This window comes from Leucopleurus acutus (assembly GCF_964270905.1).
Source record: "Leucopleurus acutus genome assembly, chromosome: 3".
Classification (NCBI taxonomy): domain Eukaryota; kingdom Metazoa; phylum Chordata; class Mammalia; order Artiodactyla; family Delphinidae; genus Leucopleurus; species Leucopleurus acutus.
This window is the reverse complement of record NC_139145.1, coordinates 91,679,784-91,823,962: the sequence shown is the minus strand read 5'-3', so window position 1 is coordinate 91,823,962 and position 144,179 is coordinate 91,679,784.

Below are 144,179 nucleotides of genomic sequence, written 5' to 3'. Positions count from 1 at the left end.
GATCTTCTCTCTGTTCCTTTTCCAGTAACCTTTGACAGTATCTGAAATGGGCACTGGGAAATGTTACTGGAGTTAAGCAGATTTCTCAGCATGCTTCTTACTGATGTATGGTGGCAGGGGGGTGAGGGTGTTGGGAGGCAGTGGACAACGGTCATTTTAAGTCTTGAACATTCAAAGTTTCTTTTAGAACAGGTTCTTTTGACAGTAGTTCTTTCCTAAATAAGTTAGGAAACTTCTGGAGATGAGAATCTATTCTATTTGATTCAAGTCATCTCCATGTTGCAATAGGCACATCTTTCCTTCTGTTCTAAATAGATCTCTTAGATTTGCTATATTTTTATATTTTCTCCCACCCTTGATTCTTTCTCTCTCCAGAATTAATTGCAGGTACTTTGAGCTTTTTCTGCATCTGTGGGAAAGTCATATCATTGGTTTCATATCCCTGAGCCATGTTATCCAGTTCATAGTAATTGGGCACCTTGTTTTTAACTGGGTGTTTGCTCTAAGACTGATTAAATTTATCTGGAGGTTTTAGCAATGCATATGTAGACTATGCTCTCAATTTGATCCTTGCTACACGGCTAAATTTGAATCAATATTTATTATTCAAAGGCTTTCTTAGTTTAATTTTTTACTAGTAGGTGATGAAAAGTTCTCAAATTTCAGGACTCTCTTAATTCCTTTCATTTGTTTTGGAAAAGCAACTATTTTTTTCCTGATAAGCATCTTTCTTACAGTAACTTGCCAAATCCAGCCTTCAGCAGCTAACACATACTGATAATGTTCTGTTTCTCATTCTCTCCCCTTCAAGCTAAAAATCCATTAAGTAAATATCTTTCTAGTTATCATTAACTCAATTGCCATTTTCCAGGGTACAGTAAGTAGCAATTTCTCCATTGCTTGTCACCTAGCCCCTAAACCAGTGTTTTAGATGAGTGTGTGTGTATGTGTGTGTGTGTGTGTGTGTGTATGTGTGTGTGTGTGTGTGTGTGTTTTGTTATTGCAGTGCTTCAGTTCTGGTCAGAAGTGGTTAGGTTATCTTTGTATAACAATTAACTCCAAAATCTCAGTGGCTTAGAAGAGTTGATTTCTTTCTCCCATTACATTTTCCTTGTTAATTTGTGGGAAAGGAGTGTCTACTCAGAAGAAACTGTGACTGTCTTAAATGTAGCCTTTCATTGTATCCAAAGGAAAGAGACATCTTGGAGAGTTTTGCGTCAACCATTAAATAATCTGTCATGTAAATAACTCACGCCACTTCCCACTTGCAACTTATTGGCCAGAACTATAGATACACTTTCACTCAGTTACAAGAAACGTTATTCTACCATGTGCATTTAAGTGGAAAGCTATATTGGAAGGAAAACAGCACTAGTGACCAAGACAGCAAGATTATTAGCAGACTTGGGGAAAAGAGAGTTCATGATACCAACCTTCCAAACAGTAAGTAGCCTGCTAGAAGTTGGCTCTAACCAGGGAAGGAAAGAAGACTTAGCAGTAAATCATGCTCAGAATTTTGATTGATTCATTATATTGATCATCCTAAAGTCTCAATTGTGATTGTTTTATGACTCTAGGTCACATAAGCTTGTTTATTATCTACTAGAAGGAGAATTAGAAGGAAAAAATAGATCTTTTTAAAGTTTTCATCCAGTGGCCCCACTGGATAAATTTTAAAGTGCCAATGGGAGGCAAAAATTTGCATTTTTATTACAAGAGTTGTTTCCTTTGACATATCAGCTGCCATCACCATGACCACCTCCACCATTATCATCAGCTGCACTTATGTTTATAAAAACTTTGGATTGGTAAGCATAATGGGTTAATTTTTCCTACCTGTCATCAGTCAGTTAACCATAGACATTATTTGCAGGTAACATGATTTTATATATGCTAAATCCTAAAAACCAAAAACTGCTACAAGGATGAAAGAAATCAAAGAAGACACAAATAATGAAAAGATAGCCCATGTTCATGGATTGGAAGAATACATATTGTTAAAATGTCCATACTACCAAAAGTCATCTATAGAATTAATGCAATTCCTATCAAGATTCCAAAGGCATGTTTTACAGAAGTAGAAAAAACACTCCTAAAATTTATACAGAACCACAAAAGACCCCAAATAGCAAAAGAAATCCTGAGAAAAAAGAACAAAGCAGGAGGCATCACACTTCCTGATTTCAGGCTGTACTATAAAGCTATAGTCATTAAATCAGTATGGTGCTGGCATAAAAACAGACAAATAGACCAGTGAAACAGAATCAAGAGCCAGAAATAAACCCATGCATATAAAGTCAACTAATATTTGACAAGGAAGCCAAGGATACTCAGTGGAGAAAAGACAGTCTCTTCAATAGATGGTGCTGGGATAATGGATATTCACATGTAAAAGAATGAAACTGTACTCCCTCTTACACCACTCACAAAAACTAACTCAAAACAGATTAAAGACTTGAATATAAGACCTGAAACCATGACACTTCTAGAAGAGAACATTGGAATAAAGCTTCTTAACGTGGGTTTAAGTAATAATATTTTTGGATATGACATCTAAAGCACAAGCATCAAAATAAAAAATAATAGGACTATAGAAAGCTAAAAAGCTTCTGTACAGCAAAAGAAACCATCAACAAAGTGAAAAGACAACCTACAGAATGAAAAAAAATTGCAAACCATATAGCTGATAAGGGGCTAATATCCAAAATATATGAAGAACTCATACAACTCAATAGCAAAACAACAACAACAACACACAAAAATACAAAAACAATTTAAAATTGGGCAAGGGACCTGAATAGACATTTCTCCCAAGAAGATACATGAAAGGCCAACAGGTACATGAAAAGATGCTCAACATCATCAGTTGTTAGGGAAATGGCAATTAAAACCACAATGAGATATTACCTCATGTCTGTTAGAATGGCCATCATCAAGAAGATAGGATAACATATGCTGGTGTGGATGCAGAGAAAAGGGAACCCTTGTGCACTGTTGATGGGATTGTAAATTGGACACCCACCATGGAAAACAGTATGGGAGATCCTCAAAAAAATAAAAAATAAAACCACCATGTGATCCAGCAATTCCACTTCTAGGAATATATCCAAAGGAGATGAAAACAGGATCTTGAAGAAATATCTGCATCCACATATTCATAGCAGAATTATTTACAATAGCCAAGACATGGAACCTGAGTATTCATCGAGGGATGAATGGATAAAGAAGTTGTAAGATATATCTATCTACCTATCTATACCTATATTTATATCTATATACACATACCTACACACACGAACACACACACGTACACACATACACACACACAGTGGAATATTATTCAGCCATAAAAAATGAGGAAATTCTAACCATTTGTGACAACATAGAACGACCTTGAAGGCTTTATGCTTAGTAAGTTGGACAGAGACAAATACTGTATGATCTCACTTATATGTGGAATCTAAAACAAAAACAAAACCAGAAATTAAACTCATAGAAAAGGAGCTCAGACTTGTGATTACCAGAGCAGAGGGAAGGGGAAGGAAGAATTAAAGGCGGTCAAAAGATACAAACTTACAGTTACAAGATAAATAAGTACTAAGGATGTAAAGTACAACATAATGACTACAGTTAGCACTGCTGTATGATGTATAGCAAAGTTGTTAAGAGAGTAAATCTTAAGAGTTCTTATCACAGAGAAATTTTTTCTTGTTTTTTATTGTATCTATATGAGATGACAGATGTCAGCTGAACCTATTAAGGAAATCATTTCACAATGTATGTAAATCAAACCATCATGGTTGACACCTTAAACCTATACAGTGACATATGTCAATTATTTCTCAATAAAACTGGAAAAAATTAATACGAAGACAATAAGAAAAAATTTCCCCCAGAATCAGTATTTGTATAGCAGAACTCTCACCTGTCTTTTTGATTGAAAGTGCTGTAAAAGAAATCATTTTTTCTTTCCCCACCCCCACACACTCTGTGCCTTTGATTGCAGACACTACCAGGTGACTCTGAATTAAACTAAAATGAAAATACTGAGTGGACTTAAGGTATCTCACAGCATTTAAGGGAGGACTGGGGAAATAGGCTCACAATAGAGGAAGCAGGAAGCTTTTGAGTCTCAAGGGCATTGATTGCTAGGCAATTTCTGCATTGGTAGGATGCATGAACAAATTCCAGTTATTTTTCCTGCCATGTCACTCCCCTCATGATTCAAATTCTGAGAGAGAGGATTGACTGGCTAAGCTTAGTTTGATTATTTACCCACATTTACTGTATCTCAGAAGTGAAAAGAATGATCTAGTTTTGATGGAAGAAGCCTCCAGGTTTTTTTTGCTTTTTTCTTCTCTTGGTGGCAGAGCATAGCACTGCATTTTACTATTCCCCCAGATTGCCCAGAACGGGAGAGAAATATTTCTCCTCCCTAGGATATGCAGTACCATTAGGAACAGTGATGATGGTTGCTTGGTAACCAAAAACCAAACCAAAACAAAAATGCATATAACCAGTTTGCTTCTGTTATATGAAGGTGAAATGTTTGAGGAACATAATTTTAATAAACATTTTTTTTTTGTTAATGATAAGAACAGCTCTTTAAGAAAAATATTTTGGGAAGACGTTTTGGGCCAATATCACTTTTCCTAGGTCAGTAATCTATAATCAATAAGGTACAAAAAGTCATGCTTGAAAAAAATGATGAAACTAGCTCATCCAGTCTCTTGATTTTTGGCCCTCTTCTTGTTATTACACTCTACACTGAAAACCAAATGAGTAGCAGCTAAGAGTTTCAGGGCTGTACAGTGCCATGTCTTTGGCAAAATTGCCTTTTCTGTTCCCAGATTTAGTCATTCTCTAGATGCTGGTAACCTGATGTGATTTCCTCAGTGCAGATGAACTGATTTATTTGAGCTTTTCCCTGACACTGACAGCTAATTCTTGGTGGAGGCCAGACTCTGAGGTTGGTGGTGTGATGGTAGTAGAGGGAGTGAATTATGAGTGTGCTGATTTCTTAGAGCTTTCTACAACATGTTGAAGGATTACAGGAAGGCTTGTCATTACAAATAAGCTAGTACAGAACACAGATGTAATATTCATTACAGTCATAATGCAAGTATTACAGCTAATATGAAACTCCAGAAAAAGAAACTGTTTTCTGTTTGCATGAAATACGGCAGGAATAAGTTACTTTGACATGCATTGTGTATTTGTGTTTTCTATGCTTTTTCTATTTATATGCATAAAAAATTAAACCTTTGACTGGATAGCAGTTGGTAATGATTCATTTTTATTCACCACTGTCCACTAACTGGATTGAATAATTATAATTTGTCCTACCATCTGATACTTTCCCTGACATTTGGCTGCCTCTGCCCTGCTGCTCACTTATGTTTAAGTTTGTACCTGCTCATTAATTGATTTGTCCTAAAAATAACTTTGAAAGTCTCAGATCCTGAGCTGTAAGCACTTAGCCTATATAGTTAAGGTTATAAAATCAGCATCTGGCTAGAGCTAAAAAAGCTGACTCTATTATCATTTTTAAGACTAAGATGAAGAAATTTGTATTTGACACTGCTTCTGATTAGCTCTTAAAACTATAAAACACTGAAGGCTATCATGAAAGATCTGCCTCATTGTACTGCAGTGTTTGTTACTTCATCCCAGGCATCAGAATTCAATTATGGCATCTCCCTTAGACGTGTGGTGAAAGCTCCCATCTCTTGTCTTTTTCACAAAACCTGAAGCCCAAACATTAGCAATAGTACTCTATATGTTGGTTAAGTATTTCCATGCAAAAGTTTTGCACTTTTTAGAAATAAAGGTATCAACCTAAATTATCTGCATTTTGGAGTGCCAAAACTTATTTGGTAACATTTGCATTTGATCTTTGAGTTAAATATTTTCAGGTTTGGCTAACCCAATTCTTCATTGTCATAACAAAAGTCATTCTGGGAATAATTCCATGTATGTAAACATTCTAAGAAGCAATTCCTATTTCTGGAACTCCATGTGAGGATTTATGGGTAATTTCTCTTGTGGGGCTGAGGAGAAACAATTTTTAAAAATATTTTGATGCAAATTAACTAGATATTTAATGCAATTAATAAAATGAGAATAGACTGATTAGTAAAATCACATGTGGTAGGTGGGTGAATAGGGGAAGTAGGTTTGAAGGATTTGAAGTAAAAGAGTATAAAGTTAAACTGGTATAATATTTAGGGTAAGTCTTCATCTATTGATTTGGCAGTTACAGTTTACCTTGTACAATTGTTTTAAAAACATTATCCTATATCCTAATCACCCTGAGAACAGACACCTTAAAATGCTTTTCTCTTTATATCTAGCACAAAACTCAGCATACATAATGAACTAAATATTCTTATTAATGGTATTAATATATAACATAATTTTAAATTAAATATTATCTTAAAAATTTATAAAACTCTGTTTTGTCTCTTTTTATCTTCCCAGAAATTGTTTATCTAAAAAAAAATAGCATAAATGAACAATGAATTTGCTTCCTGAATCTCAGTTGCCTCATGTTAAATGATATCTCAAGCAGAGAATATGACTTTTTATTTATTATTATAAAAATAAACAAATAACATAAGTTAAAATGTTACAGAAAGAGAAGCAATGAAAAGTGAAATTTTACATTAGTAAACAGCCTGTCCCACTCTACTGACTAGTGGTAGTACCCATTAGTAATATTTTGTGCCTTTTCAGAAAGTTTCTGTACATAAATAAACATATATGGTTATAATTATTGTAGGACTATGTAGTAAAAATCTATACATATTTAGTACATAAAAGGTATAAATAATATATTACAAAGAGGATGTATATCTCCCTTAAAATTACATTTTCATTTGGAATTTTGTATTCAATACTGTTGGGAGATCTCAACACGTATAAATATAGTTAACCACTGACTTGAATACTTTCGTATGAATATATAATAATTTCACATACCTAGTCCCGATAGATGAATAGTTATGTTGATTCTGACCCTTAGCTATTACATACTGTGTTTCAGTGTTCATCCTTGTACATGTATCTTTTGAGTAAACCATAAGGGTATATTTCTATGATAAAATCATGGAGGTTGCCAGTCTGTTTTTTTTTAATTTATAAATTGTTTTTTGAGTCACTTTAGGCAATTTATGTTTTCCTTTTTTTTAAATTAATTTTTATTGGAGTATAGTTGCTTTACAATGTTGTGTTAGCTTCTGATGCACAGCAGAATGAATCAGCCATACATATACATATCTCCCCTCCATTTAGGACACTACAGTGCATTAAGTAGAGTTCCCTGTGCTATGCAGTATGTTCCCATCAGTTGTCTATTTTATACATAGTATCAATAGTGTATGTGTGTCAATCCCAATCTCCCAGTTCCTTCCACCCAACCTCTTTCCCCCTTGGAATCTATACATTTGTTCTCTACGTCTGTGTCTCTATTTCTTCATGGTAATTAAGGTCATCTATACTATTTTTCTAGATTCCACATATATGTGTTAGTATATGATATTTGTTTTTATCTTTCTGATTTACTTCATTCTGTATGACACTCTCTAGGTCCATCCACGTCTCTACAATTTCATTTTTTATGGCTGACTAATGTTCCATTATATTTAGGTACCACATCTTCTTTATGCATTCATCTGTCGATGGCCATTAAGGTTGCTTCCATGACCTGGCTATTGTAAATAGTGCTGCTATGAACATTGGGGTGCGTGTGTCTTTTTGAATTATGGTTTTCTCTGGGTATATGCCCAGGAGTGGGATTGCAGGGTCATATGGTAGTTTTATTTTTAGCTTTTTAAGGAAGATCCATACTGTTTTCCATAGTGGCTATTATCAATTTACATTTCCACTAACAGTGTAAGAGAGTTCCCTTTTCTCCACACACTCTCCAGCATTTATTGATTGTAGATTTTTTGATGATGGCCATTCAGACCAGTGTGAGGTGATACCTCATTGTAGTTTTGATTTTCATTTCTCTAATAATTAGTGATGTTGAGCATCATTCCATGTGTTTGTCGGCCATCTGTATGTCTTCTTTGGAGAAATGTCTATTTAGGTATTCCGCCCATTTTTTGATTGGGTTGTTTGTTTTTTTGATGTTGAGCTTCATGAGATGCTTGCATATTTAGGAGATTAATCCTTTGTCAGCTGCTTCGTTTGCAAATATTTTCTCACATTCTGAGGGTTGTCTTTTCGTTTTGTTTATGGTTTCCTTTGCTGTGCAAGTGCTTTTAAGTTTAATTAGGTCCCATTTTTCCTTTTATTTTCAGTACTCTAGGAGGTGGATCATAAAAGATCTTGCTGTGATTTATGTCAAAGAGTGTTTTTCCTATGTTTTCCTCTAAGAGTTTTATGGTGTCTGGCCTTACAGTTAGGTCTTTATCCATTTTGAGTTTATTTTTGTGTATTGTGTTAGGGAGTGTTCTAATTTCATTCTTCTACATGAAGCTATCCAGTTTTCCCAGCACCACTTATTGAAAAGGCTGTCTTTTCTCCACTGTATATTTTTGACTCCTCTGTCAAAAATTAGGTGACCATGGGTGTGTGGGTTTATTTCTGCGCTTCCTATTCTGTTCCATTGATCTATATTTCTGTTTTCATGTCAGTACCATATTGTCTTGATAACTGTAGCTTTGTAGTATAATCTGAAGTTAGGCAGCCTGATTCCTCCACCTCTGTTTTTCTTTCTCAAGATTGCTTTGGCTATTCAGGGTCTTTTGTGTTTCCATACAAATTGCAAAATGTTTTGTTCCAAACGCCATTTTTTTTTTCCCACACACACACACTGTATTTTATTTTTACAAGAGATAAATAGACTGACACCAAGCATTGTAAATGGATGACCACAGCAAAAGCAACAATGATTACAATTACCAAACACGAAATACACTCATACTATGTCATAATATTGACATTCAGTCCAGTAATCCTCCACTGTAGCAGCTCCTTTACTTTTCAGTGAAAATTGATTTGTATATTTGTTGCCTCTGAGTCCTTGTGGGATTTCTTTTTTATACAAACACAAAGTCACATAAATTATAATCATCCTCATCAGTTCACTCAGTCCCATGTAATTAATTATATTTTTCATCTTGATATTTTGTTACCACTTCCATGAGTTCATCAGTTTTCCATTAGAGTTCTGAAAATGCTTATTCATTCAGCTCAGCAGTACACTTACCAGAAACCTGTACTTGTAAGAGTCTTTTCCATGAATTCCTTGAAGATGAAACCCTTTTATAGCAACATATTTGCAAAAGCATCAGAGTATACCCAGAACTGTACGTAAATGACAAAAGACTTAAAAATGACCACGGTTAAAGATTTGATGAAAGTTCATAATAATGCAATTGACAAGGAAATTTAGTTATTTCTGAGATATACATTTTAAAGTAATAACTAGTATTATGACTTATAACATTATACCAGAACATATAAGATTTTTAGAAATTTCATGTAATGTCTGAAACATTTATGTTAATATATTTCCATACAAATAATCCAATGAAAGTTTAGTATTAGTTGTTTTGTTTGTTTGTATTTTTATACTGCAGGTTCTTATTAGTCATCAATTTTATACACATCAGTGTATACATGTCAATCCCAATCGCCCAATTCAGCACACCACCATCCCCACCCCACCACAGTTTTCCCCCCTTGGTGTCCATACGTCTGTTCTCTACATCTGTGTCTCAACTTCTGCCCTGCAAACCAGTTCATCTGTACCATTTTTCTAGGTTCCACATACATGCGTTAATATACGATATTTGTTTTTCTCTTTCTGACTTACTTCACTCTGTATGACACTCTCTAGATCCATCCATAGCTCAACAAATGACTCAATTTCGTTCCTTTTTATGGCTGAGTAATATTCCATTGTACATATGTACCACATCTTCTTTATCCATTCGTCTGTCAATGGGCATTTAGGTTGCTTCCATGACCTAGCTATTGTAAATAGTGCGGCAGTGAACATTGGGGTGAATATGTCTTTTTGAATTATGGTTTTCTCTGGGTATATGTCCAGTAGTGGGATTGCTGGATCATATGGTAAATCTATTTTTAGTTTTTTAAGGAACCTCCATACTGTTCTCCATACTGGCTGTAGCAATTTACATTCCCACCAAGAGTGCAAGAGGGTTCCCTTTTCTCCACACCCTCTCCAGCATTTGTTGTTTGTAGATTTTCTGATGATGCCCATTCTAACTGGTATGAGGGGATACCTCATTGTAGTTTTGATTTGCATTTCTCTAATAATTAGTGATGTTGAGCAGCTTTTCATGTGCTTCTTGGCAATCTGTATGTCTTCTTTGGAGAAATGTCTATTTAGGTCTTCTGCCCATTTTTGGATTGGATTGTTTGTTCTTTTAATATTGAGCTGCATGAGCTGTTTATATATTTTGGAGATTAATCCTTTGTCCCTTGATTCATTTGCAAATATTTTCCCCCATTCTGAGGGTTGTCTTTTCGTCTTGTTTATGGTTTCCTTTGCTGTGCAAAAGCTTTTAAGTTTCATTAGGTCCCATTTGTTTATTTTTGTTTTTATTTCCATTACTCTAGGAGGTGGATCAAAAAAGATGTTGCTGTGATTTATGTCAAAGAGTGTTCTTTCTATGTTTTCCTCTAAGAGTTTTATAGTGTCCAGTCTTACATTTAGGTCTCGAATCCATTTTGAGTTTATTTTTGTGTATTGTGTTAGGGAGTGTTCTAATTTCATTCTTCTACATGTAGCTGTCCAGTTTTCCCAGCACCACTTACTGAAGAGACTGTCTTTTCTCCATTGTATGTCTTTGCCTCCTTTGTCATAGATTAGTTGACCATAGGTGCATGGGTTTATCTCTGGGCTTTCTATCTTGTTCCATTGATCTATGTTTCTGTTTTTGTGCCAGTACCATATTGTCTTGATTACTGTAGTTTTGTAGTGTAGTCTGAAGTCAAGGAGTCTGATTCCTCCAGCTCCTTTTTTTTCCCTCAAGACTGCTTTGGCTATTCAGGGTCTTTTGTGTCTCCATACAAATTTTAAGATGATCTGTTCTAGTTCCGTAAAAAAATGCCATTGGTAATTTGATAGGGATTGCATTGAATCTGTAGATTGCTTTGGGTAGTATAGTCATTTTCACATTGATACTTCCAATCCAAGAACATGGTATATCTCTCCATCTATTTGTATCATCTTTAATTTCTTTCATCAGTGTCTTATAGTTTTCTGCATACAGGTCTTTTGTCTCCCTAGGTAGGTTTATTCCTAGGTATTTGATTCTTTTTGTTGCAGTGGTAAATGGGAGTGTTTCCATAATTTCTCTTTCAGATTTTTCATCATTAGTGTATAGGAATGCAAGATATTTCTGTGTATTACGTTTGTAACCTGCAACTTTACTAAATTCATTGATATGCTCTAGTAGTTTTTTGGTGGCATGTTTAGGATTTTCTATGTATAGTATCATGTCATCTGCAAACAGTGACAGTTTTACTTCTACTTTTCCACTCTGGATTCCTTTTATTTCTTTGTCTTCTCTGATTGCCATGGCTAGGACTTCCAAAACTATGCTGAATAATAGTGGCGAGAGTGGACATCCTTGTCTTGTTCCTGATCTTAGAGGAAATATTTTTATTTTTTCACCATTGAGAATAATGTTTTGTGTAGGTTTGTTGTACATGGCCTTTATTATGTTGAGGTAGGTCTTTATTCTTCAGTTTGTTAACATGCTGTATCACGTTGATTGATTTGCATATATTGAAGAATTCTTGCATCCCTGGGATAAATCCCACTTGATCATGATGTATGATCTTTTTAATGTGTTGTTGGATTCTGTTTGCTAGTATTTTGTTGAGGATTTTTGCATCTGTGTTCATCAGTGATATCGGCCTGTAATTTTCTTTTTTTGTGATATCTTTGCTTTTGGTATGAGGGTGATGGTGGCCTCATAGAATGAGTTTGGGAGTGTTCCACCCTCTGCAATTTTTTGGAAGAGTTTGAGAAGTGTAGGTGTTAACTGTTCTCTATCTCTGATAGAATTCACCTGTGAAGCTACCTGGTCCTGGACTTTTGTTTGTTGGAATATTTTTAATCACAGTTTCAATTTCATTACTTGTGATTAGTCTGTTCATATTTTCTATTTCTTCCTGGTTCAGTCTTGGAAGGTTGTACTTTTCTAAGAATTTGTCCATTTCTTCCACATTGCCCATTTTATTGGCTTATAGTTGCTTTCATACTCTCTTATGATCCTTTGTATTTCTGTGGTGTCAGTTGTAACTTCTTTTTCATTTCTACTTTCATTGATTTGAGTCCTCTTCCTTTTTTTTCTTGATGAGTCTAGCTAAAGGGTTATCAATTTTGTTTATCTTCTCAAACAACCAGCTTTTAGTTTTATTGATCTTTGCTATTGTTTTCTTTGTTTCTATTTCATTTATTTCTGCCTTTATCTTTATAATATGTTTCCTTATACTAACTTTGGGTTTTGTTTATTCTTCTTTCTCTTGTTGCTTTAGGTGTAAGTTTAGGTTGTTTATTTGAGATTTTTCTTGTTTCTTGAGGTAGGATTGTATTGCTATAAACTTCCCTCTTAGAACTGTTTTTGCTGCATCCCATATGATTTGGGTCATCATGTTTTCATTGTCATTTCTTTCTAGGAATTTTTTCATTTCCTCTGATTTCTTCAGAGATTTTTTGGTTATTTAGTACTGTGCTTTTTAACCTCCATATGTTCATCTTCTTTACAGTTTTTTCCTGTAATTGATTTCTCATCTCACAGCCCTGTGGTCAGAAAAGAAGCTTGCTATGATTTCAACTCTCTTAAATTTACCGAGGCTTGATTTGTGACCCAAGATATGGTCTATCCTGGAGAATGTTCCATGAACACTTGAGAAGAAAGTGTATTCTTCCTCTTTCAGGTGGAATGTCTTATAAATACCAGTTAAGTCTATTTGATCTATTGTCTTTTAAAGCTTGTGTTTCCTTATTTATTTTCTGTCTGGTTGATCTGTCCATTGGTGTAAGTGGGGTGTTAAAATCCCCCACTATTATTGTGTTACTGTCGATTTCCCCTTTTATGGCTGTTAGCATTTGCCTTATGTATTGAGGTGCTCCTGTATTGGGTGCATAGATATTTACAATTGTTATATCTTCTTCTTGGATTGATCTCTTGATCATTATGTAGAGTCCTTCCTTGTCTCTTGTCATAGTCTTTATTTTAAAGTCTAACTTGTCAGATAGGAGTATTGCTACTCCAGCTTTCTTTTCATTCCCATTTGCATGAAATATCTTTTTCCATCCCCTAATTTTCAGTCTATATGTGTCCCTAGATCTGAAGTGGATGTCTTGTAGACAGCATATAGACAAGTCTTGTTTATGTATCCATTCATCTAGTCTATTTTTTTTGGTTGGTGCATTTAATCTATTTACATTTAAAGTAATTATAGATATGTATGTTCCTATTACCATTTTCTTAATCGTTTTGGGTTTGTTCTTGTAGGTTTTTTTCTTTTCTTGTGTTTACATAAGGGTATATTTCTACAGTAAAATCGTGGAGGTTACCAGTCTATTGTTTTTTTAATCTATAAATTGTTTTTTGAGTCACTTTAGGCAATTTATGTTTTTCTAAAAAATCATCTATTTTATTTACATTTTCAATCTAATGAAACATTTCAGCCAAGGATTTTTTAATATCATTCTTTTATTTCCCAGTGTTCCCATTTTTCCATTTTTTATTTTTAAATTAGCATATTTGTTCCTTTTATACTGTCTCACATTTAGGTTCACTGGTAAATTTTTTTTCAAAATGTTTCTCTTTGTGTTTTCCAGTTGACTATTATTTTATTTTCCAATTTGTTAATGTTTGTTTTTAATTAAAGATTTATTGGCATAGTAATAGTAAAATGTTTGTCTGATATCTTCATTATCTAATGCCACATCAGCTGTTTATATTCTCTTCTTTTCTTTTTCATGGTTTTGAATCATGTGCTCTTGTTACCAGCCATGCCTGACTATATTTGATCAAATTACAGATATGAATTCATGAATTATATTTTACAGCATGAAAAATTATTGAATTGAGATACGAGATCATGTTATCTTCTTCCAAAATGGCTTACACATTTCTCCTATAAGGCCAAGAGTACCCAGATATCATGGATCATCTTATGCAATCAGGGATGATTCGAAGATGGACCACAGTTCTTTCAAGGGCTTTTTCCACTTTTCCCTTCATCCTAAGATATAACCTGCACAAGTCATGGCAGGTTTGCCAAGGTCTTAGTCCTTGGCACTTAAACTACATATGTTTTTTCTTACTTTTATAAGTCTTTGAAAAGCTCTGCTCAGCTTATTAAGCTACTTCGTCACCTTTATCATGATATGGAATCCATAGACATCTTTCAGTAAAAGAATCCTTAAATACCGAACTCATTTCACTGGATATTCTTGTTCTGGAAATGGGTTCTATAATTCCTCACTACCTTGTTAGTTAGTCGATATATTTAAAATTAAAAAAAAGTTTTTTTTTCTTGCTTTGCTAGTTGTTCACAGCTGAAAGGTTAACTGAATTACCTAGTAATGACTAGAAGCAGAAATGCTGGTTTTCTTTGTACTTTCTTAATTTTGAATTTATGTGTGTCCTGATACATTAGAGAAAGGAAGTATTAGTCAGACTAATTTTATAGTTAAAAATGTATCTGAAGAGTATTTTTTAATGCATCCTCCCAGTTCTCTTGGACAATATTTTTTTAAACTATACTATATTGACAAAAGCATAATAAATCGATTATAGCTATTACATTCTTGAGTGGCTTTCCTACCATCCCACATTTCATCATCAGAATAACTTTCTAAAGAAGAGGTTTTTTAAAATTATTTATTTATTTTTAACATCTTTATTGGAGTATAATTGCTTTACAATGGTGTGTTAATTTCTGCTTTATAACAAAGTGAATCGGTTATACATATGTCCCCTATATCTCTTCCCTCTTGCATCTCCCTCCCTCCCACCCTCCCTATCCCACCCCTCTAGGTGGTCACAAAGCACGGAGCTGATCTCCCTGTGCTATGCAGCTGCTTCCCACTAGCTATCTATTTTACATTTAGTAGTGTATATATGTCCATGCCACTCTCTCACTTTGTCCCAGCTTACCCTTCCCCCTCCCCGTATCCTCAAGTCCATCCTCTAGTTGATCTGCATCTTTATTCCCATCTTGCCCCTAGGTTCTTCTGACCATTTTTTTTTCTCTTTTTCTTTTTTTAGATTCCATATATATGTGTTAGCATACGGTATTTGTTTTTCTCTTTAAAGAACAGTTTTTAAAACCCATGGTCTTCTTTAATGTGACTGTAGTCTACTTTTCCATTCTTAGCTCCACCTATTATATTTGTTCTCTCTGACAATTAAGATCAGTCTATTGTTTTATTCCCAAAAAGGGCCTTGCACATTTCTGTTTTCTTCCTTTGCTCAGATATTTTCTTCTTTCCAGACTCTACTGTTTCCAGGCTGTGTGCCAAAACCTTATTCATTTGTAATGTTCAGCTGAAATGCTATCTCTCTATGAAGTTCTTCCTGATTATCCTCATTTTAAAGTTTGGTCTCATTCCACCTTAAATGCTATATTATTTGTTGTACAAAATGCTTTTGGAATGTTACGTCTGTCATTTGTGTCTTATATCTTTAATTTCAGATTTCCTGAAGGCAGAAATGTCTGTTATATTTGCATTCTATTTAAAAGGCAGTGTATTGAATGGTGCAAGCTTTTTCAGAGACAATTATGGCATACGTATTTAAAAACAAAAGGGTGATGCATACACATAATTAGGTGTGATGGGATTGAAGTTATTTCTTTCAAAGTTAGATGAAGAAGCTTTCCCTACTTTACATTGGTATGTGGTACTGTTTATCAGGCTTAAATATGACATTTAATTGGAATGCACATTTTACCTAAGGATAAATAATTTAGAGCAGTATTTTATATTAAAACTCAGTATATCGTGTGATATATGTATTAAGTTTTTGAGTGAAATTTAAAGATAAAGCAATGGAACTCAAAAACTATTCAAAATTGGGGCTTCCCTGGTGGCGCAGAGGTTGAGAGTCCGCCTGCCCATGCAGGGGATACGTGTTCGTGCCCTGTCCGGGAAGATCCCACATGCCGCAGAGCTGCTGGGCCCGTGAGCCATGGCTGCTGAGCCTGCGCGTCCGGAGCCTGTGCTCCACAACTGGAGAGGCCACAACAGTGAGAGGCCTGTGTACCACAAAACAAAACAAAACAAAACAAAAAACTATTCAAACTACTTTCAACTTTTCTGGGCAACTGTAAAGCAAACTGTTTCATTACAAATTGGTAAAGATCTGAACAGACACGTGGCCAAAAATCTGCGTCTTCGAGGTAACCTCCCACTAGGAAACTATAAAAAGGAAACATTTGAAAATAAGTAGATTAAGGAAAGTACCACGAGAGAGAAAAATTTAAGAATTCAAAGAATCTAATACACAGTAAGCATTCAGAAAATACTTGATAAGAGAGATACTAGAAAATTTTGCATTTACAAATTCCAGCATAATAATACAGGAATTGAGGAATGTCAAACTGATGGCAAATTACGTCTCAAAGAATTGGAAAGTTTTATAAAATTTGTAACTATAAAACTGGAATAATGTATTTTGGTAGTAGTTAAGAGATCTATATATCACCACTATATTTGTTTTGAAATAATAGCAATAGCATAATTCCCATGATTTTAAATAACTATATACTAATTCTAAATCTATTATTAAAATTAAACATTTATTTAATTATAAAACCAGAAGATTTCTGTATCATTTCACCCTGAAACAGCCATGCACAAAATCCTACAACTAGTAAGCAAATTATGTTTCACTTTAGACAAGTTCTGAATTATTCTAGGTAAATAGTAAAACTGTACTTGTTTTTCAACCATGTCATTCCTGCTGGTTAGATGGTGTTTTAAATATTTTTAGTTGGTTATCTTTTTCTCCAACATGAGACTAATTAATTAATTTTTTTCTAAATACTTGTTCATTAGACATTATCAATCTCAAAACATTTAGTAACCACCATATACCATCTTAGCCAAACCTGTCTGTTCATTCTCCATCCAACCTGCTATTTGCATTTCCTCCCCTCAGCATTTATACTTTCTTTCTTTCTCATCTAACATGCCTTTTTAAATCTTTTCTCACTGTACTTGTTTTTCTGTACTGTACTTTGTTTTTTTTTTCTCACTCACAGACCTTACAAATCCCAGGATTTCTCTTGAAAAGCCTATATTGACAAAAGAATCCTTCTCTTTGAATTCTGAGAATCTATTTTTTGAACCTATTTTATGTCAAGTACTTTGGACCAGTTGCAGTTGCTGCAGTTTCAAAATATTCAGTCTCACCATGAATCTCATTGATTATTTGGAGAATTAACTATATTTCCTTATGTGGTATTTGTTTTACATATTTAAACTCTGCATACTGTAAACTTATGGGGAGAAATCATGTTTTAAACTAATATGCACATAATACTAAAAAGAAAAATATTTATACATTTCAATTTAGGAAATATTAATTGATCATTTATTGGGGAGAGGGTTTTCTGGGATATTCTCAAGACCCTGTTTCTATATTCCAGGATCTTAAAGTCTAGAGAAATTTGGGAAAGAGATAGGCAAACATTGAGTAGAAGTTTAACGTAATTTTTCTGTAAGCAATATGTAACAAAAGCCCAAGCAGGGGGCTTCTTACTTTGTTTGGTGTATTATGAGGAGATTTAGAGGTAGCTTTTAAGGTTGAATAAGTTTTTAAGATGTAAAGATGTGGTTCAGTATTCCGGGTTAGAGAAACAGCAGAGAGAGTCATACACAAGAAAGTAAGGCTATGTTTGAGGAACAAGTTGTAGGTAGGAAAAAACGTGAATAAGATCCCCATGAGATATCTATGAATAATGAGAGAGTAGACTGATAATTTAAGTGAAAATTAAGTAGAGAACTGAATACAGAGAATATTGAATGTTATACTGAGGGGTTTTGCTTAGATTTTATAGAAAAAGGGCAACATAAAGGTTCTAAACAAAGGACTGATGCTATTTGAGTATTGATTTAAAGACACTAATTTGGCAACATTGGGTAAAATATATTCAGTAGGTTTTTAAATAATTTGAGTTAGGTAGAATTATTGGAAACACATGTTGTATGCCATTGTAGGCAAAGGGTAATGAAGACCTTAAATATGTGCTGAATATTGCAAAGGAGAGATGGGTGTCGGCAGATATTTCAGTTATTGAATGAATAAAACATAGCAACTGACATGTGGATGCAGCAAAGGGAGAAATCAAAGTTTTCAAGACTCATTTAATGGAAGATTTTTGGTGTCATTAAGTCAAGGAGAAAAGTCAGGCAGGGGAAACGGTCAGGTAATAGTGGAGGATGAGAACACCTAGGTCACTGGGGTTCTCAACATTCCCTGCACATTTAAATCACTGGGACACATTAAAAACTACGGATGACTAAATTACACCCATTGAAATTCTGATGTAATAAGTCCAGAGTATGTCATGGGCATAGGAATTTTTAAAAACTCTGTAGGAAATTCTAAGATTAAGCTAGGGAATTAATTAAGCTAAATTAAGCTAGGAAATTCTAATATTAAGCTAGATTCTGGCTACTTAACAATGCAGGACATAAACCAGCAACATCCACGTTATGTATAGAAATTTAGATTTTTAGTCCCAATCACAGAACACCTGAGATAGAATCTGTAGTTTAAATACTTTCTTAGGTGAGTTGTATGCCTATTAAATTTTTAGTGGTGCTTAACTTGAACATGCTAGAATCATCTGAGGTGCTTTTAAAACCAAACACCTGTAGATCCCACCCCTAGAAATTCTGATTTAATTAGTACTGGGTGGGGCCCAGGCACAGGTATTATTTTGAAAGCTCCCCAGAAGATACAGACATGAGGTAGATTGGAGAGCTGTAAGTACAAAGTATTTTACCTGTACATCCAAGAATCAGATTTCCAGGGGAGTTTGTTCTTTTGATTTCTTACAACAGCATTAAAATGTAACTAGGAGGAGAATGAGAAATGTTTTTTTTCTCTAACTGTCTTGCAAGATAGGAGGTTGCTTAATGAGAATCTACAGAAATATTCTACGTGACTAGAATTTTAGATTTATTTGGAGCAATTTTGAGTAAGATTGAAAAATAAAACTGAACAAAAATGTCTCCCAGAAAGCAGTTTAAATATCCATATCATCCCTGCACAATAATCTATTTGGAGTTAAGGTAAACTTTTTAGGCATCTCTGATTTTTCCTTGTGAACTAATACCGATAGCTACCCTGTTTTGAGGGACTTTATAACGACAGCCATTGTGAATTGTTGCCACACTCAGTTTGCAAGGGCAGAGTTTCAAGCTAGAATAATTGCCTATTCCACTCCAGAGATGGGATGCTGACTGCTTCATTACCAGCTGGATAAACCAGGGCATGAGCAATTTCAGACAATGTGAACCATGCTCCTTTATACTACCCATGGGTGCTAGTTCCCAAATCTACTTACTCCCCCAAGCACAGTGACAACAGACATGTTTTGCTTGCTGAAAGGTGCTCTTGATGGGACTTAAAGAGTTGTGCAAATGCACCTGTGCCCTGCCCTCACATCATTCTGCAGAGTGAATCACCACCATGTTGGAATATGCAGATAGATTCACATTATGAAATCACTGATGTGATTTTCTCTATTACTAATTTTTTTCCATCTGACTATCCCATTTCTAAGGCAAAGGGAATGGCTATTGTATAATCTATTATTAGGTTACATAGTTGTATCGGCATACATCAAGCCAATAAATGTAACTAGGAAGGTTTAACTTACAGTTTAGTACATTGATTTGATTCCAAGGATGTCTATAGAAAAGCCTGTAAACCTTGGGAAGTAATTGCTTTTAAAAAGCATTTGCATTTGGAACTTTGCATAGTTGATATAAACTATTATGAGAGGGACTTCCCTGGTGGTGCAGTGGTTAAGAATCTGCCTGCCAGTGCAGGGGACATGGGTTCGATTCCTGGTCCGGGAAGATCCCACATGCTGCGAAGCAACTAAGCCCATGTGCCACAACTACTGAGCCTGTGCTCTAGAGCCTGTGAGCCACAACTACTGAAGCCCACACGCCTAGAACCTGTGCTCCGCAACAAGAGAAGCCACTGCAATGAGAAGCCCATGTGCTGCAACGAAGAGTAGCCCCTGCTCACCTCAGCTAGAGAAAGCCTGCATACAACAACGAAGACCCAACACAGCCAAAAATAAATAAATTAATTAATTAAAAACAAAAAGGGAAACAAATCTTAAAAAAAAAACTATTATGAGAATCATTTTAAGGCACAACATTTTTTTTGTTTTAGTTCAGTTTATTTATAATATGCCATATGTACTACTTAAATAACTAAACTTCATTTAAAATCAATCATAGTTTCATTTTGAGTTAGAGGAAATGTTGCTTACACCAGAAGCCAGTGTCAAATTTGCATTAATGAATTATCAACTACAATTTTAAACCAAAACCAGACACACAACTTTAGAAGTAGTGTCTGGTACAGTGGAAACCAGGATGAAAATATTGGTAAGAACGGAATTAAAGTTAATATGCCCAGTTTATATGTTCTTTTATTAATTTTGAATTACTTGATAGTCACTGTTTAAAATATCTATCTCTATATCTTTCTATGATATATGCAAAAATATATATGTACATGAAACATGAGAGTAAAGTAAAAACAAATACTTTTACAAAAATTATGTGTCTACCACCAACGCTGGAAATATAACATTCTCAGTTACTCTAAAACCTCCTGTGTGTCCTCATCATTCATCCTTATCCTGTTCATATATAAACAGTTTCTTGAATTTCTTATAATATTTTAATAGGTATATTGATAATTCATATAACATTCAATTCACCCTTTTAAGGTCAACAATTCAATGGTTATCAGCACATTCACAGATATGTTCAACTATCACCACAGACAAATTTAGAATGTTTTCATCACTCCAAAAAGAATTAATTAACAATCACTCCCCATTTTACCACCCTAGCCCCAGCCCTAGATTACCACTCATCTGCATTTAGTTTCTATAGATTTTCATCTTCTGGATATGTCAAATAAACGGAAGAATAGACTGTGTAGTCTTTGTGACTGACTTTTTTCACCTTAGCATAATGTTTAAAAATTTCATCCACATTGGAAAATGTATCAGTACTTCATTCACTTTCAGTGAATAATATTCCATTGTCTGGGTATACCACAGTTTGTTTATTCATTCATCAGCTGATAGACATTTAGGTTATTTCTATCTTTTGGCTAATATGAATCATGCTGTTATAAATATTCATGTACAAATTTCTGTGTGGGCGTATGTTTTCATTTTTCTTGGGTATGTACCTAGGAGTGGAATTGCCGTATCAAATGGTAGCTCTATGTTTAATCATTTGAGGAACTGACAGACTGTTTTCCAAAGTGGCTGCACCATTTTACATTCCGACAGTAGTGTAAGAGGGTTCAGGTTTCTCCGTGTCCTCAGCAACACTTGATATTCTGTGACTTTTTGATTCTAGTCATCTTAGTGAGTGTGAAGCTGTGTCTCATTGTAGTTTTTATTTGCATTTCCTCAATGACTAATGATGTTGAGTATCTGTTCTTGTGCTTATTGGCCATTCATATTTCCTTGAAGAAATGTCAATCTCATGTCCATTTTAAATTGAATTAGTTGACTTTTTAATAGTGAGTTATGAGAGTTGTTTACATTCTGGATACAAATTCTTTATCAGATTCATGACTTGCAGATATATCCTTCCAATCTATGGGGTGTCTTTAGAATTTCTTCATGGTGTCTATTGTTTGTTATTGTTATTTTCTTTTTCATTTGTTTAGTCACTGGCTGGATTATTTTAGTGAAGTCTGTTATCATGCCTTAGGGAGGCATAGCTTTGGTTTTGTCCATAGTCATCCTAGGCTGACAGTGATTCTGGTAGCGCTCTCTTCCTCTCATTTCCTAACCACACCCATATGGCTAGCACCACCAATTGCTGCCTATTGCTCAGTGGATTTTAACAGACTCTAGAGTATAAACTGCTCTGCAAACTATTCCAATCAAATCATGGGTCTGTTGAAAGAATAGAGTCTGAGGTTAGTATTTGATATTTGTTTTTGTCCCAGCAGGGTTCCTCTTAGCTGACTTGTTCTCCAGTTCTCTCTTAGAAACTTCTGGCCTACCATTTAACCTATATCTTTCTTTTTTTTTTTTTTTTTTTTTTTGCGGTACACAGGCCTCTCACTGTTGCGGCCTCTCCTGTTGTGGAGCACAGGCTCTGGACGCGCAGGCTCAGCGGCCATGGCTCACGGGCCCAGCCGCTCCGCGGCATGTGGGATCTTCCCGGACCAGGGCATGAACCCGTGTCCCCTGCATTGGCAGGTGGACTCTCAACCACTGCGCCACCAGGGAAGCCCTTAACCTATATCTTGAATCTCCTTTGAATTGCCTTTAACTACAGCCTCCAGTTTTTTTGAGTGTGCATCTAGGCTTGACTTGCTCTATGTTTTGCTGCAAATGAGAGTGTGCATTACTTTCTTATGTCCTGAAGCCAGAAATCCAAAATGTTTCACTGAGCCAAAACCAAGATTTTCTTAGGGCTGTGCTTCCTTTGGAAGGTCTAGAGGACAATGTGTCTCCTCGTCTTTTCCAGCTTGTAAAGGAGCATCCTTTGGCTCATGTTCTCTTCCTCCATCTTCAAATCCAGTGATGTAGCATCTTCTATGACTCCGTTTCCCTTTGCTTCCTTCACGTGACTTTTTCTCTGTGTCAAATCTTCTGTTTCATTCTTATAAGTACCCTTTTGATTGCATTTAGGGCCCACCCAGATAATCCAGTTAATTCCCCCCATCTAAATATTCTTAATTTAATCACATCTGCAAAGTTACGTTTTAGCATATGAGTTAACATTTAACAGGTTCCAGAGATTAGATCGTGGGTATATTTCGGAGGGGCCATTATTCAGCCTAACATAGTAAATATGCTTCCATCCAATCTCCAAGAAGACTTTCTTAGAAGGGCAGCAGAGAAAATAGTCTCTTTGCCCTCTATATGGAGGAAATCATATTTCTCCATCTGTTGTCTACTGAGTGAACCTCCAACTCATATAGAGCATCTTTTCCATCTGGTTCTCATTGCATTGCTCTGTTGGGCTTCTGGGCATGGGGTACCAACACTGCAGTGTTTAGTTGGATGTTGATATTGCTGTAAGCATAATAAAAAATCTGTCTCTGATCCAAAAACCTCACATGCCTAAGCTTAAAAATCACATTATTTACCTTGATACAAATGCCTATATAATCCATACACAGGAAAGGAAAAGATAAAACATGGTTAGTGCTGTTCTTAAATAAAGCATTTTCAAAGATTTCTATGAAACACTTATGCCTTTTTGGGTTGGACTTTGTTTCATAGGCTTGATGCTATGTCAGTCCACAAAGATTTTGTAAGAGTATTCCTGTTGTACAGTGGAATAAAACACAGAAAAATAGTAAGCATGAGATCTCTTAATATATTAAGTATTCATTTCATAATTTCTGAACTCACTAATATTTTCTATGTGTATGCACATGCATATGTATCTCTTAGATGATGTATATTCTGTATATGACATGTCATATATATCACTATATTATATGTAACATATCATATATGTAACATATCTCCTAAGAAATAAGCAGAAAGACACAGATCATAATTTCTATGAAATTAGGGAATTTTTACATTTTGAAAGTTTCAGCACCTTAAAATTTATATTGCCCTGGTTTATTTTTCCATTAGTGCTTAGAATCATCTTTATTCCTACCGGACATCTTTCAACATGTTTAAGAACACTCTCATAATAAGACTCAGGCAACACATCTTTCCACTGGGGAGTTACATGATATCCATTCATACAGTCCCTTAGCTGTTTAGGAATATATATCGAGAAATAACATATCAGTAATATATCTATATTCATTCTTTAAATAAATGGGTTTAAATATGAAGGCAGAAAGTCATCTGTGTGAAGTATTGAATAATTCAAAATATTTTGACAAATACACCTTAATTTTGAAAACACACATATACAGATATGACTATCCATTTTCTATGGTAAGTATATATATACATTTTCGCTTCCACATTTAGCTAAAAATATTTTTATTCTAGGAACATCCTTTGTATTTGAAGTTGACCAACTGGTGATTTTTTCCCTTTTTAATAAAATCTTATTATACCTCATCTTGGCAGAAAGCTTTAGGGAAAAATAATATGAAATTGGGAAAAAAAGCAAGATGAAACTAATAAAATAAGATCAAAACTAAAGTACTGTTTTAGCCCTGAAAATGGTCAACACTGTGCTGAAGAGAGGATATAATTAAAGTGATGTCAGGAACAAGTTACACCTAAGTCATTCACTGAATGGAGAATTTTAGAATTATTTCAAATTTGGCTATATTTTTTCTTTGTGATATTTTTTGTAAAATTGGTTAGCCATTAAATCAAGGAAATAATTTATTGTCTATACTACAACATAATCATTTGTAATCTACATTAACAACAAATGGTTTTCATTGCCTACTTGGCAGGAATTGTGCAATATTACCAAAAGAATGGTAGCCAAATAAAAAGTTTGATGATGACTCTCAAGGCCAAGCCCTTTAGTCCATCACAATGGTTCCATGGTTTCTGGCCTTTTCAAAATCGTCTTTTAATAATACCCATGTAGTATAAGTTAATTGTTTAGTCATGAACAGTAATTGATAAGAAAAACACATAATGACAGCAAGTCCTATCAGTTTAATAATACTTTAATTTGTACCATGAGAGCATCAAAAATAGAGCACCAAATGAGCATCTTTTTTGTTTTTCTTTTTTTTTTTGTAAAATGATTAAATGACATTGAACTCACCAGTTTGTTATGTAATGTTTGGACTGTATCTGATAAACAAATTAGACCCTGAATTAAAAAAAAAACTACACAGCAGTAAAATAGATGATTTCTTAATAAAACCATAGATAGGAAAATATTCACCCAAGATATTAAATATAATAAATTAAAGTTTGTATATTTATGGGTTCAAGTTAATGTTTAGATCTCATTATTTTAAGGGTCCAAATTAAAGTTATGGATTTTGCAGGATTTAAAAATTAGCAGAAATAAAAATGTTCATGAGCTTTCTGTACATAGAATTTGGTATTTATAATCTCTCAAAGTTTATTGTTAATAAATCAATGAAAGGCATCCTAATGAGTTAGTATCAATCAGGTTCTGCCACATTCTATCAAAATTGGCTCAATCATGGTAAATAAAATTCAGTCCAATTAAACTAATTTAACTTTCTACTTCTCTTCGTATAGCTCACATATTAAACTCTGAAGAAGTTTTCTTCCAAACGTACACGTATGTCATTTTGTCCCTTAACTCAATTTAGTTTTAATTTTTAGAGCAGTGAGTTTAGTAGGAATTAGAGGGACGGAAGTAAAGTTAGGGGCACATACTATGTTCACATATGGTTCATGGTCCTACCTTTTCAGAGCTCTCTCACTTATTCCTTAAAATAACTTTATTCAGTTTATATTTTTATATCACTTTTGTAAAAGAACATGCACGTTCAGAGAGCTTTAGCAGTTTTCTAGAAATTAGAGAGTATGACTGAGCCAGAATTAAAGCTGAGATATGTTCAATTACAAAGTCCAAACCTTTCTTCTAAACTATTCCCATTAGACTTAAGAAATTGGAATCATATTCTTCAAATTATTATCCATAAATCAAGGATGCCTGCATGTTTCAGAATAGACTAGGTTATACTGTGTTAATAAATATTACAGTAATCTTACTGACTGGACATATTAGCTCACGATACTCCCACATAGGTTGCCTGAAAGCTTGGTTCTCTATATTTACAAACAGTTCCAGGCTAATAAAGGCTTCATTCTAATAGAGGCTTTCTTCCTACACAGTCTTCCATGATCATCTCAGAAGGGGGAAGAGATGTGGTCAACAGTTATCTAGGAAATAATACATGCCATTTATTTACATTTCCTTGACTAAAGAAGCTCGTGTATAATTTCACAGGGGATAAAAATGTCCAATCAGGAACCCAGTTCCTGAAAAGGGGAGAGCAAAAACTATTTGGTATAAGCATAAATGACTACTTCTGTTTATCTTCTAGTCAGCAAATATTCAGCTGACCTTTCCATAGGCAAATACACTCATCTTTGTGAGGCAAAGCCAAAATATCCCATTCATTCACCTCAAAATTTAGTATCTTTACGTCATATGCAGTAGTTTCAACATCAGGTTTAATGTAGAGCCACATGATATGGAGTCTTATGAGCTCAAAAGGCAATTTCTCTGCCCCTCACCTATCTAAATATGGTGGCAGAACAGGGTAAACCAGAATGAACAGTCTTGTTTTGAAGGGAGAGAATGGGAAACACCAGCAGTCACTGGTCCTACAATTATGAAATCCTGCCTGGCAGAGATTATAAGAACCCCTACATTGAGGAAAGGGAAAGTTTCTTAAGCAGGTCTGAATTTTGCTCCATTCTAGGGATCTCCAGCCCCTGAGCTGTGACCTCTGGGGGGGGTTTGTTTTGTTTTGATTTTTCCCTTCATTATCTTTTTGGACCACATTGGAAAATGGACCCTCCCTGGGGGCTGAGCAGCTTTCTCAGCTTGATTCCTGCCTGTACAAGCTTGGGACCCAAGGATCAATTTAGTGTTCAAAGAATTACAGACTTTTTGAGGCGAAGCTCATTCTCTAGAAGTTTAACTTTCTTAAAAATATAGTATGCTTCATATCCATTTAATTATAGTTGGTTCAATGAAGAATAGTAATAATGAGCGATCTTAGATTTATCTAACTTTTTTCCTTGCTTTCTTGCCTCCATTTTTCACTTTTACCACTTAGTTGCAGTTACCTCGAGTTAATACTTCTTTTCTTGGAAAGTCTTTAGCCTCTTTTCCCTGAGCTATTTTGTCAATTAAAATGATTTACTTGGTAGCATAACCTTAGTAATATTCCAAGACACCTTTATTCATTCAGATTTTTAACAGAGGGTGTTGGATTAGATATCTATAGCTGCATAACACGTTACTCTAAAATTTAGTGGATTAAAACAACACATTTATTATCTCACAATTTCTGTGCGTCAGGAATCTGGTTCACTTGGGTTCCTTGTGTCAGGGTCTTTTATAAAGGCTGAAATCAAATTGTCAGCCAGTACTGAAGTCTCATCCAACTACTTGACTGGGGAAAGAATCCATTTCTACGCGTGTTTTCATGGTTTTTGAAAGGATTCAATTTCTCAAGGCCTGTTTGACTGAAGGCCCCATTTCCATGCTGACTCTTGGCTGGAGGAGGATACCTTTAGTTCCCTGCCTTATGGGCATATCAAACATGGCACTTTGCTTCACTAAAGCCTGCGAGAGAGAGAGAGAGAGAGAGAGAGAGAGAGAGAGAGAGAGTCTGCAAGCAAGATGTAATTTAATCTTTCAAGTAACACCTCATCACCTTTGCCATTGTTTAGATACAAATCACAGGCCCTGTCCAGACTCAGGGTAATGGAGGTAGGTAACAGGGTATAAGTACCAAGAGGCAGAAATTATTTGTCTGTCTTACAGCCTGTCTGCCACAGATGGGATAGATAAACATAAACTTGATTTGATCTTTATGGAAGCTTGGGATTTATTTTTTTTCCTCTGCTTTTGTCTTTCTTAGGACTTCTCAGTTTAATATTTTACTAGTTAGGGTTGAGAAGAAATTACCTCTTTCAGAACTGTAAACTCCTGCTTTTCAGGACTCAGTTATTCTCTTCCACTACTACTTACAAACTGGCCAGTTCTCTTTTGTGATCAGTATTACTGATGTAGTATCTTACCAATTCAGCCAGCTGCAGCTAACACATCTGTTTTCCAATCTCTTCCATAATGCTGCTGTCCCATAGAAGTTTAGAGCCAGGAGACAGTAGGTGGAATGGCATCAGCTCTCTTTGCTCCTGGCTCCAAATTTAGCCATCTCCTCTACTGTTCCCATAGTTGGTGATATAGGATATTTCACCAGTACTCTGGACAGACAGTGAAAGTTCCATTTAATTCCAGATTTGCCAAACTTCTCCAAGGGAGAGTTATATCTCACCCTTGTCTTTTGAAGCTAGCCCTGAGAGTAGAAGGGGTAGAGGAACCCATCTCTCAGCCCCACATGAAGACTATGATTCTCTTTGGTTCTACTTTCTCATTCAGAGGCAGGAAAGCCTGCCCTACAAAACTGGCTATTATATTTCTTTTTATTCTTCCAAATATTTATAGAATGTGGCATTAACTTTCATAAAACCCTTTCTCCTACCATTTCACTCAAAAGAATATTTTGATTTTCAAAAGCTGAGAAATCCAGTTTGTTTTTCTTTTGCTCTGGGCTCTTTCCTTAGATTAGGTAGGGGTAAATGGACAAGAAGATAAAAGAATTACAAGTACTGGAAAATAAAACATAAAATTAAAATATTATCTCAATTACGCTTGCTCTCTTTTATTTATATTTCCCCTCTTTATCTCCTTGCTTTCTGTCTTTTGCTTCATAGATTATGTTCTTTTATGATTTTAAATTTGTTTAGTGTTTTGAGAATTAGATATTTCATTTGCAATTCTACTAGTTTTTCAAAAGGATTTTATGAGGGGACTTCCCCGGTGGTCCAGTAGTTGGGACCTCACCTTCCAATGCGGAGGGTACGGGTTTGATCCCTGGTCGGGGAGCTGGGATCTCACATGCCTCGGGGCCAAAAAACCCAAACGTAGAGCAGAAGCGATATTATAACAAATTAAATAAAGACTTAGGGAGTTCCGGGAAGATGGCGGAAGAGTAAGACGCGGAGATCACCTTCCTCTCCACAGATACACCAGAAGTACATCTACGCGTGGAACAACTCCTACGGAGCACCTACTGAACGCTGGCAGAAGACCTCAGACCTCCCAAAAGGCAAGGAACCCCCCACGTACCTGGTTAGGGCAAAAGAAAAAACTAAACAGTGACAAAAGAATAGGGACGGGTCCTGCACCAGCGGGAGAGAGCTGTGAAGGAGGAAAAGTGTCCACACACTAGGAGCCCCTTCGCGGGTGGAGACTTCGGGAGGCGGAGTGGGGGAGCTTGGGAGCCGCGGAGGAGAGCACAGCAACAGGGGTGCGGAGGGCAAAGCGGAGAGATTCCAGCGCAGAGGATCGGGCCGACCGGCACTCACCAGCTGAGAGGCTTGTCTGCTCGCCCGCCGGGGCGGGCGGGACTGGGAGCTGAGGCTCCGGCTTTTGTCGGAGCGCCGGGAGAGGACTGAGGTTGGCGGCGTGAACACAGCCTGCAGGGCGTTGGTGCGCCGCGGCTGGCCGGGAGAGAGTCTGGGGAGGGGTCTGGACCTGCCGAAGAGGCAAGAGACTTTTACGTCCCTCTTTGTTTCCTGGTGCACGAGGAGGGGGGATTGGGAACGCTGCTTGGGAGAGCTCCGGAGACGGGCGCGAGCCGCGGCTAAGAGTGCGGAGCCCAGAGACGGACATGGGACGCTAAGGCCGCTGCTGCCGCCGCCAGGAGGCCTGTGTGCGAGCGCAGGTCACTAGCCACACGCCCTTCCGGGGAGCCTGTGCAGCCCGCCGCTGCCGGGGTCCCGGGATCCGGGGACGGCTCCCCCGGGAGAGCGCACGGCGCGCCTCAGGCTGCAGCGTCACGCCGGCCTCTGCCGCTACAGGCCCGCCCTGCACTCCGTGACCCTCCCTACCCCCCGGCCTGGGTGAGCCAGAGCCTCCGAATCAGCGGCTCCTTTAACCCCGTCCTGTCTGAGCAAAGAACAGACGCCCTCCGGCGACCTACACGCACAGGCGGGGCCAAATCCAAAGCTGAGCCCCTGGGAGCTGTGAGAACAAAGAAGAGAAAGGGAAATCTCTTCCAGCAGCCTCAGAAGCAGCGGATTAAAGCTCCACAATCAACTTGATATACCCTGAATCTGTGGAATACCTGAATAGACAACGAATCATCCCAAATTAAGGAGCCCTGTGGATGAAAGGCTCTTGGTGCTGCAGCCAGGACTCAGTGCTGTGCCTCTGAGGTGGGAGAGCCAACTTCAGGACACTGGTCCACAAGAGGCCTCCCAGCTGCACATAATATCAAACAGCAAAAATCTCCGAGAGATCTCCATCTCAACGCCAGCACCCAGCTTCACTCAACGACCAGCAAGCTACAGTGCTGGACATCCTATGCCAAACAACTAGCAAGACAGGAACACAACCCCACCCATTAGCAGAGAGGCTGCCCAAAATCATAATAAGTCTACAGACACCCCAAAACACACCACCAGACGTGGACCTGCCCACCAGAAAGACAAGATCCAGCCTCATACACCAGAACACAGGCACTAGTACCCTCCACCAGGAAGCCTACACAACCCACTGAACCAACCTTAGCCACTGGGGACAGACTCAAAAAACAACAGGAACTACGAACCTTCAGCCTGCAAAAAAAAAAAAAAAAAAAGGAGACCCCAAACACAGTAAGATAAGCAAAATGAAAAGACAGAAAAACACACAGCAGATGAAGGAGCAAGATAAAAACCCACCAGACCTAACAAATGAAGAGGAAATAGGCAGTCTACCTGAAAAAGAATTCAGAATAATGATAGTAAGGTTGATCCGAAATCTTGGAGATAGAATGGACAATAGAATGGACAAATTGCAAGAATCAGTTAACAAGGACCTAGAAGAACTAAAGATGAAACAAGCAACGATGAACAACACAATAAATGAAATTAAAAGTACTCTAGATGGGATCAATAGCAGAATAACTGAGGCAGAAGAACGGATAAGTGACCTGGAAGATAAAATAGTGGAAATAACTACTGCAGAGCAGAATAAAGAAAAAAGAATGAAAAGAACTGAGGACAGTCTCAGAGACCTCTGGGACAACATTAAACGCACCAACATTCGAATTATAGGGGTTCCAGAAGAAGAAGAGAAAAAGAAAGGGACTGAGAAAATATTTGAAGAGATTATAGTTGAAAACTTCCCTAATATGGGAAAGGAAATAGTTAATCAAGTCCAGGAAGCACAGAGAGTCCCATACAGGATAAATCCAAGGAGAAATACGCCAAGACACATATTAATCAAACTGTCAAAAATTAAATACAAAGAAAACATATTAAAAGCAGCAAGGGAAAAACAACAAATAACACACAAGGGAATCCCCATAAGGTTAACAGCTGATCTTTCAGCAGAAACTCTGCAAGCCAGAAGGGAGTGGCAGGACATATTGAAAGTGTTGAAGGAGAAAAACCTGCAACCAAGATTACTCTATCCAGCAAGGATCTCATTCAGATTTGATGGAGAAATTAAAACCTTTACAGACAAGCAAAAGCTGAGAGAGTTCAGCACCACCAAACCAGCTCTACAACAACTGCTAAAGGAACTTCTCTAGGCAAGAAACACAAAAGAAGGAAAGGACCTACAATAACAAACCCAAAACAATGAAGAAAATGGGAATAGGAACACACATATCGATAATTACCTTAAATGTAAATGGACTAAATGCTCCCACCAAAAGACACAGATTGGCTGAATGGATACAAAAACAAGACCCACATATTTGCTGTCTACAAGAGACCCACTTCAGACCTAGAGACACATACAGACTGAAAGTAAGGGGATGGAAAAAGGTATTTCATGCAAGTGGAAACCAAAAGAAAGCTGGAGTAGCAATTCTCATATCAGACAAAATAGACTTTAAAACAAAGACTATTAGAAGAGACAAAGAAGGACACTACATAATGATCAAGGGATCAATCCAAGAGGAAGATATAACAATTGTAAATATTTATGCACCCAACATAGGTGCACCTCAATACATAAGGCAAATACTGACAACCATAAAAGGGGAAATCGACAGTAACACATTCATAGTAGGGGACTTTAACACCCCACTTTCACCAATGGACAGATCATCCAAAATGAAAATAAATAAGGAAACACAAGCTTTAAATGATACATTAAACGAGATGGAGTTAATTGATATTTATAGGACATTCCATCCAAAAACAACAGAATACACATTTTTCTCAAGTGCTCATGGAACATTCTCCAGGATAGATCATATCTTGGGTCACAAATCAAGCCTTGGTAAATTTAAGAAAATTGAAATTGTATCAAGTATCTTTTCTGACCACAACGCCATGAGACTAGATATCAATTACAGGAAAAGATCTGTAAAAAATACAAACACATGGAGGCTAAACAATACACTACTTAATAATGAAGATATCACTGAAGAAATCAAAGAGGAAATCAAAAAATACCTAGAAACAAATGACAATGGAGACACAACGACCCAAAACCTGTGGGATGCAGCAAAAGCAGTTCTAAGGGGGAAGTTTATAGCAATACAAGCCCACCTTAAGAAGCAGGAAGCATCTCGAATAAACAACCTAACCTTGCACCTCAAGCAATTAGAGAAAGAAGAACAAAAAAACCCCAAAGCTAGCAGAAGGAAAGAAATCATAAAAATCAGATCAGAAATAAATGAAAAAGAAATGAAGGAAACAATAGTAAAGATCAATAAAACTAAAAGCTGGTTCTTTGAGAAGATAAACAAAATAGATAAACCACTAGCCAGACTCATCAAGAAAAAAAGGGAGAAGACCCAAATCAATAGAATTAGAAATGAAAAAGGAGAGGTAACAACTGACACTGCAGAAATAAAAGAGATCATGAGAGATTACTACAAGCAACTCTATGCCAATAAAATGGACAATCTGGAAGAAATGGACAAATTCTTAGAGAGGCACAACCTGCCAAGACTGAATCAGGAAGAAATAGAAAATATGAACAGACCAATCACAAGCACTGAAATTGAAACTGTGATTAAAAATCTTCCAACAAAGAAAAGCCCAGGACCAGATGGCTTCACAGGCGAATTCTATCAAACATTTAGAGAAGAGCTAACACCTATCCTTCTCAAACTCTTCCAAAATATAGCAGAGGGAGGAACACTCCCAAACTCCTTCTACGAGGCCACCATCACCTTGATACCAAAACCAGACAAGGATGTCACAAAGAAAGAAAACTACAGGCCAATATCACTGATGAACATAGATGCAAAAATCCTCAACAAAATACTAGCAAACAGAATCCAACAGCACATTAAAAAGATCATACACCATGATCAAGTGGGGTTTATTCCAGGAATGCAAGGATTCTTCAATATACGCAAATCTATCAATGTGATAAACCATATTAACAAACTGAAGGAGAAAAACCATATGATCATCTCAATAGATGCAGAGAAAGCTTTTGACAAAATTCAACACCCATTTATGATAAAAACCCTGCAGAAAGTAGGCATAGAGGGAACTTTCCTCAACATAATAAAGGCCATATATGACAAGCCCACAGCAAACATCATCCTCAATGGTGAAAAACTGAAAGCATTTCCACTAAGATCAGGAACAAGACAAGGTTGCCCACTCTCACCACTCTTATTCAACATAGTTTTGGAAGTTTTAGCCACAGCAATCAGAGAAGAAAAGGAAATAAAAGGAATCCAAATCGGAAAAGAAGAAGTAAAGCTGTCACTGTTTGCAGATGACATGATCCTATACATAGAGAACCCTAAAGATGCTACCAGAAAACTACTAGAGCTAATCAATGAATTTGGTAAAGTGGCAGGATACAAAATTAATGCACAGAAATCTCTGGCATTCCTATATACTAATGATGAAAAATCTGAAAGTGAAATCAAGAAAACACTCCCATTTACCATTGCAACAAAAAGAATAAAATATCTAGGAATAAACCTACCTAAGGAGAGAAAAGATCTGTATGCAGAAAATTATAGGACACTGATGAAAGAAATTAAAGATGATACAAATAGATGGAGAGATATACCATGTTCTTGGATTGGAAGAATCAACATTGTGAAAATGACTCTACTACCGAAAGCAATCTATAGATTCAATGCAATCCCTATCAAACTACCACTGGCATTTTTCACAGAACTAGAACAAAAAATTTTGCAATTTGTATGGAAACACAAAAGACCCCGAATAGCCAAAGCAATCTTGAGAACGAAAGAAGGAACTGGAGGAATCAGGCTCCCAGACTTCAGACTATACTACAAAGCTACAGTTATCAAGACGGTATGGTACTGGCACAAAAACAGAAAGATAGATCAATGGAACAGGATAGAAAGCCCAGAGATAAACCCACGCACATATGGTCACCTTATCTTTGACAAAGGAGGCAGAAATGTACAGTGGAGAAAGGACAGCCTATTCAATAAGTGGTGCTGGGAAAACTGGACAGCTACATGTAAAAGTATGAAATTAGATCACTCCCTAACACCGTACACAAAAATAAGCTCAAAATGGATTAAAGACCTAAATGTAAGGCCAGAAACTATCAAACTCTTAGAGGAAAACATAGGCAGAACACTCTATGACATAAATCACAGCAAGGTCCTTTTTGACCCACCTCCTAGAGAAATGGAAATAAAAAGAAGAGTAAACAAATGGGACCTAATGAAACTTAAAAGCTTTTGCGCAGCAGAGGAAACCATAAAGAAGACCAAATTACAACCCTCAGAATGGGAGAAAATATTTGCAAATGAAGCAACTGACAAAGGATTGATCTCCAAAATTTATAAGCAGCTCATGCAGCTTAATAACAAAAAAACAAACAACCCAATCCAAAAATGGGCAGAAGACCTAAATAGACATTTCTCCAAAGAAGATATACAGAGTGCCAACAAACACATGAAAGAATGCTCAACATCACTAATCATGAGAGAAATGCAAATCAAAACTACAATGAGATATCATCTCACACCAGTCAGAATGGCCATCATCAAAAAATCTAGAAACAATAAATGCTGGAGAGGGTGTGGAGAAAAGGGAACCCTCTTACACTGTTGGTGGGAATGTAAATTGATACAGCCACTGTGGAGAACAGTATGGAGGTTCCTTAAAAAGCTACAAATAGAACTACCATATGACCCAGCAATCCCACTACTGGGCATATACCCTGAGAAAACCATAATTCAAAAAGAGTCATGTACCAAAATGTTCATTGCAGCTCTATTTACAATAGCCCAGAGATGGAAACAACCTAAGTGTCCATCATCGGATGAATGGATAAAGAAGATGTGGCACATATATACAATGGAATATTACTCAGCCATAAAAAGAGATGAAATTGAGCTATTTGTAATGAGGTGGATAGACCTAGAGTCTGTCATACAGAGTGAAGTAAGTCAGAAAGAGAGAGACAAATACCGTATGCTAACACATATATATGGAATTTAAAAAAAAAATGTCATGAAAAACCTAGGGGTGAAACAGGAATAAAGACACAGACTTACTAGAGAATGGACTTGAGGCTATGGGGAGGGGGAAGGGTAAACGGTGACAAAGCGATAAAGAGGCATGGACATATATACACTACCAAACGTAAGGTAGATAGCTAGTGGGAAGCAGCCTCATAGCACAGGGAGATCAGCTCGGTGCTTTGTGACCGCCTGGAGGGGTGGGATAGGGAGGGTGGGAGGGAGGGAGACGCAAGCGGGAAGAGATATGGGAATATATGTATGTATATAACTGATTCATTTTGTTGTGAAGCTGAAACTAACATACCATTGTAAAGCAATTATACTCCAATAAAGATGTTAAAAAAATAAAAATAAAAAATAAATAAATAAAGACTTAAAAAAAATTGGTCCTCCTTAAAAAAAAAAAAGATTTTATGGATTTTTTTCCTCTTAATTTTCACCCTATTTTAGTATTCTCTATCTTGCTTTATCTCATTCTTTTTATTTAATGTAGATACTTTTCCCTCCTTTTTTGCTTTATTAAATTGAAAACCTTGATACATGAAGGTCGTAATTTATTGCAATTCCTAGAGGAATGTAATCTGAGTATTTTCTGCATCTCACAATAGGTCATTTTTTGAAACACACTATTCCTCTGATAGTCTTCATATTATTTTGTTCTTCAATATTTTCTTGATTTCATGTTGTTTTTTCCCCTCCAGTACTCATTATTCAATGGGAGATAATACTAGTCTAAGCATTTGACAAAGCTAAGAGTGAGTAGGTTGCCTTTGGCCCTACTGTTGATGGCTCGATGTATATTTGGAAAGCAAATGGATATATTCAATTCCAAGGCAGGTTTAGGTTTTAAACAGACTTCTTTTTTTTTGATGAGTTCTTACCTGTTCCCCATCCCATACCTTGATCTGAGTTATAGAGTTACATGAAAAATTAGAATTTCTACCTTTTTCCTATACTACTTTGAATTTTTATGAAAAATTCACCCCCAGAGAGTAAAATGTAATGACTAACACTCTACCACTCTTATTTTCACCAAGTTATTATTTGGAATTTAATGTCTTTTGAAGAAAATGATATGTGTATATGTGTGTGGATGTGCACATACATGTGCTGGGGTAGCTTGGAATGGAAATACAGCATAGTTGCCAAGGAAAAAGAATTGCTGACCACATTTCTGATTTATATAGTCCCTGAATCAGAGAACAGGTGAGGGGGTTGAAGGCATGTCTTCCAACATTTTTTTTCTAGATAATCTAGTCTAGTTCTGTGAAATGAGTAGACTATGGCCTCATGGACTGTAAGTCTGAGTAGTTTTGTTGCTGTTTTTTCTCCAATTAAACTTTATCAGCCTTAAAATTTTTTTCAGTTCCTCCAAGATTGTGACTTGTCTGTTAGTATTAAATTTTATGTTATTAATATTTTTAATCCCTTATTTATGTTTTCTTGCTTATTTTGTGAGAAATTGAAAGAGGTTAATGGTCAAATGCTGCTGGCTTGAAGGCCATTAAGTATGCTTTCACATTTTTGTCATCATGTGATTATATTTTAACATATACTATATTTTACTACTTCTAATTCTACAATATTCAAATAAAATTCTATATTGATAAAAGTATATATTAATGAACTGAAAAGTGCCATCCTAGAAACAATTGAAGATAGAAAAAAGTCACATAATAATGGAGCTATTGCCCACTTAAAATACTCAGATCAATCAAAGACAATTAGAATTAACTTTTGTTCCAGTTGGGTTTTGGTTGAAATGCCAATTATAGTGTGCATTAGGAAACCAGATAGGATATTGTGATGAATACTCAAGTAATGTCAATTCAATTGAAATATGAATGATGGTGCAACATTAATTGGATCTGTGTTCTATATATAAAATAAAAACATTAGTAAAATTATATGATAATTTATTGTAATAAAATGTAGCTTTCAGAGATCTCTAATATATACTTAAAGTTTTAAGAATGTATCTGAATCATACCCAATGCCTGATAAATTACAATAATAAATAAGCTTGGGAAGTAACTGAGTCAGAAACTGTCTGAATCTAGATATTTTTGTATCATACTGCTGCCATGTCCTCTAGCACACTAAAACATGTCTATTGTTGTTGCAATAATGACTTAAAATCAACATATAGTAGGTAGCCAGAATAAAGAATCCCTGAATGATGTATTTAGAGTTTCAAGTCATACATACATCAGGAATTAAACCATAGCAAAGATTGTCTCTGACTTATTTTAGAAATATGATCTGTTGCTTACCTGACATTATGGAGATGCTCTTTTCAAATACGATCATTTGGAAACATATATAATAGTACATGCCTTTTTTCAAAACCTTTATTTGGTAATTGATTTTTTTAAGAAAAATATTGCTTAAGGAATACAGCTCTATCTGATTACCATTTCTTCAAACAGCCTCATTACTGTGCCATATGAAGAGCAATAACACATATTACATTTTAGTGATGTCACGCTAACACCTCAGGGTGTTTTCACAATGATGTAAAGCTTGCCCTACTTGGAGGCAATAACAGAAAAATTAAGAGTAATAACAATTAGAAAAGCAACTTGTTATATAGAGACCTTCCTAAATTTATATTTAAATTGAACCATATATAAATTGTAATATGTGTTAAATAAATTTATATTTGTTATATTTATAATTTAAGGATGAGTTAGGATTTATTTAAGGAAGCACTACAGAATCTCTAGATACAGCAGTTACAGTTTGTTGTGATAAAAAGGGATATTTACTCCTCATATATTATGGTAGTTTACATAGTAAACTGTGTTATTTTGTGGCAGATGTGATATATTATAATGGTCTCTGAGATCCTCAAAATTGAACACTGTGTCAAAGTAACTTTTACATTTGCATTCATTCAAATATAACTTAATATTTGCTCTATATGATTGGCCTATTTTTGGAACAGGTATGTATTTCTGTATTTAGCTTGAATTTAATATTGGCAATAAAACATGATCTTGTAGTGGAAGCTGACAACAAATATCCTCTGTAGCCATCTAGATTTTGACATACAATTAAGGAGAGCCTCACCGTATAATTTTCACATAGATCAATAACATTAGATTCTCAGCACAATTCTTTCTCTGCTGATATAAATGAAGGCCTCATTTTAAATTAGTTCAGCTAAAATGGGATTACTCAAGTAATGTTAGATAAAATAGCTTTCCGTAGCCAACGCTGAGGACTTCACATAAGAAAAGATAAAAATTTAAGTAGTAATTTAATGATTTTTTTTAAAAACTTGTTAAAGTCATATCACAGATGGTTTGTTGTACACAAAAAGGATTTTATAACACATAAACAAGTTTATTATTGGAAGTTGTTCATTGACAAGAATATATTTGGCTAATACATAGTAAGTTCAACATTTTTTTCACCATAAAATTCACCTATATATCAAAAATACATCTGGAGACAAGGCATGAGAAAAGGATAGAATTGTGTCTATGCTAATAATAGGTTCTGTTTCTTTTTTTTTTTCTTTTTTATTATTATTTTTTTGTGTGGTACGCGGGCCTCTCACTGTTGTGGCCTCTCCCGTTGCAGAGCACAGGCTCCGGACGCGCGGGTTCAGCGGCCATGGCTCATGGGCCTAGCCGCTGTGCGGCATATGGGATCTTCCCGAACCAGGGCACGAACCCGTGTTCCCTGCATCGGCAGGCGGACTCTCAACCACTGTGCCACCAGAGAAGCCGTGTTTCTTTATTTTTATATCTCCACACTGGCACCAAATTCTTATCCTCTGTATCATATTTTATCTATCTAAATTGTACTTTTCCCCCTCAGAACCCACTTGATTTCTTTATTCATCTGAGAGGTTCAGAGGGAAAAAAAGGGAGAATTTTGTCATAGAATGGAGCCATTTCAATTAGACTGTGTGTCAAGAACTTGGTGTCATTACAGAAAAATATGTATTATACTAAAAATATACCCATCAGTTAGCAGTGCCAGGAGATTAAGACCAACCAGCTGGGATTTAAATCCAGGAGTTCTGAGTCCACAATCCACATCCTTAACCACGATGCCATACAACCTCTCTGAATGACTTCTCATGTCTGCTGAGGTCTTTTATGATGGTATACTTTCCACTTTATTAATTAATATTAGAAAACCGAAGTTACATTCACATTTTTAATTGCATGCAAGAGAACTTGTATATTAATAGGCTGTGTAAAAATTCTGGCTGTCAATGCCATAGGAAATGCTCATTCTATTAAGTGATAAGCCTTTCTTTTTTAGGAATATGGAAGTTGTGAAATCAGTTTATTTTTCCTTTCTTCTGAATCTTTTCATGTGTCAGCTATAATGCTGTTTGAATCAAAGACAGTTGATTACCATCTATGTTCTTCCCTTAAACTGACAGAACTTGCAGCTCCTCTGTTCTATGGTTGTCAGAGTAGAATTCAGTGCCAGATTTGGCAAAGGTTTCAGATCTTTTTGCTTCATCAACTATCAATTCCGTAAGAAGCCCAAGCCATCTCTATTTGTTGCAATAAGGCAGCCCCATTGGTCAGATAGTTTTTCTTTTTTAAAAAATTTATTGGTAAGGGCTATTAGGATAGTTTTAAGTGCTTACGTCTCACATCTTTTTTTCCTTCATAGAGGGCTTTGTTGTGGTATTTTCATTAGTTTCCCAATACCATATTATTTTTCTCTGTAATATAAAAGACCTTAGGGAGGATATGAATTCTACCCAATCCCATTCAAAATCAGCATTAGAAAATGCTTCCTGAATAAATGTCATAATTCTCCTTTCTGGGTGCAGCCTCTGGAATCAGATGGACAGGTCTTATTCTTACACTGTTTGCCTGGTAACACTGACACTGGATAAATGCGCAATATACTTCTTCATCTGTTAAATTGGTATAATAAGATCAACTTCATAGGATTTATATGAGGAATATTGAGATGATGCTTATTAAGTATTGGCTTTGCCTGGGACATAGTCAACATTCAATAAATATTAGCCACCATCCTCATGATCATGATCATGGACAGAAGGAAGCCTGAATAAATAAAAACAGATTATGGAAGCAATTTTATATTCCTTTATGTATATGATAAAATATAAGGAAGGAAGAAGGGCGAGGGAAGATTGGAGTGGGGGAGAATGTATTGTTTCAAGTAAATTAACATAATCTGAAATACTAAAGATAGGAAGACTCGTGGCAAGACTCTCTGGCACATTCAATAATTCATCACATACCCTAGAGACCTAGATATAGAATGTCTTTATTAAATCTTCTCACTATTTGAGAAACTAGATCTGCCCAGTCCTGAGTCAGAAGGAGTTGGGCTTTTAGAGGAAAGTGTTATGATATAATCCTCCAAGGGAAGAGAAACCCATTGGAGATAATTGTAAGTCAGTTGAATAGTTAAGCTTGGCTGCTCCAAACTGAGTAAAACAAATGGGGATCCAGGCTTGGAGAGCCTCATACTGCTCTTAGGAACAGGTCCCAGTGAAGAGGCTCAGTAGAGGTTTTGCTGGGTCCTTCTTGTCAGGACTTAGCTGAAATGTGCCCTCCTTGAGAGGCCATCTTAGACTCCCTGATATTAATGTCTCTTTCCCCTTCTCTATTACTGGCCTCATTTTTCTTCTTTATTATATTTATGGTAAATTGCAATTATTTGAGTATTATTTTTTAACTTAGTATCCTCTGATGTCCATAAGTGTAAGAGTCCTATGTGTTTAGCTTGCCATTATATAGAGAACACTTAATGTAGTGGTTTTCTCACAGTAAGCCCTCCATACAAATTTGTTAATTAGAAGGAAGAACAACAAGAACAATAAAACTGGGGGATATCTAGCTACATTTATCACACAAAATAAAGGCAAAATAAAAAGGACAGTCCCTCAATAGTGTAGCCCTTTTATGATATCCCCTCCATCCTTAGTGGAACTATCGCTTGATTTAACCTGACCTGTATGAGAGTGTTGGGAACAGGGAGACAGAAAAGTCATTATTGATAGATAGTCATTCTGCCTATTTCTCTACCAATACTCTTGGTGGTGCTTCTTAATTTTAATACTTCTCTGCTCCCTCATACCTAATGACAAATTGTATAACTGAAGTCTATCGTGAAAAACTCTGTGAGATTTTAAGTACTATCTTCCTAAGCTATATAAAAGTTTTCAGTTCAGATATCTATATGATAAATTACATTGTCATGTAATTTATCTGTTCTGTCCTTCATGAGCCAGAATAACTTTCAAAGAAAAGGTGATGTTAGGATTTATTATCCACAAGGTCTCTTGAATAATACAATGTCCCTAACTACAGTAAGTCCCCTACATACGAATGAGTTCCATTCTGAGAGTGCGTTCGGAAGTCCAGTTTGTTCATAAGTCCAACAGAATTAGCCTAGGTACCCAACTAACACAATTGGCTATACAGTACTTTACTGTTATATGTTTATAATACTTTTCACACAAATAATACATAAAAACCAAACACAAAAAATAAAACATTTTTAATCTTATAGTACAATACCTTGAAAAGTACAGTAGTACAGTATAACAGCTGGCATACAGGGGCTGGCATCGAGTGAACAGGCAAGAAGAGTTACTGACTGGAGGAGGGAGAGGAGGTGGGAGATGGTAGAGCTGAAGGATCGTCAGCAGTAGGAGACGGAGGGCAAGCTGCAATTTCACTCACACCTGACGTTGATGGCACAGGTTCCGGTTCCTTGTTGGATTCAATTCTATCTACCGTCTTGAAAAAACGCTCCAGTGATGTCTGGGTAGTAGCTCTTTTTTCCTCGTCATAGATGACATGATAGCACTGGATTGCATTCTGAATGGCTGCAGCAATCTTCCTGTACCGTTCTATGTTCGGGTCCTGTGCCTCAAAAACGAACGGTGTCTCCACAAATAAAGAAAATCCCCTTTCCATTTCCTACATCATGAATCTCTTCGGTTCTTCAGTTAATTCTTCTTCCTCTTGTCCCTCTTCATCCTTTCTCTGGGCCTCCAATTCCATCAGGTCTTCATTAGTAAGCTTCTTGTGTTGCATAGCAAAGAGTTCGATGAAGTCGTCCTCTTGCAGATCTAGATCCATCTTCTCGCTGAGCGTCACTAAGTTGCTGGAGATCTCTTTGGACTCCTCATGCACCTTCTCAAATCCACGAAAATCATGAATAAATTGTGGGCAAAGGTTCTTCCAAACCCCATTCATGGTGATAGCTGTAACCTTATGCCAAGCAAAGTCAATGTTTTTTATGGCCTTGCAGATGTTATAGTCCTAAAATTGTGGCAAGGTTGTTCCTGATTCGTCACTCGCCTTTACTGCCTGACTGAAAGTGTGATGTAAATAATATTTCTTAGAAGTTTCTATAACTCCCTGGTCCATAGTTTGGATGAGCAATATTGTATTTGGTGACAGATGCACTACTTTGATGTTGGGATGAAAGTCGTCCATGAATGGGGAGTGGCCCGGAGCATTGTCAAGCAACAAAAGAATGTTGAATGGGACGTCCTCCTCCAAGCAATATTTCTCTACCTTTGGGATAAAGTGGTGGAAAAACCAGTCCTGGAAAATGGACTGTGTAACACAGGCTTTGAGGTTACTCTTCCACACAATAGGAAGAGAGCCCTTGGCTGTGTTTTTAAGGGCTTTTGGGTTTTCTGAATGATAAACTAAGAGGCTTCAGCTTCATATCGCCGGACGCATTGCCACCAAACAACAGAGTTAGCCTATCCTTTGCTGCTTTATAGCCTGGCATCAACTTTTCTTCCTTACTGATGTAACTTCAGTGTGGCATCCTTCTCCAGTACCGTCCTGTCTCATCCACATTAAAAACCTGCTGGGGTAAATACGTGCCTTCATCAATAATTTCTCGAAGCATTTCAGGAAATTCCCGGGCAGCTACCGTATCTGCACTTGCTACCTCGCCACTTTTACGTTGTGAATGTTGGCTCTAGTCTTGAACCGATGAAACCAGCCATGGCTGGCATTAAAATATGCGCCCTCTGATTTTTCGCAGTGTTTCTTCTTCAAGACTTCATAAAGGCTTTTAGCTTTTCTCTTGAATCAGCACTAAGCTAAGCGGGACTTGACGCTGATGCTGATCCTGCATCCACACACCGAGAAGTTTCTCCATCTCCTCCATCACTTTTCCACACTTCTTTGATATTATTGTTGACATCATTGGCACAGGAGACTTCACATGTTCCGTGGTCTTGTCCTTATTCGTTAGAATCGTGCCGATAGTTGAACGATTCATGCTATAAGAACGAGCAGCGTCTAACACCTTTTTGCGTCACTCCACTCTCTCAATTATTTTCACTTTTGTTTCCATTGTTATTGCTTGGCGCTTCTTAGCAGTACTAGCTACATCACCGATGCTTTTACACTTACTTCCGGACATCGTGGGCTTGAAATAAAGATACTGTACTACTGTACTCTATATTGTACTGTACAGTAAAGTACACAAAAGCACAACCACTTGTAGAGGATACATGCACATGACAGTGTACACCAGACACTTGAACTGACTTATGTGATTGGACACACGAATGCATGTTCGCATCTTTGAAAGTTCACAACTTGAAGGTTCATATGTAAGGGACTTACTGTAGTTAATTTTCAGAAAATTTGTTTCTCTAACAGATTAAAAGGATTGGTTTTTCACATTCTATTCCTGGCTATTGTAGGAAGTAGAAAGATCTTTTGTACCCAAAATAAGAAAGACTATAAAGGAAAAGCTCTATAAACATATTACCAATATGTGTATCTAGATGGTGAAAAAAGCCTCCTTCCTTGTAGAAGTAATCACAGTGCTCTTGCTCTTTTGTAGACCCATAGCAATGAAATGCAGGAACTTTTCAAAAATATCTTCTATCTGGATATGGTAGGAGATTTTTATTTGAGTAAGATGTTATATACTTACAGACTTGAGATTTCTTTGCAGATGTATTGAAGAGAGCAGTAGTTTTCAGATTCACAACAAGCATATAATTCAAGCTGTTTTCAAAATTGTTTGATTAAATGGAAAATAATTGCTTTTGAAATAGTTATCAAGTAATAAGCCCTTTTGATTTTCTCCATTATTTTAGAAGCTGGTGTAAAGAGGCACAGTATACACAGGAGAGCACATTTTGATTCCAAGTTGATTCCATTGTGTTTGATTAGCAGCTGCTATTACAACCAGTCCAAGTTAGATGAATGGCCTAGGGATTGTAGTCTATAAAGGGTCACCTCCTAGAGAAAGTAAACAATAGCCAAGGGAGATATTTCATTCCTTGGAGTCTAAGCAAACTGTGGAGAAATCACTATGAATGGCAAGCATGCAGGAGAAGATAGAGAACAGAGAGAACAACAGTGCTGGTAAACAGAAAGTCCTTAAAAATGAAAAAAAGAAATTGGTTACTAAACAATTCAGTCTTAGTTGCTAGGAATTGGATTTGATACAGTAAGCTTTATATATATGTACAATATTTCCCCAGATCAAAATATGTTTGAAATGTTCACATACATATGTATGTAAATGTAGTAAAGGCACGTACAGTATTCGTATAAAGAATCTCTCTGTAATACCTATGAAATGTAGAATCAATCTATGAGACATGCAGAGTTGTAGAAGTTCTTATATATGGATATGTAAAACAATCTTAGAGAAAAATTAATTTTATACACATTTACATCTATCTCACTGACAGTCATAAGAGCTTTTTTGAAGGATTCTTAATTTATTATATATTATTTAGAAAAATCACAGGATTGGGTAAGAAAGAATTGAGTTCCTAGAACTTCAGCCTGAACTAGTTATTAATCTCTGCCTCAGTGATTTCAGTGAAACATGAATATAGTGATGCTGTTGTGCTAAGGGGGAGATTATGCAAAAGGTTTCTGTCTTAGTCCTTTCAGGCTGCTCTAACAAAGTACCACAGACTGGGTAGCTTATAAAAAGACAAATTTGTTTCTCATAATTCTGGAGCTGGGAAGCCCAAGATTAAGGTGCTGGCAAATTCAGCAACTTGTCTAATGAGGGCTTGCTTCCTGGTTCATGGATAGCCATCTTTTCGCTCTCTTCTCACAGGGTGGAAGTGGGAGAGGAAGCCAAGCTCAAGGGTCCCTTTTGTAATAAGAGCACTAATGCCATTCATAAGGGTCCTACCCTCATGAGCTAATCACCTCGCAAAGGCCCCACCTCCAAATACTATACATTGGGGATTAGGTTTCAACATATGAATTTTGGGGGAACGCAAACATTCAGTCTAAAGCAATGCCCAACAGAGAAACAGCTTATAGGGGACACTTAAAAAACTGTTGTGCCCTTTCTCTGCCTCATTATTAATAATGCCACTTTGTAAATAGTAGTATTTTAATGGTATGTATTTTTCAGTTGCTTTCTTTTGAGGATCTTATATTGCCTCTGAGGATCTTATAAACAGAGGAAAAGAGCTTAGTGAAAAAGGAAGTAGAAATAGGTCACGTATTTGTAGCTGTATCCATGAGCCAAATGTTTTAAGCAGACAGCTCAGGATTGTGAGACTACATTCAGTTAATGGCACCGATGTGCTGATATTAGTCAATGTGTTGTTGATTAAGCAGGTTGTATGTGGACTAAAGGCCCACTTAATATTTGTTGTGCAAGTTTAGGAATCCAGTTTCCATCTTTCCTCCGTGACAAATCTTTTTTTTTTTTTATAAAGAGGTGACTTTAAGATCACCCAAAGTTAAGTGTAATATTCTCTTCCAGTAGTGACTTCATAATAGCTTTTGAACGTAGAAAGTTGAGACCCCAATAAGTTGCATTGTCTAGTACAAAAGAGACTAGTTGATTGAAAGAGATGAGCATTGACAAGCAGTCAATGAAGGTTTTAGAGAAATTTGATACTTAGCTGAGAAATACCTGATTTTTAAGAGTTTTACAACCTGAAGTCCCCACCAAAATGAATGAACTTTAAAATGTCCTCTTGAGTACTGTGTTTCAGTGAACTTCCCTGTAGGATATAACTGGATATTTTTTGTTTTAAAGGTTGCGGAGCATCACTGTATTGTTCTTGTAGCCAGCAAGTTTTGTCTGCTGCTTAACTCTACCTCTAGGTCAGGATAATAAAATCATATCAGCATAAAGAAGAACATTTGTGTTCTTCTTTCCTGTAAAATGCAAATAGTCAACTAAAATAATTGTTTACTAGGTTGGTGACATGGAACTTGAAAAGTGGGATACTAGAACATAATCTAGTTTCACCAGCTTAGAATTTGTTATGTTAAACAGCTCTTGAAGATTTATTCACAGCTTGGATTATATAACAATTATCCAATAATAAATTCCTTTTTAAAGGGCTACAGACAAAAGTAGTCAGTGATATGGTTGTATTTTTTCACATTTATTTTATAGGTGAAAGGATATAGAACAAAAATAATAGTGATAGCTATCATTTATTGTAAATTTACCATATGCCAGACATTGTGCTAAGTTCTCTATGGATTTTATCCACTTAGCATTCAACACATCCCTTTAAGACATGTAAGGCACTATTACTATTTTATAAAAAATGAGACTTAAGCTTGGATCACAAAATGAATTTGTCAGTCATACAACCATTAAGTGGCAGAATTGTATGCAAACTTCATGTATGGATTCTTAGGATTAACACTGTTGCTCCTCCTAATGAATATCATCTTATTCTTCACCTCTCCCACTTTTACTGGCATGAAAACTCAGAACTAAATAAGTTCTTTAGTCACATCATGAATCAGACAACTTACATCTAAATGTCCTTATGATTAGAGCCAAATCCTTCCAACTTTTGAAAGGTATATAGTTCTTTTGACCCTTGAGACATTTATGTCAATTGCCATAAAAACATTTTTGACAGTAAAATCCATTATGCTCTGAAAGATTTTTAAATAGTAATGATAGAAATGCTATCAATCCAACATTTACAAAAACAGAAAAATAATAGTCCTTATATATAATATTCTAGGAAGTTATCTCTGTCTGGAAGAATAAAACACTCTTGTAGGAATTAAAAATTAAGTGAGCCTTAAAAAAGATTTAGGGAAAAATAAATTAGGTATCTGTTTTAGTTTGTACCAGCTAAGGTGCTAAGTAACATCTTAATAAGTAACTACAATGGAACTTTGTAGGCTAAAGGTGTCTTCTATAAATAATGTGTTGAAATCAATTAGTATCCCTAATGAAATATATAGAGCGTTTCTAAATGACATAAAATGAAATGTGCAAAAGCAGGGGAATGTAAATTTTCAGGGAGGGATTTAGTACATTTACTTTGGAGCCATACCAAAGCTTTCACCTCCTGTGAGCAACATGTAAAATCATGTCAGAATCAAATTAGATATATTGTCTTTAAATGAGTTTTTCTTTATAGAAAAGGCGTTAGAAAAATGAACTTCTATAAATATATAAATTGTTAAAGTTTCTATTAGAGTGGCTTGTGCCAAAATTTACATTAGGGACAATTAGAAAATAAGAATGAGTATTGGAATAGAATGAAGGTGAGAATATTTGTGTGTGAACAGCCAAGTCTTTAATAGGAGCAGTGAATTAAGAGAAAGATTGCCAAGGGTCTAGGTCTACCTGCATAAGAAAACACAGGTTTTTTTCAGTTCTCCCCTTCATGTATTTCATAAGTTAGAGAAAGAGTTCAGATACGTAGATGATAGACCATAAAGGAAACATATCCATAAGATCATAATATACGGCATCTATTCTCAGAGCTAAGGCAATACACAATACACCATACAGAGCCCTTTGGAAGAGCAGGGAGGAGAGGTGGAAAAGGAGAAGCAAGAAGAGGAGGAGAGAGGGACGGGAGAAGTCAGGGAAATGAGGAGGTAGAGGAGGGAAAGAAGGAAGGAGGGCTGGGGGAGAGGGAAAAGGAAGAGAAAACTTTCCTCTGCGAGAGTAATTCAATTATATTCTCTTATTTGTTACTATCTTTCCACATCAAAAAAAGTCATATTTACTGCCTAATAGTCATGACTCCCATCTACTGCTTCATTTTTTTTCTCTCTCTCTTCAGTTACTCACTACTGCCCATGGCAACACCCAGTGCCCAAAGCTAACTTGGCATTATTTCAGGTCATTTTTCTCTTTCTCTTCTCTAAGCATTACAGGATCTTCCTTTTTTTCCCCCCTCTAGTTGTTCAGGTTCATTGTTTCATTTTTATCTTTAGAGCTCTGAGTTTTACTCATGCACTCTAAATAACAAGTCAAAAACTAAAATTAGTCTTCATAAAAACTAATTGTAAATAAAAGGCATAGGAATCCTTACTGAAAATATTGCAACATATAAAATATAATAGACCAAGAGACCCTAATATATTAAGAGATTTTTCACACAAGTTAAAAAAGATACAATCTAGAAGAAAAAAAAGGTCTGATGATAAAGGGAATAATAATAATCCAGTAAATATATAACAATATTTAACCTTTCTAATAATTAAAGAATGCCTAAATTAAAGGTCAAGTATCTTATAATAAAGACAGTGACAGAGGAGTAAGAGAAAAACAGAACTTGTTCAGAATCTTCAGTTATTTTAATAGGCAATGATTGCTAAGTTCTAAGGCAATCCAAGAAATATTTACTGATTGAATGAACAGATATATCAGTGAATGAAAGAAAAGAAGGTTAGCTGGGAGAGAAATATAGGAATAGTGGTTATTCATCATAATCTCTGCAAATATAAGCATGGGAGTTTCTTCTGAAGGACAGAAGGTAGAACAAAAATCCCCTATATAAACACAGTATCATTAAAAATTCAGAAATATCTACTGTCAAGTTACTACTTTTTTACAAGGAGGTAATAGAAAGTTAATGCAACCTAACATACCATTGTGATCTAAGCTACAATTGTCTACCTGATTCTAAAATGAGAAATATTGTGTATAATAGAATATTCATGTATAAATATGCATGTACATATTTTTTTAGTATAAATAAACTACAGTTTACCATTGGGGAAAAAAGAAAAAAGAAAAACAAAGTCATAATAACACTATTATTTTCATCTTTCAAACTGTCAGTTAAAAGAATTTGACACTTGATTTAACAATTTATCTTTCATTAATCAACTTCAAGGAAATTAAAGTACCTTTATTACAATACTAATTTTAACAGGGCAAAACGGAAGGTTTTTAAAAATGTTCCAAGATAGGAATCTGGTTAATTATATGAATGGATAAATACAGATATAAATAAATGAATGACAGCAGTGGTTTCATTAGGTAATGAAATTATAGGTGGTTTTTATTTTTTTAACGTGTTTATGTTTTTTTTTTTTTGGCGGTACACGGGCCTCTCACTGCTGTGGCCTCTCCCGCTGCGGAGCACAGTCTCCGGACGCCCAGGCTCAGCAGCCATGGCTCACGGGCCCAGCCGCTCCGCGGCATGTGGGATCTTCCCGAACCGGGGCACGAACCCATGTCCCCTGCATCGGCAGGCGGACTCTCAACCACTGCACCACCAGAGAAGCCCCTAACGTGTTTATGTTTTTTAAAATGTATGTAACAGTATGAGTCTGTTGTACTTTTACTCAGTTTATTTACCAACTTCTACACAATTTTCTCTAAATCTTCTTATTCATTCAAGTTTTTTCTACTTAGATTCTCTGCTCATGACTTGTGCATTTTTCACCCACTAATGTGTGTAAACAATTCTACCAACTTTAGCTTCCTTTGCTATTCCTCTTCATGCATGCATGTGCACAATTGCAAAACTCACCTGAAAGCAGCTTAATCAATGAGGAAGTAGATGGGCTCACATCGTTGCTAAGTTCAAGCACAGAAATTGTGCCCCTTGAAGTATATTTAGATTAATATCATTGAAAATTATGCCTACTGATTTCTAGGTATGTCTCTTGCATTTGCTAGCAAGGGTGACACTAAAAATTCAGGTTTCCATGAGCCTTAATGCCTGAAAATCCAAAGAGGTTTTGTTAAACTTGTGTGCATTTTCAGAAAAAAAATGAAATAGAGAATGGAAAACAATAGAAAAGATCAACAAAACTAAAAGTAGATTTTTTGAAAAGATAAACAAAATTGGAAAACCTTTAGCTAAACAAAAGAGAGAGAGTTCAAATAAAGGAAGATCAGAAATGAGGGAGGAAACATTATAAGTGATGCCACAGAAATACAAAGGATCATAAGAAAATACTGTCAACAATTATATGCCAGCAAATTTTGTAACCTAGATGAATGAATAAAATCCTAGAACCATACAACCTACCAAGGCTGAATTATGAAGAAATAGAAAATCTGAACCAATAACAAGTAAGGAGATTGAATCAGTAATCAAAAACCTCCCAGCAAATAAAAACCCAGGACCAAATGGTTTCACTGGTGAATTCTACCAAACATGTAAAAATGAATTAATGCCAGTCCTTCTCACATTCTTCCCAAGAATTTGAAGGGAGGGAACACTTGCAAAATAATTTTACAAGGCCAACATTACCCTGATACCAAAGCTACATATGAACACTACACAAAAGGAAAACTACAGATCAATATATCTGATGAAATTAGATGCAAAAGTTCTCAACAGAGTATTAACAAACCAAATTCAGTAGCACATTACAAAGAGCTTACCTCATGATCAAGAAGAATTTTTCCCATAAATGGCTGCAAAATGGTTCAACATTTGCGAATCAATAAATACTATATACCATATAAATAGAATGAAATATTTAAAAATATGATAATCTGAATAGATACAGAAAAAGCATTTGACAAAATACAACATTTTTTCATGATACAAACACTGAACAAACTGGGTATCGGAGGAACATGTCTCAACATAAGAAAGGCCAATATGACAAGCCTACAGCTAACATGATACTCAAAGGTGAAATGTTGAAAGCTCTTCCTCTAAGATTGGGAACAAGATAGGGGTGTCCACTCTCACCATTCTTATTCAATATAGTACTGGAAATCCTAGCCAGAGCAATCAGCCAGTAAAGAGAATAAAAGTCATCCAAATAGAAAAGGAAAGTAAAATTGTCTTTGTCTGCATATGATATGATCTTATATATAGAAAATCCTAGTACACTAATGATGAAATATCTGAAAAGGAAACAGAATAATCCCATTCACAACCACATTAGGAATAAATTTAACCAAAGAGGTGAAAGATCTGTGCACTAAAAACTATTAAGACTTTGATGAAAAAAATTGAAGATGACATAAACAATGGAAAGATAAAAATTAATATTGAAATGTTCATACTACCCAAAGCCATCTGTATATTCAATGCAGTCTCTATCAAAATTCCAATGGCAGTTTTCACAAAATTAAAAAAATATAATCCTAAAATTTGTATGGAACCACAAAAGACCCCAAATAGGAAAACAATACTGAGAAAAAATAAAGCTGGAGACATCACAATTCTTCATTTCGAGCTATACTACAAGGTATATACTGATACTGGCATAAAAACAGAAGTAGACCAACGGAATAGAAAAGAGAGCCCAGAAATAAATTCTCATGTATAGAGTCAACTAATACTTGAAAAGAGAGCCAAGAAAACTCAGTGGGGAAAGCATAGTCTCTTCAGTAAATGGTGTTGAGAAAACTAGATAACCACAAGCAGAAGAATGAATCTGGACCTCTATCTTATACCCCTCACAAAAGTTAAAGTGTATTAAAGGCTGCAACATAAGACCTGAAACTGTAAAGTGCTGGAAGAAAATATAGGGAAAAGCTCCTTGATGTTGGTCTTGGCAATGATTTTTTGCATATGACACTAAAAGCAACAAAAGCAATAATTAGTAGGAGTACATCAAACTAAAAAGCTTCTGCACAGCAAAAGAAACAATCAACAAAATTAAAAGGCAAGCTAAGGAATGGGAGAAATATTTTCTAATTATATATCTGCAAAGGGGGTAATATACAAAATATATAAATAACTCATACAACTCAATACAAAAAAAACAAGCAAACAGTCCAATTAAAAACTTGGCAGACATTTTTCCAAAGAAGATATTCAAATGGCCAACAGGTTACATGAAAAGTTGTACAGCCTCACTAATCATCAGGGAAATATGAATCAAAACCACAATGAGATATCACATCACACGTGTTAGGATGACTATTACAAGAAAAAAAATGGTGACGATATGGAGAAAAGGGAACACTTTTTCTTGTTGATCATAGTGTAAATTGGTACAGCCACTATGGAAAACAGTATGGTGGTTCATCAAAAAATTAAAAATAGAACTACCATATGATCCAGCAGCCCCATTTCTGGGTATATACCCAAAGGAAACGAAAACAGGATCTCAAAGAGATATCAGCACTCCCATATTCATTGAAGCAGTATTCACAAGATATGAGATAAGATATGAGATATGGGGACAGCCTAAGTGTCTGTCTGTCAACAGGTGAAAGGATATGGTACAATGGACTGTTAATCAGCCATGAGAAAGAAGGAAATATTGCCATTGTGGCAACATGCACAGACCTTGAGGGCATTATGCTAAGTAAAATAAGTCAGACAGAGAAAGACAAATACTGTGTGATATCACTTATATGTGGAATCTAAAAAGCTAAAAATTTAGAGACTAGAATGCTGGTTACCAGGGTCAGGGGTGGTGGTGGCGGTGGGGGAAATGGGGATATGTTGGTCATACAAACTTCCAGTTATAAGATGAATAAGTTTTGGGGATCTAATGTACAGCATGGTGATTATAGCTAATAATGTGGTATCATATACTTGAAAGTTGCTAAGATAGTAGATCTTAAATATTCTCACCACAAAAAAAAATGGTAATTATGTGATGTGAGGGAGGAGTCAGCTAAATTTAAGGTGGTAATCATTTTGTGATATATGTATATTATGTATATTAAATCAACGTTGTACACCTTAGACTTCTACGATGTTGGGTGTCAATTATATCTCAATAAACCTAGGAAAAAATGTGTGCATTTTCAATTCCAAGTAAAGGATTTTGATTGGTTCTGTTAGGTCACACAAATTTAGTACTCTGATTTACCAGAATGGGTCAGGTGACTTCTCTGTGGCAAAAAAGGACAAGCCTTAATCGACAACCCTGCCGGAGGGAGGGGTAGGGCCCAATAATAACATGACACTGTTAGCAGAAGTTCAGGGAAAAATACATCTGTTGTATTTCGGTGTATGCATGTTCTAAATCTTACCCCAAATTTATTTCTTCTCAAAATCCTTTTTTTTGGCCCTCCTTCATCGAGCTTATACCATAATTTTTATAGATGGTTTAAATTATTTTTAAATGTGTTTTCTGATAGGCTCTTTCTTTCTGCATTTTTTGGTATTTATATTTTGGGAAATGGCTCCTTTATTCACATCTTACTTAGGTCTTTGTATATTGATTAATCACCTGCATTTCAGTAAAATCACTATGTCTGATATTAACATTGGTTAGAAATGCCACTTTTTTCTGGGGGAGATACTTTTATTAAAATCAAAAAGATCCTAGAGATAGTAGGGACAAATGTCTATCATTCAATTTCTTTTATTTATTTTTTTATGCAGTTGACTTGGTATCACTTACAGTGCTTCTTTGAAGTTGTCTCCATGTATACTAGACATCAGATCCTTTAGCTTCTTTCTTTTTTTCTTTCTTTCGTTCTTTATTTTGTGAATAGTGGATTGACATTAGGTATTATTGAAAGTATAGGCTGAACACTAAAATACTTACCTAAAGGGCCCTTTGAATTGTCCCTGATTAACTTTCTCATTCTCTACCAGTGCTCATTTCATACTCTTTGGGATATTTAGGATATAACTCACATCACATACTTAATCAAACTTGTATATACAATGAGATGTTGCCTTAAGTGATATTTATTTTACTAGGAGATGTGCCTGGGAAGATAGACTCTTGTTAAGGTAAAAGAAACCCTGTAACTGAGGATGGGTACTGTGGTTGGACACAACTTTCATATTTATAGTTTTTATTAGTTAAGAATGTCACAGTAATTTATAGAGCTTTTGGCACATGCATGTTGATTAGTCTTGCAAATAGCCACTCATCATTGGGAACAATATTTCACTGAAGGGACAATGAAGAATGCTGATTTATTTTTTAATACCAAATGTAGAGTCAACTGTCAGTTAACTCTATTAATGACAGAGATGGAACATTAAAAATTCCCAGCATTATTTTGACAAATAATTGAAATTTATCCTCTATTATTTATTCCACTGCAAGAAGCAAAATTGAATGGCTTGAATTGCATGTTTTTTACTTCCTCTGAACTTCACGGTGCTAATGAAGGGAAAAATGGGTAAAAGTCATTCAGCAGAAGGGAGGAGAAGTCAACGACCTGGATAATTTACAAACTGTATAATCATCTCTTGAATAATCAAGCGTTCACTGTCTCTCTTCTGAAAATAGATAAAAGGGAAAATAGTATTTGTGTTAAATAATGAAGCTGGAAAGTACATTTTATGATGTGGTATCTACTTCATAACTTTTGTCAATTTTACTAATTGTTTTTAAAGTTGCTCACATTGAACTTATATAAAAATTTAGTAATAATTTTTCAAGGCAGATCACATATAAAGGAAGGAACTTTGCCATGGGAAGTCCTGAATTGTAGTCCCAGTGAACACTAATGTGATAATTTACTTTGGATACTTCAAGTAAACATAACCTATTGAACACCCATTCTGTATAAGTCACTTGATTTACCAAAGTTAGACACACATACAATTAAATTATATCTCTAGAGGAATATCTAAGTTGTTTTAGGGAAGAAAATTGTAGATAACTGAATCTAATATGTTACTGTAAAACAATGTACTGGGCTTCCCTGGTGGCGCAGTGGTTGAGAGTCCACCTGCCGATGCAGGGAACACAGGTTCGTGCCCCGGTCCAGGAGGATCCCACGTGAGCCATGGCCGCTGGGCCTGCGCGTCCGGAGCCTGTGCCCCGCAACGGGAGAGGCCACGGCCGTGAGAGGCCCGCATACCAAAAAAAAACAAAAACAACAATGTACTAAGAAATGATAAAACTGACTAATTGCTCATTACTTTGTAGAAGGAAATCTATCAGTCCTTCAAGGAAGAAGCAGTATTTGAAATGCCCCCTGTGGGAAGGATTCCAAAAGTTAGGCATCATGAGGAGGGACAATAAAAGCTGAATTAAATAATGATTGTACAGTATTGGAGGAAGAAATCACAAAGCATGCTCAAGATTACGATACATTTCAACTTAAAGGTAAAAAGTAAAAAGTAGTGAAACTAAAGTTGGAAAAAAAATTGTAGTCAACTCATGCAGGGCTTTCACTATCATAGACTTTAGTGGGAGATGACTTTTAAAAAATTTTTATTTTATATTGGAGTATAGTTGATTAAAAATGTTGTGTTAGTTTCAGATGTATAGCAAAGTGGTTCAGTTATACATATACATATATCTATTATTTTTCAGATTATTTTCCCATTTAGATTATTACAGAGTACTGAGCAAAGTTCCCTGTCCTATGCAGTAGGTCCTTGTTGGTATCTGTTTTAAACATAGCAGTATGTACCTGTCAATCCCAGATTCCCAATCTATACCTTCCATCCCAGCTCTTCCCCCCAGTAACCATAAGTTCATTCTCTAAGTCTCTGAGTCTGTTTCTGTTTTCTAAATAAGTTCATTTGTATCATTTTTTTTAGATTCCTCATATATGTGATATCATGTATTTGTCTTTCTCTGACTTATTTCACTTGGTATGATAATCCACAGGTACATCCATGTTGCAGCAAATGGCATTATTTCATTCTTTTTAAATGGCTGAATAATATTCCATTGTATATCTGTACCACATCTTCTTTACCTACTCATCTGTCGATGGACATTTAGGGTGCTTCCATGTCTTGGCTATTGTAAACAGCACTGCAATGAACATTTGGGTTGCATGTATCCTTTCAAACTATGTTTTTCTCTGGATACATGCCCAGGAGTGGGAATGCTGGATCATATGGTAGCTCTATTTTTAGTTTCTTAAGAAACCTCCTTACTGCTCTTCATAGTGGCTGTACTGATTTACATTCCCACCAACAGTGTAGGAGAGTCCCGTTTTTTCTACACCCTCTCCAGCATTTACTGTTTGTAGACTTTTTGATGATGGCCATTCTGACTGGTGTGAGGTGATACTCATTGTAGTTTTGCTTTGCATTTCTATTATAATTAGCTATGTTTATCATCTTTTCATATGCCTCTTGGCCATCTATCTGTCTTCTTTGGAGAAATGTCTATTTAGGTCTTCCACCCATTTATTGATTGGGTTTTTTTTTGACATTGAGCCACATGAGCTGTTTGTAAATTTTGTAGATTAATCCCATGTCAGTCACATTGTTTGCAAATACTTTCTCCCATTCTGTGGGTTGTCTTTTTGTTTTGTTTATGGTTTCCTTTGCTGTGCAAAAGCTTTTGAGTTTAATTAGGTCCTATTTGTTTGTTTTTATTTCCATTACTCTAGGAGGTGGATCCAAAAAAATATTGCTATGATTTATGTCAAAGAATGTTCTGGCTATGTTTTCCTCTAAAGGTTTTATACTTTCTGGTCCTACATTTAGGTCTTTAATCCATTTTGAGTTTATTTTTGCATATGGTGTTAAAGACTGTTCTAATTTCAGTTTTTTACATGCAGCTGTACAGTTTTCCCAGCAACACTTATTGAAGAGACTGTCTTTTCTCCATTGTATAGTCTTGTCCCCTTTGTCATAGATGAATTGACCATATGTGTATGGGTTTATTTCTATCCTCTTCCATTGAGCTGTATTTCTCTTTTTGTTCCAGTACTATACTGTTTTGATTACTGTAGTGTAGTCTGAAGTCAGGGAGCCTGATTCCTCCAGCTCTGTTTTTTTTATCAAGATTGCTTTGGCAATTCAGAGTCTTTTGTGTCTCCATACTATCACTCTGATACCAAAACCAGACAAAGATACCATAGAAAAAGAAAATTACAGGCCAATATCATTGACAAACATAGATGCAAAAGTCCTCAACAAAATACTAGCAAACTGAATCCAACAATACATTAAAAGGATCATACACAATGATCAAGTGGGATTTATCCTAGGTATGCAAGGACTTTTCAGTATCTGCAAGTCAATCATTGTGATACACCACCTCAGCAAATTCAAGAATAAAAACCATATGATCATCTCAATAAATGCAGAAAAAGCTTTTGACAAAATGCAATACCAATTTATGATAAAAAACTCTCCAGAAAGTGGGCATAGAGGGAACCTTCCTCAACATAATAAAAGCCATATATGACCAACATACAGCTAACATCATACTCCATGAGGAAAAGCTGAAAGCTTTTCCTCTAAAATCAGGAACAAGACAAGGTTGCCCACTCTCACTGGTGTTGTTCAACATAGTTGTAGAAGTTTTAGCCACAGAAATCAGAGAAGAAAAAGAAATAAAGGGAATCCAAATTGGAAAAGAAGTAAAACTGTCACTGTTTTCAAATGACATGACACTATACATAGAAAATCCTAAAGATGCTACCAGAAAACTAGTAGAGCTCATCAGTGAATTCAGTAAAGCTGTAGGATACAAAACAAATACACAGAAATCTGTTGTATTTCCCTACACTAACAATGAAAGAGAAATTAAGGAAACAATCCCACTAACCGTTGCATCAAAAAGAATAAAATACCTAGGAATAAACCTATCTAAGGAGGCAAAAGATCTGTACTCCAAAAACTGTAGACGCTGATGAAAGAAATAAAAAATGATACGAACAGATGGAGAGATACACCATGTTCCTGGATTGGAATAATCAGTATTGTCAAAATGACTATACTCCCCAAGGCAACCTACAGATTCAACGCAATCCCTATCAAATTACCAATGGCATTTTTCACAGAACTAGGAGATGACTTTTTAACATGGAGAGAACTGCTGTCTTTGAAGTTAGAACTTGATTTCATCTTGGATTTTTTTTTCTCACTAGCTGTATGAATAACCTACCTACTTTTGTCTCCATTTGCTCTGCTATAGGATTGCAATAATGCTTCTTAGGTTAGCATGAAGCCTGGTAATTATACATGTGAGGCATCTGCAACATTTTATGTACCTGATAGGTATTGTTTGCTCTGCAGAATATAGGGAGTCATAATCTAGATTGTTATAAAAAAGTACAGGGGTATCACTACAAAAATGCTTTGCATAAATTGACATTGGAAGTGGGGAGACCAGACTGGATGTTACTGGATATTACCTAGTTCAGAAATTAGGTAACTATGGTGATGTGAATGTTGGCAGCTGATAGGTGAATAGCTTTGTAAACCAGAGGGGAAACTTGAAGCTGAAAGCATCATTTGGACAATTTTCCACTGCTCATCCAGAAGAAAGTTATTGGAAAGGTAAAAATCATCCTGTGCCACACTTGAAATTACAGAGTTGAGTCTATGAGTGATGTTTCCATGGTACTGCAGGACACTTCTGGAAATAATGTAATCATTCCTGAAGTTAAAATGAGGCTCTATCCATTCTAAGAGGAAGAGACAGAGGGTAAGCATCACCTTTATGGTTTTGGGAGAAGACACAGGAATTTGTTTAAATAACTGATTGTGAGATTAAAAACATAATCAAAATTTGGAGAAACAAAACTTTATATTAACTACTTTCTGTCTTAAGAAACTATGACTTGCCTAAGCACTAAAATAACCTCCAAACTAGTAAAAGGAAACAATTCATAATAATTCATAACAAAAAGTGGGATTCACAACCAACCTTCTGATCAGGTCTTCTCTAACTTCAACAGTAGACCTAAATTTAAAATAGTGGTCCTGATGCTGATGCTAACAATAACAAGAATAACAATAATTTTATAACTTATAATTTTATAATAAATTTATAATAATTTTTTCCCAGTTTATAGGAGAAGTTAAGTAACATTACATGGTCATACTACTAGAAAATGGCTACTAGAGCCACTAGCATATGTTTTACTCTATTAATCTCCCATTTCCTGCCACTCACAGTGGAACACAGGTTTTACACAGTATTTGCAGGTCTTGAGTAAGGTCAAACCAGTCAGGATGAAGAATAGTAAAAAGATAATTCATCTGACTCTTATGCCTGTCTCTATGCCAGAGAGCAGGTAATGTTCAAGACCATTAAACAGGTATACCCTTCTTCTTGTATTATCTTAGAGCTTAAGAACTTTATAATATCTTTTATGATGTTCTCAGTCCACCATTAGTAATTCTTCTTCTATATCCCTGGGTGACTATAAGAAGTAGTAATACATCTGTGTTGGAGACAGAATAATAGGAAGGGGAAACAATGGGACAAAAAACAGGAAATATTAGTTTTATCATTTCCATGCAAAAATCAACTGTAAGAGAAAGTGTAAACTATTCAAATCTCCAAAATCATACAGACAAGCAGATAAACAAAATGAAACCAGAAAACAATAGCAAAACTTAAAAAATAAAACAGCATTTTTGTTTAGAAACACAAATAAGAATGGCATCAAATTTTCTATTCCAATTATTAAACCTTGGAGATAATTGAGCAACTTTTATAGATGTTTAACCTTCAATGTAGATAGGAAATCAGAAAAAAAGCCTAATAAAGGATGAAGTTAATCCAAAAAAAAAAAAAAAAGAAATTAGAAAGTAGAATGATCATATACCTGTCCAAAAATAAAGTATTGAAAAGTTATTAATGAACTCTCAGAGATAAATGAAAATAATTTAAGAATAGAAAAGCCGTTATATTTTTTAAAAGACCAGATGGACAGAATCACGGCCAGTAGCTTAAAACTAAGCCCAAGTAATTGATAAAAACATAAGTTCAGACTTAACAGAAATGTAAAAAATGTACAAAAATTTATTTTCAAAACTATAAAAATTGATATGTTGGGGATGAGAAAAAAAGTGTCAGTTTCATCTTTTTATGAGAGAAGCACATTCAATTTTTTTTTTTTGCGGTACGCGGGCCTCTCACTGTTGTGGCCTCTCCCGTTGCGGAGCACAGGCTCCAGACTCGCAGGCTCAGCGGCCATGGCTCACGGGCCCAGCCGCTCCGCGGCATGTGGGATCTTCCCAGACCGGGGCACGAACCCGTGCCCCCTGCATCAGCAGGCGGACTCTCAACCACTGCGCCACCAGAGAAGCCCCACATTCAATTTTAAGACTTAGATGAAGTGGACAAATTCCTCTAAAAATATAGCTACCAAAACTTACCCAAGAAGATAGACATAATATGAGCATTCTACAACCATCAAAGACTTAAATATTAAAATAAAGAAAATTTGAGACCAAAATGGCTTCTGAAGTATACTCTACAAAATATTGAAGAAAGAGAGGAAGAAAATACTACAAAAATTCTTCCACAGAACAAAAGATGTAGGAAAATTTCTAACTAATTTTATGAGATCAGTGTAACTTTGAAACCAGCTTGATGAGGACATTACAATTCAGAAAAATCACAAGGAAATTTCACTAAGAAACACAGATATAAAATCCTAAACAAAATATTGACTCATCAAATGTAATAATTTATAAAAAGGATACTGTAATGTCACAACTTGTTACTTCTCAGGAATACAATGTTAGTTTAACATTTGAAAATCAATTAATGTGTTTTACCACAGTAGCAAAAAAAAAGAATAACTGATTAAATCATATCACTAGTTCCAGATAAAGCATTTTCTACAATCAAAATTTACTTTTTATAGACATTTACCAAAGTAGAAACAGAAGTTAATCTGATAAAAATTAATGATCGAAAACAACCTTAATTAACAATGTGCTGCTAAACCTTATACTTGTTTGTAGAATTTTGAAAGCTCTCTCATATTCTAAATGAGAGAATTTCCATTGCCACTACTTCTCTTAAATATTTTACTAGAGGAGCTAGATCGTATAATAAGACAATAAAAATAATAATATAACAATTAGAAAGGAATGAATAGGGCTTCCCTGGTGGCGCAGTGGTTGAGAGTCCGCCTGCCGATGCAGGGGACGCAGGTTCGCGCCCCCCGTCCGGGAGGATCCCACGTGCTGCGGAGCGGCTGGACCCGTGAGCCATGGTTGCTGGGCCTGCGCGTCCGGAGCCTGTGCTCCCCAGCAGGAGAGACCACAACAGTGAGAAGCCCGCGTAACGCAAAAAAAAAAAAAAAAAAAATGAATACAACTCTCCTTATTCACAGTTATTATTATTATAATTGTATATAATGAAAATTCAAAAGAATCTATAGATAAATTAGAATATGTGAATTCAGCTATGCTATTTTACAGTCATTATACAAAAACCAGTTTTATATCTGTAATCAGATGTAATAGGAAATACAGTTTTTCCAAATTTTATAATTTCCAGTAGCATTTATAATATAAAATACTTAGAAATATGTCTAATGAAATGTTTGCAAAAACTATAGAGAAGAATAAATGAAAGGATCTGATATATTCATGGGTTACATTGTCAGTTTTCTTTGAATTGGTCTGCAGATTAAACTTAATCCAATCAGAATGTCAGCAGTGTGAGGCTTTGTATAAACTGGCAAGCTGACTCTAAATTGAAGGAAATGCAAAGGGCCAAGGATATTAAATCTCTCTTTAAGAAGAAAAATAAAATTAGTGTATATACACTACCATGTATCATGATGTATTATAAAGCTACAATAATTAAGACAGGGTACTGTTGGCTCAGGACAGACAAATATAAAAATGGAACATGATTGAGAGTTGAAAATATAATTCATGCTTGATTTTTTACAAGGTAGCATTACAGAGCAATGGATGAAAGTTAGTTGGCTCAATCAAATGCATTATGATAATTGGATACCCATATAGCAAATAAGAAAAAGAAACAATGCCTTCCTTATGCCATTCCCCAAATAAGTGCCATGCAGATTGCAGTTATAGTCTACAGAAAATAAAAATAAAAAAACAAGCAAAGTGTAGTTTTGAAGGTAAAAAACAGAATGCTTCTAGAAAATAATATAAAAGAGCGTCTTCATGACCTCTGGGTAAGCAAACTTTTCTTAAATATGATAAAAAAACACTAAATACAAAGGCAAAACTTAATGTTATGCAACATTAAATATAAGAACTCTGTTTATCAAAAAACACTATTAAAAGAGTAAATACCTAACCAGTGACTGGTTATTTGCAACATGTCACCAAGAGAGTTTATACAAAGAATATATAAAGAATTCCTACAGTCAGAAAATATGGATAACCCAAGAGAGTTATTGCCTTGCAATTTGGACAGGACCATCACAAACAGAGATACCCAAATGGCTTATAAATACATGAGAAATTTCTCAACTTTTTCATCAGAATGAAAATTAACAATATAAGCGAACAGCACTTATCATGATAGGTAAAATTAGAAAAATGAGACATGACTTAGTATGGGAGTATAAATTTTAGAACCACTTTGGCATAGTTGATATTATCTACTAAAATGATATGTATGAGCCACCAATTCCATACTGTTATCAAGGTATACATACACACAACAAAATTTCAGGCAATATGTCAAGATACATGCACAAGAAAGTTCATGACATAAACTATAAAATATATCAAAATCAAATTTCCATCTACAATAGAATGGATATGTAAATTATGGTGAATTCATTCAGTGGAATGAATGTAACACCAAAATTGAACGACTATATCTGCTACAACAATATGAATTAATATAACCAACATAAGGTTGAATCAAAAGAGCTAGACACAAAGTAGTACATGCTGTGCTGGTCTCACTTATATAAAGTGTAAAATAGACAAAACAACTCTATGGTGTTAGAAGTCAGGAGAGTAATTACTTTTACAGAGAAGGAAGGAAATAAGGAAGATGCAGAAGAGAGCTTCTGAGGTTCTGATCAAATTTTATTGATTGACTTAGTTGGTAGCTACACAGATTTCTGTGCTTTGTGGTCATAAATGGTCTCTATTCTTATTTTGGTCCACCTTTCTGAGTGAACAATATACTTCAAAAAGTGTTAATAAAATAGCAACCAAAATTATGATTTATAACATTTCTAATTTTCTTCTTACTAAGTTATTAATCTGGTAATAGCACATGAGAAATGACTGTTGCCCTTCTGGTTTATTGTCTTTCTGAAAGTGAACAGGTAAAAGAAATAAAGTTGTTCAGAGAGCACACAGGTCTACAAAATTATGAATAAAAGGCTAACTATTCAAGGCATAGAAGTTGGGAGAATGAATAGCAGGGAGAGAAAGCAGAGTTAAAGAAAAGTTTCTCTATTATTTAAAAATATGCACATGGAAAGTATCACTCTTTCTTCAAAAAATATGCTTTCTGTAAGAAAATACCCTCAATGTATATTTTGTCTTCTTAGTTTCTCTTCCTTAGAAGTAATTTTTTAAAATAAACCTTGACTCTTGTGACATCCAGATAGTTCTAATAAACTTGATTTCATTCTGCAAGATAGATTACTCTTCTAATTGGAGAAAGCATCCTCTACTCTGAATTAATATCTAGTAGGATTTAGCTGGTGGGTAATATTTAAATGCAGCTGGAGTGATCTTGTGCCTTAAACTCTTTAGGATCTTTTCTCCAGCAGTTGCCTATTAACTTAGTTTTCTAGATGTTTTGAGTTTGGATGAAGAAATAATAGGGAAGAAAAGATAAACTGTTTGAAGGGTTAGAGATACTTTAAGATGCTATTATGAGATTGGCTATTGCCAGAATTGATTCTAGGAAGTTTAAGTGATACCTACTTGCTTCAAACTGGAAAGGTCTTCCTACTCAGAAACACTCTTACACTGGTGAGTAACGTAGTCAAACTCCCAATGATATGAAATGTATTCCATTAAGTTAAAGCTTTTTCTCTAGAAGTCTCTGTCATTTTGAATCATTTCTTTCAGGGGTAAGATAGCAAGCCACACTATGTACTGACCATTTTAGCAGGGATTTATTAATTAGATTATTGTTCTAGTTTCCTGGAGCTGCTGTTAAGAAATTATCCCAACATAGTGGTATAAAACAGCAGAAATTTATCATTTTACAGTTCTGGAGGCCAGAAGTCTGAAATTAAGATGTCGGCAGGGGTGCATCCATTGGAGGCTGTGTAAGAGAATCCATTCCTTGCCTCTTCCAGCTTATGATGGCTACTGGTGTTCCTTTCTCTGAATCACTCTAAATTCTGCCTTCATTTGGTGTGGCATTGAATCTCCCTCTATTTCTCTCTTATAAGGACACTCGCTATGGTCTTTAAGGCCCACTCAGGTAAACTAGAATAATCTCCCTATGTCCAGATCTTTCATTTAATCACATCTGCAATGACACTTTTCTGTATAAGATTTACACTTCCTAGGGATTGGGACCTGATACCTTTGAGAAACCATTATTGAGCTTCTACGTGTATTTAAGAGATTCCTACTGTATGTAAGGAAGCAAAACATAAGCAGCTACATTTTGCTAGGAAAAATGAGGGAATGGCTCAAAGAGTAGAATATCTCTTGGGGGTGGTGGTTGAAACCACCATGAACATTAACATCATGGAAAAGGGGAAAAGAAAGATCCTGAAATGGGATATATGATAATGATATAGCACTGTTTTAGCATTAATGGGAGCCTGGCATTGTCTGTGAAACCAGAAGATATGAACCTTTCTGTGGAAGGAATTAGGGAGAGAGAAATCACTCTGTTCTGGTCATAGTTCTGCACTTTCCCTGATTCCAGTGAAATAGTAGAAATATAGAGTGGGTATAGGGAATTGATATATCTCTTAGAACTAGCTACTATCTAATACAGTATAATTTAAAAATGGCTACTTGAGAAATTTTAAATTTGGCTCTGGACCAGTAACACATTATATATGATAGGAAGTATTTCCATGCAAATTTATTATTCTAGTTTACTGTTTTGAATACTCATATAGCTTTTATTTGCATCTATGCTCTTGTATAACATTTTAAGTATGGTGTATCTAGTTCAATAGAGCCAGCTACCTTCAGTATTATAACAGAAGTATTTAATGCACGTACTATCTGTTGGGCTGCACCATGCAGGCCTGCAAGGCCTGTACTTGCTTAGCCTCCAGACTGAAGAAAAGAGCCGGGAGTCAACAACAGAGACATAGTGGTTTAATGGATGAGGGAGCTTACCTGTCTGAAGCAAGGTCCTGGAGCAACACCCCACTGTGTGCTGCAGAAGGTGGGCAGGACATGGTAGCAATCTTTGCTTGCGGGCGGGGAGCCAGGGGAGGTTACCAGTTATAGAGGAATTGATGTCAGGTTGGCTTATCGGTTACTAGGGAAACCATCAGAAGGGTATGCCCCTTACCGCCCCTTTGATAAGGTATCATGGTTGCTAAAGTTAGACCAATCGTTAGCTGGGGCCTGGGTCAAGCATGTAGAAAGATCAGTCGGGTGAGTAAGATATAGGTGAAGGAGGCACTGGTTGAGCAGGGGATGTACAGAGAGCAAGAGAACAGCCATCTTGGGTGGCTTGATCATACACTATCCATATGAAAAATGTGGATATATAATATATACAGCTCAGAAACGTCGCACTCATGAAACTTACAGGATGTTTTTTTGCCAGTCCAACGGCCATCTGCTTGGCCTTTCTACTTATTATAATGTGAAATTTTAAGCGAAGACTACTAGAAAACGACTGTGCTACTAGGGTTATCAGTTTTGGACATTCTGAAACCCAATAATTTCTTTTTTGTTGTTGCCATTCCTTTGATGAACAGTTTGCCTTATTTCCTCTTAATGGTTGTGATATAACAGTCATCAACCCAGCCTTCCGGTTTTCTTACCTGCTGTGCAATGAAAAAAATATGAGCCAGGCTTCACAGAGTTATAGAGTTTGAGACAGGGATGATAATTTCCCACTACAGTCCTCATTTGGTTACTAAGATATATAATATCAGAAAATGTGGTATTTCCTCAGAACTTAAACCTATCTTAAAATGACAGCCAAGACCTATGTAAGAGTCAACTTTCCAAGCTTAATGATTTCAGTTCTTTAAATTTATGAGACAATTTACGATAAGGGTATTTCTTTTTAAGCAGCTGAACAGTAAAATATGGATGATGAGATGAGATTCATACTTTTTTATATATTTGTCCATGACCCTTTGCCAGAAGTATTTTAGTAGCCTCCCAACTGTTCTGCGGTTTAGTAGCCTCCCAACTGTCTGCGGTTTTCCACTTATCGTGTACGCCTATCAATCTGCTCTCACTGTAATGTTTCTGAGCCTTTATACATATATCCCAAATGCAGAATTAAGCATTGATTTATTCATTCAACAAATTATTAAGTACATTAAGAAAATTAAAACAGTGCTTGAAGGTGCTCACCATTTTGACTTACATACATAGGATATGCACATAGATAGTTATAATACAAGATTGAAAGTGAAAATCATGATAAGAAAAGTAAAAATAAATTCTAAGGAGTTTAGAAGAGGGAGAGATTGTTTCCTAGTAAGAGTGTGGAGGAAGTACTTCTTAAGCTGAGACATGACATCAGGGTGTTATTTGCACACAAAGAGGAGCTACAGAGAACAGCTAAGAAATTTGAACTTAATCCTTTAGATAATTTTTAATCATTGGCACATTTTAAGTGAAAGTATTCCACATGTTTTTCAATAAGATAACATTTCTGAAAATATGGCAAGTGGACATGGGAGGGGGTATAAAGGAAGAGCAATGAATTAAGTAAGCTTATTACAATGATGAGTATCTACATTAAGAAATTACCATTAAAATGCAGAGGAATTAGAATTTTTTTAAAGTGCAATTAACAAAACTGGTGAACAATTACATTGGAATGATGAAAATGAGAGCTGAAGGCAAAGCAATTTTCTATATTGGTGGATTTGATGGGTGGTGATGACATTCTCTAACAAAGAAAATTAAAGAGAAGGTTTGTAGCAGAGGAAAGAGCAGAGCAAGATCTGAAAACTCTGAAAATTCTAATGTGGTAGCCTTTCAGATGGATATCCTTTAAATACATTTTTTTCACCTTTTAATTAGAGAAGACCTTGAGTGTTGCCTTGGGAAGTGAAGAGGGAAGATTCCTTCTGGTACTGCCTTAGCTTGCACATCCTAGTGAATAGAATGTCCTAGTGAATAGAATGTCCTAGTGAATAGAATGTTCTGTCGTTAGCTGGACATATCTACCTCAGGAGGCACTTAACAAATATCAGTTACTACTGAAAATGCATCTGAAATATCAGTCTTGCCTCAATCCTCAAATGTTTTATGCAGTTATTACTTCCAATCATACAGAATTCTGGAAACACAGTTACCCATCTTGTTATGTTTACAGTGATATTTTACTTACCCTGTAGATTGTAGATTGGCTTCCTGGCAACCGCTGAGCAGGCTTGACATTTAAAACAGACATAGGTAAGAAATAATACACTCTTTGTGTGTGTGTGTGTGTGTGTGTGTGTGAGTTTTAAAGGCTTGGTAGTAGAGATGCAGGTCTGGAATTCAAGAAGCAGGAGATACTTTAAAAACTATCATAATGTTGAGAGTTAAAACCATTTTAGTTGATGTGTTGTTGGTAAGATAAGAGAAGATAAAGTATAGAGAATCATGATGAGATTAAAAGCACTTGGGAGTGCTAAGATTTTGGAGATGAAAAAGGAAGAGCAATTGGGAAATAAAAATTGAAAAACAGGTGAGAGATGGAAACTGAATTTTTGGTGGTGAGCACTCTGTAATGTATACAGAAGTAGAAATGTAATGTTATATGCATGAAACTTATATAATGTTGTAAACCAATGTTACCTCAGTAAAAATACATAAATAAATAGGCAAGAGGTTTGAGTTCTCACATTCCAAAGTTAAAAAATAAATAAACTGAAAAGCACTAGCCTGAACTGTAGAAGAGATTAGCAAGACTGTGTAAGGTAAGACTGGGAAAAAGACAAACATTTCAAGACTGCAGTGGTAAACAGTGTGGGAAGATGAAGAGAGATTTCTAGATAGAGACACAGAGGAGGTCATCAAATCTAATAATTAGGAGAACTTGGGGAGAAATTTCATAGAATTGTTTATTTAAGACACATAGGAAGGGTTGAGGGAAGGCAAAAAATGGAGGTCAAGTGATGGAAACTTCTCTCTCAAAGTTTAGAAGTTAATAAAATAAATAATATAAATTGTTTAATAGGTACAGGAATTAGAGAGTGTTTATTCAATAGTAAGATTCGATCTTGTTTATAGGTTTAGGAGAAGCAATAGGGAGGTAGAGACCAAGAACGTGGGAAAAAATTTTTTTGATGTGAAAATCAGAGAAAGTATACATCAACAATATAGGAAGGTTAATATTAAAGGAATTTGTTAGCATATTTAGGTTCTTTTAGTTAGATTACAGATGGTGCCAGTAATTAGAGGTAGATGAATGCTGGCTATTTCTCTACAATCTTACTTTCAAGTTATTAAGACCAAGACCACATTCTACTGCACATATAAATATTTACTAGCTAACATATGCAAAAAAGTCATTCAAACTAAATTTTTAGTAACTTTGGTGAATTTTTAGTTTTCTGTTTTTTAAGATGTTAAATTACAATTTGTATGAAAGGTTCATTGAAGACATACATAAAAATATTCTGAAATCAGCATTCTTTTAAGTTCATATCAGACAACTAAATTGCTCACCTGTGTGACTGGGTACAGGAATATTAGGGATTAATTCTGAAGTGTTTCTATACTCTCAATAATTTACTTTAACTCAACATAGACAAGTGTCATGTCCATATATATATTACTTAATTTCCATTTCATCTTCAGATACAGTTTTCCTAACCCATATTCCATGCGTGATCAGCTACTATGTTTCATAAGAGGGAATTTCCAGAGCCTCTGTTAACTATATCAACATTTTGTACTTTTTAAAATAAAAGAGTGAATGTCAGAAATTGATTTTCATTTTTGCAAATAGTGGCCTATTAACAATCATGTTGAGTGTGGAACTGTTAAATAACATGCTATATTGGAATCATTAGTGGTGTTCAAGATATGTACATTGGATACTCCCACACCACATAGGACCAGGTTGTAAGCATCCTGTAGCATTCTAGTACCTGAAGCTTGATTCCTAAATGTGCCTGTGCTGCTGTTGGGTTAGGAGAATTTCTGGCTCCCTGATGCTTCCTGTACAACATAATAGAATTCTTCCTCTGGAATGTTGTCATATCTGACTCTAGAGAATCTTTCATGAAAAGAGTTGATCAGAGAACATAAAAATATAGAGGCTGAAAAGTAATATACCTGACAGAATATAAATTGTTTGGGTCTGCTTGCTGAGGAGTGATATGTTTAATAAATGTTGGTATGTGTGACAGAATTTGCTTTGAGGCATGCTTTCATTATAGCATAGTTGGGAAGTTATGGTAAAATAGCTAAATCTTGGCCCTTTTCAAAGTTCGCCAGTGTCTGCATGAGGCATGACCTGATTAGCATAGATCAGTTTGCTATAGAGATCATTCCTATTTTGCAAGGATGGGAAGTGTCTCTAAAATATTTCAGCCAGTCCACTATGTTGACCACCATTAGTTGCACTTCTGACAACCCATTTCTTTAGGCCACTAGTAATTCAGCAAAGTCTCTTGTGTTGATAGGAACTAAAGGTAACTGACTTTCTAATAAGAAGAATAACTAAAAATATTTTTTGTATGAATTCTTGATTAATGCAAATGATGCACTTAGGATTTAAGTGCACATCATTTATATATATACATAATATCACGCTGCCTATGCTGAAATATTTTACACTGAATTACAGATATCTTAACAATGCTTTTTGCCTTTTAAGTAAGATGCTCATAAGCAGTATAGCCTTATATGAATACATGAAAATCTAGATAGACCTAAATGGATTCCTAGATTCTTGCCTTTCATAGAACTGATACTGATAGGTTTGACAGCATCCGTAGACACTATCTAGTAAGAGTGGTTCTCGAAGAGGGTGGTCCCACTCTCTGAGGAGGCATTTGGAAATATGAGTGGGGGCTTTGTGAGTTATTATGATGAGTGTCATAATGATTGCAGAATTTTACTGGGAGCCTAAATTCTACAATGTCTAGGGAACAATGTCTAAAGAGTACAAGGATGAATCATCCCACCCAAAATGCCAGTTGCATTCCTGTTGGAGAAAACCTCCAGACCAAGCAATATCATTTCTCCTATACTTTTGTTATGGATTTTAATACATTATAATGACTATTCCTTGTGTTTTTATTTCCACTCATCTGGATAATTTGTTCATGGAGTGTCCTTTTAATCTTCATTTGTTGAGAACTCTTACAGTATTTGGCAAACAGTAGGTTTTTAATAAATATTTGCAGTTGAATAAACAGCATGCATGTGGTCCAAGATTCTCAGCTTTTTGTCTTAAAGAAGGAAATGCTGAAGTTTGCTTCTTGAAACCAACATAGTCAATTACAAGCAATTGGGATAAGCAACATGTACATTTATATAGTTAAAGGATAAAGGTTGAATTTAATTTTACTGTATCTGACAGGAGTTTTCTAATTGGTATAATTCTGAATGAGAGTAAAGAAACAATGAAGGAGAGGACTTCTTAGACAAATTGGAGTCAAATGTCTCTAAAGATAATCCAAAGTCTTTTTGTGTTTGTTTGTTTCTTTTTTAATTTGTTTCTCCAATACTAATGTAAAACAAGTTTCAGCACAAATAGGAAAGCTAAATCTTCATCTGTAGTTTCTAGAGCAATATATTTCTGGTTTTATTTCTTCGTGATGTTCCAAAATATAGACCTCTGATGCTAATTTTTGGTCTAGATTGCATTTGAAAACACACGTAAGTGTTGGGGACAAACACAGTTCTCTTGTTAAGCATCATAGTACCTTCTAAATATATTATATAATTATATTGGAATGTTAAAATTTTAATTTTGTTTTGTATATACAAATCTTTGTTTTTTGAAATATTCAATAAAATATCCAAGTTTATATAAACCCATTAATTAAAATCTTATAGCTCTTACTGTCTCCAAGACTGTGGAATGTTAAGTCACATGAATACCTTGCTAACATACTGCAGAATACAAAGACAGCCACAACTAGACTGAATTTCATTGCTTTCCTGAGTCATTTGAGATTTCTCCTTTTAGTGCACAATGTTTAGATGAAAATTGGTTTTCTTTTGCTAGTTTCATAGTGTGTTTGTATGTGTGTGTATGTTTTTCTTTCCGAAAAATACTTTTGATTTTCATCTACAGTGTCTAAATCAACAAAATAAAATAAAATAGGGGTTGTGACTTGAACTTTTTGCATGCTGATAATAATTGAACCTTTGAGCTTTCTAGGTTTCACCTAATCTATAACACCTCAGCAGATTCAGGGTTAAAGTGTAAGTTTTAGGAAATCCATCCAGTAGATCATTAATCTGTGATTATAAGTTATGTAAGGGGGGTGGGGTAAAAATAGGTGGGAAGGTATAATTTCAAGAATGGTATATAGCCTGGGAGAAGGTTTGAAGGTCTGCATGGCAGTGATGAGTCGAAACACGTAAATGCATCATTTGTACAGTGTCTCTTGTAGGGCAAACATATATTGGATTCAACACTCTGGCATGTGCTCGAAAGTAGTATGCTTGCAACTTTCTATTATATTTCACCGCCAGTGTTGCAGAGAATAGCTTCAACCTAACTTACGTGCTGAATTCTTTCCTGAATATAATGGTACTTACCAGAGGCTGGGCTAGGGGATCACTGAATTTCACATCCTCCCTCTACATTTTTAAGTTCTAGTTCATATTCACAATATTACAGTAGAATGCATTCAGTGTGAATTGTTTCTTCTGCAAGTAACATTATGGCAATACATTGCAGGTAGATTCCTTTTTTATGCAGTTATGCTCTCAAGAGATAAGGAGAAAAAAATGTCTAGTCATATTAACCCTAAAAAGAGGTCAAATAAATAAGTGACTTTACTGGTAATGTAGAAAATAAGCAAAGAAAACATGTGGACCATATTTGGAGGGAGTGCTTTTTTAGACGGGCCATGTAAAGTTCTCTTACTTCTTGGTATCATTGCAGAATCATATACTAATCTGCCATCATTACAGAGAAATTCTACTTTAGAAAATCTCATTTTGAGTTCAGTTTCTTGACTAATATCTACTATTTCTCTGATTCTATTCCTCATTAGGACTGGTTACTGACACATTTCATGTATTCTTGGCAAAGTCTTGAACTCCAACATCCAACATCCGGTTAGAAAATATGTTTAACAACAGCCACAGTTGGACCCATGTTTAGATAATCTGAGTTAGTACTGGGGAAAACAAATCTGTAAAAGAGAGATAAGCCGAAGTCCCTGAACAGAATTACAGTGTTATTCTTGATTTTATTTTTCATTTATCTAGGACATAGTTCAGTTTTTTCCCTTCATTTATAAAGGCTGTACAAACTCCTTAATAAATCATAATTGACTTAATTTAAATGCATACTATTATTTGGTTGGTAAGAAGGGAATATACTACCTCTAAGTGATATTGGCATGGCATTTTAGATATGGTTTTCATGGGTTAAACACCTGTCTGCAAAGAGCTGGTGAAGTGAGGCAGCCAACTCATGGCATGTCAATCCTGGAATAGCTGTCACATGCCCTTGACATTTAGCTACTGCAGTGACTTGGATTAAACCAGAACTGGCATGGAAAACTTGCTTGAAGGCTAGGTATGTCATTCCTAGCTGAATTCAATCTTTGTTTTACTTTTGAAGGTGATATTCTCATAATAGAATTTGTTGGTGGAGTTGTTTGTTTTTAAGTAAGCACAATTCATTCATTTTTCTGTTTCTTTTCATGATCTACTGTTAATATTGTCTAATTTATTTTCAGAAAAAAAATATGCAAACTTATACTTTCTGAAAACTTTTAACTTCCCTTGCTTTTCAGTTTTATCTTAATAAAACCCGTATCTTAATATTTCTTTTGAAATAAATAGAATAATATATTTATCTCATTGACAAGATATCCTTCTAATCTATTGCTATGCTAATTATTTAACTCCTTATTTAATTTTTAATAATTTATTTTAAAATATAATATACTTTCTTAGATATTAGTATCTAAACTGTCTGCAGGGACCTGCTAGTGCAATGTTTAATTTGGATATATTCTAAGACAAAATAAAATGTTAGGGCCCATGAATAATTTGAGAGTGCATACCCTGTCTAATTATATTTAAATCTTCAAACATTTCCAGCTTTAAGTTTGCCAAACAAAAAACTACTGTGGGATGTATTACACTAGAAGGCTGGCACTTTCTGACATTTGATTTAGATATTTCCAAAAATAAATTCAAAGCCTAATTTATTAGATATTTTCCTTCTGTGTGTGTGCATACGTGTATGTGTGTGTGTTGCATTATGCAGATGTAATTTTTATTCATCTTAAAGCAGCAGCCAATCTTTTTCCATTTTTGGTGAGTATATGTTCATAAAATTATTGTTGCTTAAACAGTCACTAGTACTTGATTTTGTTTAATTTTCTGTCCTATTCTTTGTAGTTCTGTTTGAAATTACTCATTCCTTTTTTCTTTGCTTTTCATTTCTAGTTTCATTTTTTAAAAGATAAATTCCTCAAAGTGGAATTCTTGCATCAAAAGATGTGATTATTTTCAAAATTCTTGAAACATTTTGCCAAATTACCTTCCAATATGTGATACATATGAATGGTTATTTTAATATAATCTTGCCAAATTTTGTTCCCCAGTTTTCCCATTCATAAAATGAAAATAATAATATTACCTTACAATAATCACATCACCACATAGGTTATTGTATTAAATGAGTTAGTAATATGTAAAGTATCTAGAACAATGCCATGTACCTTTTTTCTATTATTATTTGCAACTCTGTCAGCTAAAAAGTCTCTCATTTTACCTTTTATTCAATTTTTAGAGAGATGGGTCACATTTTTATATGTGTATTACATATTTTTGCTTCTTTGGTGAATTGTCTATTCATATTCTTAGTACAGTTTCCTAATGGGTGTTTGCTTATTCTTATTTATTTTTAGGCACTCATTATGTCATAAGGATGTTAACTCTGTATCTGTCCTAAATGTTTCAAATATTTCCTTCAGTTCTTTTGACGTTTTATGTGCAGATGATTATAATATTTTATTGAGTCAAATAACCAATCTTTTTGTTTGTAGTTTTCCTTTTCCTTTTTTGATAGGAAATATATTAGTTGTCTGTTGCCACTGTAACAAATCACCGTAAAGCAAGTGACTTAAAATAACAGAAATGTATCACTCATCATTGTGGTGTCTAGTAGAAGTCCAAAACAGGGTGTTGGCAGATTGGTTACTTCTGGAGGCTCTGAGAGAGAATCTGTTTCCACTCTTCTCTTCTAGCTTCTTTTGACTGCAGGCAATCCTTGGCATTCCTTGGCGTGTAGATTCCTTGGCATCACTCCAGTCTGGCTCCTTCTCACATGGCCTTCTCCCTGTATATGTGTATATCTTCATCCAAATTTCCCTCTTCTTGTAAGAACAACAATCATATTGGATTTAGGGCCTATCATAAGACAGTATGACCTCATCTTAAATTGAGTACATTTGCAAAGACACTATTTCCAAATAAAGTCACATGCATGGATTCTGGGTGGACATGAATTTTTGCAGGACACTGCTTAATCCAATATAAGAATTAATTTCATGCTCCAAGATCATACAAATATTCATCTAGATGTTCTATTCATTTTCTTACACTTAATTCTTTAATCCATCTGGATCTCCAGTGTTTTTGAATACAATTAGTAATTAATCCTTTAGACTGAGATACATTACCTTGAAATCTAAGAATCCTTCCATTTTTTTCAAAAATGTCATGGAAAAGTAAAATACCAGATGTACCATTTAAATCAAAGCTTAGCAGTTTCACAGAGAGCAAGAAATAAGAAAAATGTAAAAAGGCAATTTGATGACTCAGAACTTGACTAAGAAATATCAGGCTTGATTTCCATTTTCTGGTGCAGAATAAATACTCCTCATTCTTAGAAATCTCAGAATTTACTAGATAATCCTCATCTCACCCTGTTCCCCATATTACATAGTTCTTTTTTCCTTTTTCTTTTATATTGTGATAAAAAAACACATTATATGAAAGCTACCTTCTGAACAAATTTATAAGTGTGCAATTTGGTGTTATTAACTATAAGCACAATGTTGTACAGCAGATTTCTAGAAATTTTTCATCTTTCATGTCTGAACATTTACAACCATTGAACATCAACTCACTTTTTTTCCCTCCACCCATCCTCCAGTAACCACCATTTAACTTTCAGCTTTGATGATTTTGACTATATTACATACCTCACCTAAGTGGAATCATGCAGTATTTGTTCTGTGACTGCTTACTTCACTTAGCGCAATGTCCATTAGGTTAATCCATATCATACCATATTTCAGTATGACAGGATTTCCTTCTTTTTATGGCTGAATAAAATTCCATGGTATATACCATGTTTTCCTGTCTGCCTCAGTGCAGTGAGGCGGTGCACTGGCTTCTTGTTCATGTGGGGAGCCTCATAAGTGATGCCTTATAAGTGATATCTGGATTTCTGATAAGAGGAATTGGTCCTTGTATTTTTGTATTTCCTCAGTGTCTTCCCATTAGGAAGGGAGTGTCTAGGGCCTCCTATTCCACTACATTATTGACACCACCTTTCTTTTTCTTCTTTTGCATGAATTACACCATCAACATGTATGAACATTATAGCAATTTGAGTCCACATATATGCTCAAAGTGAGAAGGAAAGAAGTATTTTAAATGAGCAATTCAAGATTTAGAAGATTGACATCTAAGACGTATCTCTCCCCTCTCTTTTACCTTAGTTTCTCTCCGTTAATTTTTCATTTCTTCATGAAGAAATGCTCAACATGACTAATTCTTTAAAGTGAAATATAACAAAGTGCAATTAAAAAGCAACATAATACATTTAATTTTTCCTTGAATTATTTCTCCTCAAGGATAAATCTTTATCATTCTCTTTTTATCTAGCCAAACTTTAGAAGATTTTAAACTCTGTTTTCTTACTCTCTTTACCCGTCAATTCTAAACCTATTAGTTGGGGACTGTCCCCAAACAGTTATTGCAATGTTTCTTGTTGTGAAAAAGTCCCCTTTCAATTTGTTTGTATATTTAATCTTCTTTAGTCCTTCTTGATTTCTCTGGTGCTATTAAATTCTACTGATACTTTCTACTGTTACATGCTACTGTCCAACACTCCTGAGTGTTGTCAGCATCCCTGAACTGATCGTGTCCCAGGTCAAGTGGAATTCCTAACCCAGTAATTAGTTCTTTATATTCCTAATTAACACTATTTGATGTTGAAGTTTAAGGGTACCTCAAAAAACTCCACGTGACCAGTGATCTCTCTGGGGCTAGTGTCCAGTTAGAAGTCAGGAGGTAGTCCTTTTTTCCTCCCTTCACTGTTCCCTGCCTCAAACCCTGAAGATACTTGATGAAGTTTAGATGTCTCACATTTCATGCCAATTGGAACATCTTGCACAGGTATTGACAGAGAAAGAGTTCTGAATCCCTCCTACAGAGAGAAAGAAAGACAGAGGCTGGCATCCTTGGCTGAGGCCTCAAAGCTGGCCTGTGGGATTCATTCATCCTGTGCTTTCAAAATGTGTAGTGTATTCTTTTACTTCCCAGCACATCTACTCCAGAGGCCACACATTTTTGGCCCTCTTGCATTTTTACTCTTTATACTTGACATTTCTCTTCCATCAACAACAACAAAAAAATTCCTGTATCTCACACAGCATTTACTCTTCCTTCTCTGCTTATAGGGTGCTGTGCCAGCCTTTTACAACCAGGAAATTATCAAACATTTTTGATAAGATCAAATTTTCATTTATACGACATTCCTGTATGTCCTATAAATGTAAGCCAAACCAATTTTGTTTTCGAAATTCATTCTATCTTCCCTTTCTCCTCCTTTTCCCAAATTCAGATCTTGATATGAGACCACCAGCAGGCATCCAGTGGTGGGATGCAGGAGTAGCATAGATTATCCACTGGGCATCTGTAGCCTCACTTACTCTTTCTGTCAAGTTTCACTCATCCAGCTAAGTCGAAGTGAGCAGCTTTTCCTTCCATCAAAGGTTTGACTTAGTATGTGAAATTCAGAAGGATCCCTAAGGTGCTGGACACCAAAAGGAACTGCAAATTAGAAATCTGATGGTAGCCAGCAGGAAAGGATGTGGATTTCCCCCTCACACACCCTCCACAACCATCAAGCCAAGTCTGCCACACCCAGATCAGATTTCCACTTTTTGATAAAAATAAGATTGGACCAATGGATGCTTTAGAAATCCATCATGTTACTAGAGTTGATTTTGGCTTTTGACTAAAAACTAAGTTTATTTTCCTCATACTAGTGAAAACGAATTAGCTCAGTTTCCTTTTCTCTGTGGGTATGTGTGCATGTGTGAGAAATATATATATTTTTAAAATTGTCTTTATATAGGAAAAATATCTTTTCTACTCTTTGGTTATGTAGCCAAATTACATGAAAAAATCTTAGAGAAACTTTTGTTATGTCAAGATGCATCTCTATATAACCAATAAGGATATAAAAATCTGCAGTGTAATACAAAAGGTAAAATGGTAAGTTGCTTTGTTTTTTGCATCTTAAGGTCTCCAAAGAAAATTGAAGTGTTCATAAATCCTTTTGAGTAGTGCACTTCACATACACACACACACACACACACAAACAACAAAGAATGTATGATGCTGTTAATTAAAAAAATATCTTAACATTTGTGTATTTGAAGTACTACTTAAATGGAGTAACATCTGAGATATTTATCCTTGGATAATTCTTTTATCAATTGTTTGATATAATGTAACAATTATTCATGACATGATGCAGTTGAAATGGTTTCACTAGATAAATAATAGCCTGTACTTCTGCTCTTCATTATAATTCATGACTTTTGTATTTATCCTTCAGATGAACAATTCATTTAGTGATATAGAAGAGGCACACATTCTTTACTGAATGGAATGTAATATAGAACAGCAACTGAGAATAGGAACAGCTAGGCTCACACCAGAATTACTCTCTGACCAGACTCTATTATCTACAAAAACACAGTAATGGAGGGAAATTTTTTTTTCATATCAATAAATATTGGAGACGGGACAGTACTCTTTTTTTATGTTCCTGCTATCTGTCTTTCCTTCTCTGTATAGGCATTGTTAGGTATCCTCTATATTCGACCTTCATGGAAAGCATTATCTCTTATTTATCAACTCCTGAATTAGCACATTCTCACCATAGTTGGTCAGATTATTTTTGCTATGTCCAACATCTGCCTGTCAACTTGGAATGCTTTGCAAAGCACAAATTGTCCACACTTGTCTGGCCCAAATCAATTTTACATATGCAAATATTAGAGAGATGAAATTAAAATAAATAAAAAAGTAGTAGAACAAGATATAGTATATAGTAAATGCATTAATTGTCAGGACTGATAATGCATTAGGAAAGTACAATATTCCAAGTCTATGTTATAACAACTATTTTTTCTGTCACCAACTTCCCAAGCCTTAATATCATTTTTCTGTCTTCTTCTCTTAATCATTGATGGATTGAAAATAACTCTAAGTAATTGGAAATCATATGATACAGATAACATAGAATTTATATGGGTATTATATGCCATAAAATGCCTTGTTCTCATCTTCATCTTCAGTGTAAAAGTAAGTTAGATAGTGGACAAAAATTTTTCTTTTTATGATATAGTTAGTTACTATTCCTTTGTTGAGAGATCATGAGAGTTTTTTACACTGAGTGACTAGCAAAATAAAATTCAAAATATATTTATGCCTTGGAAGTTACTCTCTTCAAACTAAAATGGGAAATTTTGAACTGGTTTCGGAATACTGTTATTTCAGAGTTTCATTTTCCAGTTCTAATCATATATTGCCTATCAGCAGCCCTATTAGCTTGCAAATGAGTACACTGTCTTCAGTTGTAAATATAAAGGAATATTGGATAGAAGTTGTACAAATCAGAAAAGAATGAGGATGTAAAATAAATCTGATGGCAATATTCACTGATGCAACATGGGAAAACATAATGCTTACTTTATTGCAGTGTTTTCTTCTGACCAGAGTTTTTACTTTGATGTTGTGATATTCACAGTAAGCTTTTCCATAATACAAACTTGTGTGGATGTACAGTATCTCTTCCCTTTGTTCCCCAGATCTGCTTATCACCAGGATGTTGATTGTATGAACTACATAAATGGATTGATTTGCCCTCCAATTTTTTGTTTGGTTTGACTAATCAGAAGAACCAGCAGGAGATTGGCCATAGGGAGGAGAGGTAGATGACTGAATTTGGGGTAATTATTTTCCTGTTATTCTACCTGGTAGTTGATTTTTGTTTCCTGTTTTTCCTTTGTTTTTCTTTTTTTTGTTTTTGCTGTTTCCCTCTACTAACAAACAGCCATAGTTTGTGTCAGGTAGTTCACCCCGTAAAGCTATCTTATTTGCCTAGATACTGTGAAAGCTTTCTGTTCTTTTTATCCCCTGGATTACCATATTATCCTTTGTAGGTCTTCTTAATACCTCCCTATGAATAAATAGTACTCTCTTTAAACTCCTCCAAACACCCAGTTTCAACGCACCATATGTTTCTTGCCTGGTACCCAATTTATACAATGAGTAGGGACAGTAGACAGACATGTGCTTCTAAATGAAGTTGTTTATAGACTTGAAGCATTACTAGGGTACTTAACAGTCATTCTATAAGCTGTTTTGATATTTAATCTAAGAAATGAGTTATGAAAAGTATTACTTCTGTTCTTTTGAGGATACTCTAAAAAATCAATTATTGGGGGGCACTTAGAGAGCTATATTGACATATATTTCATATATACACATATACATATATATGTATTTATAAAACTCGATTTCTGTAACAATACCAACAAATATATTTTTATTTTATTTTATTCTTTCATTATTTTGGATTATAAAACCCCTATCTAGAACCAAAGTACAGCCAATCCAGTGTCAATCTGAGAATATTCATCTCCTTATCTCTAAGAGATTGAGTTCAAAAAGAATACACTATTTGAGAAGAAAAATTAAACAAAGAAGAAAAATTAAATCTATCTCTACCCTTCCTGGCTTCCAAGTCCAGCTTTCAGTTTTCTTCCCACATAGCTACAACATCTAGCAAATGATAGGAGTAGCTGAGGCAATGATGGCTATTAATTTCAGCACCCCAATAATTTTAACTTCTCATTAAAACACAATATTTTAAAAGAACAAAGACAAGTACATAAAATCTACACCCTCATCATACCTAAAAGATGATCCAAATTTCAGATTGCCAACAGGTTGAAAAAAATCCAGCAAAGAAATAAGCAAATAAAGTCATTGGTGTGAACCTTTGTGAAATGCAAGGGAAAAACGAAAAAAAACTGCACGAAAGAGAGAAGGAAGTTAGCAGAGATTCTAAATAAATCCCACACTAATGTAGTCCCAAACATAGTACAGCCACTGTGAAAAACAGTATGATGATTCCTTAAAAAACTAAAAATAGAATTAAAACTACCATATGATCCAGCAATTCCACTCTCAGGTATGTATCTAAAAAAAAAAAAATGAAGACACTAACTTTGAAAAGAAACAGTGTTCATAGCAGCATTATTTATAATAGCCAAGGTATGGAGACAACCCACGTGTCCATCGACAGATGAATGGATAAAGAAGATGTGGTACATATATGCAATGGAATATTACTCAGCCATGAAGAATAATGAAATTCTGTTATTTGCAACAGTGTGGATGGATCTCAAAGGTATTATGCTTAGTGGAGTAAGTCAGGCAGAGAAGGACAAATATTCTGTTATCACCTACATTTGGAATCTGAAAAATAACATGAATGTATATGAATGTATATAACAAAACAGAAACAGACCCACTGATAAAGAGAACAAAATAGTGGTTAGCAGCGGGAAGAGGGAAATTGGGAAGGGTAAGATAATCATATTGGATTAAGAGATACAAACTAAACTATTATAAAATAAATGAGCAACAAGGATATATTGTACAGCAAAAGGAAATATAGCTGTTATTTTGTAATAGCTTTAAATGGAGTATAATCTATAAAAATATTGAATCACTATGCTATACACCTAATAATATTATTAACAACTATACTTCAGTTAAAAAAGAAAATTAATCCCAAATCATCATCAAAAATGAATGATAGTTTAATATGTTAAAATAGAGATTAAACGAATAAGATTTATAAAGGCACGTTACATGCAAAGATATACCCGGGGTGAGTGCTGGGGTATGTGGGGTTGTGAAGAGTGCATAAAAGGAAAGGCATTCTTTGGAAGAAGCATGATAAAAGGAAAAAGAATGAGTATGAAAATCAGGATATTTCAAGGCGAAAGACATTAAAAAAAAGACACACATATCTTCCATTTCTTCACATCCCCTTAAGAACCTATACTTTGCTATAGAGATAGAAGTGGGTGCTCTTGAACAAAGATTCTTATAAAATGCTACAGATTGCCAACCCTGCCCACAAAGATGCAGAGAATCAAACACTCTTTTTTGAAAATTGTGACAAAATTAAATGAAAAATGTGATGCTATACAATTCAAGTGGAAATATTTTCCACGCCATAAAAACCCCAAAAGACAAAAAACAGTGTGAGTAGAACACTGTAACATGACACTCAAAATTGAATTATTTATCTTAAACATTTGTAGATTTGAAAAATCATCTTGAATCATAGTTTCAAAATTGAAAACATAATTTTTTAAAAAATGGAAGAAATAAAACAAAATTGACTGAACCAAGGAAAGGAATGAAAGAGCTGATAAAATCTGATCAGAAATGAATATGAAACTACAAGCTGACCAAGGAAGAATAAATCTGAACGAAAGCATAAAACATAATGTGGATAGATACATATATAGGCAGGTGGAAGGAAGGAAGAAAGGAAGGGAGGGAGGGAGGAAAAGAAGGAAACAAAGAAAAAGGAACAAGGAAAGAATGAAACAGAAAGAAAGGAACTAATAAAGCAAAAGGGTGAAATACTAACAAGTGCATATGGGTAAAGGGTAGATGGTTGTTACCTGTACTATTTTTGTTTTTGTGACCTTTTGAAAATTTGATATTATTACCGAGTACAAAGTTATTACCAAATTATTTGAAATGTGAAATTATTACCAAAAATGTGAAATCATTACCAAATACAAATACACGTATCATAAGAAAGTCATAAGATACTGTCTTTTAGAACTCATAATCAAGGGAGGTAAAAGCCACAGAAAATTTTAACCATAAAGCTTTTAATCCTTGAATATCATTCTTTAACCATCTTTTTAACCAGTCACAAGTTCTCTTCTGTTAACAATTAATATTCTTTCACATGGTTGTAAAGTAGCAGTCTTACATAGGACGTACTACTTCAAGAATATATAACCATTGACACTTATTTTTTTTCAAGTTCCTTTCTCCTTTTTGAATTATCTATTTTTTCCATTTTGATTGTTGAGTTAACTTTATCATTGATTTGTAAATAATTTTTATATAACAAAAATATTCTTTTTAAAAATAAGGGCTATTGAATAAAAGAAAGATTTAAAAAACAAGGAAATTCAAATGATGTAAAAGAAATAAAGTCAGAGAGAAATATCTTAGAATGGAATACAGGAAAAGAAAAAAATCACATCTTTAACAGGAATGTTCAAAGAAGAAAAACAAAACAATGGAGCAGATATAGTTTGTAGTAATATAATTCATTGTGTATATATACCTCATATGCAGATAATATAGAAAGCAATTTTTTCTCAAATGCATATGGGATATTTAGAAACAAATGGTCATATAGTAAGGTATAATGAAAATGTTATTTAGCACCATAGAGTAGAAATATTTCAAATAACACACTGATCAAAACACAATAGAAAAATATAAAAAACAATCAAAAGATCTTGCAGCTAGAAATTACATACCTCCTTTTAAACAACTCTTGAGTGTACAGGGAAGTACAAGACCAAAGTAAAAAATTTTGAAAAAATAATAATGAAAATACCACATATCAGAATTTGTGGAATACATTTAAAGCCATGATTATAGGAAAATTCATAATACTAAGACCATTAATCAGTAAATTTTTTTTAATTGAAAATAAATTTTCAATTCAAAAAGCTAAAAAACCAAAATTAAATGAAAAAAGCAATATTAAGAAATCAGATATAAACAGAAATTAATGATAGATATAAAGTTTAATAAGTTTGCATATCAAATATTATCCACTTGAAAAAAGTTAAAAAGATAAACTAAGTTAATAAAGTCCAACATGCAAGAAAGCACAAATATACATTAGTAATGACAAAGAGAAAATAAGCATTAAAAAGAAGGAAAATATCAGAAGAGTCTGATCATGTCAGTGACTAATGAAAATGTTACTATGATATATATTATTAAAAATTTTTAAATGCTTTCTCTTCAGTGACACCTTATTAAAATTGCTATTTATTTTCTGGATATGGTGTCTTACACCTAAGACACATATAATCAAATAGAAAATAAAAGTTGGTATTTAACTTGCTTTTAATAATTAGTGTTAGGAATAATTAATACTGATGGTTAGTAATGACTACTATAAATAGAGTTTCTATATAGATTGTTTTACTTGTTCTTGCTTTATTTACTTTTATATGCCTTGGCGGGTATGGCTTTCAAAGTAAATTTGTATTCTGTTTGCTTTCATTTGTGATATATAGTTAAATGTAGTAAAAATTCAGAATAATTTAATATGCAGTAATTTTATTGCATCCAAATATATTCATTAAATATCAAATATTGTTCAACAAGATGTCACCTTTATAAAAGATTAACACATTACTCTAATTCAAATATTGATATTTATTATTTACTGTTAAAGAATAGCAGATGGTTACTTATTTGGTTAGCTTAAGAATTTTGCAGTGGAGAACAGGTATAAAAAATGGACTGTGGGGGCTTCCCTGGTGGCGCAGTGGTTGGGAGTCCGCCTGCCGATGCAGGGGATGCGGGTTTGTGCCCCGGTCCAGGAAGATCCCACATGCCGCGGAGCGGCTGGGCCCGTGAGCCATGGCCGCTGAGCCTGCGCGTCCGGAGCCTGTGCTCCGCAACGGGAGAGGCCACAACAGTGAGAGGCCCACGTACCACAAAAAAAAAAAACAAAAACAAAAATGGACTGTGGGAGTTTGGAGAAGTCCTGGACATTAATTCTAAAGTCAACCTCAATGCATTTATTCAGAGTTACTAAAAAAATTGAAATTATAAAATTACAGGAATAAGATATTTGGCTTTTCAAATTATTTTTTCTTTTTCTTTTTTTAAGAATGCAGAGAAATTTGTATAAGAAAAGCAATGGCTTGAGAAAAATGTGATTTATGTGCCGGGCCGCTGGCTGAAGGTCAAGGGTCGGTGAAGTGCTTCTGCCAGTTTTAACATGCGGCTTCCATATTGGCTCCAAGATGGCTGCTTCGGTTGTTACTATTTTTCAGGCAGCAGGAAGAGGCAGGTAGATATGGAAAGGCAGTTAGTTTCTTTTTAGGAAAGTTGATGCATTATTTCTACTTACATCTTGGAGCCTGGTGTTGTGGTCACACCTAGCTGAAAGGGTAGTTGTATTTGTAAAAGGAGTATGTGGAGAATTGATATTGGGATGTGTGCCAGATAGCTTTTTTCCACGGGATAAAATATCTGTTTTCCTGTGATTAAAATATTTGATAATTGATTGCTTATTGTGAAATGAAAATAACCAGCACACCAATTCCAGACACAGTTTTCTCTTGCTTATGATTAGGGGAAATCAACAGATTTTTAAAAATGTAATTATGATAATTGTTTATGTCAAAGCAATGATGGTTACTCTTCATCTTGACTTTAGTCAACTGATTTCACTGTAGAAAAATATTATTCAAAGTGTTATATTAGTTCATTATTATAAGACATATTCTGAATATGAGTAAAATGATCTTTTATTCTGTAACTGAGGTGACTGGCTTACTTTGCATTGAATAGAACTTAGTGTCATGGCTACACCTAGCTCCCAGGGAAGATAGTCAATGCTGGTTTCATTCTAAGCACTTTTGTGCCAAGCTGAGAACTGGGAGTTCAGTGACTAAGAAGAAAATATCTAATAGATCAAGTAAATTAAAAAGAAGTACCATCTGATAACCTACGGTTAAATTAGGTTAAAAGTGTATCTGTGTAATCCCAGAACAAGGAATAAAATCTTATACCAAACTTGCTGTTTGATTCAAAATCAAGTGAAAGTGCTTATCTCTTTCAGCTCTAGAAGATTTAAAAATTGTATTCTACAGTCTACGATTGCAATAGAAGGTAGATCCAGTGTCAAATTAAGCTTGATTGGACATATAATCTTTGAAAACTCCTTCCACTTGTCTATATAACTTGATGATTTCTCTTTCAATCCTTTAAATGTAAAGGTTTAAGGGGCCAAAATTACTTTGCCTTGATCCTGCAAGTGACAACTTCTAGCAGATAGGGTATACCCATCAGTGTCACTGATGTCTTTTAAAAGAGTGAAAATGTTGACCCGTGTTCCTATAAATGTTCCTCTAGCCATCTGGCTTCATGTGAAGAAAATATATTTCCAACTGTATTTTATTTCCAATACAACAGCAGACCTCCAGGGCTCTGGGAGGTTTAGCTGATCAAAATAATTCTTTAAAGATGTTCCTGAGGAGTGACCATTTGGATCATCTGTCTTGATATCACCTGTTATCAATTTCTAATTTGATTCTTCACATTCTTTCACATTTTGCTATGTGAAAAATACACTTTCAAATAAATTTACAGTTTTTTGTCCATATTTTAAGTATAGAGATGCACCATAATTAAGCAGTTGGATTTACATCAGTTTAAAAATATAAGGCAACTTATAGTTCTTTCGCTATATACGTATCTTAGTGTTTTATCCATAACACATGGTAAGGACTTCACCACCATGAAAACATCTATGATATAGAAAATAGAAATGCAGGCAGTAAGATATGTTCTAAACCTCTGCTATAAATTTGTATACCAGTGAGTAATAGTAATATTGTACAAAATAACTTATGAATTCTGAAGTAATTTTTCAATTCTTAAGGAACACTTTTTCCATTACTGTAATTTTTATTTTGCTCTGTTGAATTTGAGAGCAGAATCACTTTTGCTACCTAGTAATTAACAGATAAAATCTGTTATAATATGTCATTATAGATCATTGCCAAATAAAAAGCAAGCACCAGATGGTGTGCTTTATGTTAAGCTACAGTGCACATGCATTAGGACTTATTTTTCTCTCCTAGGAAAATTGCAATTTATTTTAGAGAGGTCCTTTACAGTATAGAAGCTGTAGAGCAAGAAGCTGTTTTTACTAGAATGAAATCCATACAAAGTGTGGTATCAACTCTGGCTTTAATTCTCTGTAAGTGGTTAACTTAAGAAACGAAATAATGTTTTATTTATTTTCCTTTCTCCTCTTCTTCCTCCTCCTTGTCCTCTTCCTCTTTTTATCATATGGACAATTGACATGGGAAAACAAAGTATAATAATTCTGTCGTCTATCAATTGTTAATAAAAATATTAGAAGATCTAACAGTAACAGATATTCTTTATTACCCTTTTTATAAATTTTATTTATTTTTGGCTGCGTTGCGTCTCCGTTGCTGTGCGCGGGCTTTCTCTAGTTGCAGCGAGCGGGGGCTACTCTTCGTTGCAGTGCATGGGCTTCCCATTGTGGTGGCTTCTCTTGTGGAGCACGGCCTCTAGATGCACGGGCTTCAGTAGTGTGGCACATGGGCTCAGTAGTTGTGGCTTGCAAGCTCTAGAACGCAGGCTCAGTAGTTGTGGCTTGTGGGCTCTAGAGCGCAGGCTCCGTAGTTATGGCGCATGGGCTTAGTTGCTCTGTGGCATGTGGGATCTTCCCAGACCAGGGCTTGAACCCGTGTCCCCTGCACTGGCAGGCAGATTCTTAACCACTGCGCCACCAGAGATGTCCCTATTACCCTTTCTTTTATTGACAATCTCACTATTACATTCTGAGAGAAAAAGATTCCTCATCCGCCACCCCTCAACAATGATGTGGCTCCTAAAATTTGCGTTGTTTGTCCTCTCATTAATATCCAGACTCTTTCTATGGTCTTTGAGCCACACGCTGAGACCTTTCTCATCACTCTTACTTTATCTTAAGCACTCTTCCCTTTGTCCAGCGCTGCCCAGGTCTAAAGTCCTCCTTTCTATTCTTCACACAGGGCCAGCTGTCCCCGATATTAGGGTTTTCAAACATAAAACCTCAGCTTTCCCTCAGTTTTCACGTCTCCTCAGGTGTCTGGTTCCTTCTTGTTGATTTCTCTTTAAATATCAGGGAGGGCACACCCTTACCTCATCTGTGATCCTGACACTGAAGCTAACTCCTTTGATTTATGCTAGTCATCTGTTTATATTCTGTTAAATTATTGTTTATCTTTCTCACTATATTTAAAATCCAGAATGGCAGAGACTACTTTTTATTCACTATACATACCCATATCCTATGTGCATCTGAAATTCAATAAATATATGCTAATTTAAAATAACTAAAATTGAAAACATAAGAAAATAATAACTATTTGACATACTGTTAAGTAAACTTTATGTATAGTCAGTGCTTAATTATCAATAGAAAGCTACTACATCTACTTTGGAAATAATTCAAATTGAATTGGAATCTCTTCCCCACCCTCCAAGGCAACAGAAGTGTATAGAAGGGGTTATAGTGCTTTGTGTTTGTAAAAATGTTTCATCTGGTGAGAGCTGATTAACTTAATGTAATTTAGTGAACCATTGTTCACTATCTTTACCAAGAACTGAATGAAGTAATTATGTAAAATTTATCAGAATGGATTTAGGTTAAAGATGTTACTGAAATGGAAAAGGTATTGAGTGAAGGATTTTTATTTCTTTTTAAGATGTTTTAAAAGCTCTAATAGCTATGTAAGTAACAACTATTTTATAAGTAGGAAAAAAGCAGTTTTACCACCTCTGAGATTTGGGGATGGGCATTACTAGCAAATTAAAGAAAATAGTGTACTAGGGTAAAATGTTTATCTCCCTTTCTCCCATTTGAAAGGTCATCTTAGTTTCTATATTATTTGGACACAACTGTCTAGCATTTAGTCTCATAGAGTAAATGAAATTGAGCAATTATAGGAAAATGTTAAAAACAGCTTCAGAAAAACGAAAGTGTTTATATATACTTTACCTGCAATTTGGGAGTTGTATTACTCAGCTAGGGCTGCTGTAACAAAGTACCACAGACTTCTTGGCTTAAACAACTGAAATTTATTTTCTCACAGTCTGAATACTGGAGGTTCTAAGATCCAGGTGCTGGCAGAGTTGGTTTCTCCTGAGACCTCTCTTCTTGGCTTTCAGACAGTCAGTCACCTTCTTGCTTTGTCCTCACATGGCCTTTTCTCTGTGAGAATGCACTTCTGGTATAACTTCCTCTTTGTACAAGGACCTGTTGGATTAGATCCCCCCTTTATGACCTCATTTAACCTTAATTACCTCCTTAATGGCCCTGTCTCCAAGTACGGAGACACTGGGGGTAAAGGCTTCAACATATGGAATCTGGGGAAAACAATTCAGTCCATAACACTAGTGTTTACACACTATACTCTGTAATCATCCATTCAGAAATATGAGGTTCTACTTAAAAGTCACAAAGTAAGAATATAAACATGGCATTTCAGAAACATTTTTACCCCATACGTCCCCATGATGCTAGTCAAGTAATTGAAACTTAAGAGAAGTAGCAGTAAAATCCAGAAGTGAGGCATGCAAAGAATATAACAACTAATGTGAAATCCATTTACACCATTTCTTAGTCCGCTGTTTCCCAAAGTATGTTCAGATGAATAATAGTCTCCACTGATTCTCCTTTAAAACGGTATTCCTTTTGCTCTAAAGCACAGTAAACAGATATGGATCTGTCACATTAAATGTTAATCTCCTACTTGCTGACTTACCTGCACTTCAGGGAAGTATGCTTAAACTTCCTGGCTGTTTATTGTATTGTGACTATTTTAAAGCTATTGTCTGTGGGGAATTTTAAATGTGCAAACCTTTCTATAACTCTACTTTAAAAAGTAAAATGAAAAAGGAAAGTTTAATACCATAGAATGAATAGAAGTGTCAGAACGGAGATTCGCTATTTATTGTGAATTATCTTGCTTTTACTGGCTGCAGTCAAGCTTTTGAGGTTAAATAAACAGTTTTCCGAGGTTGACTGAGAATGCTTCATTTGTACATAAACATGCTGAAGAACCATAACGATGTTAGAAGTTTGAGTGTTGTATACATTGAACAAATGCACACATTGTATCTGTAGATATTATTTATTCAACATTTGTCATGCATTTCAGTGAGTAAAAATCACATGTGCATAGAAAGCACTTCCCTCAGAATCAATAGTCATGTCTTCCGAGAAGAGACTTGGCAAGAGAAAAGAGTATCTGAAGCGTTCAGTGCCATTCAAATTCAGATACTGAATAAACTTGCTGTCAGTCAAAAGTCAGATATATTAGGGGAGGAAAAGAAAAAACAGTTTGTAAGTAAACATCAATTCCGTTAGGTTGGAAAAAAATGAAAAACCAAAAGCACCATGGACTAACTCAGGGTAGCTGCAGAGTGCTTATGGGCCTGCTCCCCCTCAGAGGTGGAGAACAGTTTTTTTTGTTTGTTTGTTTGTTTTGGAGAACAGTTTTGATAGGGAAGTGGAAGAGTAGTACCTTCTATTCTTTAAACCTGCTATCCCTAGATAGCTAAAATGCCTTTATGCTAACCTCAGGAAGAAGTCTTTAGATTTTTTTGTTTGATATTTTGTAGATGACTTAAATCTCTATTTAAAAGAGTTTTCTATGATAGAAAGATCACACAGTCTTAATATCTAATAATCATTTTGTGTATTTGCTGTTCACCATTTGTATTTTCTCCATTTAAGAAGTTTTTTTTTAAGATAGTGAATCCCACGTTAAATAATACATGAAGAAGGAAAAGAGAGAAAATATTTTCAACCCACATTTATACACTTTGAATAGCATAGCTGAGAGTTATTGAGTACTCTCTTATTTTGAAACAATTTTTGCATTTTACTATTTTAGCTTTCAAAAGGAAAAGATCCAAGGGATAAATATGAAAGAATTCTTGTTCATTTCATGACATTACGTGAATATTCCTCCTGTGACTGACAAATTAATATCGGAAAACAGAGCATCCTGGTCCTAGTAGTTAATTTGTAAACATTATTAATTCTTTTTTCAGAAATGATCACACTTTATTGGACTTTCCTTAGTGTAAGTTGCAATCAAAACATATTATTCCAATTCTTATATTTCTATTTGTCAAACTCATTCCGTGGAAATTTATCATCTATAATGACCAAGTATAATTTAAAATTATTTTGGTTCTTAGTATATTTAAGCTGAGATTTTTGTAGCAAGTGTCAAAAACAATTAGATATTTTTCCCTATAGCAATGTCTGGAAAAATATTCAAAAACAAATTGTTCTAAAAATATTCTTATATTTAAAATGGTTTAAATCTTTACTTCTAAAATACTTTGAAAGGAAGGAAAATAAAGATTAGGTAGCTTTTATCTTTCTGAAGATCCTAGTCAAATTTTGCTTTTTCATGATAAACATCATCTTAAATATTAATATTCTGGTAGATTAAGAATATTTTTGAAAACAATACTTTTTCCCTAGAATGAGGTATCTTACTAAGTTCCCACAGATTATTTTCTTTATAACACATTAATGTATGTACATTGCATCTATGAAGCTACAAGTTTTTACCACCGTACTCATAGGCCTAGCTAGGGAATATATACAGAAACCATATTGAACACTCTGTGCATACATATATTCTAGGTGAATATTCAAAATGAATATTCATATAAATAAAAAATATTCATATATTCATATATATTCATATAAACAAATATAAAAATAGCAAATATGTTTGTTTGAACTCCTAAGTTGGAGAAAATGAAAATACTTCTAATATTTGAACATTAAAAAAAACCCTCTCAAATAAACATTAAAAAGAACACCTCGGGCGGAGGACCTTCAAGATGGCGGAGGGGTAAGACATGGAGATCACCTTCCTCCCTACAAATACATCAAAAATACATCTACATGTGGAACAACTCCTGCAGAACACCTACTGAATGCTGGCAGAAGAACTCAGACTTCCCAAAAGGCAAGGAACTCCCCACATACCTGGGTAGGGCAAGAAAAAAAGAAAAAACAGAGACAAAAGAATATGGACGGGACCTGCACCAGTGGGAGGGAGCTGTGAAGGAGGAAATGTTTCCACACACTAGGGAGCCACTTCGCTGGTGGGGACGTGGAGGTGGGGGAGGGGGGGAACTTCAGAGCCACGGAGGAGAGCACTGCAACAGGGGTGCAGAGGGCAAAGTGGAGGGATTCCTGCACAGAGGATCAGTGCCGACCAGCACTCACTAGCCTGAGAGGCTTGTCTGCTCATTGCTGGGACAGGTGGGGACTGGGAGGTGAGGCTTGGGCTTAGGAGGTCGGATCCCAGGGAGAGGACTGGGGTTGGCGGCGTGAACACAGCCTGAAGGGGACTAGTGCACCACAGCTAGCCAGGAGGGAATCCAGGAAAACTTCTGGAACTACCTAAGAGGCAAGAGACCATTGTTTCTGGGTGTGCAAGGAGAGGGGATACAGAGCACTGCCTAAACGAGCTCCAGAGACAGGTGTGAGCCACAGCTATCAGCTTGGACCCCAGAGACGGGCATGAAATGCTAACGCTGCTGCTGCAGCCACCAAGAATCCTGTGTGCAAGTACAGATCACTATCCACACCCCCCGGGAGCCTGTGCAGCCCACCACTTCCAGGATCCCATGATCCCGGGACAAGTTCTCTGGGAGAACACACGGTGCACCTCAGGCTGTCGCAACATCATGCCAGCCTCTGCCGCTGCAGGCTTGCCCCGCATTCCAATTATAACTATGGTACCCTTCCCTCCCCCTGGCATGAGTCAGCCAGAGCCCCGTAATCAACCGCTGCTTTAACCCCATCCTGTCTGGGTGGAAACAGGTGCCTGAGGGCGACCTACATGCAGAGATGGGGCCAGAACCAAATCTGAACCCCAGGAGATGTGTGAACAAAGAAGAGAAAGGGAAATCTCTCCCATCAGCCTCAGGAGCAGCGGATTAAATCTCCACAATCAACTTGATGTACCCTGCATCTGTGGAATACATGAATAGACAACGAATCACCCAAAATTGAGGTGCATGACTTTGGGAGCAACTGTAGACTTGGGGTTTGCTGTGTGTGACTGATTTGTTTCTGATTTTTATGTTTATCTTAGTATAGTTTTTAGCGCTGGTTATCAATGGTGGATTTGTTTATTGGTTTGGTTGCTCTCTTTTTTTTAATAATTATTTTTTTAATTTTAATAATTTTTTTGTTATTTTTTTATTATTTTTTCTTTCTTTTTTTCTCCCTTTTCTTCTGAGCCATGTGGATGACAGGGTCTTGGTGCTCTGACCTGGTGTCAGGCCTCAGCCTCTGAGGTGGGAGAGCTGAGTTTAGGACATTGGACCACCAGAGACCTCCCGGCCCCATGAAATATCAATTGGCAAGAGCTCTCCCTGAAATCTCCATCTCAAAGCTAAGACCCAGCTTGACCCAACAGCCAGCAAGCTCCAGTGCTGGACGCCCCATGCCAATCAACTATTAAGACAGGAACACATCCCCACCCATTAGCAGAGTGGCTGCCTAAAATCATACTAAGTTCACAGACACTCCAAAACACATCACCAGACACTGCCCTGCCCACCAGAAACAAAAGATCCAGCCCCATCCACCAGAACACAGGCACCAGTCCTCTCCAGCAGGAAACCTACAGAAGCCACTGAACCAAGCTCACCCACTGGGGACAGACACCAAAAACAACAGGAACTACAAACCTGCAGCCTGTGAATAGGAGATCCCAGTCGCAGTAAGTTAAGGAAAATGAGAAAAAAGAGAAATACACAGCACATGAAGGAGTAAGGTAAAAACCCACCAGACCAAACAAATGAAGAGGAAATAGGCAGTCTACCTGAAAAAGAATTCAGAGTAATGATAATAAAGTTGGTCCAAAATCTTGGAAATAGAATGGAGAAAATACAAGAAACGTTTAACAAGGACCTAGAAGAACTAAAGAGCAAACAAACAATGATGAACAGCACAATAAATGAAATTAAAAATTCTCTAGAAGGAATCAATAGCAGAATAACAGAACAGATAAGTGACCTGGAAGATAAAGTAGTGGAAGTAACTACTGCAGAGCAGAATAAAGAAAAAAGAATGAAAAGAATTGAGGACAGGGGCTTCCCTGGTGGCGCAGTGGTTGAGAGCCCGCCTGCCGATGCAGGGGACACGGGTTCGTGCCCCGGTCCGGGAAGATCCCACATGCCGCGGAGCGGCTGGGCCCGTGAGCCATGGCCGCTGAGCCTGCGCGTCCGGAGCCTGTGCTCCGCAACGGGAGAGGCCACAACAGTGAGAAGCCCGCGTACCGCAAAAAAAAAAAAAAAAAAAGAATTGAGGACAGTCTCAGAGACCTCTGGGACATTATATGCACCAACATTTGAATTATAGGGGTCCCAGAAGAAGAAAAGAAAAAGAAAGGGTGTGAGAAAATATTTGAAGAGATTATAGTTGAAAACTTTGCTAACATGGGAAAGGAAATAGTCAAGTCCAGGAAGTGCAGAGTCCCATACAGGATATATCCAAGAAGAAACATGCCAAGACACATATTAATCCAACTATCAAAAATTAAATACAGAGAAAAAAGTTATAAAATCAGCAAGGGAAAAGCAACAAATAATATAAAAGGGAATCCCCATAAGGTTAACAGCTGATCCTGATCTTTCAGTGGAAACTCTGCAAGCCAGAAGGGAGTGACAGGACATATTTAAAGTGATAAAGGAGAAAAACCTACAACCAAGGTAACTGTACCCAGCAAGGATCTCATTCAGATTAGACAGAAAAATTAAAAACTTTACAGACAAGCAAAAGTTAAGAGAATTCAGCACCACCAAACCAGCTTTCCAACAAATGCTAAAGGAACTTCTCTAGGCAGGAAACAGAAGAGAAGGAAAGGACCTACAATAACAAACCCAAAACAATTAAGAAAATGGTAATAGGAACATACATATCGATAATTACCTTAAATGTAAATGGATTAAATGCTCCAATCAAAAGACATAGACTGGCTGAATGGCCAATACCATGCTGTCTTGATTACTGTAGCTTTGTAGTGTAGTCTGAAGTCAGGGCGCCCGATTCTTCCAGCTCCATTTCTTTTTTTTTTTCCTCAGAATTGCTTTGGCTATTTGGGCTCTTTTGTGTTTTCATACAAATTTTAATATTTTTTGTTCTAGTTCTGTGAAAAAAGACATTGATAATTTGATATGGATTGCATTGAATTTGTAGATTGCCTTGGTTAGTATAGTCATTTTGACAATATTGATTCTTCCAATTCAGGAACATGGTATATCATTCTCTCTGTTTGTCTCATCTTTGATTTCTTTCATCAGTGTCGTACCATTTTTGGAGTATAGGTCTTTTACCTCTTTAGGTAGGTTTATTTCTAGGCATTTTATGCTTCTGGATGAGATGGCAAATGTGATTGTTTCCTTAATTTCTGTTTCTGGTCTTTCATTGTTAGTTTATAGGGATGCCAGAGATTTCTGTGTATCCATTTTATATCCTGCAACTTTACCAAATTCATTGATGATTTTTAGTAGTTTTCTGGTAGCATCTTTAGGATTTTCTATGTGTAGTATCGTGTCATCTGCGAACAGTAGCAGTTTAACAACTTTATTTCCAATTTGGATTCCTTTTATTTCTTTTTCTTCTCTGATTGCCATGGCTAGGACTTCCAACACTATGTTGAAAAAAATTGGTGAGGGTGGACATCCTTGTCTTGGTCCTGATCTTAGATGAAATGCTTTCAGCTTTTCACCACTGAGCATGATGTTAGCTGTAAGTTTGTCCTATATGGCCTTTATTATGTTGGGGTAGGTTCCCTCTATGCCCACTTTCTTGAGAGTTTTTATCATAAGTAGGTGTTGAATTTTGTCAAAAGCTTTTTATGCATCTATTGAGGTGATCATATGGTTTTATTCTTCAGTTTGTTAATGTGGTGTATCACACTGATTGATTTGTAGATATTGTAGAATCCTTGCATCCCTGGGATAAATTCCACTTGGTCATGGTGTATGATCCTTTTAATGTGCTGTTGGATTTGTTTTGCTAGTATTTTGTTGAGGATTTTTGCATCTGTGTTCATCATGATGCAAAAATGTATGTGATACTGGCCTGTAATATTCTTTTTTTTTTTTTTAATCTTTTTCTGGTTTTGCTATCAGGGTGATGGTGGCCTCATAAAATGTGTTTGGGAGCATTCCTTCCTCTGCAGTTGTTTGGACGAATTTTAAAAGGATAGGTATTAACTCTTCCCTAAATGTTTGATAGAATTCACCTGGACTTTGGTTTGTTTTAAGTTTTGTTGTTGTTTTTTTTTTGCAGTATGCGGGCCTTTCACTGTTGTGGCCTCTCCCGTTGTGGAGCACAGGCTCCGAATGCGCAGGCTCAGCGGCCATGGCTCACGGGCCCAGCCGCTCCACAGCATGTGGGATCTTCCCAGACTGGGGCACGAACCCATGTCCCCTGCATCGGCAGGCGGACTCTCAACCACTGCGCCACCAGGGAAGCCTTGTTGTAAGTTTTTTAATCAGTTTCAATTTCATTACTTGTGATTGGACTGTTCATGTTTTCTATTTCTTCCAGGTTCAGTCTTGGATGGTTGTACCTAAGAATTTGTCCATTTCTTCTAGATTGTCCATTTTGTTGGCATATAGCTGCTTGTAATAGTCGCTTATGATCCTTTATATTTCTGTGGTGTCTGTTGTAACTTCTCTGTTTTCATTTCTAATTTTATACATTCCAACCCTCTCCCTTTTTTTCTTGATGCATCTGGCTTGACGTTTATCAGTTTTGTTTATCTTTTCAAAGAACCAGCTTTGAGTTTCATTGATTTTTTTGTATCATTTTCTTTGTGTCTGTTTAATTTTTTTCTGCTCTGAGCTTTATGATTTCTTTCCTTCTAGTAACTTTGGGTCTTGTTTGTTCTTCATTCTCTAGTTGCTTTAGATGTAAGGTTAGGTTATTTATTGGGATTTTTCTTGTTTCCTGAGGTAAGATTGTATTGCTATAAACTTCCTCTTAAAACTGCTTTTGCTGTGTCCCATATGTTTTTGATTGTCATATTTTCATTGTCATTTTTCTCTAGGTATTTTTTTATTTCCTCTTTGATTTCTTCAGTGATCCATTGGTTGTTTAGTAACATATTATTTAGCCTCCACATGTTTGTGTTTCTTTACAGTTTTTTTTTCTTGTATTTGATTTCTAATCTCATATCGTTGTGTTTGGAAAAGATGCTTGATATGATTTCAATTTTCTCAAATTTATCTAGGCATGTGATCAATCCTGGAGAATGTTCATGTGCACCTGAGAAGAATGTGTACTCATGCTATTGGATGGAATGTTCTATAAATATCAGTTTAGTTCATGTGTTCTAATGTGTCATTTAAGGCCTGTGTTTCCTCGATGATTTTCTGTCCTGATGATCTAAACTCCTTTTTTCCATTTACTGAAGACTATCAGACTCTACAGGAATTCCTTGCTCTAGAGAAATTTGTATTAGCAAACTAAGTTATATATTTTAAGCTTGTAGTAAGGGGAGGGATAATGAAGGCAGATGAAAGCAGTATTCAGCCTGACTAAGGCCAGTGAATATCTCCATAGAATAGTCCTTTCCCAAAGGACACATCAGAATATTGCTTGATGAGCAACAGAATTAGAACAAAGTTGTTGAAGTTTATTTTGGAAAGAAATGATCAAGTTTTGGTAGATGAATCTCTTTGCTTTACTGTGTGAAAGTCTGCAAAGTAGAATGGCAATTTGCAGCTTATTGTCTAGGGCAGCCAAAATTTTCACTGGTTCTGTGGATTTATCCTTAATATCTTTATTTTTATGATAATAGTAATAGTAGTAGTAATAACAGTGATAATTCCTACCTTAAAGCATTCTCTGAGGAAGGTATGAGTTATATTCTTCCTATAAATTGTTATGCTTATAAATTTTGTTATTTTAAATGAGAAAAATAGACTGCTTGTCTAGAATGATCATAATAAGTATAGGAAAAATATTTAAAACTTCATTTTTCTGATTCAACCTTATCCAGTAGAACTTTTTGTGATGATGGAAATTTCTATATTCTTTATGTCCAGTATGGTACCTGATAGCTCCATATGGCTATTGAGCATTTGAAACATGGCTAGTGTGACTGAAAAATTGTTGTTTTAATTTCATTTAAATTTAAACTTGTAGCTACACACTACTTTATTGGACAGTGTAGATCTATTTATATATATTCATTTCTCATTGGGGGAGATTCTGTGAGACCATCGAAGGTGTATCTCCATTTATGCCTTTCTCTGGAAGAGTTTGTGTCAGAGCTGTCTTATCTTTCTCTTTAACATCTGGTGGAGTCTACTACCGGACCTATCTGTACTAGATGTTTCTTTGTAGGAAAGATTTTAATTACAAATCATAGTTCTTTGAAACATTATTTATATTTTCTATTCGTTCCTGTACAATTTGGAAATTGAACTTTTTCTGCTGTTTTAAAAATTTCATCTAATAGTTTTAAATGGATTGGTTTAAAATATTTAATAATATCATCTTAGATTCTTTTTAGCAGCCATACATTTTGTAATGATGTTCCCGTCTACTTTTTCCTTTTGAAGTTGGTATTGCAAATTCTTTTCTTAATAAATTAGCCACATCAAAATTTTAGCAATTTGATCTTTACAAAGATACAAAAAGAAAAAACATTTTTTGACCCTCTCTTTTAAAAGTTTTTAAAAATATGTTTTGTTAATTTTTGCTTCTATGTATGTATTAGGTCTTCCTTCTAATTTCTGTGAGTTAGAGGTAGATGATTATATAATTTAATGGAAACTTTTTGTCTAGTTAAAGACATTTAGGATCAATTTCTGTCTTAATACATTAGTTTCTGCATCTTATAAGTTTTGATATATCATATTACAATTAGTATTTGGTTAATTATTTTCTATTTTCATTTGATTTATACTTTGAGCCATGAATAATTAAGCAGTGGTTTCCTGATTTCCAAGCATGAAATGGTTTACTAGTAATGTTTTTTCTACTGATTTATAGCTTAACTATTCTGTGCTATTTTATGATTCAAGCCTTTGGAATTTGGAGAGATATCTTTTTTGTCTCACAATGTGGGTAATTGTGGTAATTTTGTGCATACTTGAATATGCATCTTTTTGGTCTGGTTGTCTTATTACTAAAAAAAACATGCTAACATCTCCCATATTGTTATGTATTTGTCTCTTCTCCTTTGAATTATGCTTCTTTTAATTTAGTATTTCTCAATAACTTGTCCTCTTTTTCTCTAATAATGCATTTGGCTATAATGTTTACTTTTCCTAATATTTATGTAGTGGCACCAAATTTTCTTTCGTTAATATGTTCACAGTATATAATTGTTCATTTGTTGTTTTTTATTTTTATAGTACTCTGATGAAATTCTTAATGTAATGCTTTAATTTCTTAAATATATGTAGTGCAGTTATATTATTTATTTATTTATTTTTAAGTTCTCTGGCCACGCCTCACAGCATTTGGGATCTTAGTTCCCCGACCAGGGATTGAACCCATGCTCCCCACAATGGAAGTGCAGAGTTTTAACCACTAGACCACCAGGGAAGTCCCTGTAGTATAGTTATTTTAAAGTCTAAGGCTGAATTCTCCATTATCTATACCCATGTAGTTTCTTCATATGTTCTGATTTGTTTTATGATTTACAGTCACAGTTTAGTTTCCTTGTGTGTTGGAATTTTAAGTTGAAATTTTAAAGGTTATTTGAGATTCTCAATTATCCTCCTCTGAACATGGCTGAGATTGGCCACCTGAAATCTCAGATCACGCTAATCCAATAAAAAACTGAGTCAAATTGAAGCTGGAGTTTTATTTTCAGGAAGAATGGTTTATTTCTTGTTTAACTTTACTCCTAGGATTTAGCACTTCAGCTTCCCAGCCAAAGCCTATGGAATGAATAAGGCTTTGTTCAGTTCTCCCCTCTACTTAATGTCGTGTGTTCTGTTCACAGTTTTTTTTCAACTTATTAACCTGCCAACTACCTGCTATAAGTAGCCAAATATCTGTTGGGGAAAAGGAGTACCAAACCCTGGGTACACATGCATGCATCCTTACTCTCATAGATCTTTGCCTCACAAATTCTTACTTCCTTGAAGATGTCTATTGCCTTCATATATATATATATATATATATATATATATATATATATACACACACACATATGTGTGTGTACACATATATACAATACATATGTATGTGTATACACACACACTTAGATATATATATGATATAAAGTTATTCTATTTGTGTTTAAGGAATGGTTATTCTAAACTACTAACTCACTGCTCCAACTTTGCAGAAAGTTGAATCTCATCATTATATTTTAACGCATATTGAATATTTTATTTTTCAATATTTACTTTTTCAGTCAATGACTAGTGTCAATTAAGGTATTGAGCCTCCCTAATAAAGCATAATTTCACTTCCATTTCCTCGTCCCTTTTCTCTTGCTACTATCTATCAAGGATGTTTGATCAAGATTTGTTTTAGTGATACATATTAAAATACTTTTGTAGATTGATCTAAACATGGTGGGTTTTGGCTCCTTGGATCAACATAAAAGAGAGCCGCTTTGCATTCCCTGCCATATTTCAGAAATGTTCCCTTGCTTATGTTTGAACTGAGACTTCCTTCTATAATCCACTTCTGTCTACTCTTGATCTTTCAGGGGTTCTTCGTGATTTCTGGTTTACTGAGGATACCATGAAATTACGTACAATCCATGGAATTGTTATAAATATTGTTTTGTTTTATTTTCTGAATGTGAGGGGTGGTATTAACATAAGATCATCATGAATCAGAGCCAGTGTTTAAGTTAAGGCAGGTTTTGTTTTGTTTTGTTTTAGTCATTATTTCTTCAAAGCCTAGAAAACCTGGAACTTTTCAAACTATTTTAATCACTACTTTGCATGTAAAATGTAATTTTGACCAAAGAGAGGGCTCCTTTTAAAAATAGAATTATTTTCACGCATTGAGTAAAAGACTTGCTTAGTCTGTACTTGTGAAATACAAAGTGAATTTGTTTATGTTGTGTACATATGTCCATCTGGAATATTTAGTTTCCCATGTATCATAGTAACACACCTCGATTTTCCTATTCATTCAAGCTATGCAGACAGTATTGCTCTTTCCACATAAATATTATTTAGATGTAAGGTTTGATAAATGCTTTAGGGATAAGTTATAGCAATCTGTTTAAATAACAATGGTACAATCCTTGGATTTATAAATGCTTACTATCAAAGAACATAGAATTATTGATATTACAATGTACCACTTTCACTTTTTGCACATTTAGGACAAGAATAAAACCTTCCAAGTTTTGTATAAAATTTTGATCATTTTATTTTACTGTTGTGGCCTCTCCCATTACGGAGCACAGGCTCCAGATGCGCAGGCCCAGCAGCCATGGCCCACGGGCCCAGCTGCTCCGCGGCATGTGGGATCCTCCCGGACTGGGGCACGAACCCGTGTCCCCAACATCGGCAGGTGGACTCCCAACCACTGTGCCACCAGGGAAGCCCCTGATCATTTTATTTTTAACATTATCTACTAAATACAGCATTAGCTGAGATTTTAAAAACAACGCTATGAGAAACCCCCATCCCCGCAAAAATAGTAAGACTTCCACAAGGAGTATCCCAACTTTTGCTGGAAACATGCAGTGTATACATGATGACCACACATGTATAAAACCAATTTTGTTAATCAATTTGAGTGTTGCTACAGGAAAAATAGATAAATATACATAAGGTAATGCCTTGGCTGTGGCTTATTATCACAGACATGTTTTCATTTAGCACAAAACATTTTTTTTTTTTTTTTTTTTTTTGGTGGTACACGGGCCTCTCACTGTTGTGGCCTCTGCCACTGCAGAGCACAGGCTCCGGACGCGCAGGCTTAGCGGCCATGGCTCACGGGCCTAGCCACTCTGCGGCATGTGGGATCTTCTCGGACTGGGGCACGAACCCGTGTCCCCTGCGTCGGCAGGCGTACTCTCAACCACTGCACCACCAGGGAAGCCCAAGACATGTTTTAATGAGAAGATTTTAGTTATTTTGCAGGTAAATAACTGCTCATCATAAAATCATCAGCTGTATTTCAGAATCTCATTACACATTTTGGCTTTTGATACTACTTTTTGTATAGGTGATCACAACCGCAAACTTTATGAAAACATTTTATTGTGTAAATGCTGTTCATTGTTTTATATTTTTGTGTCATGCATTCATTGTGATTGATTTCTAAATATACTTTTTAATTATTTTTCAAGAAAGTAGAACTATTTTGACACTGTATTTGCAAAGATTGGCAGTTTAAAAAGTTGTCTTTTAAATTACTCAACTTGAATAGTCAAACATGTACATATGATGTATCAGCATCATTATTTTGCCTCTTATAATTACATGCTTTTATAGAAAGGTGCATCAATAAACCTTATTAACTAAAATACACCAAACATTCTATTAAGAAAGTTGTCTAATACAGTAATAATTTTTTTCTCTTTTTTCTAAAAATTAAAGAAATAATTTACTATACAAAATCAATATTACTGAGTTGCTATTAAATCTTTAAAGCTATAAAAATGGAGGCACTGGATAGAAAGATACATTATTTTGATACATATTTATAGTAGTGCTGTATATGATATATTATTATTGTAAAGTACAATACAAGGGAATACAAGTTGAAAAACAAGGGAAAGTATAGTCACAGCCTCTATAGCCCACTCCCAAACTTGAGAACACAGGTATTCTGGACATATACTCACAAGCTGATGCACAGTAACCCTGCTGACTACAATGGGAAAAGGCTGACTTTAAAAAATTAATTGAAAGTTACACCACATTAAAGATGTGTTGACTGCTCTAATAGGTCTTGTGAAACAGAGAAGCATCTATTAACTCTCCAGTCCTAGTGATTCTGTGTGGGTAGGTTAATGAGATGAAAACCCAGCAGCCAATTCAGAGAAGCAAAAATGATAGGGCTGATGACAAGAGGAAACATTATTTTTCCTTATCTTATTCAATTTTCCAACTAAGTAGTTGGAAATATAGAATACTTCTCCAAGTTTATTTTACAGTTGTGCTAAAAATGAGTTTTCTAGTTTCCAGTAAATAGTTACTAATTTTGTTCATGGTGTCTGTTTTCCCCATTATTTTCCTGCTTTATAATTTCACGCTTAAAGGCATTTTTTAAATAAATGATTATTTCAATGACTATTCTATTTAAATGTAAGCTACCAGAAGCTAAGAAATGTCAGATTGCTTTGTCTACCGTGTGTGTGTGTGTGTGTGTGTGTGTGTGTGTGTGTGTGTGTGTGTAATAGAGCTTCTGAACTGGAGAATTTAGGGGAAATATATTTTTTCAGAAAAATGAAAGCATGAATATTATCTGGACTCTAAATTGGGGACAATATTCACTTCACACCTCTAATATCTCCTAGAATTATCCTTTTAAGTAGATGTTACTAGGTTGCTGGCTTTTTTACATAATATTCAGAACAACCCTTGAATTACCATCATAACTGCCAGTGCCAGATGTTCTATGTGCATTTTTGGGCAAGTAAGAATCTCACTGAGCTCATTAAACTCCTGACCAAAATGTTCGTTTTTTACCATGAATCTTGCCAGTCCATTAAACCCTAACAATAATTTTGACAGGTACAGGGCTCCAGCTTTTGGCCACTTTATTCAGTTATAATTGTTCCTCTGTGATTTGAACTTTTTCATAAAATTTCTAAATCAATATTTGAATAGATGTGGGGAGCTAAATGTAGGGTATTTGTGTTTGCTTCATTAAAACCAAAGTATTCAATAAAATGCCACTGTACCTTCTTTGTTTTCTTCTTCATACATGTTCTCTACCATGAGAATTTAGACGCTAACTTTTGTTAGCCAGTACACTGTGAGATTTAAAAAAACCCATAGAATTAAAAAAATTTTTTTCCTAGTATAGCAGGTTTTCAAATTTAAAGTATGTGATTTGTTTTTAATTCAGAGTAGTACACATGTGCATAAGATGGAATTGTGCTCAAACACACTGGCTTTACCCGTACATTTTAGGTACTTGTAAGAAATGTGTAAGTTCCCATATGATACAGTGGATGAAGGGAAGAGGCACACTCAAAAAGCTTTTCTGTTTCAAATTACAGAGCTTCTCTCTATCTTTGTGACATTTTGGGACTAGTGGAAAGAAACACATTTTGAATCTGGTGGTGTGTAAGTATATATATATGAGTATGTAACACAGGGAATTCTGGTTGATTAGCAGAGCATGCCAGTTTCAAACAGTAAATGCATGAGTGCACCTGTTATTTTGCACAGCAGATTCATGTGTATTTATTTGGAATTTTTTCCAACTTTCTGACATTTGAAATCAAGTAAAAACATGATCAGAAATGATATTTTCATGAGTTGATTGGTTGGATTTTAGGCAGCAAACAGGCTCAATTCTTTTGATTATGTAGGATCTCAAAACGTTAAAAGATGCAATCAATAGGCAAAAAAGATGTTAATCTAGAATGGATAGAGATTTTTAAATAACATTTTTTGTGAACTAGAAGTGAATCGGTACGTGGAATCTGAATCTGTAATACGGTGGTGCATTTACAGTTGCTGAAGATGTCATACTGGTGATTCCACAGCCTTAATTGGTTTTGATTGGAGAGGAGAGAAGAGAGAGAATACCTAGCCAGTCAACAGGTGTCCTTAGGGCAGCCCTCATCAAAATTACTACCATCTCTTTCTGAAGATCAGACTCAGTTCCTTACATATACATGAGGTGGTTCTATTTAATACAATCTATTAAGATCTTGGGGTTTCCTTTACCTTTTGAATTGGAGAGGATTCATTTTTATGATAAATATAACAAGAGTAGTTTGGTGAAGGCAGTCAACTTTTTGAGGCATTCACTTTTTCATGAAATAAGCAAACATTTGAATTCTTCCCATGCCGTGTATCTGCTTCCTATTTTTATGGCAGTTGCTTTTTAAAAGAGTGTCTCTTTTTTTTTTAAAAGACTGTCTTTTTAACTGCTGTTGTTCTTCTTTTATATCCTGGAGGGAAGGAGAAAACAAGCTCATGTTTTTCTTTCAGCTTGGAAAGAGAAAAAATATTCCCCCCAAACAAAAATATTGACAGTCAAGAGGTCCAGAGAATATCAGTAAGCCAGAGCTGTGAAAGACATAAATAAGACTTTTTTTGCCCCAAAGGATGTAAGCAGATATATGCAGTTCGTGCTGCATACTCAATTTTATTTTCCTGGGGGGTGACAGTTTTTAAGGTGACTGACAGAATTTTTCTTTTTCCCCATCAGTACTTTTTTTTTTTTTAACATCTTTATTGGGGTATAATTGCTTTACAATGGTATGTTAGTTTCTGCTTTATAACAAAGTGAATCAGTTATACATATACATATGTTCACATATCTCTTCCCTCTTGCGTCTCCCTCCCTCCCACCCTCTCTATCCCACCCCTCTAGGTGGTCATAAAGCACCGAGTTGACCTCCCTCTGCTATGCGGCTGCTTCCGACTAGCTATTTATTTTACGTTTGGTAGTGTATATATGTCCATGCCACTCTCTCACTTTGTCACAGCTTACTCTTCACCCTCCCCATTTCCTCAAGTCCATTCTCTAGTAGGTCTGTGTCTTACCCCTAGATTCTTCATGACATTTTTTTTTCTTAGATTCCATACATATGTGTTAGCATACGGTATTTGTCTTTCTCTTTCTGACTTACTTCACTCTGTATGACAGACTCTAGGTCCATCCACCTCACTACAAATAACTCAATTTTGTTTCCTTTTATGGCTCAGTAATATTCCATTGTATATATGTGCCAAAACTTCTTTATCCATTCATCCGATGCTGGACACTTAGGTTGTTTCCAACTCCTGGCTATTGTAAATAGAGCTGCGATGAACATTTTGGTACATGACTCTTTTTGAATTATGGTTTTCTCACGGTATATGCCCAGTAGTGGGATTGCTGGGTCATATGGTTGTAGTTTTTTAAGGAACCTCCATACTGTTCTGCATAGTGACTGTACCAATTCACATTCCCACCATCAGTGCAAGAGTGTTCCCTTTTCTCCACACCCTCTCCAGCATTTATTATTTCTAGATTTTTTGATGATGGCCATTCTGACCGGTGTGAGATGATATCTCATTGTACTTTTCATTTGCATTTCTCTAATGATTAATGATATTCAGCATTCTTTCATGTGTTTTTTGGCACTCTGTGTATCTTCTTTGGAGAAATGTCTATTTAGGTCTTCTGCCCATTTTTGGATTGGGTTGTTTGTTTTTTTGTTATTGAGCTGCATGAGTTGCTTGTAAATTTTGGAGATTAATTCTTTGTCAGTTGCTTCATTTGCAAATATTCTCTCCCATTCTGAGGGTTGTCTTTTTGTCTTGTTTATGGTTTCCTTTGCTGTGCAAAAGCTTTGAAGTTTCATTAGGTCCCATTTGTTTATTTTTGTTTTTATTTCCATTTCTCTAAGAGGTGGGTCAAAAAGGATCTTGATGTGATTTATGCCATAGAGTGTTCTGCCTATGTTTTCCTCTAAGAGTTTGATAGTTTCTGGCCTTACATTTAGGTCTTTAATCCATTTTGAGCTTATTTTTGTGTATGGTGTTAGGGAGTGTTCTAAACTCATACTTTTACATGTACCTGTCCAGTTTTCCTAGCACCACTTATTGAAGAGGCTGTCCTTTCTCCACTGTACATTCCTGCCTCCTTAATCAAAGGAGGCAGGATCTTATTGGAAATGCTTTCAGTTTTTCACCATTGAGGACAATGTTGGCTGTGGGTTTGTCATATATGGCCTTTATTATGTTAAGGAAAGTTCCCTCTATGCCTACTTTCTGGAGGGTTTTTATGATAAATGGGTGTTGAATTTTGTTGAAAGCTTTCTCTGAATCTCTTGAGATGACCGTATGGTTTTTCTCCTTCAGTTTTTTAATATGGTGTATCACGTTGATTGACTTGCATATATTGAAGAATCCTTGCATTCCTGGAATAAACCTCACTTGATCATGGTGTATGATCCTCTTAATATGCTGTTGGATTCTGTTTGCTAGTATTTTGTTGAGGATTTTTGCATCTTTGTTCATCAGTGATATTGGACTGCAGTTTTCTTTCTTTGTGACATCCTTGTCTGGTTTTGGTATCAGGGTGATGGTGGCCTCGTAGAATGAGTTTGGGAGTGTTCCTCCCTCTGCTATATTTTGGAAGAGTTTGAGAAGGATAGGTGTTAGCTCTTCTCTAAATGTTTGATAGAATTCGCCTGTGAAGCCAACTGGTCCTGGGCTTTTCTTTGTTGGAAGATTTTGAACAACAGTTTCAATTTCAGTGCTTGTGATTGGTCTGTTCATATTTTCTATTTTTTCCTGATTCAGCCTTGGCATGTTGTGCATTTCTAAGAATTTGTCCATTTCTTCCAGGTTGTCCATTTTATTGGCATAGAGTTGCTTGTAGTAATCTCTCATGATCTTTTGTATTTCTGCAGTGTCAGTTACTTCTTTTTCATTTCTAATTCTATTGATTAGAGTCTTCTCCCTTTTTCTCTTGATGAGTCTGGCTAATGGTTTATCAATTTTGTTTATCTTCTCAAAGAACCAGCTTTTAGTTTTATTGATCTTTGCTATCATTTCCTTCATTTCTTTTTCATTTATTTCTGATCTGATCTTTATGATTTATTTCCTTTTGCTAACTTTGGGGGTTTTTTTTGTTCTTCTTTCTCTAATTGCTTTAGGTGCAAGGTTAGGTTGTTTATTCAAGATGTTTCCTGTTTCTTAAAGTAGGATTGTATTGCTATAAACTTCCCTCTTAGAGCTGATTTTGCTGCATCCCATAGGTTTTGGGTCGTAGTGTCTCCATTGTCATTTGTTTCTAGGTATTTTTTGATTTCCTCTTTGATTTCTTCAGTGATCACTTCGTTATTAAGTAGTGTATTGTTTAGCCTCCATGTGTTTGTATTTTTTACAGATCTTTTCCTGTAATTGATACCTAGTGTCATAGCGTTGTGGTCGGAAAAGATACTTGATACAATTTCAATTTTCTTAAATTTACCAAGGCTTGATTTGTGACCCAAGATATGATCTATCCTGGAGAATGTTCCATGAGCACTTGAGAAAAATATGTATTCTGTTGTTTTTGGATGGAATGTTCTATAAATATCAATTAAGTCCATCTTCCTTAATGTATCAGTTAAAGTTTCTGTTTCCTTATTTATTTTCATTCTGGATGATCTGTCCATTGGTGAAAGAGGGGTGTTAAAGTCCCCTACTATGAATGTGTTACTGTCTATTTCCCCTTTTATGGCTGTTAGTATTTTTTTTAACATCTTTATTGGGGTATAATTGCTTTACAATGGTGTGCTAGTTTCCGCCCCATAACAAAGTGAATCAGTCATACATAAACACATGTTCCCATATGTCCTCCCTCCTGCGTCTCCCTCCCTCCCACCCTCCCTATCCCACCCCTCCAGGCTGTCACAAAGCACCGAGCCAATATCCCTGTGCCATGCGGCTGCTTCCCACTAGCTATCTACCTTACTACGTTTGTTAGTGTGTATATGCCCATGACTCTCTCTCCCCCTGTCACAGCTCACCCTTCCCCCTCCCCATAACCTCAGGTCCGTTCTCTAGGAGGTCTGCGTCTTTATTCCTGCTTTACCCCTAGGTTCTTCATGACATTTTTTTTCTTAAATTGCATATATATGTGTTAGCATACGGTATTTGTCTTTTTCTTTCTGACTTACTTCACTCTGTATGACAGACTCTAGGTCTATCCACCTCATTACAAATAGCTCAATTTCGTTTCTTTTTATGGCTGAGTAATATTCCATTGTATATATGTGCCACATCTTCTTTATGCATTCATCTGATGATGGGCACTTAGGTTGTTTCCATCTCGGGGCTACTGTAAATAGAGCTGCAATGAACATTTTGGTACATGACTCTTTTTGAATTTTGGTTTTCTCAGGGTATATGCCCAGTAGTGGGATTGCTGGGTCATATGGTAGTTCTATTTGTAGTTTTTTAAGGAACCTCCATAATGTTCTCCATAGTGGCTGAACCAATTCACATTCCCACCAGCAGTGCAAGAGTGTTCCCTTTTCTCCACACCCTCTCCAGCATTTATTGTTTCTAGATTTTTTGATGATGGCCATTCTGACTGGTGTGAGATGATATCTCATTGTAGTTTTGATTTGCATTTCTCTAATGATTAATGATGTTGAGCATTCTTTCATGTGTTTGTTGGCAGTCTGTATATCTTCTTTGGAGAAATGTCTATTTAGGTCTTCTGCCCATTTTTGGATTGGGTTGTTTGTTTTCTTGTTATTGAGCTGCATGAGCTGCTTGTAAATTTTGGAGATTAATCCTTTGTCGGTTGCTTCATTTGCAAATATTTTCTCCCATTCTGAGGGTTGTCTTTTGGTCTTGTTTATGGTTTCCTTTGCTGTGCAAAAGCTTTGAAGTTTCATTAGGTCCCATTTGTTTATTTTTGTTTTTATTTCCATTACTCTAGGAGGTGGGTCAGAAAGGATCTTGCTGTGATTTATGTCATAGAGTGTTCTGCCTATGTTTTCCTCTAAGAGTTTGATAGTTTCTGGCCTTACATTTAGGTCTTTAATCCATTTTGAGCTTATTTTTGTGTATGGTGTTAGGGAGTGATCTAATCTCATACTTTTACATGTACCTGTCCAGTTTTCCCAGCACCACTTATTGAAGAGGCTGTCCTTTCTCCACTGTACATTACTGCCACCTTTATCAAAGACAAGGTGTCCATATGTGCATGGGTTTATCTCTGGGCTTTCTATCCTGTTCCATTGACCTATCTTTCTGTTTTTGTGCCAGTACCATACCGTCTTGATAACTGTTGCTTTGTAGTATAGTCTGAAATCAGGGAGCCTGATTCCTCCAGTTCCTTCTTTCGTTCTCAAGATTGCTTTGGCTATTCGGGGTCTTTTGTGTTTCCATACAAATTGCAAAATTTTTTGTTCTAGTTCTGTGAAAAATGCCAGTGGTAGTTTGATAGGGATTGCATTGAATCTATAGATTGCTTTGGGTAGTAGAGTCATTTTCACAAAGTTGATTCTTCCAATCCAAGAACATGGTATATCTCTCCATCTATTTGTATCATCTTTAATTTCTTTCATCAGTGTCTTATAATTTTCTGCATACAGGTCTTTTGTCTCCTTAGGTAGGTTTATTCCTAGATATTTTATTCTTTTTGTTGCAATGGTAAATGGGAGTGTTTTCTTGATTTCATTTTCAGATTTTTCATCATTAGTATATAGGAGTGCCAGAGATTTCTGTGCATTAATTTTGTATCCTGCCACTTTACCAAATTCATTGATTAGCTCTAGTAGTTTTCTGGTAGCATCTTTAGGGTTCTCTATGTATAGGATCTGGCTGTTAGTATTTGCCTTATGTATTGAGGTGCTCCTATGTTGGGTGCATAAATGTTTACAATTGTTATATCTTCTTCTTGGATCGATTCCTTGATCATTATGTAGTGTCCTTCTTTGTCTCTTCTAAGAGTCTTTATTTTAAAGTCTATTTTGTCTGATATGAGAATTGCTACTCCAGCTTTCTTTTGGTTTCCATTTGCATGGAATATCTTTTTCCATCCCCTCACTTTCAGTCTGTATGTGTCTCTAGGTCTGAGGTGGGTCTCTTGTAAACAGCATATATATGTGTCTTGTTTTTGTATCCATTCAGCCAGTCTGTGTCTTTTGGTGGGAGCATTTAATCCATTTACATTTAAGGTAATTATCGATATGTATGTTCCTATTCCCATTTTCTTAATTGTTTTGGGTTTGTTATTGTAGGTGTTTTCCTTCTCTTGTGTTTCTTGCCTAGAGAAGATCCTTTAGCATTTGTTGTAAAGCTGGTTTGGTGGTGCTGAACTCTCTCAGCTTTTGCTTGCCTGTAAAGGTTTTAATTTCTCCATCAAATCTGAATGAGATCCTTGCTGGGTAGAGTAATCTTGGTTCTAGGTTTTTCTCCTTCATCACTTTAAATATGTCCTGCCACTCCCTTCTGGCTTGCAGAGTTTCTGCTGAAAGATCCACTGTTAACCTTATGGGGATTCCCTTGTGTGTTATTTGTTGTTTTTCCCTTGCTGCTTTTAATATGTTTTCTCTGTTTTTAATTTTTGACAGTTTGGTTAATATGTGTCTTGGCGTGTTTCTCCTTGGATTTATCCTGTTTGGGACTCTCTATGCTTCCTGGACTTGAATAACTATTTCCTTTTCCATATTAGGGAAGTTTTCAACTATAATCTCTTCAAATATTTTCTCAGTCCCTTTCTTTTTCTCTTCTTCCTTTGGAACCCCTATAATTCGAATGTTAATGTGTTTATTTTTGTCCCAGAGGTCTCTGAGACTGTCCTCAGTTCTTTTCATTCTTTTTTCTTTATTCTGCTCTGCAGTAGTTATTTCCACTATTTTATCTTCCAGGTCACGTATCCGTTCTTCTGCCTCAGTTATTCTGCTATTGATCCCATCTAGAGTAAATTTCATTTATTGTGGTGTTCGTCATTGCTTGTTTCATCTTTAGTTCTTCTAGGTCCTTGTTAAATGTTTCTGGCATTTTCTCTATTCTATTTCCAAGATTTTGGATCATCTTTACTATCATTATTCTGAATTCTTTTTCAGGTAGACTGCCTATTTCCTCTTCGTTAGGTGTGGTGGGTTTTTATCTTGCTCCTTCATCTGCTGTGTGTTTTTCTGTCTTCTCATTTTGCTTATCTTACTGTGTTTGGGGTCTCCTTTTTGCAGACTGCAGGTTCGTAGTTCCCGTTGTTTTTGGTGTCTGTCCCCAGTGGCTAAAGTTGTTTCAGTGGGTTCTGTCAGCTTCCTGGTGGAGGGGAGTAGTGCCTGTGTTCTGGTGGATGAGGCTGGATCTTGTCTTTCTGGTGGGCAGGTCCACATCTGGTGGTGTGTTTGGGGGTGTCTGTGGACTTATTATGATTTTAGGCAGCCTCTCTGCTAATGGGTGGGGTTGTGTTCCTGTCTTGCTAGTAGTTTGGCATAGGGTGTCCAGCACTGTAGCTTGCTGGTCGTTGAGTGAAGCTGGGTGTTGGTGTTGAGATGGAGATCTCTGGGAGATTTTTGCGGTTTGATATTACATGGATCTGGGAGGTCTCTTGTGGACCAGTGTCCTGAAGTTGGCTCTCCCACCTCAGAGGCGCAGCAGTGACTCCTGGCTGCAGCACCAAGAGCCTTTCATCCACACAGCTCAGAATAAAAGGGAGAAAAAGTAGAAAGAAGGAAAGAAAGAAAGAAAGAGGATAAAATAAAACAGAATAAAGTAAGATAAAATAAAGTTATTAGAATAAAAATTTATTAAGAAAAAAAATTTTTTTTAAAGTTAAAAAAAAAAAAGGGACGGATAGAACCCTAGGACAAATGGTGAAAGCAAAGCTATACAGACAAAATCTCTCACAGAAGCATACACATACACACTCACTAAAAGAGGAAAAGGGGAAAAAATAATAAATCTTGTTCTCAGAGTCCACCTCCTTAATTTGGGATGATTCGTTGACTATTCAGGTATTCCACAGATGCAGGGTACATCAGGTTGATGGTGGAGATTTAATCCACTGCTCCTGAGGCTGCTGGGAGAAATTTCCCTTTCTCTTCTTTGTTTGCACAGCTCCTGGGGCTCTGCTTTGGATTTGGCCCTGCCTCTGTGTGTAGGTCGCCAGAGGGCGTCCGGTCTTCGCTCAGACAGGACGGGGTTAAAGGAGCCGCTGATTCGGGGGCTCTGGCTCACTCAGGCCGGGGGGAGGGAGGGGCACGATGCGGTGCGAGCCTGCGGCGGCAGAGGCCGGCGTGACGTTGCAGCAGCCTGAGGCGCGCCGTGCGTTCTCCCGGGGAAGTTGTCCCTGGATCACGGGACCCTGGCCGTGGTGGGCTGCACAGGCTCCCAGGAGGGAGTGACCTGTGGTCGCACACAGGCTTCTTGGTGGCGGCAGCAGCAGCCTTAGCGTCTTATGCCCGTCTCTGGGGTCAATGCTGTTAGCCGCGGCTCGCGCCCACCTCTGGAGCTCCTTTAAGCAGTGCTCTTAATCCCCTCTCCTTGCGCACCAGGAAATAAAGAGGGAAGGAAAAGTCTCTTGCCTCTTCAGCAGGTCCAGACTTTCCCCGGGATCCCTCCCAGCTAGCCATGGCGCACTAACCCCCCACAGGCTGTGTTCACGCCGCCAACCCCAGTCCTCTCCCTGCGCTCCAACTGAAGGCCAAGCCTCAGCTCCCAGCCCCGCCCGCCCCGGCGGGTGAGCAGACAAGCCTCTCGGGCTAGTGATTGCTGGTTGGCACCCATCTTCTGTGCGGGAATCTCTCCGCTTTGCCCTCCGCACCCCTGTTGCTGTGCTCTCCTCTCCGGCTCCGGAGCTTCCCCCCTCTGCCACCCGCAGTCTCCGCCCGTGAAGGGGCTTCCTATTGTGTGGAAACCTTTCCTCCTTCACTGCTCCCTCCCACTGGTGCAGGTCCCGTCCCTATTCTTTTGTCTCTGTGTTTTGTTTTTTTTGTTGCCCTACCCAGGTACGTGGGGAGTTTCTTGCCTTTTGGGAGGTCTGAGGTCTTCTGCCAGCATTCAGTGGGTGTTCTGTAGGAGTTGTTCCATGTGTAGATGTATTTCTGATGTATCTGTGGGGAGGAAGGTGATCTCCGCGTCTTACTGTTCCGCCATCTTCCCCCTCGCTCCTCCCCATCAGTTCTTTGTCAATTGTATTCACGTGTCTTCTTTCCTCCACTATGCTAGGTCTCCTTGTGAAAACAGCAATAATTATATTGTTAACTGGGGGACTTATTAACAAGACAGACATTATAAGATTTACTTGATGAATTGTCTCTGTCTCTCTTAAAGAACATGGTTTTACAACTTAACAACCAATAGAGATGTGGGTACATGGTTGAATAGTATTTCCTTGGAGTTTATTTACTACAAACAAAGAAACAAACAAAAACCCAAAATGGACAAAGTAATTTAGGGACAACTTAAATGATGTGATGATTGTTCCAAAGTTGCTTAATTTCAAAAAGATACACTTAACTTGTAAATGAAAATTAAGTGGTAACTGTGCTCCTCTCATTTATGTTTACCTTAATTTTTAAGGTTAGCGTCAGTGACTAAAAGAAAACGACGTTGGGCTTCCCTGGTGGCACAGTGGTTGAGAGTACCCCTGCCGATGCAGGGGACACGGGTTCATGTCCCGGTCCGGGAAGATCCCACATGCTGCGGAGCGGCTGGGCCCATGAGCCATGGCCGCTGAGCCTGCGCATCTGGAGCCTGTGCTCCGCAATGGGAGAGGCCACAACAGTGAGAGGCCCGCATACCGCAAAAAAAAGAAATAAAAAGAAAATGATGTCTGATACTGCTATAGGTAATAAGAAATTTAGTATTTTTTATCCAAGGCTTTTGACGTCTATTATGAAAATAGAAAACAGTTCTCTTGGAGATAAACTCCTTTAGTTCAATGTCCATCTATTGATTCAGTAACTCAAAAAGCTGAATGATTGTCAAGCACTAGAAATACAAAGATAAAAAGTCATAAATGATAAAAGTCATTCATGTGCTTTTAGCATTTGCCATCCAGTAGCTTACAGTTTTGGGGGAGAAATATAATTATCTATAATAGAAGGTGAAAAAAAGTACAATGTGCTGTGGAAATACAGATATCATATTTAGCTTTGTGTCCTCAACATGGTACCTGGAATGAAGTTAGCAGTGAATAAATTTAGTAGTATGGTATTCAAGGTGGAAAAAAAAAAAAAAGAGGACCTTGATATTGCTTGCTGCTTTCTTTTTCTTATCATAGCTCATATTTTATCAATATGATTATTACAATATTTTTCTGAGGTATCTGGATATCATTGGAAAATGAGCAGAGAAACTTCTGTGACTCACTTTTAAAATAGTGGACACAGAGGAGAAAGTATTCTTAATGAGATTATAGACTGAGCAATAAATAAATAAATGTTGACTCTGAGCAAGGTACATGTAAATACGAGTTGAATGAGTTTATTCAGGATAATTGCCAAATACATACATACATATATATACACACTTTAAAAACATTATTTGTAGAATTTTCATATGTGATTTTATATCTGTATTTACATATTTTATTGATTAGTTTAATAAAATATCACTGATTTGCAAAATTCTGAATGAATTCTAAGATTTTATCCAAAAGAGAAATGGAGAAGAAAATGAAGATTTACTTTTCATACTGAGCTGTAGTAAAAGCCTGATAAAAGAGAATCAAGGTCAGATTCATGGTTATTTCACCACTATCATCTTGTCGTAGCATCTGCAAATGATACTTGCATATGTATGAATAGATACATTTGTAAACATTTAAAAATTATTAAATATGTATACTGCAAGTCAAGTCTCATTACATGTGAAAAATAAAATGTAAGGGCCAGTTCCTTCCTAAAAGAACAATCAGAACTAATAGCTTATAACTTTTTGAAAAAACTGTAAAAACAAGAGGAAGCATAAAAGCCATGTTTTATAAAACAAAGCAAACCAAAAATTTTACTTTTTTCTAATAATAAAACCTGCAATCTAGGAAAAATAAACTATAGGAGAAAACTCAAATTGCTGGCATAAAAAAGAGGTATATAAGGTATATGCTGTGATATTTTAGAGTACTTTATCTACCAAAGTCTATTATATGGATTTATGTGTCTCATATTATTATTATTATTATTTTTTGCGGTACGCGGGCCTCTCACCGCTGTGGCCTCTCCCGTTGCGGAGCACAGGCTCCGGATGCACAGGCCTAGTGGCCATGGCTCATGGGCCCAGCCGCTCCGCAGCATGTGGGATCTTCCCGAACCGGGGCACGAACCCGTGTCCTCTGCATCGGCAGGCAGACTCTCAACCACGGCGCCACCAGGGAAGCCCTGTCTCATATTATTTTTATATCTTATTCTATTTCATCTGGTTACATTACAGAAATTTCTCCTGTCATTAAGTATTTTTTACAAAGTATTTTAATAGATGTGTAAAATTTCATTCAAGGGAAACCATAGTTTACTGATATTTGGCACATTTTTGAATATTACAATGTTTGTATAACTGTTCACTTCATCTACCTTTCGTATATCAGCAGTCTGTGTTGCCTGATGAAATTTAGTAGTTAAAATTTTTCTGAATAGACACAGGGCTTTTCTATTGAGAGTAGAAGTGGGGAGGAACAGAAGATGTAAAGGGATATAGACAAGAAAGAAAGGTAGAGCTGTCACTGGAGTAGCATCATTTTGTACCACAGGTTGATGTAGTGGCAGAATAGAGTTTAATGAGAACACTGATTTTTATTGTGTTCCTACTTCATACTATCTGCTTTATGTACATCATCTCTGTTAATCTTCTTAACAATCCAGTGAAACAAGTACAGTAGTTACCCACCTTTTGTGGCTGAAGAAGATGAAACTCACAGTCTTAGAATCCAAGCTCTCTGGCTCCAAGCTTTCACTGTTGACTATAAGTTCCTCTGTCAAGTTACCTGACTATGCCTGTGTTCAGGGAGAGGCACAAACAAGTGCAGGAGTCAGTGTTTCCTGCCCAGGTTTCCATTTGGGGCTGCTGGTTTATATTGACATCATAAATCCTGGGATGGAAGTAATTTTGAAAGGTCACCTAATCCATTCACCCTGCCTTAAACTTTCCTGACAGTTGAGGAGCTACCTTAATTCTCTACCCATTCAAAAGAAAGTACAGCTTCCTTCTGTCTCTTATTCCTGGATTTAACAACTCCTAGAGCAGGAAATCTCATGCTTTTTTATAGCATAAATCCCACTCAGTGCTATTTAAGCTTGCTGCTTTTTGCTCTGCTTCTTGAGGACACATAGTGATGTCTAAATAACAGAATTTCCTTTACTTAAAGATGGACACTAAAAATGTCTCTTCTTCAAACTATATAATTCATGTGCTTTTAACTTTTTTTAAAAACACATTTTTCAACAACATTAGTTGTCTTTTATTTTTCTTGGCATCAGAGTTCTTTTCCTTCTTTTTTGTATTAATGGGCTCAGATCAGAGAGTTCTAGAGGATATTTGACCTTGGTTTTGCTGGCTTTTCTAGACCTTTGTTTAAATCCCTTTAAAAGAAATTCTGTAGCTGCCCTGTGGTCTTCATCAACAATGTTGAAACATTATGAATATCTTCTCTTTTTTATTTCCTTTTCGTGAGTCTCATTTGATCACTTGCTTTCTTTTGAAGATTTAGTCAAATGTGAGTATGCATAAAACCACTCTTGGTGGGTAAGGAAGTTCTCCAATTCAGATACCCTCCTAGCTAAATATTTATTGGATGATGATGTCTTTTGAAAGTCTGCTTACAGTCATGTTTTTTCTCTCCAGCCCTGTCTGTAGTCCCATTTGATTCACATTATGCAACTAATAGAGCTTCATCTCTATTCAGTGTTTCCGTCTTAAATTTAAATGGGATTAATGCAGTGAAAAGTTCTTTTTAAATGATTAGGTTAATAATCTGGAAATTATGGCTTCCCAAATAAGGCATCCCCAAAGCTCCTTTACTTCGTTTTTTAGGACTACTTTTTTGCCTGTCTTCAGATTTCCAAATCATTAATATAATGTCCATGTGATTGATAATTCTAAATATGATTTATCTACTTTGTGTTTTACTTTGAAAAGAGTGGAGACCATCTTCTCAATTGATTCAACAACTGTAGATGTTTCTAGAGGTCACACTGCAAGACGGCATTTGCCATCAATCATGGTTTTAATTAAAACTTGGGTTATAGCTGAGTAAACTTTCTCCTCTGCTGTTAATTTCTCAAGCATTTTTACCCTTGTCTTTTTTCTTAAAATATATTAAAATAATAATAAGGTTTATTATCTATTTTGTATTTTATATTTCTTGGCACTGCTTAATATTCATGGTTTAGAAAAAACAAGTATAAGTATTAAAATCTGAATGATGTTTCCCCTATAGCCAGAGGTCAACTTGATTATACGTACAGTATCAATCACTGTAATACATAAACTTTCCTGAGCATTTATATCCAAGTGTACTTATTAATTTTGTATTAAAAAATAAGCTACCACTACTTTTGCCTTTCTAATATTTATAGTAAAACTAACAAACAAAACCCCAAACTGGCACTTTACTCATTTAAAGATACGAAGAGATATAGTACTATGTAGATATGTAAAAAGCAGCAAGATTTTTTAAAATATTCATGATAATAAAAAGTATCCTATGAAAAATTAACTAAAGGTAATCTTTTTAGGATAATAGCTCCACTTTTCCAATCATATGTGCAATCTCCTATGAAATCTGAAAAAGAATACTGTAAATTCATGCTTTCACAGAAACCTAGATGATCTGACTGACATAAATTGACCCTCTTAAAGGACTACCGTTGATCTCCAGAAAACCAGAATATTCAACAAACAGGTGACCTTTAAGTAAAAGTTTAGATTAGATCCACTCTACAAATGTAAAAATTTCAAAATCACATATATTATTAAATCTTTGAGAAGTAGTAAAATAATTTGAGACATACATTCTGGGTTTAAACCATTTGAAAAACTATATAACCATCTGAGATGTGCATAATATAAAATACCTAAATATTTTATGAAGTTAAAATAAAATCCATTTTGCATGTCAACTTGTTAATCTTCAATTACATGAAACTACATTTTTACCTTTGGAAATGGTGTTATGTCTAGTTCATACTCTTAGTACATTTTGGCTACTATAACTACAACAACAAAAAACACAGACTGGGTAGCTTATAAACAATAGAAATTTATTTTTCATTGCTCTGGAGGCTGGAATTCAAGATCCAGATTCCAGTGTAATCGGGTTTTGGTGAAGGCACTCTTTAGGTTGCAGACTGCTGATTCGTGCTGACATTGTAGAAGGGGCAAGGGACTTTCTTGTGCCTCTTTTATAAAAGCATTTATCTCAGTTATGAGGGTCACACCCTCAGACCTAATCACCTTTTCCATAGGCCCCACCTCCTAACACTATCACCTTGGGAATTAGGTTTTCAACCTATGAATTTTGGGATGAATGCAAACATTCAGGCCATAGCATCTATTTTTTAAAAATTATAAGTATGCATTCAAAGACAACACTGTACCCAGACAAATCATGTTTTATATGAAGTTTCACAGGAAATTCTTAAGAAAGTTAATAGCAACAGCTGTATCAAGCTTCATATCAAAATTTTTATAAATAATATTTGAGACTCTAACTTATATCACCATTTTCAAATTTTTGCTGAAACTTTAGATCAACGAGAAATAGTTTTATTTTTTCAGTTCAGTAGTGTTCACCCAGATTATAAAACCTGCCATAAAGAGGTAAGAAAATGTAAAGGATGAAAAATGCTAAAATATTATAAAAGATTCTTTACTTTATATTCCAACAATAGATCATTTTAGGACATTTTAGGATATAAATTAGTAGATAAAATTTAAATCTCTATTAGTGAAAAGCATTTATTCTGATGAAATATTTGAATTAAGATTAGCCAATTCAGAATCAATAAACTGTCAATCCATTTTGCTAGCCAATGATTTCCTTAAAAGTATTCAGAATAGCAGCATTCTTTTGAATTGATACAACAAACCCAGCATACTTTTTCTCTCACTTAATGTAACTTAGTGTGTATGGTTTTTACGTGAGAAAAGCCTGTAAGAATTGTCTTTGTACTATACTATACCTGTATATACAAGAAAGACTTTATTTATTTATTTATTTTAAGAAAAACTTATATTTCCAAATATTTTAATCATTCTTAACGGTTTTGATTCTCACAAAATTTTCATATCTAATCACTTTTTCCTTTCTCAGTAAATTATGAAAATAACTTTCTCTTTTAAAGATTTGTTGAATGAAAATTCAGTATGTTTCAATTATCTTTAGGTTAAATTTATTAGTATTGCCTGATGACAGTAAGAGATGCATTGCAAATTAGATGACCTTGAGTCACATCAGTATTCAAAGTCAGATGATGAAACATTTAAAGAACAGATCTGGTGACTTCCCTGTAAAAATCCATATAAAGGGAAATAGTTATACCACAAGGAGTCAGCACTGATGGATGAGTGTATTGGAAAAAACACAGTAAATGGGAGATCAACAAGAACCATTTCCAAATTAGATTTTTCATTTCAACAATATGAAACCAAGCTGGTGCACATCAGGAAATTGTTCACACAAGGGAAAAACATGATTATGATATTTCTCATTGAATCGAGATAAAACAAATATTATATTCAACACATTTCACCTTACACAATCCAGTGACTGGTATAGGGAGAAGTGATTCTTACATGTTTATCATACATGAAAAATGGGGGATATGATGAAGGATTTACACCAGAAAGAAAAAAAGTAGTAAATTTGTCTTACCAGTTTAAAAAATGTTGCTATTCTTAACGTGTTTAGGAAATCATTTTTTACAAAGGTAAAATATCAAGCAAAAGAGAGAGACAGATTACTAATTCTAATGTATAATGCAGGTATTAACATCATAAGGACTTAATAGAAAGCTTTCTATGGATTGTGCCTTACTTGCTATTTTTAAACAAAAGCAATTAATGTTATTCTGGAGTTTAGCTTTACTTTGCCACTAATAACATCGGTTCTGAAACTCTGTGGATCCAAACCATTTTGATTTTAGTCTAAAGGTTATGGGTGAACTTTTAAACAGCTAGATGTTGCTAATTTTAATTATGCCTAGAATGAACCTGTATGACATATTTTGGAAGTATCTTAGTCTCAGAACTGAAGTAAATTCAACTTTTCTTAGAAATTCAGACTTACAATACCCCATATTAATTATTTGTACTATAACTTGATATTTATGCTGAGCACAGATTTCTGTTTCTATGAATATAGAAAAAATATAAAACAAGCAAGGGGCTTTCAGTGGAATGTAAATCAATACTTTGGCAAAATATAACCTGTTAACTTTTCTCTACTACTATCCAAACCCCAGGCTAATAGCACTTCAATATTTCAAATGTTAAGTAAATCTTTTATAACAAAACTGTACTTTTGAAACCAAACATATGTCTGGTTTTGATTTGTTATTCCCACATTAAGCACAGAACGTAAACTACTTCACATTGTTATGGCTTTACTACAAGCATGCTTTCTCTAGTGTGTGAGCATAAAATGTGAAACAGACTCTTTCATAAAGGAGGAAATCAGCTTTAAAAAAAGTCACCATGGCTTAGTAACTTCACCTTTCTATCCCTCAGCCACATACAAGAAGGCCACTTTTTTTTCCCCAGAGGATGCCTCAAATTAATACGTGTTTCTTTGATTTTATTCTTTTTACCTTAAAGAATAGGAGTAAAATTTCCTTGTGATGAGTGGGCATTTAAACATTACTTCTATTGATTATATTTTCTTGGGTTATATTCAAAACCAAATCCATTTTGCAAATGTCTGGAGATCCCAAATTATTACTTCAACTTTATTTAAGACATGTCCTACCCTACAATATTTCTTTGATTTAAGAAGATTTATTAATAAATACTGAGAGGATTATTTTGCCTATATGAAAAACTCAGTTATCCTAAATCTAATTTAATTTGAAAATCTCAATCACCATGGCACTATTAAAGAGAGTATTTCTCTTTTCTAACTTTACTGTGTTATGGTTCTGTTATATAGTAATTTAATCAGAATCTATACCCACTGAATCTCCATATCTGTGATGGAATTGATTCTCTGCTAGACTATGTCCAGTGGGTCAGGGTGGTAACATGTCCTTCTGATTAAAACATAGCAATGACCTGGCAGGACATCTGCAACTGCTCAGGAGACTGAGCCAGTCACTTGATTCCTATGGATCCAAGTCTATGGAAAATGTTAAAAAATCTTTATTAAAAAAAAAAATCCAACTTTTAGACATAAACCACCTTGCCCATGTAATATTGTTTATATAAAAATCAAATAGTATAATCATATATATATTTGGTTTATGAAAAAACTTGAGATGTTCTGATTGCACAAAGAAGTAAGGGCAGCATCCATGCAATTTCTGCATAATCCATTATGTAGAGTATATTGAGTCAGGAAGATGTATTGTGTCTGTGTTTTTTCCATCAATATTCTGCAATTGAGACACAGAAATACCAATAGACTTTTCTCAAAGAAGCCATTTAATGCCTTCCAAGTATGTGTGGGACATACCAAGGAGAACACACTAGGATATCCCTTCTCTTGCTTAGTTTAGGGGCTTCTTTTGGTGGATGGATTTTTTTTTTTTTCATAATTGTGATGGGAATTTCCACTTGGGTGCATTATTTAGAAGAAAACAAAATAATTTTCTATAAATAACTTTAATTTTAAACTCCCTGTATAGAAACACAAAGCAAAAGGCAGAACACCTGGATAAGATCTTGCAATTGTGAATATTATATAATAACTCTTAGAAGTACTATAATGTAAAGATAAATGAATGTGATAACCATTTTTGTGCATTTCAAATGGTGATGTATGCTTCTGCGACTTTCTACTTGTGAATCATACTCAATGTTATATTTTTATTTTTTGTGCCCCTGTATGTCAACATAAATGTAAGCATTAAGGAAATCTTGGTGTTACTGTATGTACTGTTATTTTATTTTAGTGGTCATACTTTGTTCTCTGACCTCTTCTATGCAGGAGATAAGGAGGTCAACACTAGTACCAAGTTGGATATCACATCAGCACACTGATTGGTGTCTTTTCTCTGAACCATTAAAACACTGTTTGCTTGATTGGCAGCGTAGGACTATCTCACCATGTTCGTGCTTGCTGTTGATTTTGTTTTTCTGTTTTATGTGATTAAGCTCCATTATGAGGATTTTCAGGTCACTCACAGTTAAATGTTATTCTAGCTGATGGGCACTTTGATCAGCTTGTCCCACAACTTTTCTTTGAAAATCACATTTTCCCTTTCAAAAGATTTCTCAGCAAAAATGGTTTTAAATTAAGTCATCAAAAAAAAATGCACAGAGGCCAATTAATATACTCACTGACATGGATCGTGCACCCTCTTCTTTCTTTAATCCTGACCCATGCAGTTAATTTAGAAGACAAGTATTTAACATGTGACTAAGGGGAAAAAAAAAAGAGAAAAAAAAAAATCCACTAATCTAAGACTGCCTGTGCATTGGCCTCAGAAATTATTTTCCACATAGTTCAATGGAATGAGAAAACCATACCACCTGCTGTGCTATTGTTATTGTTGAAATGTGTGAACTTTATTCTGTAAGCAGGATATTCATTTGCCGTTGATTTAGTTATGAATATAATGCATAGAGGCCTCAAAACAAAGGTTACATTTTTATGTAAAAATTTCTTACGGTTCGATATATAAATGAGTTTTACTTACATTACAAGATTATATCATGAGACAGCATTTATATTTTCCTATTAAAATTATTTAAAATGTAAGTGTATAATGAAGTGGACTACTAATACTATACTAGGTAGAAATTTCACTTTTATCCTTAAAATTAATCAACCATGTTAAAATAATGTTATTTTATTGATAATGATTTTTGTCTTCCAGAGAAATTTCATTTTTTTCCCTGCTCTTTGCAAGAAGATCTGATAATAATATTTATTTCTCTAGAAGGCTGTGTTCATGTATGTATATCCTCATAGTTATAATTACATTTTTTCTTACTTTTTTGCTCTTAGTGTATCACCATTGTTACACTTTAAATAATAATTCAAGTTATCAAGTACCCCAAGGGCATTGATATTTTTTCAGTGAGTTCAAGATATATTCCCAACTTAAAACACACTTGTAATGAATTCCACTCCTGCATAGCTGAAAGGCATTTTATGTATCAGGGTCTCCAGGGCTTTTCAGGTCTGGAGATTATGATGCAGCAATTAAAGTGAGGATTGTTGTAGCATTCTCATTTTTTGAACAGAGCTCCATCTTCTGAAATTGACAGAAAATGTTTAATTCTAGACTTTAAAGGATACTGTCTGGAACATTTGCATTAATAAAGGGGAAACCATGCAGCGGGTCATGTTACTTTCAAACAGATTAAAGAATGTATAATGACAAAAAAACTCAGGGAACTTCCTTATAACAAGAAAAGAAGACTCTTACACAGAGCTTTCAAATGACTGTGCAGTGTTAAGCTGACATGTGAGAAAAGAGATTAACTGATGGGACTGACAGCATGAAGCTGTCAGAAAACTAACCATGCTACTTCCTGATCTTAGTACTACTCATCAATGTCAAATTATAACATCCTAAGGGAGACAAGGGGATTACAAAATATTAAAATGAACATATTGGGAAAATCTCTATCAACGCTAGATTTTGGTACAATCTCCATAAGGAAAAAAAAAGGTAATGTGTTTCTAAATTCATGCGTTCAGAAATAGAGATTGCCAACACTTCTCATTACTAAAACTAAGATATTATTATGTACCTCAGTATGTGATTGCAATTTCAAAACTCTAGTGCCTAACTGGATGAAATTGATACTTTACAGCATTTGTCAAAGAACCTAAAACTAAATCAACTTAATAGTAAAAACAAATAATTGTGTAACACTTGATAGTGTTCTCACTCTAGATATTTGATTTGTGCCTCATAATAAGTCTCTTAGTAGTTAAGTCAGGTAGTCTTATTGTATCCATTTTTATTGCTAAGAAGCTGAAGCTTTTTGCTACTAAATATCTTCCCTGAGGTTAAGTTGTGAAAGCAGGTCTCAAATATAAGTCTTCTCATTTCCTATTCTATGCTCTTTCATTTATGCTATACTGTGACTTAATTAGACTCTTAAATGATTTTATTTATAAGCATCTAAAGCCAGACATCTTTATTTTTTTAAGGCTGTACTCATGTGCAACTGAGAGTCAAAGGTCACTCTAATATGTTCAGCTTTTTGTGACTCACATTTATCCCTATGTAAAATGGCAATACACTTCATGAAATGAAACTATGTCATCAAAATCAGGTTCTAATGAGATTGACTTTAAAGCTAGTTATCAGGCTTCTGGTGTAAAATGGACGAGCTCCTAAGTCAAATCCTCATTATCCACTAAAAGACCTGTGGACACACAGGACAAATGATAACTCTTCACAGCATCAAAAGAAACTAAGCTTTACAGACAAATAATTGTCCAAATCTGGGAGGATTCTCCAGAAAATGGAATTTCAGATCTTTGCTTCAATAAAAACAGTGTCAGAGGTTCTGTTTCCACATAGGATGTAACAGAAGTTCACAATGATATAATGCTCCAAAATTAACAATGAGAATCTGAATCAAGTACAAAATTCATAGTTAGAGTGTCTATATTAATATCAGACAAGCTAGATTTCAGAATATAATACTAGTAATAGAAAGGATCATTTAACGAAGATAAAAAGGGGTCAGTTTACCAAGAAGACACACCACCAGTCCTAACAGCAGAGCTTCAAAATACATGAAGAAAAATGTGATAGAATTGAAAGGAAAAATGAAGAAACTATAGTGATAGTTGGAGACTTGAATACTGCTTTCTCAGAAATTAGACAGTAAATCAATAATGTCATAGAAGAATTGGCCAACGTTATCTACCAAGTAAGCCAAACTGATGTTTATAGAACACTCTATTCAAGAACAATAAATACATGGTATTTTAAAATACACATAAAGATATATATATATTTTTTCCAGGCCACAAAACAAACCTCAAGGAATAGAAATCATTCAAATTATCCTCCCAGATTACAACAGAATTAAACTAGAAACCAGTGACAGAATTATATATAGAAAATCCCTAAGTATTGGGATATTAAACAACATAATTGCAAATATCCCATGGGTCAAATAAAAAGTCTCAAGAAATTTTAAAAAATATTTTGAACTGAATAAAAAAGAAATCATTTCAAAATTTGTGGAAGGCAGCCAAAGCACTGCAGAGAGTAAAATTTGTAGTATTATTAAATGCTTTTATAAGAAGAGAAGAAAGGTCCCCAAACAGTAATGTAAACCTCCACCTTAAGAAACTAGAAAAAGAGCAAATGAAAACCAAAGTAATTAGTAAATAAAACAGAGCACCTCGGCATATACATTTCTGAAAGCAGCACCATGTGCAATTATCTGGCTAGAACGTGGTGCAAGAGATTGAGTGACAAGAGGAGTAAAATAGAGTTATGAATAAAAAATGGTAAATTTCTCCTCCATCCTAGGTAACCACTTGAGTTTTTCACAACTGTTTTATCTCCCATTGATATCGATTGTATTATTGTTATAAATAATATAATCTTCAGGTATGCATATTTCTTCTGTCTTGGATATAATTGGTACATGGCAGTAGATTGTAGATGGAGCATAATGGAAAGCCATCCATGTGATAATAATCATATGCAATACTGATATAGCACTCACTCTCTGCCACCAACGCTCCTAATTACTTCCTGTATATTATGCCATTTAATTATCTTAACAATCCTGAATGACTATTGTTATTGCCATTTTACATATGAAAAACCTGAGGACCAGAGGTTTTAAGTAATTTTCACAAGATCTCAGAGTGAGTAAGTAGCAGTGCAGGATTTCATCCCAGGCAGTTTTTATCATTATGCTATAAAACAAGAGTTGTAATGCTTTGCAGTTGTTCATATGTTTTTTCCCCATATAATTTTTCTCTCAATCTATGCTTGAAAGCTAAACCTATTTAAGTTGCGGCAAAAATACATAGAGCTGGTCTGACCCTGAGCTCATTGAATGTTACAGCAGCAATTGGCTGAAAGGAGGACTTCTCATTTGGAACAGGATATGAACCACTGGTTATTTTGGGGATCCAAATTACTTGGATTTCAACATTTTTCAAAGTAGATTTAATTTGGTTTCCACATTTTCATGCTTTCCTTTTTAAACCGTCATTCGCATTTCTAACTTTTAAATTCTTATCCAAATAGTAAAAACTGGTTTATAAAATTCCATCAATAACACTTAAAACTAGTTTAATTCCACAGAATGCAAGTTGCAATGATAGATGGTGTCTACAGAATACTTTATTTTGGTGCCTTGTATTCTTCTTTTAAAATGCATCTTTCATATAACTGCTTTTCATTGCAATACCAGGTTATATGTTACATCAAATTGTTTAAATTACCAGTTACTTACTATTTGAAAATTTATAATTATTCAGAAATTGTAGTACATTACATATAAAGAGGGTGATTTTTGGAAATTTGGACATAGTAATAATACACTTTTTAAAAGAATCAAATTGACATTCAGAATTGAAATATGTATAATTAATAGTAGTAAGTACATATGAAAATATTCATTTGGGAAGTATTTTGGAACAGTCATATTAAATATTTTCCAAAACAACTTGAAATATGATTAAATGTAGCATAAATCCCAATTTTCTGAATGGTTACTGTTTAGGAACATTAATGGTTGGTGACTTTGCCTTTAGCGATTAACTTTGAAAATGACCCTTCAAGCTAGATGTGATTGATATGAATGATATTAATGCATTAATATTGTCAGTGTCACATTTGTCAAAGTTACTGTAATCAAAAGACTGCCAGCTGTTAGAAACTGCAGGAGAGTGTTTTGGAAGTCATATGTAAGAATGTCTTTCTCTGTGTAGGAATTTGTGGCATATGCTTCAAGAAAAAGATGATATTGTACTACAACAAAGTCAGTAAGTACAGGTTGTTTGATATTACAGAGACTGATTTCCAGTGGAGGTCTTGGCTAGCTGCCCCTAATTTGTACTCTCTCATGTTCCTATTGAAATATTCATGAAATTATGTAAGAGAGATTTTCAGTGCCACTGAAAACTAGAAATAATACCTCATAATCTTGTAAATCTCAGGAACAATTTATTAATTTCTACAGTGAAAACACAAATAGCACTCTGTAACTGAACAAGGGAGAAACACAGGCAGAGATTTACCTAAATTTATGTTTCTAGTTATGTGAGTTATAATTATGAAATTTGTAAAACATACATGGCCAAAAAGAAATAGAATGGGTAAATAATTATGACGCGTCTATGTGACAGACTCTTACACAGTTATTAAAATGGTGATTTTTAGAAGGATAATTTGGGATAATTTGAAAGATAATTTGGGATAATTAATACACATAACGTAAGCTCAATTTTTCAACATTGTTAACAAACATGGGTATTGAAATAAATAATAGGAGATGTATTGGCATATTAATGGTTTTATTAGTTTACTAGTGATTTTATGACCTTTATATCTTTTATAACTCTGCAAGTATTCTTTGTATACTTCATTATAATTTATTTTATGTATGGTAAACAAAAATATAGGACAAATGTCATATTTAATGTAATACATTTTTAATCCAGTTTTAAATTGTTTCTGTATCTCTGTCCATGAGTTTCATTAAGAATATTTTCTGCATAAATAAAAATGTTCATACCCACAGGGTATCTTATGTTACTCTTGGGAACATATACCCCTTCTCAGTACTGATTCCTATTTGTTTTTATTTTACCTCTTTTGTCAGAGTGCTACTGGACATCTAAGTACTGAGAAAAATACTAGAATAATAGCTTACTTTTCCTAGTAGATAGGATTATGGGAATAAAAACAAAATGACTGTGGCATAGTTTTATTCCTAAGGTTTGTAAATTAGCCTGATGTGTAGAAACTAAAAGCTAAAATAAATTGCCACACAAGTTTTAAATAGCTATTTATAAAACAATTTTCCCCAAACTATTTATATAATGAAATGAAAAAAATCAAATTAAAGGAGCTGTATATATATATATAGCCCCTTCCTAAATGTCAGTAATGTATTAGTGCATAGTTTAATTAGGTTCAATAGAAAGTTTCTGTTATTTCCCCAGAGTACAGTGGGCAAAGGATGTTCTTCACTCGGCTGCTGTGAAAAACTATTGTTTATAAAGATTTATTCTCCATGTAACAAAGCAAAAGGACAAGAGTATTTGAAGGACTCCTGAATTCTCTCTGTTGCAGTGTGATTGGGTAAGGTGATGCCACATGCCCATAAACTACCATAATAGGTAATATTTACAAAATAAATTAAGAAAATAAAAGCTGCAGCAGATTTTATTATAATGGAGATGACTTACCTTCTTTTTGAGAAACTAATAGCCTTATTTCCTCCATAGAACAACATAATGAAAATTTTCACACAAGAATAAATCTTGTGAAACCTTGTGTTTCTTAGCATATGGCTCAAAAAGCTGAAGGTGAGGACTTCGCCTTTTTCATTTTAAATTATTAGGGTAAAAGTGAGAGTAGAGACACTGGGACAAAGTGGAGGTGGTGATCAGTGCACTTAAAAAAAAGTTTTAAAACTCTTTTTAATGCTGTTGTTTTGTGCTGATTTTAGTCATTGCTTGTCTTTTGTAGATTAGAAATCAGGGTCAATGAGAGGGTTATACTGTATGGCAAAATGGAGGGATTGCGGGTTTTAAAGTTTATCATAGAAATAGCTGCAGTGTCCTACAAGAAAGAGTTTGTTCTTTATTTTACTTAAAAGACCTAGTTCATAATCACCCAGGTTTGAAATCTGATTGTTCCTGGTCTCCTGCCATGTGAATTTTGATGGGGTAGCAGACTGCCATTTTGAGATTTTAGGAGCTTTAATTTTATCTATACAGACAAAGGTTACTTGCGTCATAGTTATTACCAGATGTAAAATAGGGACACGATGGAAATCAATTTTCTTTCTTCTTTCCTTCCTCTGTTCTCCTTTTCTTCGATTCCTTCCTTTTCACCATTTTTGTGGCTTATCAACTCATTACTAGATCCAAGATACCTACAATCATCAAGTAGCACTCTCTTGGAAATATTTAAAATCAAAAGAAAAGTCCCCCACCAGATCTTTAAGCTATAGTAAAATGCTATAGAAATGTAGGCAGTAACCCTAAAAGCCATCCCCCTACAAATGAGTGGCCTCTCAAGCCTTTGGACCTGAGTCAATCATGGTTTCCAAGAGATCTAAGAAATCGCAGCAGTGTTTTAGATTTGATTGAGATGATAACTTGTTTACAAAGTAATTTGTAAACAAATAGAATTTTTTTGAACTTTGCATTTTTGCAACATTCTTTTTTTTAAATCAAAATATGGTAGCAGAAAAAAGTATGGATGTTTGATGTTGAGAGAATCAAAAATGAAACTAAAGTGGTTCCTGATAACTTATTTTCATTGTATCTTTGAAAGTTTAAATATTATTCATACACTTAAGCAAGGTTTCCACGTCAGGATTATTGAGACTAGTATCTAAAAACAAGAGTGTAATTATTGGAAATCCTATTAAAGAAGTACTATAAATTGAATTTTTAAAAGTTATTTAGGAAACTTTTATTGGCTATCTATCATGGCTAGGTGCTTTACATCTAAATTTTTTTTTAAGGTTTATCTGAATCAGGTCTTTCTTTTTTTTTTTTTAATTTATTTTTATTATTTATTGTATTTTTGCCTGCGTTGGGTCCTTGCCGCTGCGTGCGAGCACCCTCCAGCCGCTGCGAGCTGTGGCCACTCCCTGCCGCGGCGCTGCAGGCCCCTCACCGCAGCGGCCCCTCCCGCCTTGGAGGACGGGCCCCGGGCGCGCGGGCCCCAGCTTGCGGGCTCCACAGCGCAGGCCCAGCAGCTGGGGCACACCGGCCCAGCTGCTCCGCAGCATGGGGGACCACCCCCGACCAGGGCTTAAACATGTGTCCCCTGCACTGGCAGGCGGACTCTGAAGCCACCAGGGAAGCCCACATCTAAATTTTTAGATCTGGATGCTGAAGCTCAAGAGATGTGCGTTTGTGAATATATGTGTGTGTGTGTGTGTGTGTGTGTGTGTGCGCGCGCGCGTGTGTGTGTATATGTACGTATATACATATATATATATATACACACACACATCTCAGGTCACACATTCAGGAGGTGGCAAAAATATATGAGAACGTAATCTTATTCCCTTCCTACATCAATCCTTTTCTTACCACTAGTCTTACATTTTTTTCCAGTATTGATTTATGTCATGAATGAGAGAGGGGGGAAAATGGGAACTAAGAAGCAGCAAAGGTAAATTTTCTGAGATGATGTAATCAGAATGACAATGATGTCTAAGTCAAGGGGTAAACAGAAATGAGAGTAGTGTAGAAAAAATTACTTTATCCCCTCAGTATGACCATGATCACCAATTTGAAGCTGTTAAGGAATTTCAATGTGAAAACTTTTACCTATTGCCAGAAAAGCCAAAAAAGGAAAATAATGAAAAAAAGTGTTGATTTCTCTTTTGATCTCTTTTTTAGTGCTCTCTGTTGATGACTAAAATTACTTAAGGAAAGGAGATATATTTTATTGTGCTTAAATTGTTCAGTGTGAAAGTTTAAATATTTGAAAATCAGTGAGCTAAGAGGAAAAAAAATACTTGTGACCTTTGTCAATCAGTCTTTCCAGTGCAAAGTGTGGATTTGCACACTTTACCAATTTCATATTTAACACACACACGTTATAAAATAAAATACAAAACATGATTCTTTAAATGTCTAAGTCAGTCTCTGAAGTACATAATGTACTGGCTTTTTCAGGTAATTTTCTGTAAAGTATTATGGAAGATGGTGTCCTATGGATATTATCCTATGAATTTTCACTTAGTGCTCAAAATTTTATATATATATATATATTTATATAGGTTATATATAAATATATATAGGTTATATATAAATATATGTATATATAATATATATTTTAAATTATCTGAAGAATTTCATTTATAATATAATGTCTTAATTTAGTTTTAAACTACTTAGCAAAATACTTAAATAAATTGAAAAACTTTCACATTAAATCATTTAAATATGTTATTGTGTAATAATGTAATCTTTTCTGGCATAGGGTTGGGAATCAACAGAGAATTAATGTCTACCTGAATTTCTGTTATATAAAGGCAAAATTTGCCTAGAGCACATACTCAATTGAATGGTATTGAGAATCAGTAGAATATTTAATAACACACAGTGCTGAGGTTTAGGGGAGTCCCCCCAGAAGACTGAAAAAGCAGTGTAATTACGTGGACAAAATGATAATATTTTTCAAAGTACAGGTAGATAAAATAATAGAGGATTGAGTGGGTACAGAATATAAAGGTAGATAAATTGACCAGTGGATAGGTAAATATCTACATCTACCTATATCATATATAGTCTTAATATACTACATTTCTTAAAATACTAAATTACTATACCTAAGAATGCAGTAATTTCCAAAACCAAAATTTTATTTTTGTACAGAAGAATACATACTACGATTTAGAAGGATTCTCTATTGTTGAAATTAAATAATTGCCTTACTTCTAAAGAATAGACACTAAAAATGTTGTGGACATATATTTAAAGCAACAATTACAAAATATTTACATATTGATCAGTATTTTGTTACCGGGCTTCCCTAGTGGCACAGTAGTTAAGAATCTGCCTGCTAGTGCAGAGCCCTCGTCCGGGAAGATCCCACATGCTGTGAAGCAGCAAGGCCTGTGCACCACAACTACTGAGCCTGTGTGCCACGACTACTGAAGGCCGCACGCCTAGAGCCTGTGCTCTGCAACAAGAGAAGCCACCCCAATGAGAAGCCTGCGCACTACAATGAAGAGTAGACCCTGCTCGCTGCAACTAGAGAAAGCCTATGTGCAGCAGCAAAGACCTGCCGCAGCCAAAAATAAATAAATTTATAAAGTAAAATATTTCATTACCTTTTTCCCTCAAATGAGATAATGTCTATGACAGTCTTTTAATCTTACCAATTGACTAAAATATTCATTAAGACTCATAATAGAAATACATATACTACAAATGTCTAATTCACTACGTTAGTCTCTAGTGACCATTTAAAAAAAATCTGCCTTTTTTTGTCATCCTAGTTGGCCTCTCTACAGCAATCTAAATTGCTGACCATTTTATCTTTGAAAAATTTCTCCTTCCTTTGTCTGTGATGTACCACCCTTGTGTGCTTTTTTCTTTTATTCTGACAAAGCCTCTTAATTAATTCTCTTCCTTTTTTGCCTACAAACCCTTAAATATAGATTTTTCACCTACATTTCATCTTCAGGTAACTTCTCATGAATTATGTTTTCTTCCTCCACCCATCTTTTCATCCATCCATCCATTCATTCATCCAAGATTCATTCAGAACCTACACTTAGTTAGGTGTTAAGAATATTGATATAATTTAGATGTAGTTCCTTCCATATCCTAGAGAAGTGGAAAAATTAAGTATATACATGTAAAGAAAATTAAATATTCATGATAGCTGTTTGATATAAAATAGTGTATGGGGGTTGCTGGGCACTAAGAGGGAAGTAATTCTACCAGGAAGGTAAAGGATAGGATAAATAGTTTTTTTTAAACTTTTTATTTTATATTGTTCATTAACAATGTTGAGTTTCAGGTGTACAGCAAAGTGATTGTTATACGTGTATCTATTCTTTTTCAAATTCTTTTCACATTTAGGTTGTTAGGTAATATTGAGCAGAGTTCCCTGTGCTATCCAGTAGGTCCTTGTTGGCTATCCATTTTAAATATAGCACTGTGTACATGTCAATCCCAAACTCCCTAACTATCCCTTCTCCCCAGTAGCCATAAGTTAGTTCTCTAAGTCTGTTAGTCTGTTTCTTTTTTGTAAATAAGCTTATTATGATACATAGATTTTTTTTAAAAAAATTATGCTGATTATTGAGGGGCAATTACATGTGTTAGCCGGGTGGCCAGGAAGAGATGGGGATTCCAATGAAATTGAACAGAGAATAAATAACAGCATTTGGGAAAGTCTAATAGTCTAATAAGCTAATAAGCTGGAGTAAAGAGGAAAGAGTAATGATGCAAGAAATGGGATGGAAAGATAAGCAGGGTCCAGGAAGGGAATGTAAGACCTTACATAGAATTTGAAAGAGTTGGGTTTTATCCTATAGCAAATAAGGTGTCAATAAATGTTTTAAGTATACAAAAATCACTTTGACAGCATTGAGAAAGATAGGTCTGTGGAGGGAGTGAGAAAGCAGGAAGGATCTGATCAGTGACTTATAAGACAGTAGGGTTGTAGATAAGGAGCATTGTTTAATGAAAATCCAAAGGATATATTATATACAGAAACTGGTAAAGAAAGGCATGATTTGGAGATGGGGTGGCTAAAGGAAAAAGAGTATTCTAGGATGATTCCCAGGTGTTTTTTTTTGGGGGGGGTTGTTGTTTGTTTAGAAATTGTTTTGGAAAGAGGATGGTGTTCAACAAAATTGATAAGGAAAAAGAGGGGTAAGGAAGGAAAGAGAAAGTTCTGTTTAGGACACCTTATACTGAAGAAACTTTGAGACACCAAGTAAAAAAAAAGTTAAAAAAAAAAGGAATATTTAGAGCATAGTTCATGTGTTATGTATACCTAGAATAGATGTACCTATCTGCAAGTTTTCAGCATGTTGAAACTCTGAAGGCAGATAGCTTTGCCTAACATTCATTAATAGAATGGAATTTATGCTGAGAAATAATTGGACAAATGTATGAAATATAAATGTATAAAATAACTTTCATTGATAAATTTTTATAAAAATGAAGGAAGAAAATACTGGAGTTATTTGCAAAAATTAAAAGGTAAGTATAAATAGGAGAAGAGGACTATAATATGTTAGGTAAGAGAAGCAAGTTCCTGTAGTATGTATAGTATAATCCCACTTTTGTCAATGTATGTATTAATTGACAATAGCCTGAAATATATCACCATACATTTAATATTGAAGTCTTGAGTCAGTGGGATATGAATAACTCTAGTGCCTAATGTATGTATTTTACAATTGGCTTAATACTATAATGTATTACTAGAATCAACTATATGTATTTGCCATTTTTGTAGGTCAAAAATAGTAAATATTGGCACGTTCAACCTGATGTTATCTCTATGATAATAATTTAAAACGATAACTGCAGTTCAGTTTTTGAAGAGAAAGTATGTGCATAAGACAACCACTCCAGTTTAGGATAGAATATTAAGTCATATCAATATTTAAAGAGAGTAGATCATGGAATAAAAACTTATGTAACTGAGAAGATAAAGCTATAGAATGAAATCTAGTGAGCTTGGGTTTACGAAAAGCTAGGAAGGAGAAACGTAGTATCTTTAGGCTATCGTAATGTGTATATTCCCAGGACAGACTTTTTTGTTCCCCCAGTTTTACTTCCATGTATATCCACCAGCCTGCCAGATATGTCCTGTGGATGGTTTGCATCCACCTCAAGCTCAACATGTCCAAAAAAAGTCTCATTTAATTTCCATCCTCCATCTAATCTTCAAAATTGCTTCCTTTCCTTACATTTTCATTAACGATATGACATCTATTCTTTTATCACAGGTAGAAATCTTGATAATATTGTTTACTTCTCCAATTCCTGATGTGTGCCATGTATTCATTCAGCTGAGCTTACGTTCTTTTTTCACCTTCTTCATTTCTTTCCTATCTGTCTCATTCTCAGTACAGACTCTTCTACTGCCCTTGTTCAGGAGATCGTCATTTTTCACATGGATAGTTGGAATGGCCTCTACTCTTTGCTTTTCACCTCTTCCCGTATCAGCTCATTCTCTACACTGCAGCGAGCTTTCTTTCTCTCTTTCTTTTTCAATTCAAAACTCTGGGCCAAAACTCTTGCCATGCTGAGCCTCATTTTCTATTCCCGCTGTCAAAACAACTTCTGCTTCAGGTACCAGCAAACAACTATGAATTTTTCCTTAGAATCCCTCTCTCTTCCTTCTCAAGACTTGACACAGCACAATATGCCTACTTCCATTATGTGATCTATCTCTTTCTACATTATGAAAACTTAGAAAGAAGGAGATACATCTTAGTAATCCTTTTTATGATTCTTAATACAGGGCCTTGCACATAGTAAGCATTTGCTGAAAAAACAAATAAGTACCTTATTTAAATACTAAGTTTGGTGTGTAAGACAGATATTCCCTCATCTAAAACTGTGAAGAAACAGTTTTAGTATAAAAATCAAAAAACTAAAAATAGAGCTGCCATTCAACCCAGCAATTTCACTCCTGAATGTATATCTGGAAAAAACAAAAACACTAATTTGAAAAGATACATGCATCCCAATGTTCACAGTGGCATTGTTTACAATACTTAAGATATGGAAACAACCTAAGTGCCCATCAATAGATGATTGGATTAAGAGAATGTGGTATATATACACAATGGAATACTACCCAGCCATAAAAAAGAGTGAGAATTTTGCCATTTGCAACAACACAGGTGGACTTAGAGGGTATTACACTAAGTGAAAAAAGTCAGACATAGAAAGACAAATTCTGTATGATGTCACTTATATGTGGAATCTAAAAAATACAACAAACTTGTGAACATCACAAAAAAGAAACAGATTCACAGATACAGACAACAAATTAGTGGTTACCAGTGGGAAGAGGGAAGGGGGAGGGGCAATATAGGGGTAAGGGATTAAGAGGTACAAACTATTATGTATAAAATAAGCTACAAGGATTTATTTTACAACCCAGAATATAGCCAATATTTTATAATAACTATAAATGGAGTATAAACTTTAAGAACTGTGAATCACTATATTGTCACCTGTAACTTATATAATATTGTACATAACTATACTCCAATAAAAAAAGAATAATGTGCCTTTTCACAGAATTGTATAAAACATTAAATATTCCAATATATTTAAAAAATCATTCGGTTAAAACAGATATGATATCACAGAATATGTGTGCTTTATGAGCTGGAAAACAGTTTTCTTTCCACTTAAAATTTTTAGAATATATTTTATATAGTCCCCTAAATTTTTAAAGAAATCTACAATGTGTTAATAACTATTTAGGAAATCAATATAATGTTCCTGTTATAGAGCAATTTTACTTAAAGAAAAAAATTAGGGAAAAGTATTTCTTAAATAATGGTATCTCTTACAAGGTCTCAAAATAGCATAAACTAACCATAATACAATTCTATTGGAACATATTGTTGTAATAAAAAAACAACCCCTAGTTGTTTATACTTTGTGAACTATTCTTACACAAACCAACCTTGAATTTTAAATAGGACATTAAGCCATTAAGCTTGCCCAAGATTTACTAATTCTGTACACGAATACATAGCTGTCTTTGCCATTCTTCTTCAGTCCAGCATCCTGGGCAAGTTAGGGTTGTTTTGGGGATAAAAAAAGATGAGGTTCAAAGTCTGAGAGAAATCTGGAGAAAATTCTACTGCTTCAAAAAAGAAAATGGATATTAGTTTTCAGAAAATATTTTTAGATATTTAGACTAAGAAAATAATTTATTGAAGTAAATAAACTGAAATCAAGACTCAAGAGGGTTGGATATGGAGTAGAGAGATTTTTTAAATAACATTCTTTATATCTAATTTCCATAGCTTAAATACGTATTACATTATCACTGGTCTATTATAATAACCTCTTAGCTGGCTACTTGATCCTCACCATTAACCCTAAAACATTCATTGGTTGTCTTTGTAATAATGATTCACCAGGACATAAATATGGAAATAAAGTTTAGCAATCAAAACTCTTTCTGACATGGCAGTGATTAACTTTTCCAACATTTCCATAATATACAAACTGTATCAGTTAGGGCTAGGTTTTATTTAAGAAAAAGAGGCACAAAATAACAGTGACTGAAAGAAGATTAAATTTTATTTATCTTTCATGTATAGTTCTCGAGGCAAGTAATCAGATGATGTATAGCAGCTTTGCTACATAAAGTCCTTAAGGACCTGAGCTCTTCCCAGCTCTGCGCTTTGCCATCCCTAAAGTGTGGCCTTCATCCTCATAATCCAAAATGAAGCTCAAGTGTTGGTATCTATATTCTAAGTAGAATATGGGGGAAGGAGGAAAGAAGAAGAAAAGAGAACATGCTGTCACAGGACATTTATACTTCTGTTCCTTTAGCTAGGTCTCAGACATAAGAACATGCCTAACTGAAAGGAAACTTAGAAATTTAGTCTTCTTTCCAAATGTACATGGATCAAGCTAAAAGTCGATGATCGTAAATGAAAGGGAGAATCAGTATTGGGGTGAGAAACAACTCTTCCACACTACACCGCCCCTACTGTGTTCTCTTGACAGTTTGCACAGTGATGTTAACTGACCTGGCACTTCCTCAGAAGGTGATTCCTCCATGTCTATATATCTTAACTCCTTTAGGTGGAGACATTTTTCCTGGAGGGCATGAAACTTCAGGCCAAATAGGAAGACAGCAAATTGCCAATCTTTCTGTAATCTGAACATTCATAAAAATTTAACTTCTTTCTTAAGATTTCTTTCCATGTTGCCTGGTAGAGCAGATAACAAAGAGTGGTTTATGAAATTCTTTTCACGTATCTTCAGGAAGTAAAACATGTTTGCACTATCTGAGATGTCTCAGAGTTTGGTATCTGTTCATCCTTTTATTCACTGTGTAATCATTCCTCACGTGATTTTATTGATGTCCTCCACTTAAATCCTTCAGGAATTCTACTTGAGAATTCCTGCTCAGGTAGAGTTACCTGAAATGAATATAGCTCTAGTTTACTCCTAATTAGTAGTTACTTCATTTCCATGTAGCTCTTAGTAACATGAAGATGGGGCTGTTGAATTCCAACTGAGATCTTAGCTCACCTCATTCTTCTGATCATAAGAATAAAAATTTGGGTAGGGCAAATTCCCTCAAAAAAAAAAAAAGAATAAAAACTGTCAACAGCTTCTTCCTCTTCATTATGTACGTACCTCCCAATATCTTCCCAAATGCTGTAGAATGATCTGATTTGGCAAACTTTGTTTCTACCAACATAATGAATAGTTCACAGACCCACATTATTATACAGTAACAAACTTTCTGAGGAAATGTATTTTATGTACTCATTGCTTATTAATGTACTATAATAATGTACTCTATTATAGATTTCTTTTCTGATCATTAATACCAAATACAGTCTAGTCATTTTGTTCCTGCTGAATACAAGTTCTGCATTTTCTTATCTTGTTTTCATTGCACTAGTGAGGTAGTAAAGCCAGCAGTTAGGAGTGAGGCAGTGTAGGGAAACTTCTGTGTTCCCCTATGCCCTGTGGAGTTTGGGTCGGTTACTGAAACTTCTCTTTGTTATAGTTTCCTCATCAGTAAAATAGAGACTTTAGTACTACTGACATTATAACATTGTTAAGGATATTAAATAAGGTCTTAGAACGTGAACACTTGATAAATCTTAGCTATTATTATCTCCTGTGCCTAGAATTATCTTACCTTAATTAACCACATGGAGTTAACTCTAAATTAACTCCATTTAGAGTTAATTTCTTCCTTACCTAATCTCACACAGTGCTTTGCCAAAGCTCTGTTCAGGGACTTATTGGAGTCTGCCTTTTATCACAGTTGTTGTGTATGTACCCACTGTCTTCATGAGGTTGTGAGCACTTATGGAGCAGGCTTTATGTCTCCTTCATCTACAACTGACCAGTAATGCTTTGCTGTCGTAGTAGTTATTTAATATACATTTGTTTAATTACCGTCAACATTTTAGGAGAAAAAGATACAAGTGTAACACCTACAGTATTGCTTAGCTTTTCAGAATTTTTTCTTGATTAAGCAATATGATTTGTAATATAAGAAACTATATTTTCAAACCAGGGATATTACTTACGTTCTTTAGTGGTATCCTTTGTCATCTTTGCAATAGCAGACTCTTAACGGATATCTGTTGATTGATTAACTTATGGAGATTTCATTTTAAATTATCCTGTATGCTCTGCCAACTTTTGAAGATATTCAGCATTTTATAGTCAGCTCAAATGTTCCTTTTCTGTGGAACCTTGCCTCATCATTCCCCTAATATTTCATTGCTTTCTTCTTGGTTCTCTCATATTTTGTTTATCCTCTATCAGCATTTGTATCACAATATTGTATTGATATATTTACATGTCTGTCTTCACAAAATATGTATTTTGGGGGCAGTGACTACATTTTTATTATTTTGTGTCCTATCATCCTGTATGACATAACTGAAATTTTATTGACAACATGAATAAGTGTGTGTTCGATATCCTATATTTTCTTCCCAGCATTTATTGAATTATATAATGAGAATTCATTGTCAGCATAATGATCCCAAAATACTGCATGATTATCAAGGTAGCTAAATAGAATTAAACAGTCCATTGACTCACTATAGCAGTAAATAAACAAATACTTGAGAAAGATGTTTAGTGATACTGAGAGGCAGTGGAATTTGTGTATTTGGGAGCCCAACCTCTGCAACCAGATTGCCTGTGTTTACATCCTGCCTCTTCCTTCTACCTGATATGACCTTGGATAGATCATTAACCTCTCTGTGTCTTAGTTTCTTCATCTGCAAGAGACAGATAATTGTCCTCAACTCATAGGGTAGTTGGTAGGATCAAATGAGTTAATAAAAGTAAAGGCCTTGCAGTTATGTCTGATACATGATAAGTACTATTTAAGGATTTTCCATAGCATTCTAACAATGCCATTCAACAAATAATGGTAGCCCATTTCCTGAACATTTCAGTTAATGAATATTTAACCATTCAGAGTTGTTCACCTGCATTCTCTGTGTTGGCAGGTATATATTGTTGGCATTGGAAAGATAATTTTAATGGATATTGAATCACTAGAGAGGAAGGCTGAGGACAGTGAGCCCAAGGATAGAATAGAAAATGTGGGTCAGCAGATCTGGATCTGCAGATAAAAACTGTATCATACACAACTACCCAGATCTGGGAAGGAATGAAAGCCAGGTGGCAGCTGAAGTGGCGTTTGGAATGTGATAGCACTCACTTGCAGTTGACTAGTCTCTTCCTCTTAAATAACATCATGCATTTTGATGGTTTTATATTGAATGTTTAATGACATATTTTATAAGTTGAAACTGCCATCTTCTCAATTTCATTTGTCATTTGGATGCCAGAAGCCCAAACCTTCCTTTTATATAATTCCCCTGAGAAAGCAGCCTTACTCGAAAATACTTGCTTTCATCTGTTCACATGAATTTATGCATTTAAATTCAAAGGAATAATTTTTTGCCTCCATATTGGCAAGTCCCACCCCTATGATTTCACCAACTAGATTTTATATTAGTTTTGCTACTTAACTTTTTCTAGATCCTGAATTTGAAAGCCTTCCCACTAGGCCCTCTCTAATCCTTAAGAATTTTTACTATATCTTATGGCAATTTTCTCTTTTATTGCTTTCTCCCATAAATGATATGTGATGTAGCATAGGTTAAAGAAAAGTATTTTGTTTTTTTGTGATTTTTCTTCTGCTTTAGATTGGCCTTTTGTAGCAAATAGTAATCAATTCTAATGTCAGTTTGCTATTTGATGTTGCATTTTTCCCTGCTACATTTATAACATTCTGGTTTTTTCCTTTAAAAATTAATATGCAAAAGGATAGTAGACAGAATTAAACTGTTAGATTATGTTACAAAGCTAGTTTATGTTGCTCAAATAACAACTAAAAATTTGGAGTATTTAGTTGCCCATCTTTCCAAGAGAACTCAAAGAATACCATGTAATTTCTTTATCATGTATATTTTTGTAATTATAGTAAAATAGCACTATACAGTCACTCCTACACTGTTAAATAAGAACTGTGGACTAGAGGTCTACTTGTGACCTAGATGATTCCTTGAATTCTCCATTAATTACTGCTATTATTTTTAGCATCCTTAATTTCAGCAGTGGGACAGTTGGGATTGAAAAATAAGGTATCTCATGTATTGGAACAGGTAAGGACTACCCCGGGACCAGGCAAATTAAAATAGAGGAAAATTAATTTTATCTTTGTTGCACAATCACATGCTTATTTAGTGTACCTTTACATAAATGTTTCAGGAGACCATTGCTCTTCTTTTGTCTCTTGGTTTCCCGTCCTTCAGGAAATGGTTCTCTGTACCTGTGACAATTTTGCAGTTCATGTCAATACTTATTTGACTTACGTCTGAGTCCCTCATGGCCTACGCTATTAGCTAAACTAGTTAAGTATCATTGGCTGAACGTGGCTTAAAGAAAAGATGCATTTGTGACATTAGATTACCTTCATTACTCAAAGAAATATAGAGCCCCTCCTTTTTGTTCTGCAAATTAGAGTATAAATTCTCTAGATTGTTTGGAGGATTTTATGAGACTCTTTGTAAAAGTGCTTCATATACAGTCAATTTATAAAAAGTAAAATTTAACTATTTCACAGTCTGAACTTAATAGAGGAGAAAATAATAAACATGAACCCCTTATTTAATTGCTTCTGTGCCCTCCCTCAAGGATATTTCTTGGGTTTCAGACATCCAAAAGTAACCTTTATTGTGTGCCACACTTTTGAGTAGTTTAGAAGTCTTCAGTCATATTCTGCTGGTGTCCCAAATCCTCTTCACCTGGGGTCTTCTTGCCAGCTCAGTAGCCATGTTGTCAGGCTACTGGCAAGCCATCCTTAGTGGTCATCTACAGCAGAGCTCCCCAACCACTGGGCCACGGACCAGTACCGGGCCACACAGCAGGAAGTGAGCAGCAGGAAAGTGAGCAAAGCTTCATCTGTATTTACAGCCGCTCCCCATCGCTCGCATTACCGCCTGAGCTCTGCCTCCTGTCAGATCAGCAGTGACAATAGATTCTGATACGAGCGGAAACCTTACCGTGAACTGTGCATGTGAGGGATCTAGGTTGCGCGCTCCTTATGAGAATCTAATGCCTGATGATCTGAGGTGGAGCTGGGGTGGTGATGCTAGTGCTGGGGAGTGGCTGCAAATACAGATTATCATTAGCAGAGAGGTTTGACTGCACAGACACCATAATAAATCAATTGCTTGCAGACTCATATCAAAACCCTGTCAGTGAGTGGCAAGTGACAATTAAGCTGCATCTGGTGGCAGGCTTACAGTGGCATGTGAGTTGATGTACTTCAGTTATACAGCTGCATCTGGTTATTTTAGTCCACGTGTGGCCTGCGCATCATTTTATTTACCACTTCCATCTGCAACTCTTTCCTGCACTGTGCACTTGTCTCAGTCACAGTTTTGGTAAGCCCACAAGCTAACTGTAGCCAAAATGAGTAAAAAACAAACGTCGCTGGAGAGCTTCTTTGAAAAGGGGGAAAGACCCAATGATGAGACAGCAGAAGACTCTAAGACTGCCAACAAAAAGAAAGCTGCATTTAGAAGAAAATACCAATAGTCCTACTTAAATTACGGGTTCATTGCAACATGTGATTCACATTCTCCAAGCCCGCTTTATATAATATGTGGCGACCAACTATCCAATGAGGCCATGAAACCTTTAAAACTGCTTCGCCACATGGAGACCAAGCACCCTCATTAAAAGACAAGCCTTTGGAGTTTTTCAAAAGAAAAAAATGTAAAGATGAAGAACAGAAGCAATTATTGAAGGACACAACTTCATCAAATGTGTCTGCACTGAGAGCATCATTCTTAGTGGCTAACCACATTGCTAAAGCTAAGAAGTCCTTTACTGTTGGTGAAGAGTTGATCCTGTCTGCGGCTAAGGACATTTGTCATGAACTTTTAGGAGAGGCTACAGTTCAGAAGGTGGCACGTGTTCCTCTTTCAGGTAGCACCATAACTAGACGAATTGATGAAATAGCAGAGGATATTGAGGCACAATTGTTTGAGAGGATTAGTGAGTCACTGTGGTACACAATCCAGGTTGACGAGTCCACGGTTGTTGACAAGGCAACAATGCTTGTTTTTGTGAGATATATTTTTCAGGAGGATGTGCATGGGGATATGTTATGTGCACTTTTGTTGCCAACCAACACCACAGCTGCAGAATTATTCAAGTCTTTGAATGATTACATATCAGGAAAACAGAATTGGTCATTTTGTGTTGGTATGTGCGCAGACGAAGCGGCTGCCATGACTGGACGGCTTTCTGGTTTCACTACTCCAGTCAAAGAGGTCGTTTCTGAATGTGAGTCTACACAGTGTCATCCATAGAGAAATGCTGGCTAGCTGAAAAATGTCACCTGAACTTAACAACGTTTTGCAGGATGTGATTAGAATTATCAAACACATTAAAGTACATGCCCTTAATTCACGTCTGTTCACACAGCTCTGTGAGGAGATGGACACAGAGCACACGTCTTCTCTTATACACAGAAGTGAGATGGCTTTCTAAAGGTAGATCACTGGCCAGAGTTTCTGAGTTATGAGAGCCACTCCAGAGATCTCTTTTAGAAAAAACAGTCACCACTGGCAGCACATTTCAGTGACACACAATGGGTCATAAAACTTGCTTATTTGTGTGACATATTCAACCTGCTCAACGAACTCTATCTGTTACTTCAGGGGAGAAGGACAACTGTGTTCAAGTCGGCAGATAAAGTGGC